The sequence below is a fragment of the Phaethon aethereus genome, assembly GCF_964289735.1.
Source record: "Phaethon aethereus genome assembly, chromosome: 14".
Taxonomy (NCBI): domain Eukaryota; kingdom Metazoa; phylum Chordata; class Aves; order Phaethontiformes; family Phaethontidae; genus Phaethon; species Phaethon aethereus.
This window is the reverse complement of record NC_138590.1, coordinates 901740-1028475: the sequence shown is the minus strand read 5'-3', so window position 1 is coordinate 1028475 and position 126736 is coordinate 901740. Positions and strand designations below refer to the sequence as shown.

General features: G+C 55.7%; 13 protein-coding genes across 13 annotated transcripts; 5 read left to right on the top strand and 8 right to left on the bottom strand.

The window, feature by feature from the left end:
- Positions 1-3142: 3142 nt before the first annotated feature.
- On the bottom strand, positions 3143-7524 carry LOC309409825 (protocadherin-10-like; the record flags this gene model as incomplete). Its single annotated transcript, XM_082006057.1, has 4 exons — positions 3143-3402; positions 3627-3715; positions 3820-3878; positions 5038-7524. The coding sequence occupies 4 exons, from the start codon at positions 7522-7524 to the stop codon at positions 3143-3145; spliced, it is 2895 nt and encodes a 964-aa protein (XP_081862183.1).
- A 10747-nt stretch (positions 7525-18271) lies between these two features.
- Positions 18272-27250, bottom strand: ZMAT2 (zinc finger matrin-type 2; the record flags this gene model as incomplete). The annotated part of the gene is made up of 6 exons (XM_082006382.1): positions 18272-18415; positions 19946-20091; positions 22336-22409; positions 23537-23660; positions 24173-24266; positions 27233-27250. The coding sequence occupies 6 exons, from the start codon at positions 27248-27250 to the stop codon at positions 18272-18274; spliced, it is 600 nt and encodes a 199-aa protein (XP_081862508.1).
- A 177-nt stretch (positions 27251-27427) lies between these two features.
- LOC309409886 (histidine--tRNA ligase, cytoplasmic-like) lies at positions 27428-32507 on the top strand (the record flags this gene model as incomplete). Its single annotated transcript, XM_082006139.1, is given in 13 exon segments — positions 27428-27634; positions 27726-27845; positions 28276-28371; positions 29130-29220; positions 29223-29254; positions 29437-29544; positions 29721-29820; positions 30128-30241; positions 30383-30510; positions 30611-30853; positions 31660-31776; positions 32056-32202; positions 32451-32507. Coding segments are annotated over 13 exon segments (1560 nt in total).
- A 920-nt stretch (positions 32508-33427) lies between these two features.
- On the top strand, positions 33428-48011 carry HARS1 (histidyl-tRNA synthetase 1; the record flags this gene model as incomplete). Its single annotated transcript, XM_082006112.1, has 13 exons — positions 33428-33505; positions 34372-34461; positions 36354-36473; positions 36665-36760; positions 37330-37455; positions 39580-39687; positions 41135-41233; positions 43887-43980; positions 44136-44263; positions 44364-44606; positions 45841-45957; positions 46743-46889; positions 47952-48011. The coding sequence occupies 13 exons, from the start codon at positions 33428-33430 to the stop codon at positions 48009-48011; spliced, it is 1506 nt and encodes a 501-aa protein (XP_081862238.1).
- Positions 48012-48196: 185 nt separating this feature from the next.
- Positions 48197-52641, top strand: DND1 (DND microRNA-mediated repression inhibitor 1; the record flags this gene model as incomplete). The annotated part of the gene is made up of 5 exons (XM_082006353.1): positions 48197-48313; positions 48782-48961; positions 50543-50660; positions 50781-51242; positions 51979-52641. 5 exons carry the CDS (start codon positions 48197-48199, stop codon positions 52455-52457), a joined length of 1356 nt encoding a protein of 451 aa, XP_081862479.1. The 3' UTR covers positions 52458-52641.
- A 7278-nt stretch (positions 52642-59919) lies between these two features.
- WDR55 (WD repeat domain 55) lies at positions 59920-61921 on the bottom strand (the record flags this gene model as incomplete). The annotated part of the gene is made up of 8 exons (XM_082006352.1): positions 59920-60244; positions 60410-60579; positions 60681-60780; positions 60907-61086; positions 61260-61347; positions 61426-61526; positions 61649-61791; positions 61862-61921. The coding sequence occupies 8 exons, from the start codon at positions 61919-61921 to the stop codon at positions 59920-59922; spliced, it is 1167 nt and encodes a 388-aa protein (XP_081862478.1).
- Positions 61922-62745: 824 nt separating this feature from the next.
- On the bottom strand, positions 62746-71809 carry IK (IK cytokine; the record flags this gene model as incomplete). The annotated part of the gene is made up of 19 exons (XM_082006326.1): positions 62746-62983; positions 63392-63426; positions 64113-64221; positions 64527-64615; positions 65019-65076; positions 65628-65701; positions 65974-66090; positions 66927-67152; positions 67563-67602; positions 68026-68134; positions 68252-68415; positions 68682-68728; positions 68841-68911; positions 69148-69262; positions 69347-69514; positions 70060-70119; positions 70611-70703; positions 70947-71013; positions 71794-71809. The coding sequence occupies 19 exons, from the start codon at positions 71807-71809 to the stop codon at positions 62956-62958; spliced, it is 1686 nt and encodes a 561-aa protein (XP_081862452.1). The 3' UTR covers positions 62746-62955.
- A 206-nt stretch (positions 71810-72015) lies between these two features.
- On the top strand, positions 72016-73457 carry NDUFA2 (NADH:ubiquinone oxidoreductase subunit A2). Its single transcript, XM_082006295.1, has 3 exons — positions 72016-72122; positions 72292-72398; positions 73342-73457. The coding sequence occupies exons 1-3, from the start codon at positions 72022-72024 to the stop codon at positions 73431-73433; spliced, it is 300 nt and encodes a 99-aa protein (XP_081862421.1). The 5' UTR covers positions 72016-72021; the 3' UTR covers positions 73434-73457.
- A 412-nt stretch (positions 73458-73869) lies between these two features.
- Positions 73870-80815, bottom strand: TMCO6 (transmembrane and coiled-coil domains 6; the record flags this gene model as incomplete). Its single annotated transcript, XM_082006349.1, has 12 exons — positions 73870-74034; positions 74515-74682; positions 75250-75344; positions 75490-75664; positions 75753-75864; positions 76561-76677; positions 77241-77326; positions 77965-78069; positions 79328-79511; positions 79645-79754; positions 80005-80129; positions 80737-80815. The coding sequence occupies 12 exons, from the start codon at positions 80813-80815 to the stop codon at positions 73870-73872; spliced, it is 1521 nt and encodes a 506-aa protein (XP_081862475.1).
- A 3813-nt stretch (positions 80816-84628) lies between these two features.
- On the top strand, positions 84629-86102 carry CD14 (CD14 molecule; the record flags this gene model as incomplete). The annotated part of the gene is made up of 1 exon (XM_082006348.1): positions 84629-86102. The coding sequence occupies exon 1, from the start codon at positions 84693-84695 to the stop codon at positions 86100-86102; it is 1410 nt and encodes a 469-aa protein (XP_081862474.1). The 5' UTR covers positions 84629-84692.
- A 9497-nt stretch (positions 86103-95599) lies between these two features.
- SLC35A4 (solute carrier family 35 member A4) lies at positions 95600-96547 on the bottom strand (the record flags this gene model as incomplete). The annotated part of the gene is made up of 1 exon (XM_082006347.1): positions 95600-96547. One exon carries the CDS (start codon positions 96545-96547, stop codon positions 95600-95602), a length of 948 nt encoding a protein of 315 aa, XP_081862473.1.
- Positions 96548-97112: 565 nt separating this feature from the next.
- Positions 97113-97715, bottom strand: LOC309409741 (SLC35A4 upstream microprotein; the record flags this gene model as incomplete). Its single annotated transcript, XM_082005950.1, has 3 exons — positions 97113-97310; positions 97476-97574; positions 97701-97715. The coding sequence occupies 3 exons, from the start codon at positions 97713-97715 to the stop codon at positions 97113-97115; spliced, it is 312 nt and encodes a 103-aa protein (XP_081862076.1).
- Positions 97716-110294: 12579 nt separating this feature from the next.
- On the bottom strand, positions 110295-115744 carry STING1 (stimulator of interferon response cGAMP interactor 1; the record flags this gene model as incomplete). The annotated part of the gene is made up of 6 exons (XM_082006237.1): positions 110295-110597; positions 111487-111673; positions 113314-113552; positions 113710-113818; positions 114709-114889; positions 115500-115744. 6 exons carry the CDS (start codon positions 115742-115744, stop codon positions 110404-110406), a joined length of 1155 nt encoding a protein of 384 aa, XP_081862363.1. The 3' UTR covers positions 110295-110403.
- Positions 115745-126736: the final 10992 nt, after the last annotated feature.

Here is a 126736-nt window from a genome sequence, read left to right as displayed (position 1 = left end):
TGGACGATTCTGACCCAGCATGTCCTTTGAGGAAGGGATAGTAACATGGTTGAATTAGGTTTAAGCAAGAGTCCTCTCCCTTTAAAGCAAGTCCCTTTTTATTGTCCTTTTTATGGATATGTGAATTGAGAAGAGAGATTGAAAATGAGCTCTTGGCAGTGCAGGACTTCCTTCAACTAGGCAAAAGGAGATCCTCAGGGAATGTAGGGTGTTGGGGCCTGGGCTGGGCGCTGTGTTGACTCCCAAATCCTTTTTGGAAGAGGCCTGACCTGAACATGCAAACCTGGGGATCAGCAAGAGGTGTAAGGGGGGTGTGTATCTATCTCATCTCCTAGGCTGAGGATGGCCCAGGAGTAATGGAGAGGAGAGGGAGGCAATTTACTGGGGGTTGATTTAGCCTTAGTTGTAGGAGTTAAAAAATGCCAACGGAATACACTGGAGAGTGACACACTCAGAGTGAGGTGGCAAAAGCTGGCCACTTGGTTGCTCAACCCCATGAATTTCCAAAGACAGGGGTGCAAATCATTAATTTCAAATGTCTATGGTTTTTTGGATCAATTTTGAGGTCTCCCTTTGGGAAGCAACGCCTGGAAATCTGGAACAAAGTGCCAGCTCCACATGTTCGGTTAGATCCTGGATATCATGAAGCACGTGCGCTGGGTACTTCTGCTGCATGAGCTAAAATAGAGCTAATAGCTTGGCCCTGCTGCAGAGGGGCCGTGGCTGAGCCCCTGTGGGCTTGCTGGAGAGGGGCTGCAGTCCTCTCCTGACGCCTGACCAGCATCGCCTGAAAATGGCAGGGAACATATTGCCAGAACTAATCCAGGAGAGGGAGATACTCATTGCCTCCGCAGGGAGTCACGTCCATTTGATGCTTTTATTACTTCTTGAGGCTGTTATTAATTTTATTGTATCACTTTACATAATTCACTTGTTCTTTTGAAGCAGTGAAACAGGCTAATGCTCTACAGGGCTCTCAGGCAGTGGCTGTTTGGGGTTCTTTTTTTACCCTTAACAGTCTGCAGAGACCATTGAAGAAGGCACTCAGCATAAAATCCTTTGCCCTTTGTCTAATTGGGACAGGGAATATTTAATCTACTGACAGCCAGGCAGAGGTGAGCTGGGACTGAAGTCACCAGAAGCAGCCAGGTCCCTTTCATGTCCGAAGCAATGTCCTCCTTGGGTCCCTCACTCCCATGGGGCCCTTTTGACTGTTTCCTGCCCCCTGCTTCCACCAAAGAGCATGTTACTCACTTGTAGACAAGGACTTTTCCGGGTTAATCCCAAAAGCTGCATTGCAGCCTCCCCAGGCCAGTCACTGAGCAAGCAGGGGCTAAGAGAAGGACAGCCATGGTGTGGCCATCTGAGGACTTCATCCAAAGGTGAACTGCTTCCCACTTCAAGTCAAGAGTCATCCCACCAGCAGATACTGGCTTGCCTATTCCCAGGCAGTTGGTCCCTACACTTGCCACACATCCAGGTTATCTCTGCGACTCCTGAGGCAAACTGGTGGATGATGAGCATCTAGGGGAAAGCCTAAATGAACCATGGAAAGCAACGTGCAATGACAACAATAGGCCACTACTGCCTAATCCAGCCCCTCTTCCCAGTTCAAAGCCCTTTATGGTCATGCCTTGGTGCAAATCCCTGCAGAGTCTCTGCCCAAGCTGGAGCGTGGAGCAGGGAAGCTGTGTGACATCTCCAGCACACGGCTCCTCCTGGCCATGACCCCAAAGGGTTCCTGAGTCTAGGAAAGCGGGGAAGGGGGCCTTGATCCCCAAGCACCCGGGTGCAGTGAATTAAATGAGCTATCCTGGGCTGCTCCAGCAACTAAGGAGTCCAGAGGGACATGCATGTCTGCTGGAGCTGAAAGCCCTGCTCTAGGAGCTGAGCAGTGATTCCTGCTGTCATGTGCAGCTCAGGGACAGCCAGGAGCCAGGGTGAGCTATTAAAATACAATTTATTGGTACAAATCAGACATCGTGAAACAAACTCAGTTAGAAAGAGCTGTCATGTTCTGCACAGATGGATCAGAAATGAACTGTCCCGTGACAGGAGCGATTGGCAGCGCTGGCAGACAGACCAGGTGGACAGGTGTGGGGTGAGCAGGGCAGGGGGAGAGACTGTTCTGGGGCTGGAGTCCTGCCCTTGAGGGCTCCTGACAGCCAGCTAAAAGTCCTCAAAGAGGAGCAGGGCGCAGTGGGAGATGTCTGTCCTATGCAGGGGGGGCCCCCGGTGCCGGGGTTCCCCCAGGCATGCAAGGACTTGGGGAAAACAGAGGGTGAGGGCAAGGGGAGGAGGGAAGAGGGCTGTCACCTGTGTTGGGGCCCCTCTGATGGCTGGAAACGGTGTCTTTCAGATGATATTGCCGTGGGCTAGAGAGTTACCCAGCAGGGCCTCACCTTGTGCATGTCCCAGCTGCTTAAGCTCTTCCGGCCATCCAGTCTGTGCGTGCACCAGCCCATGCTGCTCCCAGAGCAAAGCCTGATCCAGACCTTGGCCGTGTCCTGGACTTGGGGTCTCCAGTCGTGCATGTGTCGGGTCAGGGTGTGAAGGGAAGCACTAATAACACTCACTCACTTCCCGGAGAAGCCAGAAACCGACGGCTGCTCTGGACATGCAACACATCCCACTGGATTTCAGGGACAGAGCAATGGTCACTGCCCCAGTGTGTAGGGTCAGGCTTGACTGAACCAGGCTTGGTCTGCATATATTTTCCATGCCTACTGGGACAGAAATACAGGCATGCAGCTCAGTACATTCACACAGCCAGACAAGACAAAGAAGTGACAATGTTTACAGAGATGAACGGTCCCTAAGAGGACATGGGAACAGGTAGACCCAAGGCAGATTTCCTTAAATCTGATCATATAGACTCCCAACAGCACCGGCAGCCAACACAGCTCTGCAGGATGAGATGGGAGAAATGCACCCCGCCTCCTCCTGCCCATCCCTATCACTTCTCAGTCTCTTGTTCCTTAAATCCTTTCCCCATGCCCTGGTGACCCACTGTCTCAGCAGCCCCGCAAAGTCCTAAGTGGTCCATACATGGAGCTGTGTGCTGCAGGTGGACCTAGCGGCTGAAATAATGCGAGTGATTCCCAGAACTTTGGGCAGAGCCATCCAGACCCAGTGCTGGCCACTATTTCAGGTCGTTGTTGATAACCACACTGTCATGCATGTCACAGTAAGTTGTTATCTTCTTCCTCTTGCCGAAGGTGGAGAAGCTGTTCTTGTTCTCCCGGCCCAGGAAGAGGGGCCCGTCTTTGCTGGAAAGCAGAGTGGGGGTGCCGGGGATGTAGACATTGTGCTGATAATCCAGGGCTGAGATGTGCCCCTGGTACAAGTGGCTGTACTGGGGTGTCCAGATGCTGTTGGTGCCGGCCGAAGCCTTCTGAAACTCTGAAGGAAATATGAGGGTGAGACTGGCTCAGAGGAGGTTACATCCATAGCTCATTGGGACAGTGACGCCCATGTGTCACCACCCTCCCTTCTGGGGCCTGGACACCCCTTCCATGCCACAAAACTCTACCACTGCTATGAGCAGAGATGTGTGCCCCCCCACTGCATCTCCACCAGGTGACAAGAGGGTCTACTCTTCCCAGCACCAGCACCCCAATACTAACCAGAGACAGGGGTCACCAGCATGCACAGTCTCTCATGCTCCTTCTGGAGGGCTCTGCGGATTTCCCCGACATCTTCCAGGCTCTGGGAGCTAAAGAGAAGAGACCAGTTCAAAGCTGCATTGGAGATAACCTCCCTGTCCCCACATTTCCCTCCCACCCACTCCCTCTATTCCCGCAGTGCCAGATTTGGTACCTCTTCAGGGCAGATTGCTTTGTGCTTGAAGGCAGCCAGTCCACGTTGGGCTGTTTGATCTGGAAAACACAGGGAAGGTAATTGGACCCTCTGTTAATCAGCCCAGCCCTGCCAGCACAAGGCTTCAGTAGCCAGGGATGCAGGACTCCATCTCCTCCTCCGGGGAGAAGCAAGCAGCACGCTCCCATTTCAGTGAAACTGAGGCAGGTTTCAGCCTGTTCCCTTTTGGACCTTCCCCAGCCTCCTGAGACACTGGGGTTGTCTGGGGCTTGCTCTCCATCTCTGGGAGTTTAATTGCCTCTCTCTTTCCAGGGAGAGGTGCTTTTCCTATTTCTGTTAATTTTAAAAAGCATTTTTTGCAGGTGTGATGGTAACTTAGCCCAGGTCTCGGGTACCAAAGGGTGAGAGGGGCAGAAATTGGCTGCATACGCGATGTCCCGGGGGGTTGCAAACAACTAGGGAAAAATCCCATTAACTGAGTCCAGCAGTGCAAGGAGACGTGCGAGGAGAGCCTCTTGGCAGCGAGTCTGGGGCTCTCCTTGGAGGGGCTGTGTTATTAAAAGTCAAATGTAAGTGGATTAGACGCCTCAGCACTCTCCATCCTTGTAATCGTGTTTCAGAAAGAGTCTTTTCATCAGGAAAATTAGGCGATCCTCATTTCAAAACCTAACAAATGTTGACATCAAAATCCCGCCCTGAAGACCCCACTCCCTCCCCGCCGGCGCAGCGTGGCGTGGCACAGCAGCCAGGCCTGAGTGCCAGAACTGGGGACGCGAGCGGTGCCAGTGGGGCTGGGACCAGCCGCAGGTGCAGCAGCGGGACACTGCGGACCCCCACCGGCACGGGGGAAGCGGAGCGGCAGTGATGCTCACACTGTCCCAGCGCCAATTGCTCACCCACACGAAGGAGATGCCACTCCCACCATCCCAGCCCTCCAGGGCACCAGAGCATCTCTGTTGCCTCTAATGGGTGTAAAAGGCAGCAGGAAGTGATCCCCTCTCGTCTCAGCTGAGCCTGACGCTCCCCTGGTAATTAGACTCATCGGGAACCTCGGTGGAGAGTTTCCCGCTGCCTGACGGCTCCTAATTCCCGCACTGATCAAAGGCGCCGGTTGCTCTCTGGGAAAAGCCGTGCCTGGTTTCTCTCATGGTAGAGTCTGAGGGAGGGGGCTGGGGGGACCCATGGGGTGCTGGTAAGCACCGCTGGGCACGGCATTACCTGCTTGGAGACCTGGAGATGCTGGCCTGGCCGGGACTGCTTCCCAGGGTCCTTCTCGTTGTTCCGGGGGGGGCTGCAGGGTTTGAGGAACATGAAGTCACTCTGAGCAGACTCAGGACCAAGGCAGACCTTGTAGCAGTAGCCCGGGGGGCCACCCCCAGGCACATCGAGGCAGGTGGCAGCCGTGGTTCCCGCGGGGGGTTGTGCTGTCAGGTTGGACGTCTTCAGGCCATCAGGGGAGGATCTAGACCTGGGGCAGCAGCGGCAGCGGGGCAGTGAGCAGCCGTCACCTTGGTGGGAGCACCGCTCTCTGCGGCACCGAATGGCTGTGAGGATGAGGATGGCAAGGAGGAAGGTGAAGGAGATGGAGCCCAGGGAGACAAGGAGGTAAAGGGTGAGTGGGGAGGATGAGGAGGCCTCTGGGGGGAGGCTGAACTCGCTGAAGTCGGAGAGAGTCTGAGGCATGGTCTCCACCACTGAAAGCAGGAGGGACATGGTGGCTGAGAGGGCTGGCTGCCCACCATCACGCACCTGCACCACCAGCCGCTGCTGGGTTGCATCCTGTTCCAGAAAGGAGCGGAGGGTGCGGAGCTCGCCTGTGTCTGGTGCCACACTGAAGAGGGTGAAGTCAGTGGCCTGGAGGAGCTGGTAGGAGAGGCGGGAGTTCAGCCCCGCATCCGCATCCACTGCCGACACCGTGCCCACGAGGTAGCCAGGCCCGGCTGATCGCGGCACCAGCTCAGTGGCCACAGAGCCATTGTGTGGCATGGGGGAAACGATGACCGGAGCGTTGTCATTCTGGTCCAGCACAAAGATGTGGACGGTGACATTGGCGCTGAGTGGGGGGAAACCTGCGTCCTGTGCTTGCACCTGGATCTGGAAGCTGCGGATCTGCTCATAATCGAGGGAGCGCAGGGCATACATGTGCCCACTGTCCGAGTTGATAGACACGTAGGTGCCCACAGGCATGCCATGGATGTGGCCGTCAGCAATGGAGTAGGATAGGTAGGCGTTTTGTTGGCAGTCGGGGTCCAATGCGCTGACGGAGCAGATGGAGGCACCTGGCGCATTGTTCTCCATCACATAGACACTGTAGGAGGGCTGGAGGAAGTGTGGGGCGTTGTCGTTCACATCGGACACCGGGACAGTGAGGGTGCTGTGGGTCAACAGGGCAGGAGAGCCCATGTCCCGTGCTGTGATGCTTACATTGTACTCGGGCACAACCTCCCGGTCCAGCGCCTGCGTGGTGACCAGCGTGTAGTAATTGCGAAAGGAGGAGCGGAGCTCGAAGGGTACGTTGGGGCCGACCTCACAGCTCACACGCCCATTGTCCCCAGAGTCCCGGTCCAGAACACTGATGACAGCGATGACGGTGCCTGGTGGGGCATCCTCCAGCACAGGCGTGGACACAGAGGTGAGGGTCACCTCTGGCGCATTGTCGTTTACATCGAGGAGGTGCACAAGCACCCGGCAGTGCACGGCGACAGCCGAGGGTCCACGGTCCTTGGCTTGCACATAGAGCTCGTGGAGGCTTGCCCGCTCATAGTCAAGGGGGCCTTTCAGCAGCACCTGCCCGCTTCGGGGCTCTACGTGGAAGAGCTCCCGGACGCGTGGTGGTGCGTGCCCGCTGAAGGAGTACTCGATTTCCCCGTTGGGGCCCTCGTCCAGATCCGTGGCATTGAGCTGGATTACCAGGGTGCCAGCAGGGGCATCCTCAGGAAGGCTCACGCCATATGAGGGCTGGTCAAAGGCAGGCACATTGTCATTTGCGTCCAGCACCGTGACGAGGATGTGAGCTGTGCCTGAGCGCTCGGGGACACCGCCATCGAGAGCGGTGAGCAGCACCCGGTGCGTGCGTTGCTGCTCGCGGTCGAGGGCCCGCTCCAGCACCAGTTCTGCAAACTTGCTGGCATCACTGCGCGTCTGCACCTCGAGGGAAAAGAACCCGTTGGGGCTGAGCCGGTAGGTGTACACAGAGTTGGTACCCATGTCAGGATCCTGGGCACTCTCCAGTGGGAAGCGGGCACCAAGCACAGCAGACTCGGCCACCTCCAGCACGTACTCTTGCCAAGGGAAGGTGGGCGCGTGGTCATTGATGTCCAACACCTCCACCTCGACACGGTAGAGCTCCAGTGGGCTCTCGACGAGGAGCTGCAGATGGAGCAGGCATGTCCCCCCGGCCTCGCACACCTCCTCCCGGTCAATCCGCTCATTCACGAAGAGGATCCCATTCTCCAGGTTCACCTCCAGGTGCTGCCTGGCCCCGGCCCGTGACACAATGCGGAACCGCCGTGCCGACAAGGTGGACACGTCCAGCCCCAGGTCCTCGCCCAGGTTGGCCACGAAGGCTCCATGCTCCAGCTCCTCGGGCATGGCGTAGTGCAGCTGCCCGCCCACCGGGCGCAGTGCCGGGGGCCCGGCCAGGAGGAGGAAGAGGAGGGAGAGGAGGAAGAGCTGCTCCCGCCCGGAGCCTGTCCCAGTCCCCATGGCCTCGCAGCCCTCCCGGGAACGCGGGGTCCCACCCGCGTCCTCCGCCGCTTTTGCTCGCCCCTTGCACTTCCGAAGAGTTTCGGGCTCCCGGGGGCGGCGGGGGAGGGCCCTGCCCGCAGCGGGCCGGGGGGGTGAGCCTTAACTCTTTCCCTGCTGGCCCCGAGGAGGTGGATGCAATCCGAGCCCTGGTGCCAGAGCAGAATCGGTCGACCGGAGCCGGACGCACCTGGGGAAGGGGCTAGCCCCGCGGAGGCCCCGTTAACGGCGGTGGGAGCTCCAGCGAGACCGATCGCTGCCCGGGGCACCGGTATTACCCCGCAGATGCTGCGCCCGTCCCCGCGGTAGATTAAGAGGAGCCCGGATCGCGGCGGCTGCCAAATCCCCCGGCCGCGTCCCCCGCCGCGCCGGTCCTAACCTTTACCAGATGGTTAAGCCCCTCCAGACTTGATTACATTTCCCTGCACACCGTTTTCCTTGTAATGCGGAGTTTTTAATTACCGGAGCAGGGGGGATTACAGCCCTGGATAAAGCTGAGCCCATCCGCGCGGAGGCACAGAGACCTCCCCCCCCGCCTTCCCTGCCCGCTCTCACCCCCGACACCCCGCCTGCCCACAGCCCCCCGCCCCTAATCCCGGTCCCTCACCGGGCACGCCAGTGCCAGCCCCCTCGGGATCTCGGGGTACGATCCCGCCGGAGACCCGAGGAGCTGCCTTCCCCGCCCCGGCGGCTCCCCGCGCCGGCACAAACTTTCCGCCCTCCGCGGAAGGCGGGAGCGGATCGATCCTCGGGTCCCCACCCCCCGCAGTGGACGGAACCCACTGCGACCCCCTCCCCGCCCCGGTACCGCTCACGGTCCCTCCGCCGGCCGATCCGTTCTCCTCGTGGACGGGTCTCCAGCCGCCGCCGCCCCCGGGCAGCTCCGCCCGTCACCTCCCAACGGCGCCGTCCCCGTGGGCTCTCGGTAACGGGACGGGGCGGCCGCCCCCCCCCCCGCCCGCCCCACGGCTGCTTGGAGGCGGATGATCCCCTAACGATCTCGTTAAGGGCTCGGCGGGGCGCGGGGCGGCTTTAGCCGTGCGGTGATATTTCACCGCCTTTGTCTCTGCCTCCCGGTCCCCGGTGGGGAGGGAACCTCCGGCCCCAGCCTCTCCCCCACGGGGACCCGCGTGGAAGGCAGGATCTAGGGGCGGCTGGGAGACCGGGGGAAGAGGGAGGCGGCGGGGCTGGGGGGAGTTGTGGGGCTGGGGAAAGGGGATTTGGTCCCAGGGAGCGCAGCGCGACCCAGGCGGGACGTGCCGCGCTCGTGGGGCCACCGGTTAGGGAGAGGCGCAGGTAAGGGCGGGGTGGCGCCGCGGGGCGAGCAGGTAGAAGGAGCGGCTGGGTCACGCGTGGGCTCGGGCCGCTGACGGGTGGAATCGGGACGGCTCCCGGTAAGTGAAGCTCAGGCGATCACGGCCCGCCTGGCCCCCGCCCCATCTCCCACCCCAGGGCCACCCCATGCCACGTCATTGTCACCCCCCGCCCCACTCTGTCCCCCCCCCCCCCATCTCCGCCCAGCCCTGCCCGGGCCTGGGACCCCAGAGTGGGCTGGCTGGGGCAGGGCTGCTCCGGGAGCCCCCCGAGGGCTGCTCAGGCCTGAGAGGGGTTTGGGTGGGCACACACTAGACAGAGAGGTTTTTGGGGGGTCTCATTTCCCCTTCTCCAGTCCTTCCCCGTCTCCGACCAAGTGCGTTCCAGGAAAACCCTCGGAGCGGCTCTCGCCCTTTTGTTTGAATCATATGAAAATATTCATTCTCCCCCCCCTCTCCGGGTGCAGCCTGCTCCTGGCAGGATCCGTCCCCCCCGGTCCCCAAGCCCCATCCTGCCTGCTCTTTTCCCACTCGGCGATGCCTCCCCGCAGCTCTCCATCACCACTTCCTTGGGGGGGATCCGTGTTCCCCTATTGCTTCCCTCCTCTAAGGGAGGTTGCAGGATAGTCCCATCCTATTCCTTTTCCTCACGTCCCCAAACCTTGGGGACCAAGTGAGGGGCTTGAGAGGGGGCACAGGCTTGTTGCCAGGATCCCTTTCTTGAAAGAAATAGCACAAGCTGGGGGTGCTGCAGAGGGACGGGGGGGTCTGAAAAAGAGCCTTGGGGTGGTGAGGGGGCACAGGCTTGTTGCCAGGATCCCTTTCTTGAAAGAAATAGCACAGGCTGGGGGTGCTGCAGAGGGACGGGGGGGTCTGAAAAAGAGCCTTGGGGTGGTGAGGGGGCATAGCAGAGGAGGGTGGACAGCAGGATGGGGGAGATGGCATGGGGATAGTCAAGCATCCCGGCTATCGTTCTGCAGATTTTAAGTCCCCTCTTGTGACCCAGGGAAGCATTCACTTCTCTCAGAGTAAGAAATCAGGACGCAGTTAGAAGCTTGTTTTTGGAAGGCGCTGGAAGCTACAAGAAACAGGGGGGGCCTCACTCTGAGATGTCTTGGCACAGGCGAGCGGGTGGCCGGTTGCCGCAGGTCAGCACTGATGTGCCTTGGCAGGCCAGCCGGAGAGATCAGGGCGGGATGTAGCAGAAGATGCCGCAGGTTGAGCCGCCTTGGAAAAGCCACGCAGAGAGCAAAGGGGTGGGGGGGCCCCTCGCTCAGCTGCCTGCGGGCACTGAATCTTGCCCAGCCACCACCGTCACTCCGTTTTCCTGCCTGCTGAGTTCTGGGGCAGCAGAAGGGTCTGCAAGAAAAGCTGTCCCTGCCAGAGCACACATCCCTTCCCCCAGGTCCCTGAGGCGTCCGTCTGCCCAGCCGTGCATGTGGATTTGCTGCTCCCTCCTTGCTCGAAGCCAGAGCAGTTATAGTTTGCAGTGCCCAAGAGGGCAACCAAGGGGCAGGGGGGGGTCTCCAGATGGAAGATGAGAGCAGCCCTGGCCCTGTGGCCAGTAAGTCACTCCCAGGTTGCGTGTGCAGGGTCAGGAGCTGGGGTCTCGGTCTTTGAAGCCACAAAGCTCTGTGCAGCAGGATGTCCTGATCAGTGCTCCCCCCCCTCCGAAGCTTTAGAGAGGAAAACCCAGTGCCCTGAAGGGGATGGTGGCCATCTCCGTGTGATTATCAGGGCTGGTGGAGCGCTCTGCCTGCCTTTGTGTGCTGGGATGCAAAACACGAAACATGCCCAATCACCTTTCAGAGGCACACAGGGATGGGGTGAGACGCTACAGGTATGAGCTGGAGAAGGGAGATTCTTGTTAGGTATGAGGGAAAAAATCTTCACTGTGAGGGTGATAAAACACCGGCACAGGGACCAGACTGGGGCAGGAATTGCCATCCTTGGAGATCCTCCTGAGCAACCTGATCTACTGGCCCTGTTCTGGGCTGGGAGACACCAGGGACTTCCAGAGATCCCAACTGATCAAAACTATTGTGTGATTCAGAAAGCCCCAACCTGTAGCAACCCACGCTGAGCAGAGGTGGAGTGGTCACCAACGCGAGGGAGACCGCTGCCCAGAGAGCCGTGGTTTCAAGGGAGGTTTGTCAAGGAGCCATTTCTTTTCTCAGGCACCTTGCCCAGAGGTGGGGTATGGAGCATTGAAGGATGCTGGGGCTCCATTCCCACTGCAAGTCCTAGCCCATGGGCTCTGTCCTGCAAGGTGCTTGAGTTGCTCAGCACCCTCATATTCCCTGGCAGCGGTGCAGGTAGACCTTTCGCACCAGGCAGGTTTGGAGCCAGTTCTGGACCTCTGTAGGACATGGGCTTCACTGGCAGCTCAGGAAGCCAACGTCTCCGCTTCTGCCTCAGGGGGAAGGATTTTCTTGCAAGCCCAATCATGCAAAGAGAGCTGCATTCATGGCTGGTGTCTTGTTCCCCTTGAAGTAAGAGACCTCAGACCCAAATCAGAAGAAGGGCTGTGTCTCCATTATCCTGAGAGCTGGGACTTATACTGCCCTGGGCCACCTCTTAGAGGCTCTCCCCTAAAATGTCCTGTGGGAATGTCTCCTCTCCTCTAGGAAGGACTGAGAAGGAAGCGGGGTCTGTGAGCAGGAAAGTAAGAGTGGGCAACAGTGTGATGCTTGCGTGGGGGAAGAGCAGAGGCTTTGGGGGAGAGGAGGTAACACCTCTCCTCTCTCAGGCACCAGTGTGACAGCGCCTGCATCTGAAGCTTTGAAAGAAGATTAAAAAACTGATTTAAGGCTTGGAAAAGGGAGAAGTGTAAGTGAAACTGCCTGAACTCTTCGTGCAAAGATAAGCCAGAGGAGGTTTGACGATAGGGCCAGGGAGGTGTCACAAGGAGGAAATGCTGGCGATGGCAGGACAGTTAAAGGCATTGAGACCCATGGCTTGAGCCAGACAGCTTCACACATTGGACAGTGAGAGGGGATCGAGCTGTCAGAACTGCTGATGGTGTCTATGTCTCTTGGTGTCTGCAGATCCATGTGGAACAGAAGATGCGGGTTCGTCAAACTGAAGTTCCCCAGTGTATCTTGATGAAATGGAGAGACTGGCCCTGGGGAGAGGGGTTCAGACTGACCTCACCTCCTCCAGCAGAGAAACCACTGCAGCTCTCCCCTCCATGTGGGTGATCCTACATGCAATTGGCCTGCTGTTTCCTATGAGAAGCAGGTCCTGTAGCTACAAGGAAGTATCTTGTCATCTGCCAAAGGGTTCCAGGGACAGGGCTATAACGCTAACTGCTTCCCTTGGCAGGACAGGACCTCTCCTCTCCTCTCCTCTCCTGCTCTCTCTCCTCTCTCCTCTCTCCTCTCTCCTCTCTCCTCTCTCCTCTCTCCTCTCTCTTCTCTCCTCTCTCCTCCTAAATGACAGCTGGAAATGTTGGAGTTGGGACCTCAAAGAGGAGGCCAAGGGGTGGGAGTTGGGGTGGATGTTTCCTTGTCCTCTCCCCACACACATCTTGGGCATCAACGCCCAAACAACAAATGGGTGCCTGCACTTCATTTTGAAGTCCCATGTCTCTAGGCTAGGTTGGTGGTTTCGGGGGGAAAGGCAGAAAAAGGCATGTTCTCCTTTGTCCCCATTTCTCATTTTTAGCCATCTGCTTCTAGGGAGCCATCCTGGATCTCTGGGGATGCATCTCTGGAGAAGAAATGCTGATTTCCAGTCCTGGACATATATGGGGATGTTCCCTGCTCCCCCATCCCCCCTTCACTTCATTCCTCTGTCCCCATTCCCAGGCTAGGGACCATCTCCACCCTCCCACCCTCCCCTAGCCCCTGCCAGGGACCCTGCGGCCCCCCGTGACACTGCCCAACATCCCCATCTGCTCCCAGGAGCTTTGCAGATCCTCCAGGTCTCCCTTTTCTCCCTCACCAGCCCTACTTCTTTCCTCTCTGTCTGGGAGATCAGTCACCGAGGGTGTCGACACACACGCGCCCGACTCCCCCGGGAGGATGGGGAGCGTGAAGCTGGGGGTGGTGTTCTGCTGCGAGAAGGCAAAGCTGCCATCAGCAGGCGCTTTGATCTACAGACAATTACAGACGAGTGTAGGACCTCGCTCCGCTCAGCCAATAAATAATGGAACTTGTGCGTTGACACAGACAGATTTCCCCCAAACTGTCAGAGAAGGGGAGATGGAGAGTGAGCGAATGGGAGCCCGAGTGGCTGGAGGGAAGGGGAGAGGAGCGGGCAGGGGAAGGGAGGAGGAGGGCCTGTGGGAAAACAGGGAGAGGGGGCAAGGGAAGAAACAAAGAACAAGTTTTGGGAGGCAATGCTGATGGGGGGAGCCGGGCAGGGAGGAGAAGGCCCCCAAGGAACACATATTTGTAGAGGGGAAGGAAAATCAAGACAGGAACTGTGGGTGGAAAGGCGGAGGAGTGCTGCATACACAGCAGGCTGGAAGCAGAGGGAAAAAAAAATATCTGAAGGTAGAAAAGAAAGAGAAGGAGGAACAAAGGCATGGCAGTGCCCCGGGGCTCCCCCGCTGCCTGGCAGATCACACGCTCTCCGAGCAGGGACCGTATTCCCGCAGCCCTCCGCAGAGCAGCCCTGACCCCCCCCCAGGCGCGAAGCGCAGCGAAGCCGGCGACGGGGAGGCACGCGTGAGTTGGTGAAATGGTGCTGCTGGTGCGCAGCCAACAGCAGAAATTCGCTCGGAGAGCGCAATTTCCCAAAAAACCTCCTGCGGATGCCCTGTCCCCACGCTCCTCCTGCTCCTCCCCATCTCCCCCTCTGCCTGATCCTTCTCCAGCCCTGAGCTGTTTGTTCTCTGGCTGATGATGGTTTTTCACTTTGCTCCTGACAAAGAAATATCTCCCCTTTGCTCAGGAGCCCCACCACTGAGCTCAGCAGAAACCATCCACCCTTCCAGCAGCCCTCCAGCCTAACCTGGCTGCGGTGGCAGACCTGACTGGGATGGGGAGAACCACTGGGACTGTCTCCTTCCTCCCATTTTGGAGCACTCAAGGGCACCCTTACTCACCTCTTGGCCCCATTTGTGGCTTGACTTGGCTCAGCCCTGAGTATAAAGTGTGTGGAGAGTGGCCCCACTTTGCTGAGATCTCTGGGCCAAGCACCACTTAGCTGGTGGTGTCACCCGCTGCCTGCTCAGCCCTTTTTGGAAAACGGGTGTCCAAGTTTCCCATCCAAGCTCCTGATGGGAAGCAAACACCTCCCAGCATATGGACCCTCCCCATAAATCTCTACCTTCCCCTACCCCAGCCTCCCATCCATTCCTGCTCCCCTCTGCAGAAACACCAGCTCCCACCAGGGGTTGGAGCTTTGCCCTTGCACAGATTGGGCTCTCCCCCGGGGACACCTTGTCCCCTCGGGTGATGAAAGCAGGACAGGTTACAGGTTGGGCCAAGACCTGCCCGATTGGGGCAGCACTTATGAAACAGGTTGTCCACAGAGCTGGCGGGGGCAGAAACACTGGCTCCAGGGTTGTGTGGGACAGTGCCACAGCAGAAGGTCTGCCAACGGGATGTGGATGACTGAGGAGCCTTGCAGCCCGTCCCCAGCAGAGCAGGGGTGTGAGGGGTGTGGTGGTACATCCTCCCGGCACCGTGGTGCCAGTTCAAAGCGAAGCAAGAGCGGGGAGTTCCGGGGATATCACCCGTGGAACCTGTTCAGCTTAACGATGGCAAACGGCAAGAATGGCTGCCTAACTGGGGCAGCAGTAGCTTATGGCCTGAGCAGTGGGAGGACTGGAGCTCCTGCCAAGCACTTAAACCTCTGTTTTGGGAAAGTGGGATGTAAAGCTGGTGAAAATCGCTAAAAAGCTGGGTCTTTTAAGAGTCGATGTTGCTACTAAAGTCACTGAGGCAGGTGACCAAGCCAGAGTAACGCACAGGACCAGGCTGGGACCCCTTCCTCTCCAGAATCACTCCAGGTCCCCAATCCCAGTCATTCTACAGGGCCAGTGGATATGCTGGACTGGATCCAGCTGCTGCTGCTCTAGTCCTGAGCAGGACTAGCGGACAGTGAGGGTGAGACAGCAGGGGAGGACAGGGTTGAGGCACCGCACAGCAGCCTCCCCGTTCCCCCAGTTAGGAAGGAAGGCAGGAAGGCAGGAAGGAAAGCAGCTTCACATTGTGGGTGGTGGGTGTTCAGTCCCCCCATGAGGCTTCAGTCCTCCCTCCCAGCATGAGGCCAGGGAAGAAGCTGGCTGGGAGAGAAGAAGTGATGGGGGCAAAGTAGATTGGTGTTTTCTCTGGGGTCTGCTGTGACACCCCAGCGCTTCTCCAACAGTGCCATCAATACTTAGAAGGATGCAGCCACAGCAGTCTGGCTCAGGCTGACCTCGGTCCCCAGCCTGGCTGGGACAGAAGGGATGCAGGTAGGTCTGCTGAACGGGGAGAGTGTCCCCCCGGGTCCTCTGAGCCACATGCTGTGAGGAACTACTCTGTGGCCAGGGTAGAGCCTTGCACCCTCTGCCCAGGTGCTGAGAACAAGCACCAAGCTGGCTCCAGGCACCTCAAAACACTTCCACAGCGAGACCAGGCAGGATGTGGGAACCATGAGAACCCCTCCCTTCCTTAGTCCACCAGATCCCAGTCTTAAATCGTGGAAGAGCTGCACCAAAAGGGGCTGCAGCTCGGGCAAGAGTGCAGTGGGAAGCAGCAGGCACAGAGCACCCCGGTCCTGTTTGATGGTGGGGGGAAGCAGGAAAAAAGAGCTGCAGAGCTGGGGCCTCCCTCCCTCCAGTTAAAATCGCAAGCCCTGACCCACACGGGCACATCCATCAGCCTTACAATGCAGCATGGAGATGAAGAGGGCTAAGGAAGAGCCACGGAGAACCGTGGGGGCAGTGAGCAGAGCCATTAACACCCCACAGCTGCACTAAGCAGCAGTGGGAGCAAAGGGTTAACGTGATTGATGCAGGGAACGTTATCTGCCTCTTCTCTAAATATTTCCTCCCATGAAACCAGCTTTTCATCCTTGGCTAGAGGCAACTCCCGCTGCTGGGAATCCAGCAGGAGCTGGTATCTGCTGCCGCACACACCACTGCTCCCAGCAAGCCGCCGAGACAAAGAGCCGCGCTTCCCCGGCGAGAGCAGCCCCAGCGCTGGGACCCGGCGGCAGCAGCAGCAGCGCAGGGATGCTGGGGCTGGGGCTTCAGCCCAGAGCACGCAGATGGCCTCAGGATGGAGTTTGGGTATCGCAGGCTTTTTGCCGAAGAGGAATCTTGTTAATGAAAGGCGTCTCCCACCCCGCTGTTCCGGGGACAGAGAGCAGCAGGCAGGGCACTTGGAGAGGCTGGGTCAGGCCTGGGCAGGCTCCAGCCCCGTGGCAGGAGGCTGCACAACCCCGGCCACCTCCCCGGGAAGGGTTTTTTGGGGGCTGCCACACTGCCCATTTCACACCTCGCTCCTTGGGTGCGCTGGGACAGATGAGAATGAGTGGATGCTCCGTGGGGAAACCAAGGCAGCAGCCACTGGACCCAAGGTCACAACCTGGAAAAAAGGGAGGGTGCAGGGCAGCACCTGCCCCTTCCCCAGAAGCCCAGACCAAATTCAGGCTGCAGCAAGGGTCCAGTTGTCTGTAGAGCTGGTGGCTGGGATAAAATGGCTGCCGCTAAATCTTCCCCGGAACATCCTAAACTTTTAATGCGTATGAAACCACGGCAGCATCCCTTTCGCACCCCGGAGGGCACAAAGGCACAAGCGTCTTCTCTCTCTCATTCAGCCGGAGCCACGTGCCGCAGTCTGAACAGCGCTAGGTACGTGGCTGGAATGAAAGTCGCCTTTCCAGCTCGTGTGCTCAGAAAGCATTTGCCGAAGTCAAAGGATTGCCAAGTTAAAAGGGTCAAACCTCCAAGGACAGCTGTATCTGACTGGCTATATATCATTTCAATAGCATCTTCAACGGGGATTATAATCTGAATTGAAGCGGAAAGACCCAAGGCAATGAAGCTGTCAGTGGCCTAAGATTAAGGAATTAAAACAGCAGCAAAGCATTACAGGATTTGTTCTAGATGTATTAGAAAGAGCAGGCTAAATACACTGCAGCCCTCCTCAGGTTGGAAATTTCATACGAGTACAGAGAAGGGCAAGGGCAAAGATCTCATCAATATACATAAAAAGAGAGAGGAGAGCGAGACAGAGCTATGAAAACCCAGCCACACGAAATATAAATCATAACTGTAGACAGAAATGAGTCACACAAGGTTTGACTGAGGTAAATAAAAGCAGAAATGAAGTGGATTTAGGGGAGGGCAGAGGTGAAAAGACATTGATAGCCAGTAGACAGGAAAAAAATGGCCCTTAATATAGTAAGGCTGATAAATGCTGGAACGCAGCTCAGCCTGCTCCTGGATTGCCGAATGGAAATGCAGGTCCACAGTCCTGTCCTCCCTCCCCCTTCCCCCTCCCATGGTCTTACACCTGTCTCCAGAATTACATTAAAAACCCAGGACTGAGAGCAACTGCCTGCATAGGGGAGCTGGCAGCTGAGCTGAGAGAGACGGGGTAAAAAGCCTTGCCTTTGCCTCCATCAAGGTCCCCAGGCGGCCTCCACCAGCTCTGCGCAGCTTGGGAGGTACCAGCAGCTCTTCTCAGTGGGAAGCAGAAGCTCTCAAAACAAAGAAGGAATCAAACTCCCACCAAAGGACCCATTAAAACGATCCATTTATTTCTGGCAAATTGCACACACCTTTCTTTCATTCACTCTATCCTAGATCAGTCACGGGGAGGAATTTCTCCCTTGCCTTAAAGATATCAAAGTTATGGGACAAAACACAAAGAAAAGCAGAGAAGTATCCCTTGCAGATAAAATACACAGGAAAGTTTGTCGACCCAGACTCCATGCAGCCACCAGCTCTGCTCAGCACAAGCCATAAAGATGCAGGTTGTACCACTCAACACTGCGCGCTGCAGCACGCTTCCTTCGGTTACATGATCCAAAAAGAAACTGAATCACTCCCTGCGTCACAAACACACAGGCCAGCTGACAATCAGAACAACTAGGGCCTGGAACAATGATGCCTGGTTGACAACTCGATTAATTCTGAACCAGGCCATCTGTACAGAACTGTTGCACTTTATTGACACAAAAACGTACCCAGCAGAACACTTCCCTGCACACACAAGGCCATAGAGCAGTGATGAGCAGCTGGATCTAGGACATAGAAGGAGATGGGAAGCTAGTGACAGGCGGAGCTTGTTCTGCAGCACAGGTAGAGCACGGAATAGGCTTTTCGATTCCTCCAGCCAATTTCTACTGGGAGATTTACATACAAGTCCTCAGTCAAGTCTTTTAAGAGATATCCAGAGTCCCCTGGGTAAAAACAATCTGTTTCAAGAAAGAGGAGAGTCCAGAGCTGCTCAGTGATTCTTTTTGGTTGAGCCAAAACCAGAGAAACCCATCACAGCTGCCATTTCGTCATCCTCTTCAAATGTCAAATCTTCCTCTGCCCGCCTCTTCTTCTCTCTCTGCTTCTCCTTCTTGTAGGCTTTGGCCTTCTCCTCCTGCACCAAGGGACAGAACAGAAAAATACTTTGAACCACCTGAGCTGAATAAGCTTTTGAGACACCAGGCACTGCACAGTTAACCCAAGTCCTACCAACAGCACCCAAGTTGCGTCTCAGGAAATAAAACAGCCAGCAGAAATCCTGGACTGCAATCTCCCAGGAGGTTTCCCACTGTCTCCAGGCCTCCCCACCTACCACCCCAACAGCAGAGTCACACAGAGGACGCAGCCGAAGAGAAGTGTTCTGAAACTCTCTCTTCCGAACAAACGTCAGAAGTCTTGTCTGGAATCAAGGCTGAGGCAAGAAGGAGCCGTTTTTAAAGCAGGAGGCGTTTCCCTTGCAGGATGCCTTGTTCCAGTGACTGCGATGCCGAATGTTGCTGTCTGTTGGCTCTCAGCCTGGCAGAGCGATGGCTGCTCACTGGAACAGAAGCTGAAGCTCTGAGCGGCTTTGCGGGGTTCTGGCATCAAAGAGTTTGCGCTGCTCTAATCAAAGTGTTTTGCTCTGCAAGGATCACAAGTCCTGGAACAGTGCCAGGCTTCTACCAGGCAACACAGAAGAATGGCTTCGGCTACCAACTTAGCAACTGCTCCTGCCATTCCCATCACCGTCCGCTGTGCCGCAGCTACTGAAGACAGCCGTGCCCTGGAGAAAGCTACACCAAAAGTCGCTGCCGCTTTCTTTGTTGCCATACATTGACTGGCAGTAGCTTTTCAAACCACAGCACTCCCTGCACTGCTGGGGTACCTGTCTCCCATCTCCCCAAATAATCAGGCTCAGCAGCACCAAAGCCTGCTGAGGACCAGAGCACAGGGCTGCTCTATGTGCACCCCAACGGAGCACCATGCGGTAAAGCAAAGCTCAAGGCTTGGGCAGGGAGACTCAAACGGGCAGCAATTTTTAACCTCTGGTTGTTACATGACTGCTGACAGAGAAGCATCCATAGAAGCTCCCTGCCTGTCAGGCTTTGTTAGGTTTTCAAATAAACTTGATATTCATGTCAGGGAGCTGACACCTAAGTCCGGGTTTGAGAGGAATCTGCACCTTTCACTGCCTCCACACACATCCCACACCACAGCACACTGCTCACAAAAGTCTTCCACACTTGGCATGTGGCTTCTGTGTGGCCTCCCCATGTGGAGAAGGAACCTCAGCAATCCTAAGAAGCATGTCAGACCGCCGGGAGACAGATACATAGATCTGCTTATCAGAGCACACAAATCCAAGCACAACTAATGGGAGACAAAAAAACCAGGCACGTTGTCAGGGCTGTGCTGCTCTTAGTGGAAACGTGAAGCATCAAAAGTTACCCTCGCACAGAAAGGTGGGAAAAAGGTTTCCAGGAACAGCAGCAGAACACTTTAAAAATCAAACAACAAAGAAACAAAACCCATTCATGGCAACAGATGAGAAGCCTATGCTACCAAAAGCAAGGCTTCTGTTGAACTGGATTAGGAACTGGGGCAAATTTCCTCATGAAACACATTTTGGGGGGGTTCTACTTTGTCAGCCATTGCCCAGACTAACCTCTTCACGGAGTTCCTTCATCCTCTCCTCAAAGTCATAGTCCTTCTGCTTCTCCTCCATCTTCTTCTTGTTCACCTCAAAGCGTTTCTTCACCTGGTCCAGTGTGGAGCGCTCCACCCGCATGGACATGCCCAGATTTCTCTGGTCTAGAAAACAGGAGTGCAATCAGCAATTATCTTAGCCTTTGAAGAGCTGCACATAGGCCCCATCCCTGATCCCAATCTAATACCTCAGCATGGCAGCCTCTTTCTGCCTGTCATCTGTCTCCTCAGAGCAGCTTCCAGGGCCAGACGACATTCATGTAGAAGGCCATGTGCCCTTGAGGCTCAGAGCTCCAACCTGACCTAACTGCACTGACTCATGGACCACCCAAAATGCAGGGAGCAGTACTGTCCCCCCCTGTTCCTAAGAGGCAGAGCCTGGTATAGCCCAGCCTTCAGGGAGTCAGAGCCAGCTTGCGGAGTGTGACACAGCAGTGCCTCCTCCTAAGAGAGAGGCACACGCTTTTCTGTCCTCGTCTGGTCCCATATTCCTACGCAGAATGGGATTTAGGGGGACACCATAACCTAAACCAGCCAGTGACTACAACAACTCGTTCATTACTTGTAACAAGAAGAACACAGCCTATTTGTTTAGGATTCCCTATTAGGATGCTCCAAACCACGTTGGTGTTCTGACACTTCAGGAAATTTAATCTTAGACCCGCGGAGAAAAAAGGGTGGGAGTGTTGAAAAAGGAGCCAGAGTAATACTGACAGGCTCGTGTCTCTCAGCTGTGGGAGAAGCTAAACAAGACATCAGTGGCATTCAGTTAGAGATCCTGATTACACAGGACATTTCCAGCTAAAGCAGAAGCATGAAATATTAAGCCTGGCCTCTGATTCAGTGGCTCTTCAGAGCAGATTCCCAGGTTTCCACTCATGAGTAAGCCTTGGTTGAATGGGCCACTCCCACCAATGTCTCCAACCCGCATTGCCTGGTGGATCCAAACAGCCTGTCGACTCCAGCAGCTGTGCACAAGGTTAGTCTCAGGGATGCAGCAGCACTTGGAAGCTCAAACTACACACCAGGAACTAGGAAGAGGGCTGCCAGGAACAAGCAAGTTTCAGCCAGATTTATGGACTGGATCAAAAGCTCCCAAACTTAGTCTGTAAATCATATTGTACCGAAGAGCTATGCATCAGCCACTTTCCAACCCCAGCTCAGCCCTTCATCTCAGGCCCATGCACAAAGTCATGCCAGGATTTTTGATTCCAGATACTCTCATGTGGACTTATTGCTAATCTCCCAACATGTCACACAAGGCACTTTAGTGTCTTCTTCCCATTCTCATAAAAGCACAGGGCTTTAACATGTTGGGTTTTCTGTTCCTAGCTACAGAAAACTGTCCCTCGGTTCCTCTTCTGAACCCTCATTTCTCAAAGGTTCAAACAGCCAAGTGTGCAGGTCTGTATTGCATTCATCACTGCCTTTTTGTAAAGGGGCCATTTGCTGACTTCCACAGGGAATCAAAATCACCTCCAGGAGCCGAACAACATGGCAAGAGTGTGTCAGTGTGTCCTGCTGCTCCTTTACTTTCTCCACTTTCCCCACACTCTGAACATGTCAAGGAGAAGCAACACCCACACTTGTGAAATAAGAGTCAGTTCAAGAGGGTACAGTCCTCTTTTTCAAGTTAAACACAGTAAGGGAACAGACAAACTGGGAATTCTTTCTCTTGTCTTTATCTTGGCCTAAGTTAACTGCATCATTACAGCAATGGAGAGAACCACCAGAGATAGCTACAGGACAATAACACCACCACATTGCTGGATGCAACTCCAGGGTCAAACTGCCCCACTCCTGTCTCTGCTCATCCTCAGCAAACCACAGCCTCCAACCATGTAAACTCTACTCCATACTCTGGAGCTCAGGGACCAGCTAGTTTTGAGCTTCATACTCCTACAAAGAGAAGCTTTTGATCCAAAAATAAGCTAGTCCCATACCTTTTACTTATCTAAGAATTTCTTTAAAGTGTTTCTTTTCGGTGCTGTAAAAAAGCCTCTCTCCAGATTTTCAGAGGAGACATCAGGATTTGCTGACCCAGGGCTTCTCGCAGCGCAGACAATCTGAGTGGGGAAAACACATCCACCAAACCAGAGTAAACCAACCACTATTCCTTCTGGGCTTATTCCATGAAAACGGTCCAGCACCCGGGAAGGTGCCAGGAGATAAAGGCAGCACCTCCACAGCTCTTGTGAGCAAACACTGCCTACATCCTGATCTCCAAAGCACACTTTGATCCATGTATACGTGTTCAGCCCTCAGACACTGGTGATGCATGGAACAGCCGAGAGCATTGCAGCATCCCTCCAACTCAACTGTCCAATAAGGCAGAAAAATTGTCCTTACGTTTTTTGCCATTGATGTGATCCAAGAAGTTAATGGAGTCTTTCACCACACAGTCGCATACATTACAGTAATATCTGGCAGGAGAGAGAAAGAAAAAAATTAACTCCAAAGCATGAGGCAAACCTCATCTCACAGATTATTTGAGATAATCTACCAAGTGAAATCTGCATGTCACTTGGGATACGGGTCCCTTCTCCAGGGCAAAAGGGAAGCTACTTCCATTACAGAGAGCCTCAGTGAAAAGAAATGTGTAAGGGCACACCCCAGATTGACAGAGCTGCCCAAGTTAACATAGGAGGTACCAACCCTTATGCCAACACCACTCTGACAGATGACAGAAACCAAATTATGAGCTGATCTGTAATGCTTTGGCCACAGCATCTTCCCCTCCAGCCACAAGCAACAGGGTGGGATGGACTCTGTGACACAGCAGGGCTCAGCTGCCCTCCTCCAAGGCAGGGCTGGCCACGCAGCCCAGGTTTCCAGCCTGCAGCCTGCTGAAGGCTCTCACCTGGCTGCAAGGCAAGTTCTCCCATCCCCATCACCTCACAGCAGCAACTCCCCGCTTTACACAGCAGTGTTTTCTGCCCATCCTAAAAGCTGTTGCAAAAACCCAGCCAGGGCCTGCACTTCCGTCCCTGGATGCTGTTCAGGACTCTCCATCTCGCTGGCACTGCTGGCTGTTAGGCTATGATGGTGAGACACTAACAGGCTTACTCTTATCATGGCACAAACTCAATGCATTCTTTTCCACCTCTTGATGGTTTAGGGTGAGCTAAGAACCCTTTCAGCCTGTGGCTGAACATGATCCACAGAAACAGTGGCCAACTCCTAAGGACAGGTATTTGGATGTTTCTCCCATTCCCAGTGCACAAATATCCAAACCAGAAACTCAAATCAACAGCAGACAGGGTCTCACTGCAAGCAGGCCTTCTGGCTAACAAAACCCAAGCAGGCAGCAGAGATTTGCCTCAGTTGTTTCTACAGCTGGGCAAAGCAACACTGATATCAAGGAATCATGTCAGAAGGGGCTCAGCCTGCCGCATCTTTTCCATACATTACCCCACAAGACCTAGTTTCGGCATAATACAGTGCAGCACCATCGCACCAGGCTCAAAACACAAGTGGAAATCACCACCTGGTACACCATAAGGACCCACCAGCGCAACTCTGAGACCCCAACAAAAAGACCCTGACCTACCCTCCCATCTCTGACTGAGGGGTAGTTTTGGTGATGACGATGGTTTTTCCCAGCTTCGATTCCAAGTCCACTTTGTAGTCTCGGTGCCGCAGAAGTTCCCTTTTGACGGGCTGAGCTGGTTTGCCTAAAACATAAGCAAAAACCCAAAGTGTTCATCAGAAAAGGTCAAGCTCAACACGCTGGATTTCACATTGCCCTTGATGAAGAGGGGGCCTACTGGGAACCTGGGAACTACCTGGTTCATGCAGAACTTGCACCTTTTTTTTGAATCAATAAAGGATATAATTTTCTCCTCACTATTTCCTGGTTCCTATTAAAACTAGGCATAGACCTGTGAGGTATCTCCAGCTCCGACTTGTGTCATATTCTGAGATTTTTCTGTTTCCAGGGGCTGATTGTTCCTCTCCCTCCCCAAAGAACAGGCAGACAGAGGCAAAGGTTCTCAGTAATTACTTTTGTCAAAAAATATATTTAGTGGCAAGGACAAGAAAAAGTATCGGAGCAAGCCAGCCTTGAATTGCTGCTATTTCCCTCTGGGATTTCACTTCCAGCTGCTCTCTCCCTCTCAAACTCAAGGGGTTTGGGTGACTCACTGCCAAATGAGCAAAGCTTGCCTGGAGTCAGTACACTACGCACCATCTTTCTTTTCTCTCTCTTCTGTGAGCCGCTTCTCTGCAAGTTTCTCATATTCATCTTTGTCCCACTTTCGGCGGAAGTCCAAGTTCTTAGTCTGAGAAGGAAATAAAGTGCATTAACTTTTATTATACAGTTTGACTAGCTCTGAGGGGAGACTGGGGAAAGAGGTGGTATCACTTGGCCTGTGAGGCCACAGCAGTAAGTTAGGGGCACTACCTTATATCCCCATGTCCTCTGTTTTCATAGCTAGGAATTAAGGATGTAGCTTAAGAGAAGATTCAGCATGCCTATATCTACTTCTTCTAGAAGGATTTCAAAGCACTGAGAAAAGTAACGAGTTTATCTTAATAGCGCCCGAGATGATCACCCAGACTTTTGTGTTGAAAACCAGAGACCAACAGGATTTAAACAAATTGACATAACATCTCAGAAGTGCCACCTGACAAACACAGCACAGTCATGAGCAGGTTACGCATACTTCTCCCAAAAGTCAGTTAAACCCAAGTTGCAAACAGCAGATGAGGAAGCCGCTGAAACACAACATGAGCTATAAAGAGTTTGATTAAAATGCAGGAGTACAGAAGGCTGTGTATGCCTGCTCTCCACAGTACGTCTATGCATTACAGGAACCAAAGCACTGAGTTTGCTACAAAATCATAGGAACCAGTATGAGTTTTTCAAGTGAGACACATGTACAAACAAACTAGAAAAAGCTCTGAAATGCCCATCTGTCAAGGCAGGGTATGGAGATACCAGGGAAGCACCTGTGCGAAACACACGGTAAGCTGTCCTGCTCCTGCAGCTTCAAGGCCGCAGATGGGCAGGGAAGGGAAGAAACACCTGAGGCAGACCGGCCCTTCGGCAGCTCCCCAGAGCACTCTACGCTGGCAGCGACAGGGTATGTTGTGTGAAGAGAAGGTGAATTCAGGTGAAGCCGACACTGAAGAATACAAAGACTATTCTTTTTAGGGGGGATTTTTATCTAGTCACCAATGCTGAGGGCAGAATTGACTGGACAAGAATTCCTCTTCCATTCATGTCTACTCTCACTATACCAGCACAGCCTCTTCCCAGTGTCTGTGCCCTGTGCAGTTAAGGCCCCTGCACCTTGGTAATGGTCATGGCTTCTAACTCAGACACATCTTTACTTTCTTGAGAAGATAATCTTCATATTGCTAGAAAGTTGCATTTCACTCAGCACAGCAGTGAGAGGCTCTTAGTTTTGTATTAAAACCAGGATGGATGTATTTTAAAATACCTCCGAGAAAGAAGGACCCGCCCACAGCCCACCGCCTTCTCCGTTCAGCCAAATCAAGAATCCAATCACAATCCAAAGGAAATAAATCCCATTTGAAGCTACAGCAGCAGCACAGTCATTTAATGTTTTCACCTCTGGCAATCCTTCAAATGGAACGAACAATTACTGATATGAATGAAAATGCCTTAGGGAGGCATAGAAAAATTCTCATTTATTCCCAGAGCTTCTTAAGCACTTTAAGCATGTCGTAACAGGTTTTATTAACCACCCTGAGCAAAAGGAAAGAAAGTATCATGGAGTGTAAATTAACGTTTGGGGGTATTTTCTGGAATCTTGACTCTCCTGCATACCAGCTCATTATCACAAATCATATCTGGTGGGAGCTCAGAGAGGAGGTGATTTACTTGCTGCTTCACTCTCCTGTTGTAATAAAAGGGAAAGAGCCTTTCACAGATCTTTTACCAATCTCTCTCATCCAGGCACAGGGAAAGAAATTAAACCCAAATGTGCAACAAGATCTCGGCTTAGCATTAGCCGAAGGAACTTTTCTTAATTGGTCTGGTGGAGGCAGCGGTGGCTGCAAGCCCTAAATCCTTTATCTAAGAATTGCTTTGGCTGTCAGAAAGTATTTCCCAAATAAGTAACAACAATTAAAAATCAGAAGTGCTCCATAGCTTCCTGTACCCTGTGGAGACAGACACTGAAAGATCTACCCAGTATTAGCAACAAAGCCTATATAAGAATACAAGATATCAAGCAGCTAAGAATAAAACACAGGACCATCTCACTCCCAGCTAACATCCTGCTCCCTGACCTCTCTCAGGGACTGCTCACTTCTCAGCAAGGGGCTTCAAGTGAAGAAAAGATCGGCCAAGAAAGCAGAAAAGCACAGCCCCTGCTGTGCTGAGAACTGTCTGGGGTATTACTGCAGGTGTTTTAAATCGGTCTGGCTCTCCAGTCAGGTTACACAAATGGCATCCACCTCACTCACCCAGTCTCGGCATTCCTAACAACAAATCCTGTGGGATCCATAAAGGCAGAAAAACCTCACCGCCACGCTACGCAACTACAGCACTACAGGCTATAACTGAGCAACGCCATTAAAATAACCAAGTTACACGGGAACCATCAGAGACTACAGAATCAGAGCCACAGAAAAAGCAGTTTCTCCATGCAGGGCAGATGCCAGAAAGCAGCAACTTCAGCTGGACAGCGTGAGAGCCAGTGAGGAAACAGGCAACCCCTTCCCAAAGAAGCAGAAAAGAAGCCGAGCAGGACAACAGAAGGAGGGAGCTGCCTCCCCCCCCATGGCCCAGCCCCAGGAGGCCCCGGGGATGGGATGGGCCTCCCGGGGGGGGGGGCGAAGGTGGGTGAGCACCCCCACCCCAGGGGCTGGGGTAGGCTCGGATCTCCTCACGCCGCTTGGCTGAAACAGGGGCTCCTATGGGGGAGGCCTGGCCTTAGGATGCGAAGATTGGGGTGGCGTCCACCCCCTTTCTAGCCCTGAAGGCATCCTGGCTTCTGGGGGGACCCCGAATCTCCCACCACCCACACACAGAAGGCACAGTGATCTGAAAAGCAGGGATGGAGCCTTCGCAAGGACCCCGGCCCACCCGGGCACCGCTCACCCCACGGCCTGGCAGCAGGCCCCGAGCGCGGCCCGGCCGCAGCGGGGCGGCCCCTCCCGCCGCCTGCCCCTCCAGAGCAGCCCCAGCCGCCGCGGCCCTGCCCCCGGCACGGCCCAGGGCCTATCGAGCAACAGAGAAAGCGACGGGCGCGGCCCCACCGCCGCCAGCACCTACCCCGCTGCCCGACGCCATGTTGAGGGTGCTGGCGACAAGGGAACAGAAACTGTCGCGCGGTGGCGCCCGGGCCGTAAAGTGAGTCACTCCGCCCGAGCACCAACGAGTGCCTGTTGCTCTGGCCTAGAGCGCCGCGAGGCAGCGGCGCCTGGCGGTCACGTGGCTCGGCATCTTCCGGGCTCCCCGAGACCGGCCATGCTGCCACTGGGACTGCTCGCCGCCGCCGGGCGCCTGCTGCCCGCGGGCCCCTGCCTTGGGCCGCCGCGCATCGCCGGGGGCTGCGTGAGCCTCTCCCGGTCCTGGCTGCCGGGGCCGGTCGGTGGCCGCGGCCTTCTGTCCCAGCAGGTGCGGGCGGCGGGCTCGGCCGGCGGCGGGCGGGTCCCGGCTCTGAAGACGCCCAAGGTAACGGCGGGGAGCGGGGGCCACGCCGGCGGTTACTGGGCGTTGCTCTCCCCGTCCCCGCCGCTGACGGCCGCTCTCCGTCCCGGGCCAGGGTACCCGCGACCACCCCCCTGCCCGCGTGGCGCTCCGCGACCGGCTCCTCGCCGCCGTGGTGGCCTGCTTCAAGCGGCACGGGGCAGCCGCCATCGACACCCCCGTGCTGGAGCTGAGGGTGAGGCGGCCTCAGGGGGCGGCGGCGGGGCCTCCCACTTCCTCTTTGGCGTGGGCGTGACCCCCGTCGGGGATGTGGGACGCCCCCGGCTCCCCCGTGCGGCTGATGAGCTCCCACCTGCTGTGTGAAGGGGGAGCACCCCTTTCCATGGGGCTGAGGGAGCAGGTTTGGGGCATGGTGGGTGGGGACAGTTGTGACAGTCTGTCGTGGGGCCCTGGTGTGTGTGGGGATGGGGCCGTGAACCCTCCTTCTGCCTCAGGTCAAAGGGGGCTGAAGGGGGCATGTGTGTTGTGCCCCTCCCCTCAGCTCGGCTTGTGGGGCTGTGGGACCCACTCTGTGGGGCCCAGGGCGGTGCTAGACTGCCTTCCCGGGGAACCCTACACTCTAGAGCCACCCCCGGTCTCTTGCCAGCCCCTTCACCTCTCCCCAGGAGACGCTGATGGGGAAGTACGGGGAGGACGCGAAGCTCATCTACGAGCTGCAGGACCAGGGAGGAGAGCTGCTGGCCCTGCGCTACGACCTGACCGTATCCTGCGGCCCTCGCAGAGGGAACAGTAGCACGCCAAGGTTGCTGCCACCACCTTGTTGGAAGGCACTGGGTGGGTCGCCCTTGCCTTGACCTGCCTCTGGGTCCCATTGGGTGATGGAAACGCCCCTCCCGCCGAGCGGTGGGCACCCCAGCTGGTCTGGCTCTTGTCTGTATGACCCCACCTCAGACCACGCCACAGCCGCTCCAGGAACTGCAGGAAAGCTGCCGTTTCTTCTGTGGGCAGTGGACATGCACCAGTATGCTCCACTGTACTGGTGTGACCTCCTCCCAGTCACAGCCCCCACCTCTCTGCACTCCTGTCCTGACCATCCCACCCTTCCAGTGCCTCGGTGGTTGTTCTGAGGCAGCAGCAGTGTTTGCTGCAGGTCCGTAGCAGGTGTCCATCCCAAGCTTTCTCCACCTCCATGTCTTGCCAAAAAGCTCTCCTCTTTAATTATGTGCCTGTGCTATATGTTGAATTCTGTCTGATCACACTGTAAGAGGGCAAAATGACCTAGCAAAGGTCTGTGCTTGCAAGGTGTTGTTACACTGTGGTTCAGAAGGAAAATGGAGTTGTCTGGGTGTTGGAGGAGCTCGGCGTGGTTCATTGTACTCATCGTCAGCCTGGGCTGATCATGTCGCTAGAGATTGGGGAGCAGCTGGCAAAGCGAAAGGGAGACGGGGGAGCTTTGAGGTTCAGCTTTCTGCAGCTCAGGGGATTTCCATGTTCCTGTCCTTAACTCCTCGGCCCCCAGGTGCCCTTTGCTCGCTATTTGGCGATGAACAAAATCACCAACATGAAGCGCTACCATGTCGCTAAGGTCTACAGACGGGACAACCCGGCCACGGCCAGGGCCGCTACAGAGAGTTCTACCAGTGCGTGAGTGTTGTGGCAGCCGTTGCGCGAGGGGCTGAGACCACTTGGCGCAGGAGGGAGCGGGGGACTGGCGTGGGTTTTACAGGCTGGGAGGCCTTCAGCTGCTGCAGGGCTGTGTGGCGTGCCTGACAGAGCCAAAGCTCCTCAGCTGTGCCAGGAGCCACTGCTGCTTTTTCTGCCCCCAGGATTTTGACATTGCCGGGCAGTTTGACCCGATGATTCCTGATGCCGAGTGTCTGAAGATTGTGCATGAGATCCTGAGTGACCTGCAGCTTGGGGACTTTCTCATTAAGGTGAGATCAGAGCTGAGTGCTTTTCGCACCTCAGTGCCTTCCCTTCCTGTGGGATTGAGGTGCTGGTGAACCGGCACAAGGAAATGCCAGCAGCTGCAGGTTCTGGCATCTCTGGAGCAAGAGAGGGGGCAGTGGGGGGATCTCCCCTGAGCAAAGCGTGCCTCTCCTGCCCTCAGGTCAATGACCGACGCATTTTGAATGGTGTGTTTGCAGTCTGCGGCATCTCGGAGAGTGAGTTCATAACTATGTGCTCTACCGTGGACAAGCTGGACAAGGGTAAGCGTTGTGCTCATGAGGAGATCGCTTCCGGTCTTGGGGGGTGGGTGTCTTGGGCTGGGCAGTGTCGTAGCTGTTCTCATTGTAGAGAGGTCCACAGCAGCTAAGCTGCTGGTGTTTGTTAAGACCTTGGGGAGCTCTTGTGCATGGTTAAGAATAAAGACTGGCATTTCCCATGGTATCTGTTAACAATTCCTGTGAAAAAGACACAGATCATTAGTGAGATTGCTGACTGCTATCATCCTGCATGTGTTGTGAATACATGGGCTGGTGGAGACAGGGGGTGATGAGTGTCCTGTGGCAACAGAGTTTTGTTTCCCTTCACAGATGCCATGGGAGGATGTGAAGAATGAGATGGTAGGAGAGAAGGGGCTCTCTCCCGAGGCTGCGGATCGCATCGGGGAGTATGTCCAGCTGCATGGTGAGCACCGTGCGGTCGAGCCCTTGGCCTTGTTCTTCCAAGCCAGCAACAGAGGGGTGCAAGGCACACAGGCGGCTGGCCAGGCCCATCGTTGTGGGTGCTGCTGCACTGGCAGACCCGAGGCATGGCTTGTTCCCACAGGTGGCCTGGACCTGATTGAGCGGCTTCTCCAGGACCCAAAGCTATCCCAGAACAAGCTGGCCAAGGAGGGACTGGGGGACATGAAGCTGCTGTTTGAGTACTTGACGCTGTTTGGCATCACAGGGAAGGTGAGGAGGTGCAGAGGCAGGAGGGGGTGCTGCCCTCGTGGCTGGGCAGCGTGTGCCCCCCGAGCGCACCCAGTGATGGGGCTTCCCTTGTGTCCTACAGATCTCTTTCGACCTGAGCCTGGCGCGGGGCCTGGACTATTACACGGGGGTGATCTTTGAGGCTGTGCTGCTGCAGCAGGAGAACGACCATGTGGAGGAGCCTGTCAGCGTTGGGAGTGTGGCTGGAGGCGGTCGCTATGATGGGCTGGTGGGGATGTTTGATCCCAAGGGACGGAAGGTGCCCTGCGTGGGGGTCAGCATTGGGATTGAGCGGATCTTCTCCATCCTAGAGCAGAGAGTGAAGGTAGGTGCTGCAGATGGTGCATGGCATGGAGAAGGGCTGTAGGAAGCCGTCTGTCATTTGCTGCAGAGTTCTACAGCTCCACAGTGTTGAAGAGGAAAGGATTTTGGGGAAGAGGGTTGCGTCCTTTCATGCCTGAATGTCTGCGCACAGAAGACAGCTCCTTTCTCTTCTGCAGCCTATCTGGTTGCAGTCATGGGCAGCTGAGGGCAGCATTTCCTGTCAGAGATGGTCCCTGAGCTTTAGTCCTGGCTCGGAACTTCATGCCCCAGTCATTTTGCTCTTGTGTCTTGCATGTGATGTTTTCTGTCCTGGGGATTGTGAAGGGATGAATTTGGTAAGGGCCATGGCACTCGCTCTGTAACGAGCACCCTAGGAAAGCCTGTGAGAAAATCCATCACCCTGCATTTAGTTCTGAGCTTGTAATTCATAGCAAGTGAGGCTGAGGTAATGTGTTTGTACCTGAAGAATCAAAGGAGACATTGGAAAGCTGTCCAGGTCCCATCCGGGAGGGAAGAAGGAAGGGAGGCCAAGGTCCCACAGGAACAGCAGGACATGATTAAGTAGTGTGTCAGAATGCAGATTCTCTGAGGGCTCATTGAACTTGCCCAGGCTGTCTTATCTGTGTGCCATTTTTGCTTCTGGGAGGTTAGCCTTGCTCAGTAACGTTCACTGAACAGTGATGGTTAGCTTTTCAGTATGCTTGCTTTGGGGAGCTAACAATTAAGGTCTGAAGATGAGGTGAGATGAGTTTCTGTTGCAGATTTCCTCAGGGCCAGTCACTCCCAAGATCGTGTGTGTCCCTGCAGGCGTCTAGGGAGAAAGTTCGAACGACTGAGACACAAGTGCTGGTGGCTACACCTCAGAAACACTTACTCGCTGCGAGACTGAAGCTCATCTCTGAGCTGTGGGATGCGGGGATCAAGGTAAAGATGTGGGCTTGGCATTGGTACGGGTGAGGGTGAAAGAGTCTGAAGGGAGCTCTAGCAAGACCAGCTCCACTAGTTGTGTGTTTCTTCAAGATCTTGGCCTCTCTGAGACCTAGCAGACAGAGGAGGAGAACAGCTGAGACCACTAAAGGCAACTGCTTGCTGTAGGAGTAATGAGGCAGAATTTTCTGTGGAGTTTTGTTGCTGGCTGTTTTGCTCCAAGATCCATCAGAGTGAACTTTGCATTAATGATTTGCCTTCTCTGCTCCCTCTTAGGCAGAGATGCTGTACAAGAAGGATCCTAAACTGCTGAAGCAGCTGCAGTATTGTGAGGACACTGGGATCCCCCTTGCTGCCATTGTAGGGGAGCAAGAGCTGACAGATGGAGTCGTCAAGCTGCGAGATGTCACAACAAGAGTGGAGGTGAGAATGCCTTTTTACACCAGGTTTCAAAAGTGCTTCCAAAATCTAGTCATTACTGAAAGGCTCTGGGTTTTCCCTCAGTGCTGATGTTACTCTGGGTAGCTGTAGCACAGATCTGTTGGGTAATGGCTCCAGAAAACCAGCACAAACTGCATCCAGTATCCACAGCAAGTCCTTAGAGCCGGATTGAACCGTGCCCTGCTCAGAGTTCCAGTGCTGCTACCTTCTCCTCTCCGTTTGCTTTGTAGGTTGATATCCCAAGAGAAAAGCTTATTGATGAGATCAGAAGCCGGCTGGAGCCCTAGGACTTTTCTGGCCAGAGCTGCTTGACTGAGCTGCTGTACAGCTGGAGCCCTCCAGCACCCTTAGCCATTGACTTCCCGCTGACGTCTGGTCACCATCTACCACCCTGAGGCTCATCTGCATGGGCTAAGGCAGTGTCAACATGAGGTATCTTCTTGGAAGGAGCCAAGGAAAAAAGTTATGGACAGTGCTGTCACCAGGTTAACCTGGTTAACTGCTCTGAAGGATGGGTCAAGCTTGTGGGTTACTAATATTGCAGTACCTATAACTGTACAGTCATTTCCATCCACTGTAGGCAGTCGTGGTGATGGCATGAGCACAGATGGATGTGGTGCAGCTCAAGCAGGCTCAGGCTGAGCTCCGGAGTCGGGGGGAATTTGTGGCGTGTTGGGCAGTCGCAGGCTCAGGACGTAGGGAGAGGGTGGCAGTGGAAAGCCTCCCCCCCCCCGCCCCCGAGGCCTGCAAGGGCCAGCCCCAGCCTGCAGCCGGGTTCCGCTGTCGAGTACCTGGCCAGGCACGCGGGGTGCTGCTGGCAGGGGCGCCTGGGCTGCGGCAGCGGCCTGGGGCAGCGCGGGCCCTCCTGAGGGAGGGAGGAGGCAAGAGGGGTCTGCTGCGCGGGCGGGCTCTGGCTGGGGCGAGCGTGCAGGAACTCTGTATTTTTATATATTAAAAACCCAAAACAAAACGCAACCCCTTCCCCCGCCCGGGTCATTTATTTGAGATTCGTGATGCCGGCGCCTGTCCCCGCGCGCGCCTGGGCGCTGAGGCGTGGCGCCGCGGCGCGCGAACGGGGCAGTGCGCAGGCGCGGGCCAGCTGCTGTGGCAACGCGGGGGAGCGGCAGTGCGCAGGCGCGGCCCTCGTCGTGCGGCAGTGCGCAGGCGCGGCCGCGGCGCGGCAGCAGTGCGCAGGCGCGGGCCGGCGATGGCGGAGGAGGCGGTGGTGCGGGCGCAGGCCGAGACGGTGCGGCGGCTCAAGCAGGATAAGGCCGATCCCGACGAGGTGCGGCTGGTCCCGCGGGGCTGGGAAGGGGTTAGCGGGGCTTCGGAGTGCGGGGCTGGGGAGGAGGGGGCTCGGGGCTTGCTTCGAATGGGGTGTTGGGGGAGGACCATCCCAGCGGGATGCTGGGAGACTGGTGTGACTGGGAGTAGGGGGAGGGGGCTGCGGAGAGGGGGCTGGGGCATTGGGGGGGCTGGGGTCGGGGAGAGGGGCTTGGGGGGAACTGGTGGTGCTGGGCTGGAGAGAGGGCTGCTGAGGTGATTGGGGTGTGGCTGGGGCTGCTGGGCTTGGAGGGTGTTGTGGGGAACGGGGAGTACTGGTGTAGGTGGTGCTGGGCTAGGGGTGGTGGCACTGGGAAGAGCAGTCTTGGGGACAATGGGAGTACTGGGACAGCGCTGGAGAGTGGAGGGGCCGATATGCCTGGGGGACTGGGAGCAGGAACTGGTGACACTGGTGTTGGGCTGGAGAGAAGGATGCTTGGGGTGTTAGAATTGGAGGAGCGTGCTGGAGACTGCTGATGCTGGGATGCATGTAGCAGGAGCTGGTGATGCTGGGCATGGAGGTGGTAGGACTGGAGGTATGGGGACTTGGGGAAGGCAGGTGTTGAGGGTAATGGAGGTTGTGGGAGTTAGAGAATGTGGGGGTGTTGGGGGTGCTGTGATTGGGATGCTTGTAGCAGAAGTGGGGAGTACTGGAGATGAGCAGGGAGTGCCCCTCTGGTTGCTCTAGGAGACTGGGAATAGTGGATGTATTGAGGTTGTGGAGGCTGGGTGTACTGGGAATGCTGACGCTGAAGGTATTGGCGAAGGCCTGTGGGCTGGGCCTGGCAGGTAGGCTTACCCCCAGCTCCCTTGTTGTTCCCTCCCCAGATTGCGAAGGAGGTGGCAAAACTGCTGGAGATGAAGGCACAGCTGGGAGGAGATGAGGGGAAACACAAATTTGTGCTCAAGACCCCAAAGGTAACTTGCCCCAGCACACGCACTCGCATGCCTCTCTGTATGCACGACCTACTCCCACACGCACACACACAGCATCCCTCCACGCCCCTGTACGTGCAAAATCTCAGCGCAGACTTGCCTGTCTTTGTTCTCGTTTCTGTTTTCCTTTTTGCTTTTAGCAGCAGGGGAGAAGTGAAAACATCTTTCACAGCATCCAACCCACATACCGTACTAACTTAAAGACTTTCTGGTGCTTCTGTGATAATCCAACCACTAACTGGTGGTCAGGAAATTAAATTCCTTTTTGCTCAAGCTTTATCGTAGCAGTCCAGTATAGAGCTCTCGTACATGCTCAATTGCACAATTTGAAGTAAAGTCATGATTTGCATTGCCCTGATGAGTTTAGGGGTAGGAGTAGTAGTAGTTTAATGCTACAGCTTTTGTAGTACTGACCTCACTAGTACCTGCAGACATTGTCTCTCACAAACCAATGATCCCCAAGCAGGTCCTGTTCCATGTTAATCTGGACAGAGCTTCTGGTAGGTTGGGTGAGCATGGGGTGCTGCGAAGTGCAGCTCTGCTGGTGCGAGGCACGTTGTGGGGGAACTGCAAAGTGTAAGTCAGCCAAAGAAACCCAGATGTCTGGCAGTGTTCTGCCAGACATTCTGCCAGGAATGTTCAGCGCATGTTGAAATGTGGGGAGCAAGAAAGGTCTCATGGCTTTTGGTCTTGCCTTAGTCTGTGGGGGTGGGTAATCCCATTTACTGAGCAGGTCTGGCTAGCTACTGATGTTTCTGTGTCCTCCTGCAGAAGGACCCTTCCTCCTGGGGTATCTTTTCTCAGGGGCCTGGAGACTCAATAGTGTCTAAAATGCAATTTATGCTGAAATTTTTTGTGATGTGAATGTTTCAGCACTAGCAGCTGACCAGAGACCAACTGAGACAGTTATGAATGTTGCTCATGACGAAACAGGTTATGCTAATGCCACTGACTTAGGAAATGCCTCAAAACCGCCTTCCTTGTCCATTTCCTTTATCATATGTTTTGGTAAATGTAACTGTGGCGTGAGAACTGGAAAGTGGGAGCGTATTTCACTGTTTAAAGATGCAGAGAGAGGATTTTGCAGCTCTATGAGTGCCAGGGAAACACAGCTTGGGTGTCCAGCCTGTCTCAGCCACGTCAGTGTACTGCGGAAAGCTGCTTTTTGCTGTGCGACCTGCAGGTGGGGTGTTACCAAGTGCCTGCTCTCTCTGCTTCCTCCTGCCTAACTGCCAGTCCCTAGAAAATGGAAGTGGGAGGTCTAGTTAATTAACTGATTTATGTGTTGCCAAGAGCCTAAATGCGGTCATCGAAATAATTCGGTGACTCAACAGTGAAAATATTAAAAGGGAGCACACCCCAGTGAACAGTAGATGGGCACTTCACAGGTATCGCACTTTGAAAAGATGATTTCTTTCTATGTGTGTTTGGAAATTGTAGAGCTGCTGGCTGTTCCACAGCTTCGAAGTGTGCCTGTCCTCTGATTCCACCTCTCAGGGTGGCTTGTTGTGCAGGAGTCTGGCTAATACGTCTGAATCGGAGCTGTGGACAGATCCTAGCTGCACTGTCACGTTCAAAAGCGCTGAACTCTCTGACTGTTGGATCTGTGTTAGATCCTTTTCTTGCATTGTGAAACTCCTCACTTAGATTTAGCTCTGCTGACCATGGTAGATCATGTCTGAGCTGTGTCCTGGTGTTTTCCTGGGTTTTTTTGCTGCTGCTTTTTACCACCTCTCCTGATACCTGGTGTCTGGACCTGATCTCTCTGGTTTTGTTAGCAGTATGGTAACGTCTTCACATTGCCTCTCACGTCTGCCTCCACTGCATGCCTCTAACCCAATGTCTCTTCTGCTCTTTTCCTTACCTCACCCCAGGGCACACGGGACTACAGCCCCAAGCAAATGGCCATTCGTGAGAGAGTCTTCAATGCGATCATCACCTGTTTCAAGCGCCATGGAGCAGAAGTCATTGATACGCCAGTGTTCGAGCTGAAGGTGAGTGAAGACACAGAAAGTTGGCTGAGCTGATGAGGATTCTGCAGTTGAAAGCTTGTGATGTGTTGAGGGCTGAGTTTTCTTCTTCCACCTCCTAGGTGTCCCTTCTTTCTTTCCTTGTTTTCTGTGTGCTCTAGGGCTGATCCCCTGTCACTGAAGATGCTGTTTTTTGGTGTGTCCTTTTGTTGTAGGAGACGCTGACAGGGAAATATGGTGAAGACTCAAAGCTCATCTACGATCTGAAAGATCAAGGAGGAGAGCTGCTGTCCCTGCGCTACGACCTGACAGTATCCTGCCACAGCCAGTGCTGAGAGGTCTTGTCACCTTCACTGCCCTCCTTTGGGGGCAGTGCTGTCCAGAGGGCAAGGGAGGAGGAGGGAGCACAGTGTCTTCGCCCTGTCTCCATACCGACAGGGAGAGCATGAGCAGGCGGTGTGGCTCAGTGGGTGCAGAACCGTTGCTCAGTAATTTACTGTACACTGCTTCTGTTCAGCAAAGTAACACTTGTACGTGGAGGTAAGGCAGATCTGTACTGAGTGGGGTTTCTCCTACAGCAGGGTACCCAGACTAGGCTGCTGCTGTACACAGGCCACATGGAACTGAGGTGCAACCTAAGGTGGCACTGGGAGATGCCTGTAGGGACAAGTAATGGCAGCATGTGTGGGCTGTGTCTTGGACAGTTGTGGAGATCTTGGGGAGCTGTGGCAAGTCCAGCTGTCTCTTAGCAGTTGCTTTGCCCCACGGGTGTGTGCCACACTGTGCTGCATGTTGGGGAGATAGCGAGGACCCAGCACTGCCTGTGACTGATAACTGGGGTGATCCCTCCCCATTCCCATCCTTAACCCTACCATTTCAGGTGCCCTTCGCTCGCTATTTGGCAATGAACAAGATCACCAACATTAAGCGCTACCACATTGCTAAGGTGTACAGGCGGGACAACCCGGCCATGACCAGGGGCCGCTACAGGGAGTTCTACCAGTGTGTGAGTTTGGCCATTGACGGGGACGCTGCTGAGTGAGGCTGTAGGCTGGGCAGCACTTGTGGGGACGTAGCACCATAAAAATGTAGGACCAAAGACTGTGTTACCTTGCAGTGGCCTTCCCTGTGGCTGTGGAAAGCTCAGGAGGATCCACGGATCTTCTTGTTAGTGTGCCCTTATTATGGGTGTGAAAAACAGCTTGAGAGTGAGGATGAGGGCAGTGACACAGGGTGCTGATGTATCAGGGAACTTTGCAATACAGCCCCCAGGTGCCCCAGGTATCTGGCCTGCTTTGCACTGTGGAGGGCAGCTCCTTGCTCCATCCCACAGTGCTTGCCAGCCTGGTGGATGGGGAGAATTTCCTTCTGATCCCAAATCTGGCAACAGTTGAACTCCTGGGTGTGTTAGCAGGACACATGAACCAGGCGAGCAAGTGACTCAGCCATTGCATATGCTACTTGTGTCCCGTGCTTAGTCAATCTTTATTTTAAAGGAAGGGAAAAACCCAGAGGCCAAATTATAGAACAGGTAAGACAAATTTCCTTTGAGGCTTTCTCAGATGAGTGTGGTAGCCCCAAGGAATGGCTTTCTTCCACTGTACTAACACAGTCCCCAGGGCCTCATATTGCAAACAGATTTCTGTTTGATAATATCCCCGTTTCATACAACCCCTGTGGATACCTTCCAGCTCCAGCATGGTGAATTCCCATTTCCAGACAACCTGGGGTCTTTTCCTACTGTCTGATCTGAAAGACTGTTCCAAGAACTCACTCCTAGGATAGCTGGAAATAGTCTTCTAATATCCAGGCTAAACTTACTTCTGTCTGATAGTTTACTTCTTGTGCCAGTGCAGCTCTTTAAATGGTAGCTGTCATCCCTTGATATGGATTCTTCCCCTTTTCCAGATAAATATTTGGGAGATGTTTAGAGAAATCTTCCCCTCCTTAGGCCACGTAAATCAAGCTCTGTTACCTTCTCTCCCTGGAGATGCTTTGCTGCTTTGCTCAGCCTAGTAGCTTTTTCTGCATCTTTTCTTAAATAAAATTCATCAGCCCTTGGTTGGGTTTTTTTTTTCAGTGAGATTTCACCTGTGCCACATACAGTGGTAGCAGCACTTTCCTGACTTGCTGGAGTGGATTACACCTTGCCCAACTTCCATGGGGATTGCATCAGCCTTTCTTGCACTCAGCTGATCAGGGATCCTTCCTCCTACATTGCCCCAATTTATTTTGAAAGCTTGGTGAAGCCATGTTTAAATCTATCCACTTAATTAAAATTATTCTTGTACTCAAAATCTCGTTGAAGACTATGCATTTGGGCATTCATAAATAGAAGTCGAATAAGAGGTCTCTTGTTGTTTCTGTGTTTTATTTCTCTCTGAACATTGATGTTGTCTTTGCTGTTTTCCAGTCATGGGCAAAATATCACAGCCTGTTAAAACATCTTGCTGTTGGGCTTTAGTTCTGTGTGCTAGTTCATCTGGTAATCTCTGGTGGAGACAACTCAGACTTTCTGATTTCTTTTTCTGTCTTGAAACTTTGGTTTTGCCTCAGTTGAGGTTGCTTCTCTTGTCTTCTTCTGTGATCATTAACTTGATTGGCATGTGTATTAAAAAAAGAACATCCTAAAAATCAAGGTGAAGCATTTGGTATTTAGGTCATATCAAATAATAAGTAGTTTTTTCCTCCCCTTCCTGATTCCTTTGTTCTATTTATTTATTGCTGACGATTGCTCTGCTGTCTCCTTTTCGTTGTTTTTCAAGGATCTCTGTTTCAAAGTGTATGACACAGTAAACTGCCATGTCAGAGGCAGGGAGCAGGTCACACACCTCCAGAAGCAGAAAGCAGGGAGAAGCAGAAAGGCTTCTCGCAAACTGCACTGGGCACGACACAGTATACAAACTCTTTGCAATGCAGTGGACACGAAAGCACTGCTGCCTTTGATGAAGGAGGGTCATAACCCACATCCTGTCCATTCTGGATCCTATTGGCGAGGGCTAGTGCTCCCTTCTGTCCCATTTCTGTGGCTTTTTGTAAACAAACTGCTGTTAACAGCAGAGTTGAAGCTGTATTGCTGCAGCCAGGCCGGTGGTGTGGAATTGCTTTACTGCCTTTTCCTGTGTCTCAGGATTTTGACATTGCTGGACAGTTCGACCCGATGATTCCTGATGCCGAGTGCCTGAAGATTGTGCACGAGATCCTGAGTGACCTGCAGCTTGGGGACTTTCTCATTAAGGTGAGACTGGGCGGGTTTCTCTGTGCCATGGTGGGAAGCTGTGGTGGTTGTTCCTGTGGTTTTACGCCGCAGCATCTGTTCCTGCTCTAATGCCCACTAAGGTCTAATCCAGAAGTTCATCCTGCCTCTCTGACTTCTCATGGTATATGTGCTAAAACGCTGGACCTCAGCTCAGGCTTGCCTTTAGCTGGGAATGCAAGGTTTCCTGAGGCTGCAGTTAGCAGAGTTCTCTCTAGCACTAACCAGAGTTCCCTGCAAAATGTCCAGCAGCCAACTAGCCAGGTGACTCCAATGTTCACTGCCTGCAGTAAAACACAGACTCTGGCCCAGGATCCCTGTCCTTGTCCCAGCTCCCGATGCCACCTTAGTAGGGACATCTGCTCAGTGTGTGTGCTATGTTGTCTGCAGACTCATGCCTTTCCACCAAGGCTGAGGCCTCTTCCAGAAGAAGAGTCATGCCCTACTGCAGGTTGAGCTTCCTATTTGCTTCAAAACACCTTTGTTATCTTGGTGTGGCAGCAAATGGTGCTGGGTGTGCAGGTCAGGCAGGATGGGGAAGTACAGCAGTCAGAGAGCAATGGGTAGGAGTGCCTGATGTGCAGGAGGGATCTCTGAGAGGGACCCAGAACTGGGTCGTTGTTGGGCTCTGCAGGGGAGGTGAGCAGTGCGGGATGGGTGTTGTGCTCCTATGTGCAGCCCCTACTGGGCAGGGGGCAATTACCTGCCCTTGAACCTGTCTGGGGTGAGCTGAAGAGCTGTGTGTAGGAACTGCCTGCCCCGCTACTGTGTGTTTGGGCAGTGGTGAGAGCAGATGCCTTTGTGGATGAGAAGGCACTCCTGCAATAGGGAACAGGAAAATAACCTGCCTGCAGTTATTCTTGTCTCCCATGAGCCACTGTCTGGTTCATGTTGATGCTGGAGGATTACAAACTCCCAAGCAGTCTTTGTTTTTGTCTAATTTAATTGTAGATGTTCTCACTACCCATGGAAATGTTGAATCCAGCTGAGCCTTTGGCCTCAATTACCTACTATTACAGAGCATAATTAAACTGTGGAATTCGCTATACTGTAAAAATATGCAACAATGAATTCACCTCCTTAGTCTGTGGTCTGTCTGTTCCTGAGCTGTTTATGTGTCCACATGAGAGGACTCATAGGCCCTGTTGGTTTTTGTTTGTTGAGTGAAGGTGTCTGTGGCTGTAGAAGGAGAAAGTGATCGCTTTACCCAGGCTTGGTAGGAGTCAGTTGTGCTAGCTGGCCTGCTGTGGGCAGAGAGGCAGCTTAGCTTCCCAGGAATGGGAAAGAGACAGAAATTGCAAATGGTGGAAAATCTTGGCAGATATCTGCTAGTTTCTCTTCCATGCTTAAAACTAGAGAGGCGAGAAATCAGACACAGCTGAAGCATCTGTTTGAGTTCATAGTTAATGACTTGCTCCCTGTCCCCCAGGTGAACGATCGGCGCATCCTTGATGGGATGTTTGCAGTTTGCGGTGTCCCAGACAGCAAGTTCCGAACGATCTGCTCCAGCGTTGACAAACTGGATAAGGTACGGGCTGGAGCCCTGGGCTGCAACTGCCACTGCTGGAGTTTCAGTGAGTCTCTGTCCCTCTGGGCTGCTCTTACCACGGTCTATGAGAACTGGCTGGAAACTGCTGACAAACATCAAGTTGTCCTTGTTCCCCCCTTTCTCTGGAGGGGAGGCACACAGGGCACAACAGTCACATAGGAAAACTGGATCCTATGCTTTCTCCTCCAGTATCCCATGAGGTCCTGACAAATGGAAAGGAGGGAGGGAAAAATGCTCTTCATGTGGGAGATTCAACATCCCAAACCTTAGCCTTCTTAAGGTGCTGCTGTTTATGAACCAGGATCATGAACATTTGTCCCCAGACTGGGCCAGGGCGTTGAAAAGCCTTTTCAAATGCATCAGGTTCAGTCAGGTGGTGTGAAGGGAATCACAGGTGTCTCCTAGAATCGTAGAACAGCCCAGATTGGAAGGGATCTTGAAAGATCATCCAGTCCAATCTTTACTAAAATTTCAGACTTCAGCTGCAAGGTGAGCATGACATAAACGGTAAATCTCTGTGGTAACGCAGGAGTAGAGAAGTACAATCATACGTGATAGTCTGTAATCATAGTCTGTAAGGCAGTAAGTTTGCAGGTGATGGGTCCAAGTTAAATGGAAATCCGCAGGTGAGTAGGCTGCCAGAGTTGTGTTTTCCAGAACCCTATTCATAAATGCTGTCCTGCCAGCTGGTGGTGTTCTTGATTGGCGATGTGATGTCTAGCATCCCTGCTGAGGACACGGGGTCCGCAGCATGTGCATGTTGTTGGCCAGGCTGTTTCAGCATGATCAGGGCACCGCTGGACAGCGTGTGTCTCTGGCTGTTTGTGGGACCCTCAGGAAGTGGTGAGGAGCAGCAGGGAGACAGCAAAGAAAAGTGAGGAGGTCATGTATGGATGAGGTTTCTATATTTTACCTGGAAGTAGAGAAAAGGATTTGGAGTGACAAGGAGTAAAAGATCAGAAACACAGACCTGAAGAATTACCCCAGCAGCACATTCCTGCCTCCTGGGCAAGGGAAGGCTGGTCTGTTTGGTGTTGCACTGCACTGTGTGCTCCCACAGGATGTCTTCACAGTCATTTGTGCCTGCCATCAGTGCGTGTTTTGCTAGGAACAAGGATCCTTGGGGCTGGCCTGTACTGTGCAGCACTCTATTAGGGCGGACACGGTCACAGGGACAACGTGCTCCTCGGTGCCATAATTCTCCTTCCTGGTGCTGTGGGATGGTGGTAGTCCGTCCCATGTCTCCTGGTCACTTTATTCACACCTCTGCTGATCTGGACATGTAGCACAGGTACTTTTATAAAACATGCTGTGTGTAGTCATCACCATTTGTATGGCTTATTCAGGTTTGGCGTGACACAGAACAGCCCCTTCTATGTGCAGCTGCTTCTGTAAGACACAAGGCAGGAGGCACCCAAAGATTTGTGCTTAGCAAGCTGCCTCAAGAACATTGGCTGCTGTGATGATCTCTGAGGGATTTCAGGCCCTTATGCAGCCCTTTGGGAGGAGGGAAAAGTGCCAGTGTAGGTACAGCTTTTTATTTGCAGCTGATTGTCTTGACTGTGGGCCTAGTCAGGTATAAAGATGCTGGAGACCAGTCTATAAATGTGTATACAGTCCTCCACTAATAGCTAAGGAAGAAGAACCTTAAAATGAAGTGACATCTAAAAACTCAGTTTTCTTGGTGCAGGATCCAAAGTAGAATTTAGAGGTGAATTTCTGTGTGTGTTCAGTCTCATGTGGGAGACACTGTCGGCTGGCTGCTTAAAGTGAGTGCTCGTAAACTTCCTGTGAAACCTGTTAAACAAAGCAGCCTTGTATCTCATCTCGTGTATTCACATTGCTTTGTTCAAGGATGAACTGTGTTTTCCGTTGGAGGCCTCATCTGATGGTCAAATGAAGACAACTAGAGGAAGGCTCACTTAAAGTCCTGTTAGTAGTGAGATCTATTGCAAAGTGTAGGGTTTGGGGCTGTGTATGCATGGAAAAGCAATAGGAAGGGAGGATTGGGCTTTTTTAGGATGGGATAATTTCCTTGTTTTCTTACTGAAATGCTGTGATTTATCTCAGTGCAGATGGATGTGGTTAAGACTCTGGTTCTCTCTGACCCCTTGGTCAGTGGGAAAACTGCAGTGTATTCTGCTTACATTGGGTTTTTGCACCACCCAGCCATCTTCTCACACCTTTCCAGGTGGTAGGCATGACCAGCAACACTTTATAGACTGATGTTTATGACTAAGTACCTATCCAGGGAAACCACAGCAGCAAGACATCTCCCAAACTTGGTGCTTTTACAGTACCGGTGTTCGATTCTGGCCAGAAATCAAAACCAAAGTATTTGTCCTAGGGCTTCAAGTTTTTCGTCAGCTTTTGCTGACTGCAGGGTTGGGATACAAAGAGACTGTGCAGAGATACAAGAAATGGAGTTATGACCATGCTCTGAGAGCATTTGATTTTCTGCTTCTCTCATGCACCTCTTAACCACACTGACACTGATGGGGGTTCTACCGTGTAAAGATCCGTTGAGGGCAGATATGTCGGTTCATCTGTATTGGGCAGGACCACCAGAGACCTTCCCCAGGAGAGACCACATCCCTGGAGCAGTGGCTGATGTTGTTCTCTCTGCTCGCAGATGCCATGGGAAGAAGTGAGGACTGAGATGGTAGGAGAGAAGGGGCTCTCTCCCGAGGCTGCGGATCGCATTGGGGAGTATGTCCAGCTGCATGGTGAGCACCGTGGGGTCGAGCCCTTGGCCTTGTTTTTCCAGGCCAGTCAGGCTGGGCCAGCAACAGAGGGGTGCAAAGCACTTAGGCGGCTGGCCGGGCCCATCGTTGTGGGTGCTGCTGCACTGGCAGACCCGAGGCATGGCTTGTTCCCACAGGTGGCCTGGACCTGATTGAGCGGCTTCTCCAGGACCCAAAGCTGTCCCAGAACAAGCTGGCCAAGGAGGGGCTGGGGGACATGAAGCTGCTGTTTGAGTACTTGACGCTGTTTAGCATCACAGGGAAGGTGAGGAGGTGCAGAGGCAGGAGGGGGTGCTGCCCTCGTGGCTGGGCAGCATGGGCCCCCCGAGCGCACCCAGTGATGGGGCTTCCCTTGTGTCCTACAGATCTCTTTCGACCTGAGCCTGGCGCGGGGCCTGGACTATTACACGGGGGTGATCTTTGAGGCTGTGCTGCTGCAGCAGGAGAACGACCATGTGGAGGAGCCCGTCAGCGTTGGGAGTGTGGCTGGAGGCGGTCGCTATGATGGGCTGGTGGGGATGTTTGATCCCAAGGGACGGAAGGTGCCCTGCGTGGGGGTCAGCATTGGGATTGAGCGGATCTTCTCCATCCTAGAGCAGAGAGTGGAGGTAGGTGCCTTAGGTGCTCAGTAAGCATGGAGAAAGAGCAAGGATTTACATCTTCCCCACATACCCCCAGTCCAGCAGATGCTGAAGTCTTTGATGGAGAAGCCAGCCAGGCCTCTACTGTGCTCTGCAGCAGGAGTCAGAAACAGGACATAATCTCCAATTTTCTCTGGCTTGGCAGATGATCTCTGGGGCGCTCCCACTGGAGACAAGGCCCCTCTTTCAGCAGCTTTCAGATGTGGCTTGTTCAGCTCTCACAGCTGGAGGGGGGCACACTAATCCTCAGCAGTACCAGGTACCCAGGTTAGTGTTCCCCACTGTGTTAGTTACCCCTGTGACCCCATGTCCTCTCTGGCAAGGCAGCACTGCTGTGCAAGGCTGCACAGGGAGACAGCAGCCTTGCACGTTTACTCGTCCTGCCCAAGGCACTACAGAGACACAACAGGGATTGGATGTCCTGGGGCAGGGAGCGCAGTGCCTCTGTGGGCTTCCCAGATGCCTTTTTCCTATCCCCTCCTCAGAGTTGCTGTACCAATCAATGGGTGTTAAATAGGCCTTTGTAGGTCCCAAAACACTGCCATGCATTTCCCTCTCCCAGAGCCCTGTTGTGGGGAGTTCTCACTTGGCAGCCAGACACAGCTGGGTTTTCTAAGTGTAAACTGAATTCTTCCCCCACCACCTTCAGTCCTAGACAGATTTGTTCCTCTGCAGGTGACCTTTTAAAGGCTTCTCCCTTCAGCAAAAGCAGCAGCAGGAAAATGCCCCTTTGAGTATCCAGCATCTGCTGCAGGAGCAGGTGGCTTCTGATAGCACTGGAGCATCTCACCTTGCTGCTGTTAATCTAACCTGTAGTTACCAGCTCAGCTGTAGAGCAGGCAGCTGCCTCTGTCCAGTTTCTACCAGAGTTGCTGTTCAGAGCATGTCTCTAGGAGGCCGTTGGGCGTGGAGGAAGAGTCTCTAGGCAGAAGCTGGCAGGGAAATTTCTCATTCTCAGCACATCCTCCAGTCTGTACGTGCCTGCAGCGCAGGAGGGAGGGTCTGTTAAGGCCCCCATCATGGAACAACCGCAGAAGATGAGATTCTGCTCCAGGATGGGGTATGTGGGGCCTGCCTGACTCTCCTGAGTTTATGCTGCTCATCCCACTGAGCCTGATCCTCTTCACCTCCCATCCTGCTCATAGGGTCTCAGATATCTCTGTATGTCCATGGAATCTTTTGAGTCTTGTCCCCTCTCTAGGCTTCTGAGGAAAAGATCAGGACAACAGAGACACAGGTGCTGGTGGCCTCTGCCCAAAAGAAGCTCCTTGAAGAGCGGCTGAAGCTCATCTCTGAGTTGTGGGATGCTGGAATCAAGGTATGACCGGGTTGATGGCAAAGTCAGGAGCTGCCTGGTCCACTCTCTGTGCCAGGAATGGACCAGATCTGGCTTTGCTTTGGGAGGAAGGAGTCATAGAGAGAAGATGGGCAGCAGATTGCCTTCCTTAATGGAGCCTGTCTCTTCTCAGTGTTCTGCATCGGATGTTCTCCAGGAGGGGCTGGGCAGCATGACTTGGTTAGCCTTATAACACTGCAGGGGCTGCTCTGTGTCTGTTATCTCAGGACAGATTCCCAAAGCTGGCAATGCTCCAGCCCCTGCTCTGTGGCAGCTGGGATACCCATGCTGCTTCCAACAAAAAGCAAAAAAACCCAGAGAGCCTTACAAGGGGAAACTGGGGCCAGGGAGGAGCCTGGGCTGTTTTCTGCAGGCTGAAGGCAAAGCTGTGTGGCAGGGCCCTGCTCCCTGCCTGCTGCAGGCAGACTCCCTTGATGGCTGAGTGGAGGAGAATGCCTGGGTGTCCTGCTGGGCTCCTGACCCTGTAGGGACACCACAGGTGTCAGCCCTGGTCTGATCTGGACTAGAGCTAATGACCTGGTGCCTTCCCAGGATAAGCAGTGTCTTGTGAGTACCTTTGGGCTGTGTTGTGTTACTCGTTAGCTGTAATGCACAACCTTCTCCATTAGCCCATCTTCTTGCCCACCACACACCCCCACGCTCACCAGATGGCAATTAGCAGGCTGGCCCAGCAATGCCTGGTTGAGGGGGTGCAGAGAGAGACAGGCCAGTGCTGATGATGGTGGTGTGCTCTGGTTCTCTTCCAGGCAGAAGTGCTGTACAAGAAAAATCCTAAGCTGCTGAGTCAGCTGCAGTACTGCGAGGAAACGGGCATCCCTCTTGTTGCTATTGTGGGTGAGCAGGAGCTCAAGGATGGAGTCGTCAAGCTGCGGGTTGTGGCAACCAGGGAGGAGGTGAGGCCTGTGGTAGCCTAGCATGAGGGGGATGGCTACTTGACCCTTCATCCCAGCTCAGGCTAGCCCTCCAAGACCCATTTGTACCCTGCTCTGCAGCAGTGCTGTCAGGTTGTACATGGCAAGGTGGCTTTGCTGGCCCACATTTTGAGTGTAGTGCCCAAAAGGGAGATCAGAGGAGTAAGGCACTTCCACCTTATGTGAAAAGCCTCCAAGGCTTAACAAAGCTGGTTATGCAGAAGGCGCGGTGAAGGGAAGGCTCTCCACATGCAGTAGGCAGGCAGAGGGGCGCGAGCCAGGGCTCTCAGACCGGAGGTGAGGATTGTGGACTGACGGCAGTGGCCCTGTGGGTGCACTTTTGGAGATTCGGTGAGACAACTTTCCTCAGTCCCTCTTGACTTGCTGTGGAGCATGTACCCTGGTGTCAGTTTGACACCAAGCCCCCTATAACAGGCTCTCAGAATTTCATACATTGGCTTCCTCATTAGAGCTTTCCAAGCAGTAGTCTCTCCAGGGACTTCTGTAACACCTCACATTCCAGTTCCTCACCCCATGCAGTTTCCTGGAGCCAGGTCTCCAGGTCTGCGGAGTTTCCCATCATGCAGCCTCCTTGAACTCCCAGCTATTCCTCAGTTCAGGAGCCTGGAACATGGGGGGGCGATTCGGTGGGCTGTATGGCTGCTCACACTTTCAGTCTGGGGCATGGGACCATCGCTGCAGGTCCTGGAGGTGCCCTCTTGGAATGAGTGGGACCAGTGCTGATCTATGCATGGGTCTTGGCTTTGGAACCAGTACGAAAGAGTGGGAAGAACATCACTCCTGCTATCGTGGGGCAGGAGAGGGCTTGGCAGGGTTGCAGGCAGGTGCTTGCTCTCACAGGTTGAGCTCTGCATGTGCTGCAGCCTGCTCGATCCCTGTAGTGGACTAGTGACAGCACCACAGTGTGATCTCCCCTGACCCAGGGCCACGCATGTGGTGCAGGCCATCCCTCTGGGACCAGAGAAGGTAACAATAAGTCAAGCTACTTGTTGTATTGAAATAACTTTGTCCTCCCCTGTGTAGGTCAACGTTCGCAGGGAGAGCCTGGTTGAGGAGATCAGGATGCGAACAAGCCGGCCTTAAATCCCTTCTGGACATGTCTACTCGTTTGTTGGATTCTGGCTGACAGATTTCGTCCTGTAAATGCCTTCGCCAGGCCACGTAGCAGCAGGTGTGGGGTCGGGGGGACCTTTGAAAGCTGTATTTATTCTTGTCTCGTACTCTCCCTTTGCTGGTGGGAGCAGAGAGGCTGCACCGACTCCTACGACATGCCCTGGACTTCCACTATGTTGCTGGGAAGACGTTTTGCAAGTGGCTCTGGCAAGTGCCGGTGTCACTGCAGTGATGCTTGGAGCCCCGTGCTGCCAGCAGGCCCCGGGGTCCTGGTGGCAGCTTCTTGCTCCTGTCCCTTTGAATAAAAGTCTTGCCCTGTCTCTCTGCTCTGGCTGCAGGGAGGTGACCTTAACCCAAGCAAAATGTAAAGGCGCTGCTTCCAGAAACAGAATAAATCTGTCTGTCCCACTCTGTGACTCCTGCCCCTGCTTCCCCCTGGGGGCAGGGCTTTCCTTACCTGCCTCGCTGGGCGAGGGCTGGTTTTTAAATGTCCCTGCGGACGTTTCTTCAGCTGCGATGCTCCCTCCTTGCCCCCCGGCTCTGACCGGTGCTGCCACCCACTGCGCCATGTGCAGAGCGAAGCCCCCACCAGCCCCGCCGCAGCTTCCCGAGCAGCCACGCCTGGGCTCCCCAGCCACGGGGGAAGGGGGTCCTGCGGGTGCCCTGGGCCACTCTCCGTCCCCAGCTCCCCTCGCTGCTGACCCAGCTTCGTGCCCCAGCCCCTTTTTCAAAACAGGTAGTTTTTTTTAAATAAGTCCCACCTGGCTTCCTCGCGTGGCCAGGCCGCGGAGGGGGGTGGGGGGGCTCCCCCGTCCCGCCCGGGGCGGAGCAGCCGCGGGGCGGTGGGCGGAGCGGCGGCGCTGGAACCTTCCAGAGCCCGGCCAGGGCGGCGAGGAGCGGCGGCGGCGATGGAGGCGGAGGTGGGCGCGCTCGGGGGCGGCTCGGGGCGCACGGCACTGCCGGGGGCGGGGGGAGGACCCGGGCCGGGGCCGGAGCCCCCGGGACCCGTCGCGGGCGGACGGCTCCCGTCCCACGCGGTGAGCTGGGGCTGGAGGTCCGGTGTCCCGTGGAGCCTGGGGGGTGATGATGGGCCCCGTTAGCGCCTAATCGGCGGGGGCTGCGGGCCCTGCAGGGCCTCGCTGGGGAAGAGCCGGGTCCTGCCTGTCCTGAGAGCCCAGGCACCCCCACGTACCGGCGGGCAAGGGACCTAGCCCTGGGCGCTGCAGAGCCATGGCAGGAGCTTTGTGGTGTGCGGGGCTGGTCTTTCTGCGCCCCTTCAGCAGATATATCCTCTGTATGGGTCCCCACCTTCATCCAGAGGTGTTTTTTGGTCTTCAGGAAAGGTGAAATCCCGTGGAGGTAGAAAAGTGCTAGCACCTGGAGATGCTGAAGGTGAAGGTGCAGCCAGACTGCATTTTAGCCTGAGCTAGGGTTAATCCCACTTAGCATGCAGTTTCAGAGGCTCTAATGAGACTTTGCAGTACTTAACTGAGCTAAAACCTGATGATGCTGCTAAATGGATGGTGTCTCCAGACCCTCCTTGATGTGCCCAGAAGCCTGAGGAGATACTGGTAGAAGAGATTCGTCTGTCTTGGGGTCTCAGCCTGCCTGGGATCTCAGGCAATGGGTCACCTTGGCTCTGTGCTGCAGGGCCAACCAGCTGCCTGTGTCTTGGCTTTCAAAACTGTTGGAGTTTAGCCCCAGCTGGCAACTAAGCACTACACAGCTGCTTGCTCACCCCCTCTGCCACGGTGTGATGGGGGAGAGACTTGGAAAAATATCACTCACGGGTTGAGATAAAAACACTTCAGTAGGACAGCAAAGAAAGAGAATAATATTACTGATAAAACAATATGTAAAAACAAGTGATCCACAATGCAGTAATTGCTCACCATATGGATAGCCCATCCTCAAGTAGCGATTCCTGCCCCCCGGCCAACTCCAGTTTATGTACTGAGCGTGATGTTATCTGATAGGGAATATCCCTCTGGCCAGCCTGGGTCAGTGTCCTGGCTGTGCCCCTTCCCAGCTTCTTGTGCACCTCTGCGCTGGCAGAGCACGGGGAGCTGAAAATTCCTTGACTGAGTATAAGCAACTACTTAGCAACAGCTGAGAACATCAGTGTGTTATCAGCGTTATTCTCATACTAAATCCAAAACACAGCACTATGTCAGCTATTGGGAAGAAAATTATTCCAGCCAAAACCAGGACAAAAGCCCTTGCAGGCATCCATAGAGGACCTGTTGGTGTCCTTGTGTTCTACCAGAGTTGTTGGACTTAGTCATGTGGAGCAATCTAGGAGCAGGGTAGGGGTAGTCCTTTAGATGTGTAGTGTTGGGAGGCTCCTCAGGTTTCCTGAGGACATGAGGGGTTCAGCATTTGCTCCTCCACGTGCTCGCTGGTGCTGGGCCTTGCGGTTGCTTCATGGGGTTGGAATGCTCCCAGTTGGGAGGCTGGAAACTCTTTGCCCAGACAAACACCAACATCATCTCCCTCCTCAGATGTGGACCAACAGTATCAACCAGGCCAATAAGATGGCCCTGCTCGCCTGGACAAAAGAAACTGGCATTGAGCTGGTGCAGATCAATGGGCAGAGGCGATACGGTGGCCCCCCGCCAGGTATGTGAGAAGGGTGGCTCAGCGCTGTGGTGCCCTGCGAGCATGGCACGCAGGGTGCCCGGTGGGCACGGAGGCGAGGTGGGTCTCAGCCACATGCACCGTGTCGCTGTCTGCCTGCAGGCTGGGTGGGCGACCCTCCGCCGGCTGGCACAGAGGTGTTCATCGGGAAGCTGCCGCAGGACATGTACGAGAACGCGCTGATCCCGCTCTTCCAGAGCGTGGGCAAGCTCTATGAGTTTCGTCTCATGATGACCTTCAGCGGGCTCAACCGGGGCTTTGCCTATGCCAAGTACAGCAACCGGTGCAGCGCCAAGGACGCCATTGCTGCCTTCAACAACTTCGAGGTGCGGGAGGGCTGTGCCATTGTGGTGTGCAAGAGCACCGAGAAGTGTGAGCTGAGCGTGGATGGCCTGGCTGCCTCAGTGAGCCGGCGGGAGCTGGAGGCCGTGCTGCGGCGAGTGACGGAGGGCGTCCTCAGTGTCACCCTGTATGCCAGCCCCTGCCAGAAATGGGCCCAGCTCGCTGTGCTGAAATACAGCTCGCACCAAGCTGCTGCCATGGCCAAGAAAACCCTGATGGAAGGTAAGTGGGAGGCCTGGGCGCTGTGGGATGCTGCTTGGGCTAGTCTTCCCGGTGTCTCTAAGCAAGGACTGATCCCATCTCCAGGCTCAGCTGCGGCATCACTTCAGCTTTGAGACATCCTTTATTCTCAACCTGTGTCCCCCGGGAGGCCAGCTCTCCTCAGTAGGGCTGATCCCTGGCAGACTTCATGCAGACCTAGTGGTGGTGGGGTAAAGGGCTGCTGGAGGTCTTCAGTCAGATGTCTGCTCGGAGCGGGAGCATCACTAGTAGCAGTCCAGGGCGTCCAGAGGTTTGGCCAAGTTATTAAACCCTCCTGACGGAGATGCCCTGCCCCTCTGCCCCATCCCATGATTGCACTGCTTCTGATGGGACACCGTTTCCTGACATCCAGCTGGAACCTCCGAAGTCCTGATTTGTACCTGTTTCTACCCCAGCTGAGAAGCATCTGGCTTTGATGTCTTTGCACCTGTCCCTAAAGGCAGGCTGCCCTTAAAATCCCCTGAGCTTTGCAGCCCCAAGCCCAGCTTGGTAGCAAAAGGAGATGGAGAAGCAGCTGCCCAGCGGCTGTGCGGAGGCAGGGGAGAGGCTCCTGTGCAGTTCGTACACTGTGGGTCAGCGCCAGACCACCTGTGGGGTTCACTGCGCCAGATGCTGCGGGACGGGACAGGGTGGGATGGGTGATACTGGAGGGCTGGTGCGTGAGCATCTCCTGCCAGCTGCTGCCGGTCTCTCCTAGGGAACGTGAGGCTTGGTGGGCTGGAGATGAGGGTGGACTGGCTGAACCCTGATCTGAAGCAGAAACTGCAGTTGGGTGAGGAGAAGCCATTTTCCAGGCGGGTGCAAGGGGGCAAGTGCCTGGGGGTCCCCAAGCAGGCACCCCTGTCTCCAGTGCTGCGCAACGCACTGGACCACCTGAATGCCCTGTGCCGGAGGCAGTACCTGGGGACCCCCGTGTTCCTCACCAAGTGCGTCCAGGCAAACCCCAACGGGTGGCTGCGGTTCTGGTGCCGGGTGGTGATCCCAGGGTGCCCTGTGCCCTTCAGTGGGTTCACGTGGGTCCGGCAGGACGGTCCGGGCAGGAGCGGGCATGAAGAGGCGAAGGTTGCAGTGGCGCTGCAGGTTCTCCGGATGCTCGGTGAGTCCTCGCGTGATGTTGGTGCCAACCCTCTGCCTTTCTCAAAGTCTCGGGGAGTGTGGAGCTGTTGGCACTTCTAGTGCGTGGGGGGACCCAGCCTGGCAGGCAGGGCTGAAACACTGTCACCCCCCTTCCCCAGGTGTGACCCTGGTGGCTCAGCTCCGGGTGGGATTCCTGGTTGGAAGCAGAGGACGTAAGGGGATGGGGTTTTGGGGTGCTGCTCCCCGCTGCACCACACGGAGCCCGATGCTTTCCTCTCGGCTGCAGGATGCCCGCTGACATAGGCAGCCGTTCTGTCCGAACCACGAGTTGAACCTCGAGCCGCCAGCCTTGGTGCCACTGGCTGCAGGAGCAGCGTGCAAGCCCCGCTGGGGACCTGGTCCTGTTCCAGCTTTGCTTTGAGTTTGTCTGGGTTTGTTTTGAGAGCCAGTTCTGGAGGATGGGGCTGCTGGCCTGGTCCGTGACAGCTGCCCTGTCCCCGGCTGGCCCTGGGGGATGGTTCTGGTTTTTGGGGCAGTAGGTTTACCTGCCCAGTTTGGCTTCTTTTAAGTTTGTTTGTGTTGCTCTGCTGCGGTGGAGGGGCCCAATGCAGGTCTTGGGAGAAGAAGCAGCTGCCAGCGTCAGCTGGGGAGGTGGAAGGGACACCTTGGGGGCTGCCTGGGCTCACCGGGGGACTCTGCATGGCCTCGGCTAGCATGCCTGGTTCCTGAGGAATGGCCTCTGGTGAGGACAGGGCCGTACATGGGGACCGTCCTGGTGAGTGGGGGATGTCCCATGGGCTGGTGGAGCTGCTTTTTAACTGGGGGCGTGTCTGTGGGCTCTGGGAGGCGCAGGGCTGTGTGCACTACGGGGAAGCAGCCGTGGCGTTACCGGCTGTCTATGAATGATTCCTCGGGACCAGAAGGTCCATCCGCATGCTGTTCACTTGGTATTAAAGTAGCCTGGAAAGCACTGGCTGCGTCATGTTGTCCTTTGCTCCCACATCCTCAGCTCCCTGCTTGACCAGCTCCGTGCTTTCCCCCCACACCAGGAAGCCTGCCTTCTCCAGCAGCAGGAGAAGAGAGGGGTGGGACGTGAATCCATCCTGTAGCCTTCAGGCTCGGGACCCACAGCCTGCTGAGCCTCTGAAGGCAGTGTTTGCTCCTGTGGGAAGCAGTAGCCCCTGGCATCCAGAGCTTTGTGTCCCCAGCTTCTCACTGAGGTCTCTCTGAGTGCCCCAGGCTCCTCTGAGCACCTCTTGATGAGCCCTTGAGTGCTTTTGGGTGCACCTCTGGGACATTGTAGTGCCTTTCTGCTCTTCTCTAGGGTTTCCAAGTGCCTTTCAGCATGCCCAGTGGTCTATGACTGGTTTCTGATGACCACCATGGGCTTCCAAGTACATTTCGGGGCACACCTGGCTGCCTCCGAGTACATAGTTCTGCTGTTCCCTTCTGTGCAAAGGACCCAGGTGCCTTGCTGTCAGCCCCTGCTGGCCTCCAGGGGCGCTGCTGAGCTCACCAGGGTCCACAGTGCATTTTGGTGCACCTAAGGGGATTTCATGTGTCTTCCTCTGGTGGCCAGGCACCTCCATGTGCCTTGCCGTGCAACACCAGGGGACTCCAAAGCGCCTTCATGTGTCCTCCAAGGGCCATTCCGTGCGCAACCCTGGTCAACCTTTTGAAGTGCCCCAAAGGTCTTCCAGAGCATTAGGATGTGGTTCATGGGGCTCTGAGTCTGTCTATCTGGAGCACCTTGAATGGCCCTGTGTGCCTATCTCTGCTTCCCAGAGCTCTGCCAGTACCTTCTGACATCATGCATCTGGATCCTCCAGCTCCCTTTGGCAGCACGCAAGTGACATCTTTGCTCCTTTTGAACATGCTCAGGGGGAATCCTCCAAGAGCCTTTTGGTGCACACTCAGGTGCTTCCAAGTGCCTTTTTGTACTGCTCGGAGGTCTGCGCGTCCCTCCTGACATGCACCAGGACCCTCACCGTCTCTGTGCATCCACAAGAGTGTCCCAAGGGAATTCTTGTGTCTTCAAAGTGTCTCTTGTTGGACTGCAGGAGCTCCAAGGTGCCTTTTCTTGTGACCACCCTCCTCTGGGACTTCCATGGGCCATTCTGTGGCCCCCCCCAAAGGTCTACTAGTGCCTTTTGAAGCACCCCAAGGGCCTCGAGGGCTATGCTGGCCCTGGGGATGTGTCCCAGCCTTGGTGTGGCTCAGGACCACAGGGGAGATCATGATTGCCCTGGAGCAGGGCTGGAAGAAGGGTCACCTCAGCTCACAAAGCAGCCATACCTTTTTGTTAGGGTAGTCTGGAATGAGACACGAGCCCATGACCCCCCTGCTCTGAGAAGCCCACCCATCTGCATCCACCAGTCAGCAGCACCCACTGCATACACATAAACCAGATCTTCATGGCTGTCTTAAGATGTACCTACAGAAACACAATAGCTTCATCCTCTTCATGGGAGGAAGACATAGACATACAGCTGAATGATGGTGGTGGTGGTGGTAAAGGGATGGCACTGCCTGATCCTCTTGCTGATGGTTTCCACCTGAAGCACAAGCCATCAAGACCCTGGGGGCACCAGCATGGCCCAATAGATTCACTCATAGTCCAGCTCCTGGAAAAACAATGGAGGGGAGCTACCAAGGGTGGGAACTGGGGTTGAGAGCAGCCCTCTGACCACAGTGCCAAGGGGCCCTGCTGAGGGGAAATCCTGGTGGCAGCTGGGGTGGAGGTAGTTGTGAGGTAGAGACTCCACGGGGCAGATCAGAGCCGAAGGTGGAGGAACGGGGGAGAGGAACGAGCAGAGCTGACATCCAAGAGGATAGTCCCTAGCCTACCATGGACAAGGCTGGAGCATCTTACCTTGAAAATGTTGATGTGCAGATGACAATGGCATGAGTGTTGACACAGGTGTCCTAGGGGTCTGAAGCAATGAAGACCAGGCTGAGCAAGGTTTCAGGAGGAGACCATCCAGGAGATCTTCAATGCCAACACCAAGTCCAACCTGTCCTTCTGTGTGCAGCATGGGTGGGCAAGGGAGAGCAGAGAGCAGAGGTGGAAACCAGCACAGCCACAGTAGGATGATGCTCCCAGGGACACAACTGCCAGGCCTGGGATGGCACTGGGGACCTGCTCCGAGCTTCGACGCTGGGGAGCACCAGTGGCTTGTGGTCCTGGGTGTGCACTGGCCCTCAGCTGAGTTGGTGGAGTGGGACAGGTCCTGCATAATCTGTTCATTCTTCACCCTGAGGCCATAGATGGCTATCCGGTACTTGCTGATGGGAATGCTGGATGACTCCCTGGGCCAAGAGGGAAAGCTGAGCTCTGCTGTGTCCTGGCATCCAAGTCCTCCTCCCGCTGTTACTCTAAGGTGGAACTGCAGAAATCAGGCTGCTCATCGTGACTGAAGAATGACTGCAGGCAGGGGAAAGGCTCAGCTCAACTGTTCCTCCTCCCCCCTCGCCAAGTCAATACCTTGTGTTTGGAAGGTGAAGTCCAACAGCGTGAGCTTCTTGCCCATGATGGTGTTGAAGAGGCAGGAGGCAACGAAGTGGTGGCACTGGCACTCAAGGACCTGGCAGGAGGTACAGCAGCAGGTCAGGCCAGGAGCTGAGCTGCCAGTATGGAGCCACCTCCAGTGGCTTCAGAGCCTCAGAGTCTGTCTGAGGCTTGAGGGAGCAAGTTGAGGACATCTTTCTGGAGACAGCTGCCCCTGCTCTGGCAGAGCACTGCAGCCAGGCAGTGCAAGCTGGGGACACCACAAGTTCCCTTACAGACAGTGACACCACACTCCCACCCCACCCCCAGCATCCAGAGGCAGCTGGCAAGCTGGAACCAGACAGAACAAGCACAGGGGCCACCAGGGATGATAGGGGACAAACCAGTTGCCAGGTGGATCTGTCACAGAATCATAGAACCTTTGAGTTGGAAGGAACCTTTCAAGGCCATCTAGTCCAACACCCTGCAGTGAGCAGGGACATCTTCAACTCGATCAGGTTGCTCAGAGCCCCGTTGAGCCTGACCTGGGATGTCTCCAGGGATGCGGCATTTACCACCTCTCTGGGCAACCTGGGCCAGGGGTTCACCACCTGCATTGTGAAAAATTTCTTCCTTAGATCTCGTCTAAATCTGCCCGCTTTTAGTTTAAAACTCTTACCCCTTGTCCTATTGCTACAGGCCCTACTAAAAAGTCTGTCCCCATCTTTCTTATCATCCCTTTAAGTACTGTCAGGCTGCACTAAGGTCTCCCCGGAGCCTTCTCTGCTCCAGGCGGAACCCCCCCAGCTCTCCCAGCCTGTCCTCCCAGCAGAGCTGTTCCAGCCCTCGGAGCATTGCTGGGGTCTCCTCTGGCCCCACTCCAGCAGGTTCGTGTCTCTCCTGTGCCGAGGGCTCCAGAGCTGGATGCATCACTGCAGGGGGGTCTCCCCAGAGCAGGGCAGAGGGGCAGAACCCCCTCCCTGGCCCTGCTGGCCACGCGGCTTTGGGGGCAGCCCAGGACAAGGTTGGCTTCTGGGCTGCGAGCACACATTGCGGCTCACGTCCAGCTTTTCACCCACCAGTACCCCCAAGTCCTTCTCCATGGGGCTGCTCTCCATCCCTTCACCCCCAGCCTGTGCTGATACTGGCGGTTGTCCTGACCCAAGTGCAGGACCCTGCCCTTGGCCTTGTTGAACCTCATGAGGTTCACATGGGCCCATGCCTTGAGCTTGTCCTGGTCACTCTGGATGGCATCCCATCCCTCAGGCGTGTCAACCGCACCACTCAGCTTGGTGTCATCTGCAAACTTGCTGAGGGTGCCCTCGCACCCACGATGTCATTGATGGAGGTATTAAAGAGTACTGGTCCCCATACAGACCCCTGAGGGACACTGTTTATCACCAGTCTCCATCTGGACATTGAGCCATTGACCACTACCCTCTGGATGCGCCGATCCAACCCATTCCTCGTCCACCCATCAAATCCATATCTCTCTGATTTAGAAAGATGGATGTTGTGGGGGACCGTGTCAAAGGCCTTACAGAAGTCCAGATAGATAGATGACATCCGTAGCTCTTCCCTTTTCCACTCAGGTAATCCCTCCATTATAGAAGGCCACTAGATTGCTCAGGCAAATGGTCCCACTAGGCTAAATGGCATTCCACCCTGGATGCTGGTGTGCACTGGAGACCTTCCTTGTGCTTCCCAGGATAGAGCTGCAGGGACAGCCTGAGTGCGGCACTGTAGGCCCTGAAGGGGATGCTGATGGGGACAGAGGGTGCAGGACTCATCCATGCTGCCCTTGAGGAAGCGTTTGCGGATGTGCTGGTCTGTGCCGATGGCATGGGTCGCTTCCTCCACGTTGGCCCCAGTCACCTCACGCAGGGTGCTGATGGAGTTGGTGCTGCTGATCCTCCAAGCCAGGAACGTGATGGCAGCCTGGGCAAGGGCAGCGTATGACACCCTCAACTGCATCTCCTCTGCCAGCTGGGGGATGGGGGCACGTACCAACTTGGAGAGCCCTGAGGACCACGCATTTGGTTTTGGGCACCCAGCACACATAAGGTGATGCCGAGGGTTTGAGTGGCCTTTTGCCCCGCAGGCATCTCATTGCCACCAAGGAGGACAGAGTCAGGGGTCGTCAGGTCAGAGGTGGCCATGCCTTCAGCCAGGTCCTTCCTCACTATGAGGGTGGTAAGGCATGGGAACAGGTTGCCTGGAGAAGTTGTGGATGCCCCATCCCTGGAAGTGTTCATGGCCAGGTTGGATGGGGCTTTAAGCAACCTGATCTAGTGGAAGGTGTCTCTGCCCATGGCCAGGTGTTGGAACTAGATGGTCTGTAAGGTCCCTTTCCACCCAAACCATTCTATGATTCTTACCACCTCAACAGGATGGGGCGGGTACGAGATGGTGCGAGACGCTGCAGCCCCACATACCCTTCTCCTGGCCTATGCTGCCCCTTGGCTGCCAGATACGTGGGCCACCCCCTGGCACCCCCTAACCCATGGTGTCCCGAGGTCCCTGCCTTTTGATGGCACTGGGACAGGTTGGATTTGGTGTCTTGGCATTGAAGAGCTGCTAGAGCTCACAGCTGCTCATGCCAGCACCGTGCTCTCCTCCAAGTCCGTCAGCCACTTGGCCCTTGCTGGGCCGCGAAGAAGGTTGAGCCATCCCAGGCTGCAAGGGAAGGGGCGAGGGCAGGGTCTGGACCCGGGGCAGGAGAGCTGGGTGCTGGCGGTCACCCCCTTGCGGCACCCAGAGCCTCGCTTGCCTGGAGACACCCAACAGCTGGGCACATTTGGCTGCCCAGCCCGGGGCACTGCTCGAAGGCGGCGCGAGGGGTGGCCGAGGGGCCGCGTCTGGCCGGGGCCGCTCCACGGGTGCAGACGTCGCCCAGCCCGCAGGCTCCCCCAGGGCAGGGAAAGGCGGTGCCTGTCCCCTGCCCCGGTCCACCCTGCCCCACAGGGACCAGCTGGCACCCACGGCCCGGCCGCCCACGGGCATCCCCCGCCACTCGCTGCAGCGGGGAAAAAGCCCAGGCTGCCTCCCAACACCAGCTACCTGTGGCGATGCCCGGGCACAGGGTGCGCTCCCCAGGGCCACCCCCGTCCCCAGCGCCCTGCAGGCAGGTGCCAGGGGTGCCAGGGGACGTGGGGTGAGCTAAACCGTCGGCACAAGGCACTAGGCATGGCAAGGCACTGGGTTTATTTTCCATAGGGTTGATGTCTTCAGTTAATTAACGCACCTGCTCGGGCAGCGCTGCAGGCACAGAGGGGCCAGGCAGGCCCTCGGGAAAGGGACGGACCCAGTTGCCCCAGCCAGGCACCTCAGGACCACGCAGGACCCCATGTTACCCCCGCCCCGCCCAGTCCCAGGAGCCCAAAATACACCAGCAAACCCCAGCCTTAGGCCCCTCCTCCCCGGGCTGCATCCTCACGGGACCCCCAGCCATGTCCCCCCATCTCTGGACACCCCCCCAACCAGGGACACCCCCTATCTCAGAGCCAGCCCCCCCCCCCCCCCCATCCACCAGGGCTCCTCAGTCACAACTGCCCCCCACAAACCCCTTCACCAGAGACCCTCAGCCACATCCCCCCGACCTCTGGTCCCCCCAACGTGACCCCCCTCAGTCACGACACCCCCGGTCCCCCTCACCAGAGAGCCCAGCCAAGTCCTCCCCACCAGGTATCCCCCCTCTCAAGAGTCACCCCCCCAACCAGGGACTCTCAGCCACACCGTCCCCAAGGGCCACTCCCCGGCCTTCGACACCCCATAAGCGCTGCCCACCCCACCACCGCGGGGCAACCCCCACTCCCAGACCAATCCCCCCCCACCCTTCCCCCTGCACCCTCTGTCCCTTTAAGAACTCTCCGGCAGCCCAGTCTAAGTGGCAGCCCTTGCAGCCAATCAGAACGCCGGCTCTCTGCCCGCCGATGGTGGTGGCAGCGCCCGCCCCTGCGAGGGGTGACCCCGCCCTAGGGACGCGGCGACGGAGAGCCACACCCTCTGCGTGCCCGTTCACGGGGCGTGGCCCCGCAGAGCCCCGCCCCGCGCGGAAGGAGGCAGCCCCGCCTCTCAGCCGCTGCCGTCGCTGTCGCTGTCGTTCCCCGCCGCCGCCGGCTCGTCCTCGTCCCCGTCCCGCAGATCGGCGAAGAAGTCCTCCCCGCTGCCCGCCGCCTTGCTGCTGAGGGCCCGCAGCGGGCCTCCCTTCTTCTTCTTCTTCCGGTAGTCGTCCACCACCAGCCCCCCCAGGGCGGAGACGTCCCAGAACTTCACCTTCTGGTCGTGGGCGCAGCTGGCCAGGAGCTGCCCACCCGGGGCCACCGCCAGCTGCTCGATGGGCTCCCCCAGGTGCTGCCCAACGCAGCCCAGCACCCGGTTCGGCAGGATGTTCACCGCCCTGTGGATGGATGGGGGCCTGGTGAGGACCTTGCAGGGAGGCAGCGCCCTGGTCCACCGCAAGCCCACCTGCCCGCACCAGCAGAGGCTCAACCCTCCCTTCCCTTGCTCCTGAGCAAGGCTGATCTTGTCCCACCCGCTCCCCACCCCATCCCATCCCCCTGACCTGATGACTCCGTCCAGGGACCCCACGCATACAATGCTCTCCGTGATGGGGACCATGCAGTCAACGGACTCGGCCCTCAGAGCAAAGCGGTCACTGGCGGCCCCGAAGCCATCCCAGTTGAAGAGGTAGATGGTGCCTTCGCTGGAACCACACGCCACTTTCTTCCCCCTCTAGGCAAGATGGAGGGCAGTGAGGCAGAGGCAGAACAAGAAACCCAGGGTGTGGAGAGGGATCTGCCGGATCCCACTCAGCGGCAGGGCCCAGTGCCAACCTTCAGCAGCACGACAGATGTCAGGTCCCCGTTTTGCGGCTCCGAGAGCAGCTCAAAGCGCCGCCTCTTCACGTTGAAGACACCCAGGGTGCCATCACCACTGTGGGAGATGGAAAGGGCATGTCATGAGCATGCGACACAGCACAGGCCACTTCCTCCAGCCCTAAGGGAAGGCTCTGCGTGGGCACAGGGGAGCCCGGCCCCGCTGCCACGGAGCCCCTGGTACCTCGCGGTCAGCAGGATCTTCCCGTTACTGTCCACGGCCATTGCACTGATGTACTCCTCCTGCTGACGGGCCTCCAAGATGGCATCCCCCTTGCGCAGGTCCCACACCTTCAGCGCTCCACCGTCATCACCCGTGGCAAAGACGTGGTTATCAATGGGCAGCACGCAGTTGAGGGCCGAGCTGCAGAGACCCCAGCCCCACGCCAGCAGAGTCACGGCTCACGCCGCAAGCAAACGGCACCCAGAGCGTCAAGGATGATGCTCCGGCCTCTGCCTGCCCGGCTCAGGGCTGCATGGCCTCAGCAGGGGTGGGAAGGGGATGCTGCCCAGGACGAGCTACCCACGCAGACCTACCTGTGGGCCTTGGGGAAGCGCGTTTCCAGCCGTCCCTCCTCCACCGTCAGGATGTGGACGGACTTGTCCTTGGACACGGTGAAAAGCTCTGGAGAGCCGTGTCAGCGCCCCCAACCCTGGTGATCCCCACCGTGCCCCGGTGCCACCCCATGTCCCCTGCACTCACTCTGCCCGTCCTGGGAGAAGGCCACGTCCCGGCACGACTTGAGGTGATGTCCCGAAGACCAGAGCTGCTGGTTCTCCCCTTCAGTGCAGGAGTACTGGTACCTGCCAGCACCGGGTCGGGCTCGCCAGCGCCCGCGGGAGGGCAGGGAGCCCCGCCGGCCGGTGCCCAGCAGTTCCCACAGGCGGGACCCACGCCCCGGCTGAGCCCCCACGACCCCACTCACAGGTAGACATCGCCGTCCACGTCCCCCGCCGCCAGCAGGGGCCGGGCCGGGTGCAGGGCGATGGCGTTGGCCGTCGCCTCGAAGCAGATGTCCTCGGGGGCGTCCCGCAGCCGCGGCTCCCTCCCTGCTGCCTCCGAGCACCCCTGCGGGAGAGCGGGGCGGTGGGGCCGGGGCCGGCGGGGCAGGGGCCGCGCTGCCCCCACGCATGCTCACCTCCCCCGCCGCCGCCATGCCACGTCCCGGCCGGGCGCAGGCGCCCGTGCTCGTTTGCATAGCCCCGCCCTCCTCATTTGCATGGGGCCGCCCCGTCCCGGGGCGCGCTCTCTTAGTGGCTCGCGGCGGCAACCCACGCGTGGGCCAGCCCTAGCCCAGCGCTTACTTCGGTGCTTTACACGCTCGCTGTGTCTCGCCCCGCGAGGGGTTCGATCCCACGGGCACCACGCGCCCATTTTGTTGGGACTCGCCCCAGCTGCCTCCTTTTTTCCTGATTTTTAGCTGCTCGGCTGTGGGAGCCCCCACCGGCTCCTGAATTCGTACCATGGGGAACACCATGGCCACCTCCCCCTGTGGCCCAGACACTGCAAGGGACCAGGCATCACGTCACCCCTTCCAAGGGCTGGCCAGGCGCCCTGAGCTCCTGCCCAGGGCCCCAGCCCAGCCAGCGGCCACCAGCCGCACCCCAGCACTTGCCCAGAGGGGCTATTCCAGCTCCTGTGGGCCCTTTGCCTGGTGCTGGCCCCACCACACCCACCCTGCCGCTGGTCGGGGGCAACGGGCCACGCGTGGGCCACGCACGGCCCAGCGCTGCCAGCAGTCACAGGAGCAATGTTGCAATTCCTGGGGCGTGAGCCATCAGGCTCCCCATGCCAGGGGCCTCTTTCTTCCCCAGGCACAGAGACACAGCTGGGATTATTTCCCCCAAAGAGGCTTATTTGCTAATTTTGTTCAGGGCTTGATAAGGGCTCCCATGACAAACATCCGCAGCTGGGGCTAAACCACTTGGGCCCTGGTAGGAAGAAGATGGTCTTTAAGGTCCCTTCCAACCCAAACCATTCAATGATTCTATGAAATTTGATGCAGTTTTATTATGGCTACAACATTTACACATCACAGACTATACAGCAAACACCGGAGGGGACAGCCTCAGCACAGCCCCACAGTGGAAAGCTGGTGGGGGGCATGTGCTACCCAGCCCAGAGCAGAAAGTGGACAGCTTGGGGGGCAGGGAGAGCAGGCCAGCAGGCTCTAGGATGGCAGCATCCAGCAGGCCAGGGCTCCAGGAGCTGGAGGAGAAGATACTGGAGGCATCAGTACTTGGGACGTTTCACCTCAACTCTGTAAGAGAGAGAGGGGCAGGACAGAGGTGAGGATGCAGGGCAGACAGCTCCATCCCCGTCCCATCCACAGCTCAGCAGAGGGCTGCAGTTTCACCCCACAGAACGGTGGGGGAGGCCCAAAAGCTCCTCAGGGCACCCAGCTCTGTGGGGCAGAAACATCTCAAGGTCAAGGAAGAGCCTCAGTGAGGTCTGCCCAGGGGAGCGGTGCCCTGCAGGATCTGTGGATCTGAGCAGGGCAGGAACACCCTAACAGGGGCCAAAAGTTCTCCAGGCTCCTTCCAGCCCCACTGCCACAAGCTGGCAGGGAGGTCTCTGGCCCCTGCAGCCCCTCAGAGAGGTGTCAGGAGACAGGCAGGCCCCAGCACTGCCCTGTGACTGAGCCCAGAGCAGAGACAACTGTACTAACCCATCAGCCTCCAACTTCTTCCTCTTCTCGATGATCTGCAGAGAAAGCACAAAGTCCCGTTACCCTCAGGGTAGCTGGCTGCCCACAACTGCAGCAGAAGGGTTGTAGGCTGCAAGATACACCTGGGGAGAGCTGTAGTCAGGCCAGAGCAAGCTGAGGTGAGCTAAAGCTGTCCACAAACTGCCTAAGTCTGGCCTGTTGCCCCTTTCCTCCAATTTGGCCATCAAGGACCATTTGTTCTCACCTTCCTCTAGCCCATCCCGTACTGTTGGGGTGCTCATGGCCAGCTCACCCGGCCAGGACAACCCACAGCTCTGCCAGTTAGAAAACGGGGAGCGACTAAACACACCTCATCCCCTCCAAGCGCCTTTGGATGGCTCAGAGCTGCTGGTTTTGGACATATCCATTTGCTGCAAAGCCTGGAGCAAAAAGCTCCTGATCAGGACTGCTCCCAGGGCAATAGCTCCAAATGCAGCTCCAGATGCCTCTCCAGTCCTGAAGGCCCTAATACTTGGCTGATGCTCTTGCAAGGAGCAAATTCAGCTTCTGGAGAGAGCCAGCCCTGCTGCACACGTACACCGGTGGCGCCTGGCTGCCAGAAGACAGGCTGGACCAAAGAGCCGTGACTAGGACAGGGGGGATAGGACTAGGTGGGAGCTCTCCTGGGCTACACTGGCAGCTGGCGGCCTAAACAGATGATACCCCAGCACTGGGCACTCACCGCGCTGATCTTCTTCCACTGCCGGTCCAGCTCTGCCTTGTCATTCGTCTCCTTAAAGCGGCGGGTTTTGCGTCCCTCAGACATCTTGATCCCGTACTGGAAGGCCGCCCTGGGGAAGGAGCAAGACAGAGCTCAGCGCTCGCAGGGGATCCATGGCGTGCCGGGGAAATGGACACATCTGCCCCAGACAGGAGCCCGTACTCCAGAGCCAGCTTGGGCCCCAAAAGCAGTGGCTGGGCAGGAGTCCTCAAGAGTGACACTAAGAGCAAAGACAAGCCACCAGACCCAGGATCCACAGCTCCTCCTTGGGTCCTCACCAGGGGAACCCCCCTTCTCAGTTTAAGTTCCCCCAGGATGCAGGTTTGGCCAGCACTGCCACCCTCACCCAGAATCCTTCCTGAAGGCTGCACTCACTTGGGCAGAGCCTCTTTGTTGTTCATGTATTCGCTGTACTCCTCCTGGGTGTCGAAGTCCCAGCGGCCCAGAGGTCCTTTCTTGTTACCCTGCAGTGAAAGAACAACTCAGAGCAGCTCCTTTAGCATGCAAGATCTCAATCTCCCATCAGCCCCAGTTCAACAGGCTTGTGCACGCAGTCTGGCCTTGGCTCCGAGATCCCTTCCCTGAGAAGCCCCAGACAGGAGATTCTGTGGAAGAGGGACTTGAGACCAACTAGCGCACCTCCCCAACGTCTCCTGGTCAAGTGCCGGAGTTGCATGTTTGCTCCCCGCGACGACAGATCCCGCCCAGACCCAGGCACAGTGTGTCAGCAAACCCCGAAACACATTCAACACCCAGCTCCAGGGCATTCAGCCCCTCCGCACAAGCCTGCTTCTCTCCAGTGGGATCCTCTCAGCCTGCACTGATGCTTAGTTCTCTGGCTGGTCCTAAAAGCTGATGATGGCATACCTGATCCATTTTGCTGTAGTCCACCTCTTCGTCGCTGTCCACAGCCATATCATCCATTCTGCAAAGAAAAGAAAAGCAAGGAAAGGGTTTGGAGTGGATCAGGACCTTGGAGCCAGGCTGGTGGGAGCCATCTTGCATTGCCTCAGACCGAACACACTCAGTTCCTGGACCAGAGAGAAGTTCCTCCAACTGCAGGCTCCACACAAGCTGTACCACAAGGATATCCAAGATTGCAAATGCTAGGATGACTCTGCAGGCTGAAAGCTGTTCCTCTTCTGCCAAGGGACTGCTATGTGGCCAGAGCTCAACGAGCATATGAATTGGGAATATGCTAGGGAACCCAGCAGACTCCCAGCCACCTCAGCCTCTCCCTGGCACTGAGGGGCAGGAGACTCAAGGTAGCCATTCATAGCAGTGACCCAGTAAGAAAAGGCCAGGTCTGCCAGAACCAATGACTCGGGGAGCACTGAGTAGGTTGCAACCCCGGACAAAGCCAAGCTCGCTCCTCCCAACAAGCAGTGGGACTGATGTTCAAGTTCTTGCTGCCAGAGAAGAGCAGCTCCTCGGCACACCCTGCTCCCAAACTGCAGCTTATTGCTGCTTCCTTACGTAGCAGGGTAGCACTCGGCGTAGCTGTTTGACATGCCGAAGAAGTCCCCCAGCTGCTTCTTGTCTTCTGGCTTCTTCAATGTGACAACAGTCAAGGAAAGCAACACCAAGTAGCCTTAGAGCTAAAGGCTGAGCACAGCCAGCCAAAGAGCCATCTCCTGCCCCAACACAACCCAGTTGGAGGCTGCAGAGCTCGTATGTGGCATACAAGTAGCAAGGTTTAGGTGGCATTTCTCCGCTACAGGAGGAAGAGCTTTCCCAACTGAGGAAGGACAGGCACACAGCCATACTTGGGCAAGGCCTGCCTGCAAGGGAAGCTTGGCCCCGCAGTCGGCCAGGCTGGCACAGACAGCAAAGGATATGACTCTGCTCCTTCCCAGCCAGCGGCTCCAGCAAACTTCTCGTTGATGGACTTGATGAGCTCCTTGGCTGAACCAGGTCCTGGGGCAGAGAGAGAAGCAGGCTGAATTTTGGGGGAGGAACAGCTGCAATACACACAGGGCTGGGCAGAGCCCACTTCTGCATGACCAGTTCATTGGGACGGGGTAACAGGCAGCAGGACAGGGTGCATGTGAGGTAAAAGAGGAGCCAGAAGAACACCAAGGAGCAGCAAACCAGTTCAGACAGGGGCTGGCTGATCCTAGGAGACTCTGAACGCTCCTCAGCTTACAGAGATGGTCTGCTGGGAAGGATCCAGGGAAGGATCTGCACACACACTCAACCCAGGCTGGCATGCACCAGCCTGTAGGCACAAGACTCTTCACCCCAAAACCCTCACGGCAAGCAATTCCACCCGTCATAGCAGCCTCTCGGAGAGCAGGGAGCTCACGCAGGCCAGCGAGCCAAGCAGTTCTGTAGTCTGCAACCCCGTACGGCCTCACTCAGATGTCCAGCCTCATTCACACGTCCACACCACTTGACTCACCTTTGTCGATGTCTGTGGGCTGCAAAGAAGAGGGAGAGATACTGTGTGACCCGCGAGGGCTGAAAGCAGGCAAGTAACAGTGCTGCATGACTTGCAGCTCCACTTTAAAGATTGTTTGTGGCAAGCACAGAGCTGAACCATAAAACCTACTGGCTTGTGCTAGTCCTCCCTTACTTGCTGAAGGAGAGGACAAGCACCCAGCCACCCACCAGCCCCTTGGATGAAGAGACAGAGCTTAGCAAGAGCTGAACACCGGCATGTTTGGGAGCATGACCAGACACACTTAAAGGCATCAGGGTGACCACACCAACCCCACAGCTGCACTCCCCAAAGGCAGAGATCAGATGGGACAGTCTTCATGAGCAGAGGCTCACCTCATCATCAGCCTTGGGCTTCTCAAAGTAGCTGTGCCTCTTCTTTTCATCCTCCCGCTCCCGGTCCCGCTCTCTGTCCCTGTCACGCTCCCGGTCTCTGTCACGTTCTCGGTCCCTGTCACGCTCCCGGTCCCTGTCACGCTCTCTCTCACGGTACCTCTCCCGCTCCTTCTCCCGTGGCATCTTCGCAGTGGAGGGCACATAATCCCCAATGTCTTCAAAGATGCTAGAAGTGGAAAAGAGCCTGCAGTTACGGTCGGTGCAAGAGAATCAGCCACAGCCACGTCCCTTTGAACTGGAACCTAATAAAGGAGCACGCAGCACCAATACTGAGAGCGAAGGATGCCCACTAGAACTGGCTTCCTCATCTCTCAGAGGTATCACCACATTTCTGCTGTCTGCTGCTGCCTGGACCTGCTTCTGATAGACCAGGACAACAGACAGCCCTTGCCTACCTCAAGCTTGAAATAAAAAGTAGAGCTTGCCTCCAGCCTTGTCATACAAGCCGCCGGTCCAAGGAGGCAGCTCATTCCAGAAGCACTAAACCCAGCCCTCTCCAAACTCAATGGGACAAAAAAGACATTCCTTAATGCAGACAGCTGTGACCACACAGCCTGCGGGCAGGGACGCACTTACTTCATATCAGCTTCAGGGGGCTTCTTCTCATCCAGCTTCCCTGCAAGGACACAAGAGCAGCAAGAAGCACATCATCCTCTCTGCCACCTGCACGGTTTCCCTGTCCCCAGTCTGGCTTCCAAGCCCCAAAAGTGGTGGCTTGAAGGGTGTCCTCATGATTTCCTCTTTGGTTACCACATCATATCTAGCCCCCTCAGGAAGCCACTATGTCCCTCCCCAACAAGGTCATTTCCCCAAGGAACTGGGCCTTAACCAGGAAGAGTAGAGCAGCACGAGCCACCCTCACAGCTATAATTTCTCAGTAGCCACAGAACAGCCTGCCTTCAGGATGCAGTGCTCAGGGAGCTATAGGAAATCTAATGCCTCACGGTGCAAGGGAATGCAGCAAACCAAAACATATCTCCTTCTCTGGGGATATGCTTCCAGCACTAAGTCCTTCTACTAGATTCACTTCAGCTCCTACCTTTGTCTTTCTTCTTGAGCTTCTTGTTGCGGGTCCCTTGCCTAAGATAGGAGAGGATCTGCGTCAGTTTGCTGATGACAATGTCATTGGTGGTCAGCGTGGTCTGCGCCTGAAGGAGAAATCCCCGAGCAAACATGACTCTCTCATCAGAGAACCCCTCCTGGCAAGACCTGCTCTGGCCAATTCAGACCAATGCGGTCAGGCAACCTGGACGCGTGCTGGGTACCTCCATGGTGGGGCAGTCAGCCTTGCTCCGTATCAGTGTGGTTGGGATATCGGTGTCGGCATACTCATCATCCAGATCTACCACATAGGCCATCCTCCCTGGCAGGAAGAGCTCATTCCGCTCGTAGGCCTTGTTCTTGAACAGAATGCGGTAGATATTGCGACCTGGAGGGGAAGGAAACACGTGGGAGAGCTGCTCGTACGAGAACAACAGAAAAGGCCATAGTGAAGCATATTTAGTTTATCAGAAACATCAGAATAACCTCCTAAGAGACATGCTTCCTCCAGCCCTCCAATTCAGGACGCCCACACTTCAGACTCTCCCCCTCCAATGACTAAAGGTTTTCACTCCTCCGTTCACCCTCCAGGATTTCTCCCACATTCATGGCACAACACAAAGGTGGGGAACAGCCACATCCACACAGTCTTACCCAGACGGGTCTTAAATTCAATTTTGTTCTCAGGATCTTCATCTTTCCTGAATGGAAACAGAAAAGAAACAGAAGTATTATGCTAAGCGTTTGCCCCCTCTGCATGCCCTTCTCTGGGAGGCAGCTTCACTCAGGACTGCAAAATCCTCAACCACTCACTTAGTTTCTTTCTGGGGCTTCTCCATCATTTCCTCCTCTTCCTTCTCCTTGCTGGCAATCTCAGCCCGTACCTGGCCACAGAGTAAATCCACGCATTACAGACCAATCCATGCCACTGCTGCCCATAAGAACCAGAAAGCCCACTTCCACCAGCTCCCCAACCCTTCATCAATCTCTCCCAGAAAGAGAAATCCACACTGACAAGACTGAAGCACCTCTAAGTGGCAACTACTGCTCCTGCCCACCCTCTCTGCCTGTGGGAGCGGACAGCGTAGAAGAAGAGCAGCTTGGTGATATCTTTGCTCACCTTCTGCAACAGCGCAAAGTCCAGACCCTTCACCAAGTGAGTGTGCTCCATGTCACCACCCAAGAACTTGGACTCCTGGATCAACTGTCTCCTCTTCTCTGCAGCAGATTTATCCCTGTGCAACAAAAATGGAGCCAGTTACGATACAGCCCCTCTGAGGCAGACTGGCAAGATAAGGCCATGCTGCAGGCTCACGTACGCCTCTGCCGTTGGCCCCACAGCTCTGTAGTTGGCAGTTGTGCTGATCAGCTCCGTTTCCTCGTAGTCCTTGTTCACACCATCTCTCCTCTCCTTGGCTCGATCCCTGTACTTCTCAGCCAACTCCCTCTCGCGCTCTATCTCCTGCTGGCGCAGCTTTGCGTAATAGCTGGGGTTGGAAAAACAGGTCGGTGTTAGAGTGACATGCTCACGCTTTTGATGTACCGCTTGGGTAACTGTCCCCAAGGCCCCACACATGCCCGTTCTGCTCCAAAAACATACTAAAGCACCATGGGACACAACATGCCTGGAGAACACCAGATAAGATTGTTGTACCAAGGCTCTCCAAGGAGGAGCTCAGTCTTCCCTTCCAAAGAGAAAAGGTCAAGTGCAGTCCTGCTGCCCAGATGTGCCCCCAAAGACTAGCACAGATGTCCCAAAACTGCCCTGCTCTGCCAGACACCTGCAGAGACTCTCCTGCTTCTTCCGGAGGTGAAGCTTCACCCCCATCCTGCTGCCACCCTCCCACATCTGTTCCCCCAAGCAGTGACAGTCACTCAGTCTGAGCTCTTCTCACTCTGCTTGGCTCCAAAGCCTCAAAATAATCCAGGCCACTCAGGGTCCTCTTTGGTAGCCCAGGAGCTCAGAACGTGCTTCCATGGAAGTAACATGATGTATGAAGACAAGTTCTGATGCATTGCTTTCCCCGTTTACCTTTTCTTCTTCCTTCTGCGAGCGGCTGGATCTTCATCTTCATTGTACTCCCGGGGCATCCTGGAAAGGGGTGAGAAACCACACGTACAGTCTGCAGAGCCACGCAAACACTGGCAGCTAGACAGAACAGTCCCTCAGACACAGCAGGGCACTGAGATGCCCAAAGATGGGAACAGTACAGTACCATTTCTCCCTAAGTCTACTCTGTCAGCTGGAAGAGGAGGGGAAAGCACCAATTTTCACATAATAAAACCTAAATCTACCTCCTGCATGAAGCATCTTAACAGCCATACAAGACTCACTCTGTTATTTAAAAGAGTCCTGACCTACCTCTCTCTCCAGTTAACACACACACGTACAGCTTGCGTGGACTTGTGCAAAAAGTAGGGCCGAGGTCTGCTCTTCAGGCCCTGTCCGCACACTCATTAGCAAAAGCCCCTTTAAATACTCCACTCCAGAGTGCAGGGGGAGAGAGTCAGGCAAGAACCGAGCCCCAGAGGGAAGGCAGCCATGCTTTGTCCCACAGTCCTGTGAAATGGAGTCCTACTCACTCATGGTGGCGAGATTTGGATGGTGGTGCAGATGTCGGTGCAGCCCGCGGGGTCATAAGAAGCTTTCTGAAGTCTTCATTGGTCAGCTTGGACCTGCAAGGGAGAGGGGAAACAGAAACCGTCATCTCCCAATGATCTTCAGCAGCCCGATGGCTTCTGAGAAGGCAGAGGCTTTGCTGGCATGTCTTTGTGTGACGGAGTCAGATACGGTGTCCCTGTGAAGGGAGCCCAAAGGCTGCACTGCACCAGTCACTCCAACCCTCTAGATGGTGGGATTGGCCTTGGGTCCCATAGTCCTAGTCCAGTCCCGCCCCAGTGCTGCAGTACCATACTCACTGGTGGAAGGAGTGAGAGTCATCCACATCATGGCCATCAGGGGCCAGAGGGTTGGAGAACGGTTCATCTGGGGGACAGACGGAAAGAGAGCATGCTCAGAGTCTGCCTGCATGGCTTCAACTCCGCTCCAACCCCCATGATCCTCCCAGACCGGTCCATGCTCAGGGCCAGGGAAGAGAGCAGTGTTCACCCACTACGTGCCTCCTCCACCAAGCGCAGGCTGCTGACATGAGGGGTGGCCTCACCACAGCACAAGGGACTTAGGGGTCCCGGTGTCACTGCCCACCACAAGACCTTGCCGTCCCTCTAACTCGAGTGACTCTGCACCCTCCTGGTGGGTGACCTAGTGCCTCCTCGGGGGTGTCCCCACACCCCCCACAGCCAGGATCCTCCCCTACTCCCCGGACTGCATCTCCCCCATCCACAGAAATGCTCTCTTGTCCCATCCCTCGGGTGTCCCCCAGTGTAAATCTCCCGCGCAGAGGTTTACCCCCAAACACACCCCGGTTTGTCCCCACATCGCGCCCCAAGTGTCTCCTCACCCCCGGGGCTGCCCCGGAATCCCATCCCAGAAGGTCCCCCCCACCTCCTAAGGCTGTCACCTTCCCCCGGCAAAGGCTGTTTCGCTCACAAGGCTGGGGGTGCCCGTGACCCCCGGGGGTGTCTGCCCGCTCCTCCGCCGCAGCCCCATGCCCCAATCCCGGGGTGGGCCTACACCGTCCGCCCCCACCGGGCCGCTCCCCAATTCCCGCGAGTGCCGCAGCACGCCCCGCCCGAGGGTCGTGTGCCCCGGCCTCCGGAGTGCCCCGGAACCCCGCGGTGTCCCCTGTCCCCCCGCCCCACTCACTGTCGCGCTCCGGCATCGCGCCCCACTCCGCAGCACCGCAGCGCAAGCCCTCCGCACCGCCGCTCTCCTTCCCAGCACCCCCCGCGGCCGGCCGACCCGCCCCCCCGCCCGCATTGGCCGGCCGCTGGCCTGCGGGCGCTGCGATTGGCGAACGCTGCTCTTGGAGGACGTTGCGATTGGCAGGTGCCGAAGCCGCGCCCCTATGTTGTTGTCTGGAGCGGAGAGAAGATGGCGGCGGCTGTGAGGGGCATCGGGGGCGGACTGGGTCATAGTCTGCGGGAGCTCCGCATTCACCTGTGCCAGCGCTCCGCGGGCAGCCGCGGCGTCAGGTGGGCTGGGGCCGGAGGCGCAGAGCAAGGTGGGGGCCGGGGGACCGCCCTGCGGGCCCTGGCAACGAGGGGGCCCGGCCGGGGGTGTTGAGGCGCCGGGCTGCCCGCAGCCTGCCCGGTCCCAGCGGGCTCAGCCATGCGGATCAGCCGCTCCTCCTTCCCTCCCCAGAGACTTCATTGAACAGCACTACGTGACCCTGAAGAAGGCAAACCCGGATTTCCCCATTCTGATCCGCGAGTGTTCCGGTGTCCAGCCCAAGCTCTGGGCTCGGTACGGTAAGTGGGGGGTGCCCGCCGGCAGCCATCAGCTGAGGAGAGCTAGAGGCGAGCGCCAGAGCCCCGCGGTCTGCAGCGGAGTGGGGGGGGGAGGTTCAGCGATTAAGAGACATTGTAAGGGACATTGATGAGGGAGCAGCTGTCCACGAGGCAAGGTGGATCTTGGCCTCAGAGAAGTGCGTTACTGCTGCATGATCTGGTGAGAAGCGAAAAAAGGGACCTGTGGCTCAGAAAGTGGTTTGCCAGCTCGTGGCTGTGATCTCCCACCACTATAGGATTCCTGTACAGAAAAACGTGTTTGTTCTTTCTTTTCACTGTGTCCTCAGTGAAACGCCAAGGAGGGTGCAGAAAAGCTCCTCTGTGGAGGCCTCATTTTCTTCCCAAAGCCAACTGGACTGGACAGAAATAATTTAGAAACTCTTTTAAGGCAAATGACTCTAAGCACGAGTTTCCCAGTGCGAGCAAACAGGCCAGTAGAGCCTGCTCGTATAGTGCTTGTCTCTTGTTTGTATGTGACTTGCAGGGAAATAGACCCGCAGCTAGGGGCTGCTGTAGGAACAGCAAGTTTTTCAGCACTATTTTACTGAAGTGTTGGTGAGCATCTTGATGTGAACAGGCCAAAAGCCACCAGGTTGCTTTGGGATGTGGTGATTGCCTCTGCCCAGCTGCTGTGCAGCAAAAGTTAACAGAAGAAGGCAAGGAAATGTGTTAGGCTGTCTGGGCTTCTCTCCAAGGGAAGGGCTGAGAAAAGAGATGGTGGAAGTGATAACTTGGGCACAAGGAGGCACAGTGGGGAGTGGTGGGTGCAGAAGGGTGGTGATGGGAGCCTGGGCTGTGACACCAGTGGCACTTAGGAAACCTAAAGCGGGGCTTTGTGGTTGCCCTTGCACCAGAAAAGGACCAGGGCACCTGCCCCTTCTCTCATCCTCTGTCTTTCCTGCAGAGTTTGGAAAGGAGAAAAGCGTGCCGCTGAACAACCTTACTGTGGATGAAGTGGCCAAGGCCTTGGAGAACATTGTGAAAAGCAAGGTGTGAAGACAGACAGTAAATATGTGCGTGCTAAAGACTTGACTGATGATCTTTAATGTAAAATGTGTATCTTTAACTTATCAATTGCATAAATGCAACATGCTTACCCTGAGCTTCACGTGTTGGGTTTACAGCCCAAAGGAGCTGCTGGAGGCAATGGCAAATCCAGCAGGGTTTATACACCACCTCCCCAGTATCAAGAGCCTATCTGCCCGGGGTCAGCTCTGCTTCAAGCTCTGGGGAGGCACGGGGCAGCCTGCTGGTAGCTGTGAGGACGGAAACAGTCATATCTTGCCAAGGACCAGCGTCCCCGTGCAGACAGCACTGGTTCTTAGAGCAGGCAGTTAGACTCCTAAACAGCCCTGGGGAAAGCAGGGCACAGGGTGAACAAACTGTTTATTCCTCCTTGGAGCGCAGCGGGAGGGAAGGGAGGCGGCGTGGCCTAGGAGAAGGCAGACAACGTGGTGTGGCAGGGACTGAAGGTGGAGGCTCCCAGGGGCTGCCTGACCATGTCCAGCAGTGCTTGTGCCCGCTCCTGCAGCTCTGGGGTGTTCTGGTGCTGCTCAAGGGCTCGGTGCCCACCTTGCCTGATGAAGTCAGCAGCAGCCTGTGCGAGAGGAGAGGGGTGAGAGCTGCCTGGCTGCCACTTGAGTAGCTGCTACAGTTGATCCTGTCTGCCCAGAGCCACCACTGTGCGGCCTGGGGAACAGGGCTGGAGGAATTCCCCAGAGCCCTACCAGACACTAAAGTCCTAAGCCAGGTAGATCCAGCCATGCTCATTGCTGGATGGGAGTTGCCAAAGCTTGAAGTAAGCACAACTGAATGAAAAGAATCCCCCCCATAATAACCTCAAAGGGTACAACCAACAGGCCCAAAAACCAGTCATTCTCAATGAAAAGGAACCCCCCCAGAGGCAAAAGAAGGCTTCTGCCCTCTGCATCACACAAGTGGCCCCCTTCAGGCACATTTCTGGGTGCTGAGGAGCTGCGGCTAGTGTGGCCATGACTGACAGCGGTATTATTTAAATAATGATCCCCATCCCCAGCTTTACGATCTTGATTCTGGGGCAGGCACCCTCAGCTCTTACCTCTGGCCAGTGCAGGAAGAGGAGGTGCAGCAGCTCAAGGCACTGCCCCACCACTTCGGGGTCAGGCAGCGTGAGGGTGGGCAGCAGCAGGGGCAGGGTGGGCTCCTGGTGCAGCTGCTGGCAGTAGGCTGGACCCTTCTCTGCTATATTACACAGAACTGTCAGGACCTGGATGGAGAAGCCATGAGAACGACTGAGCAATGTAGGCTTTGTTATGGGGCAGATTCCTGACAGGCTTGGGAGGGCTCTGAAGAACTCCCCATGCCCTCCCTGGAGGTCTTGCCAGTGCTTCCCCAAAGCCACGTGCCCACCAACCGGCTGGGTTTTGAATGCTTTTTAAAAGCCTTCTCCATTCATCCCCATGCCAAGCAGATGCAGCCATACCACCCACCCCTGGGCAGAGCATACCCCCAAGACCCCCTAAAGCTTTAGGGCCTTCCAAAAGGTGGCAGCAGCCTCTCCTGGCCTGCTCCAGGTGCTGGCAGGCCTGGCCCCAACTTAACACCTGCTTTGGGACCCCTCTTCTGCTGGGACAAGATTCTGTCAAGGGTAAATACAGATGTAGTGACTTCAGGGGAGGTGGATGGTGACTCTACCACAACATGAGACCTTCTGCCAAGCTGTTGCTACCACCCCAAGTCAACTTCCAACCTGAGCACTGTGTGTGCGGGATTCATGTTCCTGAAAGTCCAGCGCTCCCCTGCCCCAGACCTGGGGCACAAGGCGAGGTCTTACCAACACACTGGCCATCTGGGAACACGGCAGGAGCTGCAGCAGGGCCGGGAGCAAGTCCAGGGAGAGCAAAGCGGAGCAGAAGAAGGGCTCATCTGCTAGGGTGGGCAGAGAAGGAACATACTGATAAAATTGAGGTTTCTGAGGGAGGTCTCTCTAGACAATACGCCATGAGTCTGCCAGCAATCAAGGCAGGTCCCAGCAGCAGCTCTGGCTCTGCTGGCAGCCCCATGGGACACTCACCCGTGAGGTTGTTCAGCAGCCAGAGACACTCCGGTACGATGAATGGATGCTGCTGGAAGAAGCACTGCAGGATGAGGAAGAGGGCGATGAGCAGGCGCTCATCCTGGATCTGGCCTTCGCAGCCCGTCTCCTCTGCGAGTAGGTTGCTGAGACATCGCAGCACTGGGCAGACAAGCTGTGACAGTGGGAAACACAAAGCCCTTTAGCTGGGCAGCATCCCCACAGCAACACTGAGAATGGCCGACACCCTGCCCGCATCTTACCAGCTCCAGGCCCTCAGGAGCGTTTTGGGGGATTTCAGATGCCAGGTCGAGCAAGAGCGAGGTAAGGGCAGGCAAGGCCCCCAGGGACAGCAATGCTGCGTTGGCTGTATGGCTGCAAAAGGAAGGGACAACGTGGTTGCTCTCAACTCTGAGGCAGGGAAAACTGCTGCAGCCCTTGCCAAACTGGAAATTGGAAGCACTCTCCTGAACCACCGTAGGGCTCATTTCATGTTTGAATAGCAGCTTGTCTCTGAGCTTAGGAGAAAGTTTAAAAGCCCTCAGCAAACAGATTCACGGGCATTATCTATGTGGGTCTGGAAACAACAGCCTGATCCTTCTTTGAGTACCCACACATTGCCTTCGTCTGCTGGGGCTGCTGAAAGAGATGGCACTGGAGCTGCCAAGCCAAGGCAGGTAGAGATTGTTGGCAGCATCCAGCCTGGCCAGGTGACACTGGGCCAACCCCAGAAGCTCAGGGGTCCAGGGAGCTTGCCTTGGGGAGTGTGGGGGATAACTCCAGATGTGGGGAGGTGACTGGGGGGCGTTTCAGAGGACTAGGAACAGCCTCCTCTGGTTATCACCCTTATCACCTGTTACCACCCTGTAAAGGAACTCGGCGATCCTGCAAACGGCATGTGTGTGCTCACATATGAGAGTGGGAATGCCCAGGATGGCACGGAAATTGCTTTCCCCAAGGGAAAGGGGTGAGGGGAGGCAATCCAGGACCCCCTGCAGGACCCCATGCCTTCGTGCCTCTCTGTTTGGCTGCCCCCAGGGAACTCAAAATGAGGAGAAAAATCACGTTTACCTACAAATGATGTAGTGGAGACACCATGCAAACTCCACGGCTGCTCCTGTCCCAGCCTTGAGGCTGGAGCAAACCAGTCGAAGCATGTGCTGGGGGAGAACAGAGTCCAGAACCAAGCTGGGGGCAGAATGGCAGAGTTAACGGAGGCACAGGCCAGAGCACAAGCAGGACAGACTGACAGGGAGACACTAGCCCTGGCTGCTGAGCAGGGAGCTGCTCTCCCCATACTGGGCTCTGCATGCTCCAGAAACACACCTGGAAGAGACTTTTACTTAAGGGCTGCAGCCTCAGGCACCACTAAGGCCCACCACAAGCTCTCCCTGTCCATGGCAGGGCCTGGGGATACTCAGGACACCTTGGCTGGGGTCACATTTTTGGCACTGGGGGCTGTCAAGCCGATCTTTTCCTTCGCAGAAATACAGCCAGAATTTCCCTGCAAGTCTACCCTGTTCAACACTGTCCTTTACCGAAATACCAGAGCTGTCTGCTCAGATGAGGCTGAGGGAAAAGAGTCAAGCCCCGCACTCTGATCTGCAACAAAACCTCCATAATTCTGGTAGGATTCTGCTCAGAATTATTAGCATCACTGTGATGGGAAAGGCGTCATTGTCCCTGGCATGCAAATACCACGCCAGGCCCCAGGGCCCATCCTGATTCAGAGTTAAGAGGCTCGGACTCACGGTATGATCTCTGCGGGGGCTTCCTTGGCTTGGACGAGCTGCGAGAGGACGTAGCCCAGACCTTCCAGCACAGCCTCGTGTGGGGACTGCAATCAAACAGAACAAAGCTAATCCCGTGTGACAGAGCCAGGAGGATCCCGGGGTGCCAGCTGCTGTGCTGGTGAGGAGGCAATACCTCTTTGTACACCAAACCAAGCAGCTGAGTGGCGCAGCCTTTCTGTGCCTGCAGAAGAGGGGGCACAGCAGGGGACTGGGCGTGATAGAGCAAGCTGTGGCCACACCAAAGCTGAGGCTGTCCACCCTCCCCATACTCACATGGGCTGCAGCTGGAGGGATGCAGGAGCCTGAATGCAGCAGCAGAGCTGCTTTGGGCGTTCAGATCTGCACATGACAGCCCCACTCACTATCTTGGCCTCATTTTCCTGCTGCCCAAGCCATACAGAGGGGAGAAGCCTGTGGCTCCCTGTGTTAGACTGTTTATCTGCAAGCCACAGTTATGGATGCGAGAGATTCAGCTGGAGAAGAGCACAAGGTGGTGACCTGAGCCCCAAAAATGACGTGCAGGAGAGCCCGTGAGAGACCCTCACCTGCAAGGGAACAACAACCCTCTGCAGGGGGGTCTCCACTCATGGCCACAGCTGGAAGGAGGCACTGACAGCCAGTGTTTGAAGTGCCTAAGAAAAGTCTTTCTGAGGCAGGGCAGGGGAAGAGCTCTTTCACCCACCTGGATGCAGGATGCCAGCACTGGAATGATGCCCTGAGGCAGAAGCTGCTTCCTCACAGCTTCACTTTCCACTACCAGATTCCCCAGTGTGTACAAACACAGCTCCTGAAACATACCCGAGAGAGCAGGTCATCTCCTTTGTACTCCCCAGCAGGACCCTGGGTAGCCAGCAAGGCCTCTGGGTCCCTGTACCCCGGGACTAGGGCACACGCTTTCCCTGAGCGGGGCAGAAGCTGTCATCAGAGGGATAAACATAGATGGATAATGCTGGACTCTCCAGCTACCCCATTCCCAGCCAGATGAACTTCAGTTTATCCTTTTTCTCTCTCTCTCAGGCTGGGATCTGATCACTTCTACTTTGGAGGTTTTTCAGGCTTCTAATTATTGCTATGACATTTCCCTGGGACCCCTCTAATTCCACAGTACTCTCCTGGAGACTGCCTGTGTGCTGGATTAAAATGTTATCATCACCTTGGGGTTGCTTCCCATCTTGTCCCTTAGCTCTGATCCTGTTGTCCCAAATATATTTGGGACAACAATCCTGTCTGCTTCTCAATGGAGTGCTGCACCAGGTGTGCTGCTCGGCTGCTGGCGAAACACACAGGCATCCCAGAGCTACTCCAACTGTTCGCTCCTTTGCCTGGATCAAACAGCACAGCCTGGAGCCACAGGTACTCTGCTCTTCCTCCCGAGCTGGGCGAAAGCCTGTCTGCTTGTTGCATGAAGGTATGCTGACAAAATAGCTGTCCCTGCATCCCAGCCTGCAGCTGCTCATTTCTTTCACTTTTCCAAGATCCTTTAAAACACCTAAACTGACCTAGTATTTCTGCTTTACCCACTACACAGACACCAAGGTACCTCCTGTCCAGGCCCAGCCTGCATCAAGAGGCCAGACCATACATCTGATGATGGAGCCTGCAGTCCCTGCTTCCCCAAACGCAGCCTGGGGCTCAAGAGGAGGAACCCATTGCATATGGGGCAAACCACTGTGTCCTGGGCTGTGGCAGGAGGATTTGCCTGGCCTGGATGAGGCTTGGGAGCATTTAAGTACAGCCTGCAGCTACCTGGAGGAGGTGCAAACACGATGCAACCAAACTCCTCTTGGCGTTGGGTCAGGGCACAGTGAAGAGTGTCTCCATATTTCCAAGACTTGGCCAGACAAAGCCACGCTGCCCTGGACTAGCACCAGGGACAGTCCTGCTCCAAGGGGAAGGCTGGGCTAGGGACTTCCAGAGGGCCCCTTCCCACGAGCACTCCTATGTGGCCATGTTAGGCCAAGGCTAGCCAAAAGAGGTCAACACCCAACTGCTACCAAAGGATTATCAGCTGCCAGAGCCCTGGCAAACACAAGCACGGATCTTACTGTGAACTCAACGCTGTGTCCCGAGAGGTAGGTGAGGAGATAGGAGGTCACTGGCAGACATGCCTCAGCCACAGCAGGGTCACTGGAGTGGGAGAGCTCATGGAGACAGTGGCCTGCCTCCATCTGCATGTCAGCCAGGCTGCTGGTGAAGAGCCCGATGAGTGTCCGGATGCTGCCGTCCAGCCTGGTAGAACACAAAGGGTGCTGTCACTCCTCCCTTCCCACCCTTGGCCACACACCAGCTCACCCACACAACAACTGGGACAAAGGGCCACTCTGGACATGACACAGCCATGCAGTGCCAAACCTGGGCTGACCTGACAAACTTCTGCTGGGTCTCCTTGTTCTGCAGAGCCCAGCGGAGGCGGCTGAGTGATCTTTTCCTGTCCTCTGAACCCCTCTGCACACCTCTGAGCAGCTCAAGAACCTATCCGAAAAGTAAAAGATGAGTGAATTTCAAGCAGTGCCAGGGTTAAGATTTCATCCCGCTTATCCCAGAGGCAAAGAAACCCAGGGCACAAAGATGGTCACCAAGAACCTTGCTGTTCCTCGCTGTGTCTGGCAGTGTCGCAGAAAACACTCCCCAAACCCACCTCCACCCAGGCTCCTCCGCATGCCTAGCGGTTGGGGAAGACGCCAGGGACCCCCATCACCACGGAAAACGTCATGCTCTTCACCTCATCCTCCGAGAGAGGGTCCGGCATGATCCCTGCTCCATCCTGTCCACCCTCCTCTGCTGCGGTGTCCTCCCGCAGAAGCCGTTTGCTGACCAGCTGCTCCTGCCGCCGGGCTTTCCTGAGAGCTGTGATCGAATCAGTCCCTGTCACCACCTGCCTAGGTCAAGACGCTTTTCCATCCCACCAAAGAGCGTTATTCCTTTAAACGGGGAAAAGCTGCCAGTTCCTCGTTGCACAAGCCAGGGAGGGACGCACGAGGTGGCGAGTGCATTTCGACCTTGCAGGGCTGTGGGGCCGGGCGCTCATCAACGTGCGAAGCCACAGCTGGGCAAACCGGTACGGAAGCGGGACAGAGGTGTGAGGACCAGAGCGGCCGCACTGGGAGGTGGTTGAGGAAATGGGGCATCCAGGGCAGAAAACCCACGTGGGTTTAAAATGCTTTCCCAGTCGGGCAGGGAGCCCACAGATGCTGACCACCCTGTGCACCCCCAGGATGCGTGGCCAGACGGGGCGGGGGGCCGGGGCTCAGGCTGGGCCCCGCTGTGGGGCAGAGCTGGCGGCCACGGGGGGTCCCACCAGCGGCCCCACCACTCACGGTGGGGGCCCGCAAACCTGCCCGGCCCCCTCCGGCCCCGAGCTCTCGGCCCAGGGCCCGGCCCCGTCCTGCCGCGCCGCCCCCTCCCCGCCCGGGCAGGTCCCGGCCTCGGTCCCGGCCTCGGCCCCGGCGCGGACCTGCCTCCTGCTCCCGCCGCCGGGTCCGCAGCTCCTCCGCGCTGCAACCGCCGGCCCCGCGCCGCCGCCGGCCCCACATGGCGGCCGGGGGAGGAGGAAGGAGGCCGGGCCGGGGCGGGAGAAAGGCGGGGAGGGCCGCGGGGAGGAGGCCGGGCAGGGCCGGGCCCGGGGCGGGGCGGCAGGCAGGACCAGAGCGCGGAGGCGCCGGCCGGGGCCGCCGGCCGGTCCCCGGGCGGCCCCGGGCGGGGGGGCCGGGGCCCTGTTGTCCCCGCCGAGGGCTCGGCCGGCGGGTCCGGCCGCAGCCCGAGGAGCCCCGGGGGCCGGGGCCCAGGCACCCTGCTGCCTCCCCAGCTCCGAGGCTCCCTTCCCGGAGCATGGGCTCTGCCGGGGCACCCCTCGCTGTCCTGCTGCTGCAGCCTCAGGATGGAGCTTGGCCGGCCCCGCTGCGCGGCTGGGTCGCGGTGTAACCAAGGTGATGGGGAAATCAAACGATAGTTAGAAAATAGGATAGTAATAAAAGACGTAACTATAGGAATAGGTTATGCATCAGTGTTATACACCAGCAGTGCTGCTAGAGGACTCACCTGACCCTTCCCATCTTGATTTAATTATCAAGGAATTAAGTGTAACATTGTGATCATGGGATTATGTTCTGTTCTAATAACAAGTAGTCAGAAAGAAGGAATACCTTGGTCAGTTCTATGGTACGGTGGGTAAGTGATTATTCATTCTATAGTCCTGTCTTAAAACAAAGGACTGTGGGGTGAATGATTGCATATTGGGCCGATAGCCCGTGAAAGCCTATTGAGTGTTGCCAAGTTTAAGTGAGCTTTGTGGGAAAGGTAATTCTGGCAGGGGGAGATCGCGACCACCGACTCAGAGACCACCCACTCAAGAAACCCTCCGACTCAAAAGATTAAGGAAGTAAAATCCCAAGAAATTATAGTGAGCATGCGTGATCGTTTACATGGTAGGTGAGGAATACTTAACCAACCATTGTATGGATACTTGATGAATATGTATTAATCTTGTAATCATAGACCTATAAATGTTTGATTTTTGAACTGATTGAGCGAACACGATTTAGGAGGAGCTATCCCCCGTGTTCCCGGCGCCGTGAATAAAGAATGCCTGCCTTTTAACACTACATTGGTGTTACGAGGTTTATTCCCGATTTCGGTGACAGCGGGGAGCGCGTGGTGACCCTCCGCAGTGTCAGCGGTCACGGCGCTGGCTCCGGGGACGGGGTGCAGGGCCTGCACGTGGGGACTAGAGACGCGTGTGCGTGGCGGGGGGAAGCCAGCCAGAGGATGAACTCCTCTGGCCTCGCAGGGCTGAAACCAGCCAGCCTCCGGGCGCAGCCCCCACAGGGCTGGGTTGCATGTTTGTTGAAGACTAAAAAGCCCAGAGACTTGCCAGAAAGATAAAACAATGGGTCTTGGTGTCCTGGGATCTTCCATGGTGCTGCCGAGAACAAGAAAGTCATCACCCAAAAGATGGCTCCAAACCCACATGTCTCTGAAGCGGGCTGTGGCTGGCCACCAAGACAGAACAACTCATTTTTCCCCAGAAAAGCATTTAGAGGAATTTGCAGCTGGTGGCCAGGAGTGAGCAATTAAAAGGTACCAGGCCCAGACAGAGCTGCCAACCTCCCCAAAAGGACTAGTGAGGAGAACTCAGAAAGGCTGCTACGATTTTTCCACGATGCACACGGCAGCAGTTTTGTGTAACCCGAGTATGGAGAAAAGGAATCATGGAATTCCTGAACACCTCTGCACAAGGAATTGCTCAAGGAAAGGCAGCAAAGCAGTGCAGCACTCCACCTGAGACATCAGGAACAAGAAAAGGAGCTGCAGCAGATTTAACGACCAAAAGGAGACCGTCCCTTCACCCATCCCAGCAGCAGCGTGCCAGAGTGTGTGGGACAGGCAGCTCCTGCCCCAGCTGTTGTCGCACGGATAGTGTCTCTCTGTAATCCCGCATTAACAACAAACTGGGAATTGCATCTTCTATCCACACAGTTTTGTTGCCTTTCTGAAACCCTTTCTGGAATCCAGCATAGGCAGAGAAATTCCCAGGGAAGAAAAAGTCCCTGACAGATCTTTCCAAATGCCTGGTGGTCTCTGCTCACTGATGGAGAGCCCTAACACCTTTGCGTAGGCACAGCCACCAGCGGCCAAAGGAGCATGGGGCAAGTGATGGGAGTTCCTCGGCCAAGCCAAGTAGCCAGCTTGCCAAGGAAGCCAACCTTGAGTGAAGAAGTGCCCCTCACAGTGTTGGGCTGCGCACACAGTGGATGGGAGTTTGTCCCATCCCCATCCTACATGGGGTGCAGACATTGGGGACGGGTCTGGATACCGGGTATGACAGTACTGTACCCTTCTGCATTGCCTCCTGCAGGGTGCTCTGCACCCGGTGGGCTCCAGGCACAGCAAGCCCAGAGCATCTGGAAGCAAAGGTGTGTTTGGGCTGTTCCCGAGAGTGCATTTAGGGCATCTTGACCACACTCTTCCCTCATCCTTCTTAGGAAAGTGAGCAGCATTGGCACCTAGACCAAAACCCTCCCCAGCTGCAAGAGCCCATTGCTGCAGGGAAGTGGAGCAGAAGTGACTTGGGCGGTTGCGTGGCGCGTTGCTTCCCGTGGCACAGCCAGCCCGGTCCTGCTCAGGAAGTCACACAGAGGGAGCGAGGGCAGCGCCTGGGAGCCTGCCTCCACGGCTGCCACCAGCCCCGACCGTGTGGATCTAAACGCAGGCAGGACGGGCTGTAGAAGCACCAACGGCAGCTGGAAGACACCTGCAGGCACCGAGGTCTCCTCTGGCTGGAGGCAGGGGAGGTTCAGGCGCAGGAGAGAGCTGAGCGCTTGCAGAGCCTTTGGCACGTAGGCCCTGGATTTGGCAGCAGCTAGAGGAAACAGCCGTGGGGCAAGGAAACGTTTTGGTGTAAGCTGGCTAGTGAGTCACTGGACAAACCCATCCCCACTTTGTGCTGCCCCCGCAGTGAGAGGGACTTTGCGCAAGTGCCGGAGGAGAGCTTCTCCCTGGGAGAGTGGTGCAGCCCTGCGATGGCATGGAGAGGTAGGGAGAGCTCCGTCCTCCGAGGTTTTTGAGATGCGGTCAGAAAAAGCTGTAGCTGATCGGGGCTGGTGCCAGCAACAGACCTGCTCAAAGCAGGGGGTTGGACTGGAGACCCCCAAAGACTCCTCACCACTGCCCCATCTTGGTGCTCAGACAGAGCTGAGTCAGCACATTCTTAGGAGCCTTTAATCTTTGTTTGCTTCTTTTTTTGCGATCTGTTGATAAGACTCTCCTGTCAACTGGACAGCAAAGCAATACTTGGTGCTGATAGGGATGCATACACACCCTCAGAAATGATTTTCTACTGTCCCCTTGGCGGCTGGTAATGAATCAAATCGCTGGGTGCGAAAAAGGAAAATATGAAGCCTTCTGTTGCAATTTCCTGCCCCAGATTACAGAGCGCGCCATGCAGAGAAACAAACAGAGCTGTGACTCTCCCATCCTGCAGTCAGACTGATATATCTGGCTTTGCTGTCCGTAACTCGACATTTCTAGTTTCTCCTGATCCATGGGATTTCCTGGTTGCTTAGGAACGGGAGCCTGCATTAAGGTAGCCCAGGTGGGAAAGTGCAGAGCCCTGTGGCTGCTGCCTCAGGAGGAGCCACCCTCCCTTGCTGAAACCCTGCTTTTGGGGTGGGGTGAGACTAGTGCCACCGACTCTCTGCTGAGGTGGCACAGCTGTAGCTCTCTCGGGTGTTTCGCTGGTGATTTGAGCTTTGCCCTGAGTCACGGCTGAGTAGCCAGGCAGGTGCTGATGGGGTGCACTGGATCCCGCGAAGGGCAGCTGGGCAGGAGGAATGAGGGCAGCGCTGTGTCCCTGAGGGGTGGCTCTCCAGGGCTGAACCTGCCCAAGCCAGCCCTCCAGTCGGTTGGATCTGAATGATCCCCTCAGCTGCCACAAGAGTGCTGCCTTTCACTGTAGCTCTCCTCATTTCTAGGTTGTTCACCATAAGCGTGGCTGTTGTCCTCCTCCTGGGGCTGGGGCTGTTGGAGGCAGAAGGCAGGTGTTTCTTCAATCGCACACAGGAGCACTGTGTGTGCTACAGCCTGTCCCAGGAAAGCCTGGGCAGCACCATCCAGTGCCTCTCAGCCTCTGTTGTGGAGTTTCAGGGGGGCAAACTGGAGAGATATGTAGCCCTCTCCAGCAGGGACCTGGACTCCTCTGCCATTGAAATGCTGGGCTCCCTTGTCATCAGGAAAATAATTTTTGGTGATCTCCTGGTGCCTGAGATACTCCTCGCCCGAGTCCTGAGGTTCTTCTCCTACACCCAGGTGCAAGAGCTGGCTTTTGAGAGTTGCATTTTCAAGGGGAGAGGCAACTGGGATGAAATGGCTGGCCAGCACTTGCCCGTGTTGTCCCTGCACTTCCACAACGTGACATCTGCCCCACTGACAGGCCGTGAGCAGGACTTCTCTATTCTGAGCAGCTGGCTGGAGACCCTGCAGGAGCTGGCTGTCACTGGCTCCCATGTCACCAGCCTGCCCTGTAGCATCGGAAGGGTGTTCAGAGCTCTGTGCTCCCTGGATGTGGCACAAAACAGCCTTGGGGATGAGAGCTTGACGCCTGCCTTCTGCAAGGGGGCTTTCCCTCAGCTCCGGGTACTGAGCCTGCAACGCAACAACCTGACATCCTACCACAGCGTGTGCGAAAGTGTGCAGCTGCTGCCTGAGCTCCAGCATTTAGACCTCAGCCAGAACAAGCTCATGGCAGACCCATCCTCCTCCTGCCAGTGGCCAGTGTCCCTCCGAATTTTTAACCTGTCTGACACTGGCTTGGATGAAGTCCTCACACCTCTGCCTCCCAGCCTAGAAGTGTTGGACATGAGCTGCAACCACCTCTGTGCTGTAGACATCTCCCTCAGCTCCCTGAAGAAGCTCTTCCTGAGCCAAAACATGCTGCAGGCTGCCCCCTCCATCATGTCCATGTTGGACACCCTCCACTTAGACAACAACTTGATTACAGAGCTGTCATGGGATGAGGTGAAGCTCCTGGGGTACATGGAGGCAACTGGCAACCCCTACAACTGCTCGTGCTCCGGGGCTGGGGGGCTTCAGGAGCTGGCGGGCATGGGGCACCTTGTGCAGGGCTGGCCCCAGGACTGCACGTGTCACTCCCCCCCTCAGTACCAGGGCAGGCTGGTGAAGGATGTGCCGGTCTCGGTGCTGCAGTGTAACAGTGCTGTGGTGATTGCCCCTGTCTGCATTGCCCTCGCCCTGCTCGGCGTGGCTGGGGCTGTCTGCCTGGTCAGATCCAGGCCCAGGCTCGTCCGGCCCTGCCGCAGATTGTGAAGGGGCCATGTGACCGTTCCCAAAAGTGCTTCTCCACAGGGGCTCAGCCCCAGGGGCTTCAAGGCCAGGAGCTCTGTAGGAAGACTCACGGGACCCCCAAGTGCTGGTGAGGGGCTCTCTTGGTGTCCCCAGTCCAGGCTCCCCTGTGGAGCAGGTCTGTCCCTAGCATTTTCCTACAGTGGCTGTGGCTTTGCCCATACAAGTTTTGGGGAAACCCTCAAGCAAAGCCCCTTGCCATGCTCTGTCCCAGGGCTGCACACTCCCAGATGGGTCTTCTTGATGGCCAACTCTAATGCCCCAAGCCCCAACACGCAGTCGTTGCCCCTGTGATACCATCTGCCCTGAACAAGAGGGGTCAGCTCCATCATATTCGCGGAGGCGGTGCTCAGATGCCCCAAGCCTCTCTGGGTCTGGTGGTTTCCGCTCAGAGCCCGCCCTTGACACCTTGTAGCCCTGTGCCCCCCAGCCCAGCCATCCTTGCAGCCTCTGTGGCCCCTCTGCTGATCCTCCACCTCTCCTCACCTGGGGCTATGGCTGGGCCATGGCTGTGAGGATGTCTGCTTTCTGAGGATGTCTCCTTAACTGCTATTGAGCATAAGAGAAAAACCACAAAAGACAGGAAAATTAATAAATTAAACACCCCTATACACAAATGTTAATGAGCGGGAAGTAACAGAGACAGCAACCAAGAACTGAGCTCTCAAGCCTCTGGTGGACAAAACCCTCAAGTGTGGCCTTGAAGAGGTTCAACCAGAAACTTTTTAACTGATAAGAAAAAAATTAGTTTATTCTGGGTTCTGGGTTATTCAGAAAACACTTCACAGGAAAGAGCAAATTGATGATGGGATGCTGAGGGAGATTGGGGGAATGCAAAACTTACTGGGGAATGCCTATGGGAAGGATCCAAGGGAGGATCACAGTGGGTGAGTGGCACAAGCGTGGGAAAATGGGGACAGGGATGAAGGGGGTTGGTCGTAGGTAGGCTGTGCTTGCCTGGCCAAGCCCTGTGCTTCGTCCCCATGGTCTGTCCTGCCTTCTCATTAAAATCTATTCCTGGGTATTTTCTGTGTCACCTCACTCTCTATTCTGTTTGTGCACGTGTGCATGTGACCTGCAAGCAAATACGGGCTGGACTAGCCAGTGGGTGGAAAACCAGAGTGTGGAAAGACCCAAGGCTGGAGCTGGGAAGTGGCTAAACGGGGCCCAGGGTCCAGCCATGGATCCGTATGGGCTTGGGGTCTGCTGCATGTTTGAAGGCACACGAGAGTGCACCTGCCTGTGGGCTGAGCTTGTGGGATTGTGCCACCAGCCCACATCAGCCCTGAGCAGCTGGAGGAGGGATGGGGCCGTGCCACCTGTGTGCTTGTGTTCATGGGAGTGCCATTGGTGGTTAGATGGGTGCTAGCAAAGGCACTGCTCTGCTTTTGTCGACCCACGTGGACTTGTGTATACCAGGTATCTGCACTTGCATCTTGGGGGCTGGTGCTCAGCCTTGCTACTGGCTGGACCTAGGAATAGTGAACAGCAGCCGCCGTCTAATGGATGAGGAAGGAGAAATCCTTGTGTCTCAGAGTCCTAGGATTTGCTTTCCCTTAGCAGCACCCATGTGAAGCACCACCTCACCCCTTGCTCTGCTCCTGATGGAGCCCCAGGTGCTGTTTTCTCCATTTGCAACGATGGCTTATGTCCAGCCTGGCATCACCCTCATGCCTGAAGACATTTGGGCAGGCAGGGGCTCAGGGAGGCAGAGGCAGTGTTGTAACCGCATTCTGTAGAGGAAATGGTGGCAGATGGAGGGACACGTGTACATCTCCTCATTGTGCCTGGTCCTGTCCAAAGGCAAGGGGCAGGGTCTGTCCTGGCACCTCTTTCCTGTCTTCCAGTCTGCATTTCCACAGACGACATAGATCCTCAGCTTCAGCATTTCCTTTTGTGCTTTCTTAGTATGACTGATCTCCAGTAACTACGATTCTGTGGTTTGTAGTTGCTTCTGGTGTCTAGAAAAACCTTCATGATAGTCCAAGGTCCCTCATATCCTGTCCCTGGCTTGCAGAGATGTCCCTCTTGGAGCCAGGAGCATGCCAACAGTGTGAGTGGGTCCCAGCACCCACCTGCCTGCCATGGCCCCACTGACTCCTTGGCCAGTGGGGCTCAGCCTCCAGAACATGGTGCCTCAAGGCTGGACTCGGTCCCTGTCTGGCTCTGCCCACACAACTGTGCCTGACACCGATTAATAATGCAAAGAAACACAATCCTCTCATGTAACCCCATCTCCTGCCCAGTCCGAAACAGCAGCACAAGGGCTGCTGGTACTGAGCTAGCCATGGACGCTGGGGAGGTGAGTGCCATCGTGGGAGGCATCACAGGCTGGTTTGGAGGCATCTGTCCCCTTTGATGCGGCACAGCCAGGCGCTGCCCAGCTCCCCAGGGGCTCATCCAACTCCTGGCAGGTGCCGGGTGCGGGGCAGGACCTGGCTCATTCCCCCTCTGCCCTGTGTCCCGGCAGGCCGAGCAGGATGTGTGCGTACGAGCAGCGGTGGGATTCCACCAGGCAGCAGGTAGAGCTGGGGCTGGGGATACCTGCCTTCAGCCCGAACCCCCACACCAGGGAACTGGGCTAGGGTGGCAGCCACAGCCGTGGTGGCACTGGGACCGCTGGCCATGCTGGTGGGGCTGGCCCTGGTGGTGGTGATGGGGAGGGGATGTCCTCCATGCCCTGGTGGCTCTGAGCACCGTGGTCATAGTGGGAGGGCTCAGGGATGATGTGAAGCCCTGGGACCTGGCCCCAGGCTGCAGTGGGGGGACAGAGCTGGGGCAGGTGGGGATGACCCCCCACACCACCCCACGCTTGGTGTTTTCAGGGCTGGGGGAAAGCCGGGCGGCCAGCAGTGAAGACCCCCTGCAGCTTCTCTTCACTGGGAAGGAGGTCCAGGTGAGAGTGGCAGGGACATGGGCATCAAGGGAACGAGGGTCCCCAGGGAGCCAGACAAGAGCGGGGGACTCTGTCCAAGCCACCTGCCGTGCTTGGGACCCAGATGGGTGCTGAGCTCCTGGGCTGATTCTGCCCTATACCCCTAAGGGTCCCTCTCTTGTGGGGGGCTCCTGGGGGTTACCAGATAGCAGGGGAAGGGAGGGGGTCTCCCCCCACCCCTGCCTGTGCCAGGCCCCCCATGCCAACCCTGCCACCTCCATGCCAAGGTGCCCAGTCCCTCCTTTAGCCTGCACTGGTCATACTGGGATGTGGGAAAGATGAACATTATATGACCCTCCCTCCCTCATGCCAGGACAGGTACTTGACTGTCGATGGCGTCTTCCGCTTGGATGCAGGACAGGTATTGTGGGCCCCAAGTCCTTCTTCTGCACCCCTGTCCCCAGCCAGGAGAGCCAGGGACATGCTGGCCCAAGCCATGGGCTGGGGCACCAAGCTGTGGTCCTGGCGGCAGAGTTCTGGTGTTGCAGGCAGTGCTGGGGACCCGGAGCTTGGTCCTATGTGTGGTTCTGCTGGTGTTTCTCACCCCTTCCCTGTTTCCTTCTGGGTGCTGGGACATGGCTGCTGTGCTGTGCCATGCTGCCTGTGCCTTACTGCCTGTGCTGTGCTCTCCTGGTGTGCTGTGCACCACTGTGCCATGCCACACATGCATGCTGTGCATCTACACCATGCCATCCATACTGGGCTACCTGTGCCACACCATCCGTGTTGTGCTGTCCGATCCTTGCCAATACCCTCTGTGCTGGGCTATCTGCACCATGCTGTCCGTGCCATGCTGTGCTGGCTGTGCCATGCCATCCCTGCTCTGCTGGCTATGTCTCTCCTACCAGGAGAAGGTCCTGGAGTTGGCAAGACCCCAGCTGGCCCTGGTTCCCCTTGGCTACAGCGTGTCTCTGCTGCTGTGGGATCCCCATGGCCCTGGGACCCAGCTGCCATTCCAGAGCATCATCTGGCAGGTGAGGGCAGAGGGCACGGCAGGGGAGAGGTGACAGGGAGAGGTGACAGTGCAATGGCACGGTGCTGGGCTCCTGGGTCATCCAATTGACCCCAGTCCTGCTGGGTGTGAGACCCAGCCACGGGTGCCAAGAACCAACAGCTCCCAGCTTGACCAGCTTGTCCTCAGGTGATCGACACCGTCTTCCAAGAACTGGAGGCCGTGGGGGGCGATGCACAGAGTCTGCAAACTGTCAGCCTGGTCCAGGTAGGGTAGGAGCAGGGCTGGCCGGGATGCCCTGTGGTGGGGGTCCTGGTCCCCCTCTGCCACTGTCCGGATCCTGTTGTGCCAAGGGGCATGTATTGCCCCAGTACTGGCATCCAGTCCCCTATGTATTGCCCCAGTACTGGCATCCAGTCCCCTATGCTGGAGGGTGACCAGGGGCTGAAGTCTTTTGGATCCCAGGTTTTCTCACCTCTTCGCAGGACTTCCCAGGTGTGGAAGCCTGGGCTGCCCATGGGGACTCTCCCAGGCTCTCCAGCACGGTGGGAACGGGGAAGCCCTCTAACACCTTCCTGCCCACTGCGTGGCTGGACTTTTCCTGCCAGCCACCACCCCCTGTGGCCTGAAGGTCCCTCCAGCGTGCACCTGGCTGGCACAGGAGCAATGCCAGCTCCTGCCATCAGGCTGGGCACTGCCCTTTGGCTCCGGGATGCTGCCAGAGACCTGCTAAGCTCCACATAGGGCTCTGGCGTTCCCAGGGCTCTGCGTTTCCCTGGCTCTGGGGCTGGAAAAGCTGGAAGTGACCCTGAGATCTCTCCCTTCCCAGCCCTTACCTGTGCATGGCCACAAGCAACCTGGGGGCCCTGGTGAGTGCGGGATGCCAGCAGCCCCCTCCTTCTGCCCCCTCCCTCCAACTCAGCCCTGTTCCAGGTCTGTGCCCCTGACAAAGCCTGGGACCTGCTCCGTCCTGACGGCCGAGCCCTGCAAGTGATGGATGTCGCACCCCTGGGCCTGTAGGTACCTGATGACCCATGGTTGGGCAGCTACTCCTGGGGGGCTGGTACCCCAACATCGAGCATGGGACTGGGCAGGGAGCATGGTGCCCAGCCAGAGGACAGCCAGGGATATCCCTCAGGGGCCTGGGCATGCAGGAGGGGAGTGGATGTGACCCTCCTTGCTCGATCTTGTCTCTCTCTGCTTCCAGGATGGTGGAGGAGGCAATGGAAATTGCTGTGCCCGATGCCCAAGCTGCCATCAGTGTCTATGCCTGGGGCCTGGGTGCCGTCCCGGCACTGCAGCCCTCTGCAGATGGGCGCTCGGCCATGCAGGGGTGAGGGATCCCGCAGATATCTCGCAGGGTCGGGAAGGATTGGGCCACTGGGTTCCGGGGCTGGCTCCAGGCATCACTGCAGCCCCCCTCACGTGCTGGCCTCTCCCTAGGGCCAGCAGCCTCTTCACTCTCACCGTGGAGCGCGAGCTGGAGGGTGGCAGGCGCCAGCGCTCAGCTCTCAGGATCCTGGCATCGCCTGGGGCTGCCAGGCCCTGCCCTGAGCCGTATGTACTGGAGCTGCGGTTCTGCGCTGGGGCTGAGCTGGGTCCCCTCTCCGGCACTGCTATGCTGCCTGCTGTGGGGTCGCAGGGGATTCAGTACCCAGAGATGAAGCAGGAGGGACCCAGACACCCCAATGGGAGCCCACGGCTGGGAGACAAGGGGCTGCTCCCTCTCAGGGGCATGGGCTTGCTCCCAGTGTGGCTAACCTGTCCTTGGTCTCTTGTGGGTCAGGGCTCAGCCTGCCTGGGTGTGTGGGTCCCAGCCCCAGCCCTCTCCCAGGGTGTCCCAATTCTCACCCCACTTGCAGGGTACCACTTGCTGGCCAGCCTCTGCCTGACAGCTGCTGCCTGCCCTGGATCATCGAGCGGCTGCTGGAGGGGAACAGCCTGACATTCCTGCTGCTGTGTGTGACATTGCCAGGTAGCCCCTGGGACAGGGACGCTGCTTTGGCGTGTCCCTTCCCTGAGGTTTTCCCCCTACCCTGCCCCATGCCTGGCACTCGGTGCCTGGCCACTGCCTGGGGACACCTGCAGTCATCGAAAGCCAGACACTGGTTCCACTCATCCCCGTTGGCCCTGACCCTGTGCCAGGCACCAGGAGGTCCCCGTGCTGGTGGACCCCCATGGCCCCTGCCCAGGGCTTGCTGCTCTCCCAGACACCTCTGGAGAAGAGATCATGGCGGCCCTGGGGCTGGTTGAGCGGGTGAAGGGGCTGGCCAAGACGATCTCAGCCACCCTCTGGGACCCAGCACAAGAGGTTGCAGCACGTCGAAGGGAGATCCAAGGGCTGCGGATCCAGCTGCTGGCTGGAGCTGGCCTCCCCGAGCAGAAAACGGTCTTGGCCCAGCTGCGGAGAGCCCTGCGGGAGCTGCAGGTGGGGGAACATCCCTGGCCACCAGATGAGACCAGGATGGCACTGATCCCCCCCGGTCGGATGAGGTCCAGGCTCCGTCCTGGTGTCAAGACCCTTGCCTGGCACTGAGGGCAGGGGCTGTGGGCTGGCCTGCCTGGGGGTGAGACGGGGGGGGGCGTTGTCCCTGGAGCTGTGCCATGCATGGAGGTCTCCGGCACCTCAGCAAGGACCCCTAGCCTCTTTTTCCAGGTGCTGAAGAACCAAAGGTGGGAGAAGAAGCAGGCAGCAGCCGAGGTGCCCAGGACAGGTCAGATGTGCCAGTCCAGTGCCAAGGTGGGCACAGGTCAGGCCACAGCCTCCTCATGCAGGGACAACCCAGGTGCAGGAGAAGCCCTGAATCCTGGTTGTGCCCCCTTAAAGTCTCCTCCTGCTCCCACAGGACTGGGTCTCCACAGGGAATACAGCGCTAGGCCAGCAGCCTGGAACCCAAAAGCCCCTGACCGGTGCCAGCCTGGAGCTGGCAGGTCTGCAGCATGGGGACAGGCACGTGCCCCACACCTGGGTGGCCGATATGTGGGCACGGACCACCGCTTTACATGGTGGGAAACAGCTTTGTTCAGGGCCTGGAAGAGGCCTCAGCCTGTTTAAACTGGCTTCTTTGTCCCTGCCACATCACGCTCATTCACCTTCCCTCTCTCCACCCAGGAATGGGTGCCAGCAAGAGCAGCCAGGCAGGGGACAGCCGAGCCCCGGGGAGCATAGGGCAGGGCTTGCTGGAGGAGCCATCGCCAAGCAAAGCGCCACAGCTATGGCCACTGACTGGGAGTGACACAGTGAGTGGGAGCCCACTGGGTCCCTGGCTGCTGCTCCTGGGGAGGGGCACCCAGGGCCTGCGGTCCCCTGCACCGGCAGCGCTGGGTCCCCAGGCTGGCTGAGCCGGCTTTGCTCTCTGGCAGGCAGGGAACCAGTGCCAGCCGTGCCCGTCCCTGGAGGTCCAGTACGCCCTGGCCAAGGCGCAAAGGCAGCGGCTGCGGGCTCAGCACTGCCTGTTCCTCCAGCGAGAGCTCAGGGACGGGGCAGTGCCAGGCCAGGAGGCGACCAGGGAGGTGGGCATGGGAAGAGAGCCTATCACTGTGGGCTCCAGGGTCAACTCATTCCCTGTCTCTGCTCTTCCAGGGCAGGGCAGCCCCAGAGAGCAGAGACACCCTACAGCTGCCCTGTCCTCGTCCCTGACCAGTGGGATGCAGCTCGCTGGCAACAGGAGGTGGCCAGACTGGGCCTGAGCCTGGAGGCAGCACAGAGGGAGCGGGAGGCAGCCGAGTGGGACCTGGAGGCCTTGCTGCAGAGCCACCAGCAGGAGAAGCAGGCCTGCAGGCAGCACCTGCTGCAGGTGGGCAAGGAGGGCTGGGGATGCACCTCCAGGCTGCAGGGCCATGCCAGGCAGCCTCAAGTGTTCCTACAGGTGTTTCGGGACCAGCAGCACCTGGCAGAGGAACAGAGGGAGGTGCTGGACCGCCGGTACCGCGTGCTGCTACAGGAGGTGCTCCGGGATGCCGCAGAACTCGCTGCACACAATCAGCAGCTGCGGGAAGCCAGACGGCTGGGCTCAGCTGATGCCGCCACACAGACGCCCTGAGCCGGCATCCCAGACCGGTGGGCACTGCTGCCCCGGCAGACAGGCAGGATGTGGTGCCTGCAGACCCCTGCCACCTCAATGCCCCCTCCCTGGAATGAGCCACCAGCCCTGATGCCAGGGGATTGGCCAGCCCCAGCTAAAACAGCTCAACAGGGCAACGCCTCCCTTGTCTATGGCTGCTGAGAGCTGCTCCCTGCAGACACCTGGGCCAGGGAGGGTGCTTGCTGGCACAAAGAGGGGAGCACTTCAGCCCTCTGCCTCCACGGGGAAAACCCTGCTCTACTGCTGGGCCTGTGCCCACAGGAGCACGGGCTCAGGCACAGCCCTGCAACTGGAGCAGAGCGTGCACGCTGGGAGGGCTGGTGAGCCCTGGGCTGCTGCCGTGTGCAATAAAGCAGATGCCCCTTCACCGACAATTGTCGTTGGCTTCGGACATGCCCCTGGGCCCTAAACCTCTGCCAAGCAAAATAGATGCCTTCCTGCAGGGAGGACAGACACACATGTGCTGTTGAACCGCAACTTTAATAATCCCGGTCAGAGTCAGTGGTGACTTTTGCCTGCCAGGAACTCACTAGCCAGAGCATTGGTACAAATTTGGGTGCTGTGTCCCCTTTGGGGAGCAGGCGAAACAGTTCCCACATGCCCCTATTCCACATCTCTTCCGCAAGAAGCGGCAACACCATGCCCGAGAAGGGGAAATGGGGCCTAAGGACAGCAGACAGCAGCCCTTCAGCTAGGGGCTGGGGCAAAGGGTGAGGTGAAAAACCAGAGGTGGGAGAAATGCCTCTGGCCGTGGCACGAGGCTCTCCAGCCAGCAGCACCCAGCCCCGTGCAGATGGCTGGTACCTCTACAGACCCAGAGGGAAAAACCCTCTTCCCCACCTCACTAAGGGCTCAGAGGGTCACAGGCCAGCAGGGGTCACTTCCCACAGTGCTGAGGCTCCCCTGAAGCTGAGGGCTGGGGATCAGTTGCGCACATCAGATGGATGTGGACCCCTGCCCCAGGAAAGCACCATCCACTGGAGTCAAAACAGCGTCAGACCAACGCTGGCCTGGCAGCAATCGTGCAGCAGGGCTGCCTGCGTGCAGAGCCTGCAGTGCAGCGGAGCTAACTGCAGGAACATTTACAGGCACAAGAAATGGGTGTGCTCCTTGGTGTGGGGAAGCAGCTTGAGAATGCAATATGCCACATGAATAAGGTGCTCAGGACCCACTCTCAAGGCTGGGCCCACGTGATGGTGCAGGAACCCTGAGGCTCAGAGCCTGGACAGGCTGGAGCAGGGCCCAGCTTTCCCCCTGGAAACAAGGACAGGGCACTTCCCCCTCGGCACTCCTCAGGGGGCCCCTTGCTAGTCCCGCATGCACCCACGGAGTCATTACCCAGGGAGTAACAACTCCCTGCAGAGTAGGGAAGGGAGGCCAATGGTCAGAGCACTGCTGTGCTTCTAATGCCAGCCCCAGCACAAGCACTGAACACCCCTGAGGAACAACTAAAGACTGCCCTAACGCATGGAGGGCAGGAAGGCAGCAGCTACATGGCTCCATAGTACAAGTGAACAGCAAGGCCAATGCATGAGACAGCAATGAAGAAGAGGAGAGTGAGCTGCAGGTTGAAGAGGGTGACAGACAGGAAGGCGTTAACCAGGATAGAGCAGGAGATCACGAAGAGCCTGGTGATGTTACTGCTGTGCTTCATGACCACAGACATGATCAAGCCATTCAAGGCCTGGCTGACCACAATCAGTAGCACCCAGGACGAAAAGCCCTCAAAGAAATCGCCCTCTGCGCTGCTCCAGAAGTAGCCGATCAAGTTCAGCAGGACCCCAAAGAAGTAAAGGAAGAGGTTCTGAAGGCTGAGAGGCAGTGCCTGGGTTTTCAGGATGGCTTCTGTGTAGACGGCAGACAAGCCTGATATCAGGCAGTACACAGAGATCAGCAACAAGCCAACCAGCGTGATGTGCAGCTGCATCTTGGAGGGGCTGCCACGGTCCTGCAGGCCACCGCAGCTGTAGCTGACCCCAGCAGCCACCAGCAGGAAGAGAGCCAGCCATTTGCGCATGCTGAGTCTTTGGCGCAGGAAAAGGCTGTAGAGGAGCGCGGTGCTGACAATCTTTAAGTTACTCAAGACCTGGTAGGTGCTGGGATCCATGAAGAGCTGCATGTGAACCACCAGGTTGTTGTTGGCAGCATAGAGCAAGGCAGAGAGGGCGAAGGGGGCAACATGGCGCCATGACACGGCGACTCCCAGCAGCTCCCGGTCCCAGGTCAGCAGGAACAGGAGGGAGAACATCAGTTTTGTCAGCTCAACAAGAATGACGACAGATGTGGAGCTGAAGGGGATCATGCCATCCACCTTGCACAGGGTCAGGAGGGGAGCATGAGAGCCGTATATGGCTACAGACAAGACCAGCATCAGTCCCCACAGCCCACTCGGGAGCACCCAGCTTGCAGAGTCAGCAGCATTACCAAACATCACCATTTTCAGGCGGTAGCCAGGAAGGGCGAGCTGCTATCAGCGCAGAGAGGCCAGACAGACTCGCACCCTAGAACATTCAAGAAGAGATCAAATACCATGAATTTAATGAGCCTGATTAAAACAGGATGTTACCTGCTACATTTCTGATGCAGTGGAAGAGAACTGTTTTGTCTTTCATTAGGAAGAACTACGAGCCACCCCAGGAAGCCACACAAAGCATGTTCCTAGGGCAAAGCATGTGCTCAGTGGAAAGGCGTACAGATGGTGAACGTGATAACATCACAGGCAGCCTTTCAGTCCGCAGGGGCATAGGGAGAGAGGTGAGGGGAAAAGGCAGCAGGCAAACCGTCGGCCACTGATGCTTCCAAGCTACTGTGGGTTAGTGGAGTGATCACTGCTGTCATGATGCTCTAATAAATACCCCATAACCAGACTCGCTGATGTCTTGCAATGATGTGGTGGGAGAAGAACTGTGTACATGACATGCCTCTGAAAGCCCTAGGAATCTTCTGCACCTGCTAACTAAGGAGTACCGTTTCTACAGTCACTGCTGCCAAAGGGCTCCTTGCTAGTCCCGACCTTTTTTCAGTGAGCTGAAATAGTCCCGGACTGTTTTTTCAACATTGGGGATGGCATAGTTCTGAGCAGCATATATCCCTGTGCAGGTCCCAGCCACAAATCCCAGGACAGCCGAGAAGCGAAGTTTGGCTACCAGGTAGCCTGCCAGAAAGCCTTTGAGAAAGGGCGAGGCCAGCAGAGAGCCATCCTGTGGAGAAGAGCAAAGAGTGAGGCCACCAGGCAGGGTGAGCTTGTGTGGGGAATGCAGAGCAGGGACGTGCCCAAGGGACGCTTTTATGAAGCCCCCTCAAGGTGGGTGAGTGGTCCACACCGAGGCACACAGGCCACCGCACAGGCCGGAGAAGCGCGTTACCTGCCCCACACCAGCGTGCACCTCATCCTCCACCCTGCGCTGCAGGCTCTCCAGCTGGTCCTTCAGGAAGGCGAGGTCCTTCAGCTTGGGTAGCGGGTCCTAGGGGAGACACGCAAATTGATGCCCGGCCTCACAGCCAGCACCCAGAGACAGAGAACCTACCCAACGCTCCCCCCAGCCCGGGTCCGCCCCGTCAGGCCCTGCCCGTCCCGCCGCTCCACTCACCTTATCGTCCGCCATCTTAGTGCAGGCACCGCCCACCGCACAGGCGCCGCCCGCCGTTGATTGGGCCGCGGGGAGGCACGTGACGCCTCACGCGCCCCGGCGGCCAGCCCGCCCTCCCGGCGCCATCTTGAGACGGGGCGGAGGCCGGCTGGGAGCCGCCATGATGGCGGGGGCGTCGCCTCGCTCCTGAGGGCCGGCCTTGGCCCGGGGCGGAGGCTGTTACACTGGAGTTCTGGCTGCCGCTAGCGGGGCGTCGGGGAGCGGTGCCTGGTGCCGGGGAAGGAGACCCTGACAGGAGCTGTCTGGCCTGCGCGCGTAGGAGGTGTCGCAAATGCGAGTTCGTTCCCGGTGGGCAATGACCAATCTCACAGACTGAGGCGAGATGCTGATTTATTACAGAGTTGGGCAAGTCTGGATGCTAGATGAAACTAGCACACCGCAGTTAACCCACTGATATTTATACGCTTCGAGCAACGGTTATCAGTATTTTAAAAAGTTGGCTCCATCACCCTTGTGCCCACTGGTTCCCATAAGCCTCGTCGCCACTTAAAGGCACAGCGTCCTTCTTTTGTACTGCACATGCTCAGTGAGGAGGGGGCTTTTGTGAGGAGGGGGCTTCCCCCACCCAACGGCAGGTTCAATTAGATGTTAGTTAGGTGTTAATAGGGATAGTTCCCTCACGGTTCCGTTTTTATACAATTCTTTATTACTAAGTTTCTAACTGGTTACAATATTTTACAACTAATCATCCCTGACAGCTTCCAGAAACATTCTTGAGGTTCTCAAGGCTACATGGCTGGAGTTCATTTGACACTTGACTGCAGTTTGAAGACAAGAGAGGGAAGGGCTTGGAGCGGGGCTGGAGACTGCAGCAGCTGCGGCTGTGCCCATGGCCCTGCTCTGCCCCGAGAGGGTGGGAGCTGCTAGGGCCATGTGTGCAGTCGCCATCCTGGGACAGCTGGGGCATAAGTGCCTTCAGGACAGGATGGGTGTGCGCACGTGTGTCCATGTTCTCGGAGGGATCCTTTCGTGTGGCCGTTTCTTTCATGAATGTCTGAGGGTCAGCCCAGCATCTGCCCTGGGCGGCACGGGGCATTGCCCGCCCTGGCCTGGCAAGCTGGCAAAGAGCAGTCCCAGTGCCTTGCCAGGCCTCGGCAGAGCGTTTGGCAGAGCTTGCTGTTGAGGAGCCCCATTGTTTCTGCCCCAGAAGGTGCTGTCGTGATGCTGGGGTTCGCTGCAGCGTTGGCGTAGCACTATCTATCGCTGCCCCTCCACTTCCCCTGCCTGCCCTCCTTCCCCTGCCAGCCAAAGCTCTGCCTTGGGGTCCCAGTCATGGCCCAGCAGGACGGACGCATCCTGACACGGAATGGTTGTTCAGGTCTGGGGAGGGAGCAGCAGGAGATGAGCCGGAGGGCCTGTGAGGGGCGCAGGGAAGAGGTGGTGACAGGATACTGCTGCCTCGGGTTTCTGTCCTGCTGATGAAGGAGCTGCAGCACGGTGTGGGAGCAGCATTCCCCTGCCAGCCTGCAGGGATGGCTCTGGCAAGTGGAGATCACTGCGGGAACACGGCATCTGCTGCACAGCAAGTGACAGAGGGCTGGGAACTGGCGGGGCCCAGCCTTTGGGTCACTGCCTTTGCTTTTGCTCCCACTGCCTCAACTGAACAGAGAGGTAAGCAGGGGTCCCTGATGGTAGAAACCCTAGTCCTCCTCTGCCCTTGTGCTTCACGCCTCTCAACATTGTGCTGTGGCTTTTCAGCGTAGCTCAGAAGTTTGCTGAGGTGACAAGTTTTACGCAACTGATGAAAGGCTGCAGGCTGGCAGTGGTTTTGAATCCACAGGAGCTGGTGAGCGTAGGACACCACAAGACTTCTGGCACAGGCAAGCATCAGCTGGGGGGTCGCGTAACTCAGGATGGGCCTGTTGCACACAACAGGGTTTTATACAAGCATCCGATGAGAGGAGAGCTCCTCTGAGGGGCACCATGAGCACCTTCTTGGTGGGCTGTGGTGTGTCAGTGCAACACTCCGCTCCAGGGAGCAGCTGGAGTTGGCTTCCAGCTCTTGCTGTGTGAGCGGGTGTGGGTGACCCCTGTGAGTCAGTGACTGTATCATGGGGCTGGTTATCTGTGGTTGGTACCAGCTTGAGTTTCTTAATAGCGAATGCTTAATGGTCTTCTAATGGACCTTCTTAAAGGTCTTCTAATAAACACCAACTCTGACTTGATTGCCTCTCGGGTATAGGGGAGTGTACACCACTTGAACACCCCTTCCATGTCCCCCTCAGAGGGGGAGCACTGGGGGGCTGCAGAGCCGGGGAGCCCTCTCCATCTGTGTGTGCCACAGTGCCTCCAGGCACTCCAGGCCAGCAGAGGAAAACCAAGGGCCACTAAAGATAACCCCCCAAAAGGTAGCCCACAGGTGTTGATGTGTGTGCAGTCTGTACCACCAGAGCAGGTGAGGAGGAGGTCCACCCCACAGGGGTGGGCGGGAAAAGCATGCTGTCCCCACAGCCCACGCAGGAGACAGGGCAGCCATCATCTGAGGCTGTGCTGTCCCTGGCACGCAGAGGGGAGCTGAGCCCCGGTGTGCAGGGATCGCTATCTGCAATGTGCTCATTAGTGAAAAGCTGTGTGTGGGGGTGAATGTGTGCTAGGGCGGCCCCAGCCTAGAGAGACAGAGAGCACAGAAAGGTAGCAAGCAGCTTCCAGTGTAAGGATCTGTACCAAAATATGAAGGGCTTGAGTCTGTGTCTCATCCCATCTCTGCTCCTGCTCTCATGGCAAGTGCTCGCCTTGGGGCACTGGTGGGCCTGGCAGACAGCTGCACTGGTGGCTCCAGTGACTGGTCCTGTGGCTGGTGTGAGGCACAAGTGGCCTATGTTGGTCCCGAGCGTGGTGCCTCATCCTGTGGCCCAAGATCCCTTCTGCCCTCTTCCTGGCCCTAGGCCATAGTACCAAGACAGCCATCCTTTTTCCAAAATGTGAGAGGTGGAGGCAGTCCCCTTCCGCTCTCTCCTGCTGCTGATTTCAGGGCAGAGATAACAGTCTCTGGCCTCAGGAGGCTGTGTCCCGCCCAGGGGCAGTACCACGAGCAGGAAAAAGAGACAAAACATGTCCCAACCTAATTAACCCCTCTTCCTCTGCCTTCCATGCACAGGATGTGTTTGTGCAGACAACACTGTGGGCTCTTACCTCAGTAGTTGAAGCAGCTCAGATGTCAGTGCTGTTTTGCTGGGGATAGGTGGTGATTCAAGGCATCCTCTCTGCATCCGTATCTGCCATGGTTACCCAGGCCACTCCTGCCCTGAACAGCTTTGTGCCATACCAGCCAGGTCTGTCTGGGGACATATGCTCGGCTATAATGGTGGCAGCAGGCTGCCTGCACTGGCTGGCTCTTGCTGTTACTGGAGACCCCGGCACCAGAGGCCAGAAAAAAACTGATAAGGAAAGAACAAAAGTTAGTTTTACTCCCTAAAACTGACACCTTGAAGTTACTATCTAAAGGCTAAAGCTGGCAGTTCTCTTTGGTAGCAAGAGGCTTGGCTTAGTCCAAAGCAACCACACGAAGGGACCCTGTGTGGGCCCCCTGAGCCATCTGTGACCTGACTGGCACTTTCTTCCCTACTTGGGGTTTAAGTTGGTTTTCCATTTCTTTGTTCACCTTTCTGTGAGACTTAAGCACCACACAGTAGTGCTGGGGACCATATTCAACACATCTGTTGAAGGTGGCAGCAAAACACAAACTGCAGCAGTTTCAGTGTGGGAAATTGAACGACAGAACTATAACCAAGGCTGAGGAATTCTGAGAAATGTGTATTTCAGATGCTTGAGTAACAATTTAATTAAAAATTGGGATGTTGGGTTTTATGTATATGTATATGTTACCTCCACGAATGCTACACCAGGATTTCAGGGCTCAAGGGTTTAAAGGTGTGAATTTGCAGGCACAGCTGTGCACTAAAACAGGCAGCATGTAAGAACATTGAGACAGCCCTGCGAAGGCTTCTGGCTTTCAAATTTAATTTATACACACTCCCCATACATTTTCTGCTGTGCCCACTGAGCCACTGGGAAGAGGAAATAAAAGGGACTGTGGAGTCAGTAGCAGGTACGCCATGAGCCAGAGGCAGTTAATAAGTATCCGGTTTAAGTCCAAGAGATGCGAGAGTCCAACTGTGGCTGACAGCCGAAGAAACTGAGTTGCTGTTTTCCTTGCTTTGCAACTTTAACCACAGACAGGCATGAACAGTGAAGCTGCCATTTTCCTCAGCCACTTCAAATAAGCCCACTTTTTAAGGAGGATTTTTACTACATGAAAGGTAAAAAAAAAATTAAAAATCGGTGCGATTGAAAGGGCCTTGGTTGTGCTCCAACACAACCATAAAACTTGGGAAGTGCAACTTGGTGCAGGCTGTTTGAAAATTAAAGTAACACTTGAGGGCAGCATAGTACTATTGAACAGTCATTAGTGCTCACCTGTAGCTGTTTCCTCATGAAAGGTGAACCCATCACCAACCTCACATGCACTTTTCTGCAGAAGATGACGTGAATGTTCTTCTCCATCAAACCACACAACCGTCCCTGGCTGGCATGCACACCTGTTTGCCAATAACTTGTTCTATTTCAGCCTCATAAAGTGACCACTGCTGCAGAATCTGGTTGTAAATCATCATCATGCACAAAGTGTTCTTTGCTCTGGACCCGCACAGATATCAACCAAACTCATCTGCTCTTTAGAAATTATATGGATATAAGATTTAAGGATACAAATAAAAGTAGGTCCTGAGGAATCTTTTTAGCTATTGTCAAACTTCAGAAATTGTTACCTTTGGCTGCTTCTCCCCTCCTGCCCCAGATACAGAAGCATGCTGCATTTGCAAGACTCCGTAATTTGACCTTTTCAAACAATGGCAAAGTTTCTGCCCAAAGGCTTCAGGGCCCAAGTGTCAGGATGGGTTTGTAGCTCTTGGAGGTCAAGGGGGGGAGCACAAATGAAACCAAGAAGCTTTCCTGCCTCAGCACCAGAGATGGCCCTTACAGTGAGTCAGGTTTACAGGTCTTCTAGAAGACCTGTTTTGTTACTGCCAACATTTATATTCAAGCCACTGCATCATATTTTTAAAGCATCAAAATTGACTCTGGCTATTCCATTAGAAAGAAACATTACAGCCAAGGTGTGTATTTGGCATAAGACTTCAGCAGATGGTAGTTATCAGGAATGTAAGCAAAAATCAAAAATCTCAACATGTTTTCCATGATCCAGTCACTAACCACCAGCATTATAAGAATTGTCCCTTTACCAGCCTTTGCAGGGACACGGTCCCACAAGCACAGACAGCGAGATGGAGGAAAGCGGCATCTGGATCAGCTGGTCGGATTTACACGTATGAAAGTGAGAGTATAGCCAAGAGCAAGGACCGCTGCATCTTTTCTCTTTGTTCTTCTTTTAAGCCATGTCTTTCCTTAAGCTGTTGATAATGATACGTGAGTATGTAAGCATTCTTACAGCACTTAATCAAGTCCAGTTCCCACCACAAACAGAATGAATTTAAATGACTCAGTAAATTCTTCTGAGTTTGAGCAAAGCAGTGACTTATGCACAGTCTTGGGGCTAGAGAAACTGTGCAAAGGCTTAAAGCTGGACACAAAAAGGGTCATTTCCGTATGGCAAATAGCAATGCCCCCCCAAACTCTAAGTGATGCTGGATGCCAAGGAATTGATATCTAGACATGTTTGAGAGGACTTTAAAAAAGTCACTGCTGAAGCCAGCCAAGAAGAGTCACCAGACTGAAGGAACCAGCCTGCAGTAAGGGCCACGTTTTGTTGTTGATGAGCAGCACAAGGTATCTTTTTAAAATTTTCTTGCCATTCAGCACTGGAACAGAAGCAACCCAAACCTGTTTGAGGTGCCAACACCCATCGCAAACCAGCAAGAAAACGGACGAGATTTCCCAGAATAGCTGAATAACGTTTCATGCTCCCAAACCATTGTGTCTCTTGGAGAGAGCATCCCAGAGCAGGGGGCCATAGGTGCACAGCAAACTGGATGTGATCATTCCCATGGCCACATGGGACACTTCTGTGATACTGCTTCCCATGAGTATCTGCCACATGAGCAACAGTTTCTTCCTCTCAGTGCAGGTCCTGCATATTGCAGGTTGAACTGCAGTTCTGCACCACCTCCTGTTTGAGGGGATTAGTGAAAGGAGGCAGACGACTCCAGTTTATTGGTATGTTCAGTCATGACGCATTCAAAGTGGAAATTGGACAGTTAAAACAAGCAGATAACTGCAATAAAGATGACAGTTCACGATCTTTTATATGAACCAGAGCCCAGATGGGTGGCCAGGCTTGCTGAGGTCAAACAGCAAAGACAGGCCGGTGCCACTTCCCAGAGGTCAGCAGCTCACGGCGGTCATGGGGAACCCCGTCCTCCCGCACCAAGCAAACATTTGCCAACAGAGGGATGAGACCAGTCCCAAGTCTCCAAAGTAGCAAAGAAAAAGCAGCAGGGAAATTTCTCTGCTGATATCCCAGCACTTTTTTGTGCCATTTAAAGAAGCAGGAAGCCAGGAACCTGTATGGCACAAGGGCACCTTTTAACTGCTAATAGTTGCTCCTGAAATTATTTAGCACTGAGGTGAATGATGGTGCCTGCTACCACTGTCATTTACAGGGATGGGCTCTTGAGGGTCATACAGACACTGACCTCTTGACCCCAACACCCAGCAGTAAAACAGAAGCAGAGGAACTCTCTTTTCTAGCCTTAAATCCAGAGTCACAAAGGTGTCAGCATCAGCTGGGAGTTATGTTCAAAAGAGGTAAGAGTTAAAAAAAAATCCCAAAGGACACGTGGGAAAGGCAGCTCCTTAGAGGTTCTGCACTGCTTTTGGCAGACTGCAGCCTCCTGGGCAAAGTGTTCACCCTCCCAAAGGATCAGTTTTTCTAAGTTCATGGTCTTTGAGACAACTCACATATCAGCCACCCTTGGTTTAAAAAATAAGTCTCCTCTTTGCTGTATAGAGCAGTGTCCTGGTTTCAGGATGGATGCTGGATATGGATGGATCACTAGGTGGTTAATAGTGATTTCTGCTCACCCACATGGAGAAAAAGCCAGCGTGTCTCAGAAAGGACTGCCAACTTGTCTAACTGCGTGGTTGCAAATGAACAGGAACTGGGAATATGTAAATAACATCCAAATGGCACTAACAAAACCTGATGGGAAAACAGCTAAGGTGTGAGGAAGAACTGAGGTATGGTGGCATTGCTGCTCTCTGTGGCTCAGGTATGGGTCTGCTGCTCCCTAATGTATCTACATCCTGAGGGCAGAGAAGAGCTTCTCAGGCTCTGGAGCAGTCAGTGTGTTGGGGAAAAAAGTTCAGCAAGACCACGCTGCTGCTGCTGGGACTGGTGGCTATGACTGCCTTGGTCTTTAGCTTTTTGAGGCTTGGATGCCCAGGACCCAGCAGTCCCACTGCAGAGCTGGATGTAAAGCTCAGCTACTCATCCCATACATCTTCCTTGAGTGGAGAAGCAGCAGAGAGAGGAAAAGGTAGTGTGAGAGCAGTGCTAGCCACCTCTCACTGCTGCACCGAGCCCATCCATGAGTCACTCCCGTGGTTCTGTCCTTGCCCCAGTGATGAGCAATAGTTTGGGCTTGTAGCCCTGTACCAGGCACCTTTCCATGGCTTGGGGCCATGCTCCTGTCCCCCACAGCTTGTGCTTGGGGCCTCAGGTTGAAGGTGTCCCCTAAATCTACTCATTAACCCCTCACAGCCCTGACAGTCCCTGCACATTTGGCTCAGATTGGGGTAGCGCCTGGCTGTGCCTCTTGCATAGTCCTACCTCCCACTGGCAGCCATGCTACTGCAGCATGGGGCATCGCTGAAGCATGGCTGTGCCTGAGCACTGTGTGATGACCAGGGACACCTGGTCGTTTGCCCCTCCATGGCAGTGGGCAGAGAGGCAATGAGGGCATGAGGCTGTTGGGGGGACACCACTGCCCTGCTGGTGCGGGCCAGCAGTGGGCCAGCCTGACACAGGGCAACTTCCATCGCCCCAGAATCTGAGGAGTCCTGGTCTGATGGTGAACACTGCAATTAGCGTAAAAACTCAGCTGATTTGTGCTGTTAGGGACCTCAAGGGGAAAGCGGTTATCATCTGTTCGCCAGCTTGGGCAGCAAGCTTCCACTTCTCCTGAGGTTTGATTTTCCTGCCTCTGATTCCTGCCTGCGATTCACTCTGCTAGCAAAGGCTTTCACCTTGTCGTTTGCCTGGTCCTAGCTTTGCCCTTGAGCAGTGGCAGGAGCTGAGCCTTTGGCTGGCAGCACAGTTTCTGCTGGAAGAAGGTTGTGCTGTCAGGTTTCCTCTGGGCTTGTGCCTGTCTTTCTACCTGTCCCCTGCTAATATGGGCTGACCTCATCAGCCACCTTCAGCCCAACCTGACTAAAGGTGGTGACAGGCAAGATAAGAAGTGCCCATATGGGAAGGGAGCAGGGAGTCAGGAAGGAGATGGTGTTTGTGCCCCACAAGGATCCCCACTGGATTTGAAGGTGCAGATCCTTGGGCACTGCAGCGGTGCTGGCTTTTCTGCTCACGCAGCTGCTTCTGGCTGTGCCCGTATTGCTGAGCTCAGCCCTGATGCCATGCATTTACCTCTAATTTCAGCAGATGCCCACAGTGGTTGCTCTGTGCCCTTGGCAACACCGCTCTGAAGCGCGAGGTGGGTGATCAGGACCCACGTCCAACTGCCCATGCCCCAGGGGCCAGACCCCTCAGGCGCAGCACTCTGCTAGATGCGCCCAGGGGTACGCATCTCCTACCATCAGCAGGAGGTCCCTCGCATGCAGCAGCACAGCTCTCCCCTCTCTGACCAGTGCAGCACCAGGCACTCAGTACATCCTAGAGGCCTTGATAAAGATCCCCAACACCTCTGCAAATCAGCTGGCCAAGAGGAGCTGGCTCTTTGCAGTGGCCTTTTCTGTCACAAACTCTCCCTTAACAGCCCTTTTATCTGCCATTTTTTTCTTTTGCACAGATGCAGTACCCAGAGATTAGGCTACAGATTAAGGTTTTACTGAATCCTGAAATGGGTTCTAATTCCCAGTCCCAGCAGGACCAATGTGGAGCCAAATCTCCTCTGTAAGCTTGCTGGTCTGGAGCCAGGGAGAAGTATCTCCCACCATGTTCTCCCGTGTATGTGATGGAGCCCTGATATGCACTTGGTGTGCTTTGCTGAGAGGCAGCTGCCAGGTAAGAGCAGTTTTAGCCTGGCAAGGAAAACTAGCAAGAGACAGAAGGAACTGGAGCTGTTTCATGAGTGGCTTTAGATGAGAGAGGAATTAGCTGTAGCCAATCTCAATTTGCTCAGGGACACACTGGGTGCAGAAGGTCTCAGCACTAAGCATAATTCCAGGCCAGGAGAGTGGTACCAGCCTGCGAGGGCCACCAAATGCTGTCCTACAGGGCTCAGAGGGCTTGCAGGCATCCCTGGAGCCTTGCTGCACTGGAATTGCATGAGGAGAAGGATGGCCAGGCGCTTGGCCCTGGGCCTATTGCCGGGAGCCTGAGGAGGCCTCAAAGCCCTTTTGAATCCCAGAGGCTTCAAAAGGTGGTTAAGGAGCTGAATTATAAGCTCTCTGTGCCTTGGTTCGCCGGCTGGCTCTTTTTGGGTAGCTGTGAAGTGCTCAGCTCTGCAGGCTTCATGTGCCTGAACCACTGGTGGCCGGTGGTGGATGGCTGCAGCATGAGGGTTTTCCAGGCTGCCTTCTTCCCAGCAGAAACTGCAATCAACCAAGCTTTCATCCATGTGTTCAAAATAGTACACCCAGGTTTTTCTCCTTCTGCTCAGAGGGTAATCCTGGGTGGTGAGGCTGTGCTTTTGAGATGAGCCCGATGAGCTCTTTGTGGAGCAAACCAGGCTGAAGCAGCACTGTCCTGTCAGAGCCCTTTGAGCTGCCCTTGCAGCAGTGCAGGCAGGCTGCTCTTAAACCCAGCTCCCAGCAGCGTCTGCCGCTATGCCATGTTGCCCACAGGAGCTGCCTGCTTGCCTGCTGGGAGCCCCATGCACACAGCCCCCTGCCAGCACCAAAGCTGTCGCACCAGGTATATGAAGAAGTGGTAACATAAATGTTTAGTTTGTCTCAGGATTGCTTCCCAGGCACCTCTGCCTCCCCAGGCTGGGAGTCTGGCTGGGGCACCTGTCTTCCTGCCAAAGGGTGAAGCATTGGCCTGTGGATATTCCCAGATCAGGGAGGTGCAAGTTGTCCCTTGAGAGCCACGGGCAGGGGAACATGCATCCATCATCTTTGGGATGGGAGCTGCAAGCCCAGATAGGGTAAAAGGAGCTGGGCAGCCAAGGGCAGGAGTGTGGGGGTACCGGCTCAGCCCCAGCCTGTGTCCAGCCTGCCCCTTCCATCAGCACCTCTCTGTCAGGGGTGAGCCTGCTCAGCCACAAAGACTTTAATCTTGGCCTGGGAGTGACAAGGGAACCCACTGCCCTGCCGTGATCCTGACAGCTGCGGTTGGCTCTGTCCTCTTGGTTGGTTTTGTATCCCTGCAGTGCATCACGGCCCTTGCACAGGCTGTGCGTGCTCAGACCCATGGCAGCCGGGCTCCTGGAAAGAGCAGCTTTGCTGGGTGCCGCTGGCAGGAGCCATGTGGCAAGGACATGGTGAAGCTGAGCAGCCACGGCTCCTGTGAGGAGCCTGAGCCTGCTGTTAGAGACATCACATACCTGGCACCTGGCCATCGGCCCCGAGGTCCAGACAGGACGTGAGGGACCCTAACCACATTGCAAAACTAATGGGAGGGAGGCTGGCTTAGCTGGAGACTCACCAGTAGCCGCAGAGGTGGTAGCATCCTTGGACTTCTGTGTGTCTAGATCCAGGGAAAGTCACCCAGGGAGCTGAATGGAGTCAGGGCAGAACCAGGCATAGCACTCTTGTCACTGTCCTCAGCCATGCGGCCACGTCACCTCCTCTGCAGGTGGCAGGACTCTGCAGTCCCCTCAGGGTCTCCATGGCTAACCCAAAGGGTGGTCACAGCTGTGCCTGGGTCCAGGTGCTGGAAGTTCAGGCTGAGGGTGAATGGGAGCTCTCAAGTGACCTTAGCCCTTTTGCCAAAGTCCTGGGACTTGGGAGGGAACAAAGGGATCACATCCATGTAGGGGTGCTGCAACATCAGAGAGTAACAAGCCAACTGAGCTGCCTCCTGCCACCCCTTCCCTCCAGGGCAGAACTGGCTGGCTAGATCCTCCTTCAGCTCTTGGCAAAAGGGGAAACTGAGGCATGGAGCAGTGGGTGACAGCTCTGGCCCCTGCTCTGTGGCCTTGCAAAGCTCTGCCATGATCTCTGAGAAAGTAAAAAGCCCTGAGGCTACCATTCTGCCCCACGGCACACAGCTCTGGCCATGCTGCATCACTTGGTTGCCGGAGGGACCATCTGGCTGCCCTGCCCCATGGCCGGCCCAGGTCATTTGGAGCACCTTTGGGATTTTGCTGTCTTCCCAGCTGGGAAGGCTCCTGGCAGCATAGGGACTGTTTTTCTTAGCTGCTTGCTTGGCCCTGGTAGTCCCTTGGGAGTAGGCTCCGTCCCTCACAAGCTGGGTCTCTCCAGCAAGTGTGGCTTCATGTGGGGTGCCCAGGCATTGGGGCTGGCATGGGTACAGCCCCTTTTTCAGCCTAGGCATCTCCAGGCAGATCCTGGAAGAACATCTAAGGCAGGCAGAGCCAAGACATCATCTGTCTCAGAGCCATGCCAAGCAGACTTGCACATCCTCTGCCCTGCTTCTACCTGACCTCATGGAGCCCAAGTTGGCAGGGAGGGCCTGGCTTGCTGGGCTTTCAGGGGTACCTCACCCCCAGGGGCGGAGAGCTAAGCAGCCCAACATGTGACGTCTTGCACCAAAAACCCCATGCAAGTTGTCCCAGGACTGTACCCTGCCCCTTTCCCGGAGCTCCAGGGGGTCTAGCACGTCCTTTGGGGCTGGAGAAACACTTCTGCAGAGTGCTTGGGAGGAGTGTGGGCACAAAGGGCATCAGCAGATACCACAGATGGCTCTCAGTGTGAAATTACTGGATGGAGCAATGGTTTCCCACGCTGTGGGACCACCAAATGTCAGAGTTCCCCAGGCCTGACCTCCTCTTCTTCTGCCTCCACATCCTGAGTGTGTGGAAAGTGAGGATGTTCGTGTGTGACAGCACAGTGGGTCCATCAGGCTGCAGGGTACCCTGGAAGTCCTGTGCATACTCCTCATGCCTGCAGAAGCCATCACATTAGCCAGGCCATGCTGGCTGGATGTGTTGGACCCGACACGCACATACACACCCGTGGCTGGGATTTCCAAAGCCCCATCCAACACCACAATATGTCCAAGGGTTGACTGCGCATCATGTCCAGGATTCAGGATAATACAACTTACTCCAGAGGAAAATGCTTTATATGATATGAATCAAAGCAGATTAAAAAAAAAAACAACAACAAACCCACAGATTAATAGATGAGATATATGTAACAAAGAAAATGGGAAGTATGTCACAGGACTGTGGTTTGAGTCAGCTGTTTCCAGTAAACATGATGCACAGGAGGTTTTGGTGGGCAGCTCCTGCAGGAGGTTGGGGATCACTGCCATGGGCAGCAGGGGCTTGGGGAAGGGGGACCAGAGCCCCGAGGCAGCAGTATGGGGATGGGCAGCGCTGGTGCTTTAGAAGCAGTCACTTCGCAGAGGCTGCGGCAGGTCTGACTCACTTATCTGGAGGTTGAGCTCTGTTGAGCTGAGGGTCGTGGACGGGTTGTGCGGCTGGTTCCCCTTGCACATGGCGTACTCCTCATGACGCTGCTGCCAGAGGTGCCAGAGGATCTCTCTGGACAAGAAGTGGGTCTCTGCTTCGCCTGACTCTGTAACAGAAGAAAGACAAAACCCACCCTCACTGGTCTGGCCCGAGGCAGGGGCCTGGGCAGAGAACAGAGCAGAGTCTCTGGGAGATGCCCCAAAATATGCAGCATTTCCTGAGAAGTCAAAATACGGTTCTTACTTCCCCATTTCAGCACATCAGAAGAAAGAAAATAAAACACAAAGTGCAGGAAGGAGAGTAAAATACAGGCATTATGTGCTGGTTTCTCAGTAGTGCTTGTGATGGGAACTACCTTGCTGGATAGAAATGCTTCTCCCCATCAGGGAGAGTGTTGAATTTCATCTGAAAAACAATGAGATTCATTTCAGCAAGAAGCAGCAAGCTGCTTTCAAGCCCTGCTGCTCTGGCAGAGGTGAGGAGAAGGGAAATTAAAAGGAAGAAGGGGTAGCCTCACTACTCCTCCTCCCCTGTCAGGAGGAATGCCACTGAGCCAGCACACACACCGACACTCATCCCAGCACTGGGTAGCTTGACAGCCCCAGCCATTTCTCCCAGGAACATCAGCAGCGAAGGGAGCTGCTCCTTCCCCTGGAAGCCCGCTGCTCTATTTAAGCCCTGAAGGCCCGCTCTTGCTGCCCCAGCAGAAGACTTCTTGTCTCAGGTGCCTCTGGGGACCTCAACAGGGACCAGCTCTGCCAGCATCCTCCCCACTCCTCTGAGACCCACAGCAAGAAGTCCTCCTGTGTCGAGAAGCAGCACCTTTCTCCCACTGCAGCAGGGACCTCCAGGCCCGTGTGAGTGCGAGTATCAGCCCAGGGCGACATGGATCCTGTCTACTTCCCCTTGTTTGCCCTGACCCAAGGTCACTCAAGGGGCCGGGGGCACACAGCCACCGTTCTGGCCACCCCTACCCTCTTCCCCTCCTCACTCACCCTCGTACGCGATGAGCCGGTAGGTACCCGCGCACTCCTTGGAGCCTTTCAGGATCTCCTCCAATGTCCTATAGAAAAGCTTGGCCTGCTCCAGGCGGTCCTCCCGGCTGAAGGCAGCACACTCATCCTGTGACATGGCGTAGAGGGACTGCAGCGGGGTGGCATACTCCAGTGCGCAGTGCCAGAGCTGCAGGGACGGAAGAAAAAGACATGGGGGCAGGAGGACCAAGTGCCTGGCAAAGGGCTGCTGGGGAACCCTGGTGCTGGGCAGAGCCCTCGAGACCCCTTGGTAGCTCTGTGGCCTGCCCCACGCTGGTGCTGTGTGCTGGAGCCCCGGGACAGGGACTCTGGTTCTGGCCCCTGTGTCCCGCTGCTCTGTGTTGAGCGGGGAAAACGCAACTGGCCGGGCAGGGAGGCAGGTACGGCTGTGCCCTGTGCGCCAGCTGGGCACAGGAAGCTGCCTCCCTCCTGCAGGCCCAGGGTGAAGCTACTGGCTTTGGCAGCACTCCCAAGCCGTAGCCTGGGGGCTGATTTTCCCCATGGAGTTTGGTCCCCCATATTGGTGCCCCTTGCCCGTGTCTGATCACGCCTTCTTGGTGGATTTTCTGCCAGAGAAGGGGAAGTCCGGGCATCCTAATTGGAGAGTAGGAGAATGGAGAAGAGGATAAATGCTGGCAAGGTGAATGCACAGCTAGAAGAAGGCTGATCAAATAAATGAGGAGAGATTTGTTAAGGGCATAAAAATTCTAAGGAGGAGCAGGATTACCACTAAGTCTTATACTGGACAAACTGGAGAGCTTAGCAAAGTGTATGAGGAGGAAGAGGGACGGGATCCCTGGGTAAATGCAGAGTACCAGGAAGAGCTACCAGCTTTGGAGGGCAGTCGCCACAGTGACCCGGAGCAGGTGCCAAGGATGGGAGCTAGCATCGCTGCCGTGCACGCATTCAACAGCAACTGGGCGGCAAGCTGAGGGACAGATTTTACTGACGACACACAGCGGGTCAGTTCAGGTCCAGGCTGCAGAGCTGCTGGAGCTCACTTGGTGCCGAGTGACTCAGCAGGAGACTGGCAGAAGAAACACAGCATCAGTGCATGCATCGTAGCAGGAAAAACCCGATGCTGACTGTACTTCCCCAGGAGCAGGGCCAGGGAAGAGGCTCTGGAGTCCCTGCAGGCAGGGCTTTAAAAGCAGCAGCTCAGTGCTCAGTCACCATCAAAGGGCAAATTAGGAAGGCCTAGGTGAGAAGCATCGCTCTGCCAATGCCTCCATCCATGGCCGTGTCAGCAGAACCAGTGTGTTCCCTCCTCCAAGGGTGCAGGGGCAGAGGCCCATCTGCCTGGAGATGTGGAAGGAGATGAATGCAATGTGAGATGGAGGGATTCAGGGCTTGTCAGCCCAGAAAAGAGGTGACTGGGAGAAGGGGAGGGAGTCAAAATATATCATGACTCACACAGACATTTTCAAGCACCTTTTCACAACAAAAGGAAATATTCATTCGTCCCATGGGAAGTGATGCTCTGGACTCTACATCTCCTTTTTTCTGCTCAGTTTTCTGGACTTAAATCAACTCCAGGAGGGGTTAAGTGAACACAACATCTCTGCAAGGACTGAGTCTGGGAGAAGGCAGCCAGGAGGAAGGGGTGCAGATAGCTGGCACAGACAGGATCTCTCCATCTCGTGGAAGCCTGCTGAAAGCTGGGAGTGTCTAACAGGAGAGGGGACACTGTCCTGCCCTTATGGCCAGTTCTGGGCTGGGATCTGAGGCCAGGAAGACCTTTGGGCTGAGGCATGCCAACTGCTCTCCTGATGCTGCACTCAAGTATACCTTGTTGTCTTCATCCCTGATGGCATAGAGGCTGTGTTTGTAGACCCTTTTTTTGGTGCCAGCACGGGTCAGGGTGGTTTCGGTGAGGTCTGTCAGGTACTGGATATTGCTGTCAGCTTTCTCCAGGTCATCATAGACATCACAGCTCAGAGGGACCAAGATGTGGAGCTTCCAGGTCTCCCTGTGTGCCAGCACATTGGGGTTGTCTCTGCTGAATTCCTCCATCGACTTTTTCACTCCTGGTGGAAGATAGCATCAGGCAGAGGTGCCTGGCATGAGTACAGCTGCTTTCTACCTTGCTCCCCATTTCCCTGCTAACACTGTAGAAATGGGAGGATTGTTATTAGGAGCTATTTCTATCTGTAGGCATGATAACGCAGGGAAACAGCTACGTACGTGGTAGGACTATTTTTAGGTACCCAACGTAATAAGACCAGGCAAGCCCATGAGCAACGTTCTGCTTGGACCTTTCAGACATCTCAGACATTTCCACCGCTGAGGGCTTCTGTGGAGGGAAGGACAGACAGACCAGCAGTGACAAAAGCAGCCACCTGGGCTCTTCTGCAACAGTCGGTTCTCTACAGGGACTGGAGAGAGTGAGCAACCCCGCTGCTCTGTTCCACCACCACGGTGGGCAGCGAGGACAAGAGTCCTCGATGGCCCACACAGCCCCTGCAGATGAGGAAGCTGATGCCGGAGTGAGCCAAACACATTTCTGACTGCATCCTCCACTGGGATTGTGTGTCCCAGTGCAACTTGTGCAAGCGCCCGGTACTTCCAGCATGTGGGAGGAGACATCCCAGCGCCTAATGGTGGGGTTTCCAGGGCCACTGGTGGCCCCTGCCAGCTCTGTGTGTTCATTTAGGTGGAAATGGGTGTTGAAACCCCACAGGCACCTGATGGCAGCCCTCCCCAAAGGACCTTTCTGTAGGCTGCATGACCCCTCTCCCAGCTCTGGTGGGGTAAAGCAGAACCTTCCCGATGCTGCAGAGGTACCTGGCTCTGCCACCCACAGCATGCCTGATAATTAACCCTTTGGGGACCACACATGCTACCCTTTTCCCCCAAGCACCGGCTAGATGAAAGATTTAAAAACACCCCTGTTTTTTGCGTCAGTGAGGTTCTGGCAGCAGCAGGGCTGCTGCCAGCGCCCCAGGGTGGCTGTGCTCATTAGAAGGCAGCCTGGCCTTCCTGCCAGCGCATGTGGCAGTACGCGGCCGAGGAGATCAACTCTTCAGGACTGCGCTAACGAGAGCGTTTCTCCCACTGCGGCGCTGCGGGCGGGTGGGCTGTATCTGCAGGTGCCGCGCAGAGCCAGGCCATGTGCCCCACGACCGCTCAGGGCTGCCGCGCTCCCCAGGGTGCCTGGCCAGGCTAGAGGTGATGGTGCCTTACGTTGAGCCGCAGAGCGAGGATGAGGAGCTGGCACAGGCTGGCCAGGCCGAGGTGGAGGCCGATTGGCTGCCCATCTCCAGCAAGAAGAGCCACGTAGGCTGAGCCACAGGCGAGCAGCATGGGCCCGTGCCAGCAGAGGGGGAAGCAGGCACACAGGGCCCTCCAGAAGCTGCCGTGGTGCCTGTGTGGGAGAGGAAGACTGGCTGGCACCCACCCGCATCCCCGTCTGCAGCCCGCAGGGCACTGGCCAGGGGATGCTCCCACCTCCCTGCCAGTGCCGCTGACCTTCTAGAGCAGTCGGAGCCAGGGAGCCCTGTGGGACCCTGCTCAGGGCACCCTGGGTGTCCCCAGCCAGGAGAGCGCCGGGGTCTCCTGCAGCACCCATGGCTCTCAGAGGGGAGCAGATGCAATGTTGCCCTAGACGCCAAGGGGAGATTATCTCCAACAGACCCGTGCCCTCCGGGCGGTGGGGGGAGGCTGGGGGCTCCCAGGGTGAAATCTGCTCCCCAGGTAAAGGCACACTCAGGAGCTACCACGGAGAGGAGAGGTCCGTAGACATATGGGGGAGCCGGGCAGGTGGGAGAAGGCAGAGGAGGAGGAGTAGCTGAGAAAGACACAAGGCTGATGAAGAGCAGCGTGTGCCACCAGGGCACAGCAGAGCATTGCCACAGAGGGCATGCATAGGGGTGGAAACAAGGAGCAGACCCCTCCCTACACCCAGAGGCTGCTACGCCCTCGTCCCCAGGATGGCCCCAGGAGCCCGGCAGACAGCCTCCCTCACACTGGCTCACCTGGATTGGAGGTGGAAGATCTCCTCGGCCAGCTGGCAGGTGCCCTTGAGCAGCACCCCGATCTGCAGGGCCACAAAGTGGGAGGTGATGCTGCGGGCAGTGGCCCCGAGGGGCTCCCCGGCGAGGTACAGCGCTGCGGTGCACAGAGCCAGGAGCAGGTACACGGCACGCTGCGCTCGCCCTCCCCGGGCCTTGGGGATGAGCAAGGCGATGGGGTGGCTCGGCCGCCACAATTCCTGAGACATCTGCAGCAGAGGGGGGCGTTAGCAGCAATTTTTGTCCCCAGGACCCACAGCAGCGCTGTGGGGAGTGGAGAAAGGGGACACACACGCACATCCAGCGCTCACTTGAGCACCCCAAAGCACGCAACAGAGCCGTCCCTTCCTTTGCACGCTGCTGAAGCACAGCCTCTTCTGGGGGGGTCCCTCGGTGCTGCACAGGCCATGTCGGGGCTGCCCCCTGTGCCCACATGGGCTCGGCAAGACAGGGCCTGGCTGGCCACCCCACTCCCAAATTGATGCCAACCCTACGCCAGCCCTCCCTGCTCCGCAGCCATGGGGCCATCGCTCCTCTTGCCGCACTCACCAGAGCAGTTACCAGCCGCGAGACCAGACACTCCTGGGTTTCCTGCACTGTGGTTAATGGGGTCTCTGGTCCAGCTTGGGCAGCCACGGCTCTTTTTGGCTGCTGCCACAGACGGAGACCCGGAGCCCCTGCACCATACAGGCTTCTTGGTGCCACGGGTGGAGCTGCACAGTTCCCAGCACCGAGAAAAATGAAAATGAAAGGAGCTATTGTGGCTGAAGGCAGCTTGCAGAAAGCACCAGAGCCCTCCCACGCAGGGCACCTGTGAGGTCTCGCAGCCTGCAGGAAATCCAGGCATTGGGCAGCGCTGCGTGGATTTGGCAGGTTTCGACACCCATGGAAAGCCCCAACAGACCTGTTGGGTCATAATGGAGCTGAGCCGAGCTGGAATGAGGAAGGAAACCAGAATTTAATGAGGTATAATTTATTAAGTGCAACAGATTTCAAAGATGGGATTTATTAAGCGCAGCAGGTTTCCAGGGGTGAAAGAAGCAAATCCCTTCTAGCAGAGAGGGTGACTCACAGCACCCTGGATCCCCCCACCCCATGCAGCTCTGGCAGATGCTGGCTCAGGAGGCAGTGCCCACAGGCACTGGTGACACAGCAGGGGCTCCCTGCAGCCAGGCTCTTGCTGGCCAGTAAGGCCCTCAAGCCTCCCAGGTCCCAGGGGGTCCTAGTGACCGCAGACCCAGAGCAGCCGAGATACTCAAGACCTTCTTTGACTCAATTGTTACTGCTGAGGTTTGCCCTCAAGCCTCCCAGGTCCCTGGTCCTACAGCAGAGTCTGCAGTGGTGAAGCATTATCCATGCTAGAGGAAGATTGACTGAGGGCACACATACACAAGCCCATAGGACTGGGTGGGATGCACTCGAGGATGCTGAGGCTGATGGCTGATGCCATGGTAAGGCTTCTCTCTGGTCTCTTTGGAAGATCGCAGCAATGGGGAGGTTCCTGCTGAGTGGGAGAAAGCAAACATCACACACAACTTTGAGCAGGGCAAGAAAGAGGGTTTGGTGAACTACAGCCTGCCCAATATCACCTCTGTCTCTGGGAAGGTGATGGAGCAAATCCTCCCGGCAATCAGTGCCACGCACCCGAAGGACAAGAAGAGAAAGCCAGCAGGGATTTACAAAGGGCACATCGCACCTGACCAACCGAAGCACTTTATGAGGTGAGATGAGATAACTGGCCGTGCAGATGAGGGGAGAACTTTCACTTCAGCAAAGCTTTAAGCATGGTCTCCCATGGCCTCTGTGTAGCCAGACTGGGTAGATACAGGCTGGGTAAGGGGGTGAGCATCCAAAACATGCTCTGGGTCCAGTTGCTTTCTGCCCAGGAATGCTTGTGGATGCAGGGAGGCTGCCAAGGGACACTCGCAGTCCCCACGGACCTGCAGGCACCTTGCTGGGTGTCTCTGCAGGCTGCAGTGCACACACAGCACAAGGATCATGATTCAGATGTGCCCACAGGTCACATTTAATTCAAGTATTTGCAAATTCAGAGGGTGGGAGGAAGGAATAGATGCCCTGAGAGACTGGCAGTGTGCTACTTGTGCTCGTCCCGAGGTTATTGGAGTGTGTTTCGGTGGTGCCTTAGAAACCCCAGCAAACTCTCTTTACAGGGCATCTGGCCTGTGTTCCTAGTGTGGGGAGGGCTTGTGGATATAGCCAACATGTTGTTTGCTTCTTCAACACAAATGTTGGCTAAAATGTCAAGTGAATCACTTCCTCCTCCTGTGCTGGGTTGCCCCTGCCAGCTGGGCATCACTGACCAGCTCCGGCTGGGTCTCGCAGTGCGGTGGAGGAGGCTGCCTGGCTCCCCAGCATGCTTCTTGCGGGTCCCTGCACAGCTGGATGGCTCTCCTGCCCATGGAGCCTGGCTTCTTGCATTGAGTTCTACCTTCAGCACGCTAAAGCCTGTGGTATTTCTGTCTCTCTCACTTCTGCTCTGAGGTAGCCTTTGCCCCACAGCCCCTGGCCCACCTCGTATGTAGCCAGGGTGCTAATTGCAATAAAAAAGCAGCATGGAAGAGTCATTTTGTCTGCCACAGCTCGCAGAAGTAGGCAACAAGGCTGGAGGGAGGGGAGGATTGGAGCAGAGAGGACTTGCATCGGCAGCTTGCAGGCCACCTGCAGATGGGGAAAAATGACTTATGAGGTCATTTTCACAGAGGTGAAGAACGTGTTGAGTACCTCTGCCTTTTCGGTGTTGTTAGTGACTAATTCACCTCTCCTGTTTAACAGTGGGCTAATGTTTTCCTTCTGTTTCTGCTTGTTGTTTACGTACCTGAAGAACCCTTTCTTGTAGTTTTTGACATCTCTGGCCAATTTAAATTTGAGCTGAGCTTTTGCTTTTCTAACTGCATCTCTGCATGCCCTGGCAATGCCCTTGTAGTTCTCAACAGGTATTCGTCCACTTTTCCATCTCTGGTACGCTTCTCTTTTGGTTTTGAGCAGACTCAGAAGCTCGCACTGAAGCCAAGGGGGTCTTTTGCTCCATCTACTTCCCTTACCTATAAAGGGAGTGAACTGTTTTTGTGCTTCCAGGAGAGCATTCTTGAAAAACTCCCAGCACTCGCAAGCTCCTTTATCCTCGATGGAAGCTTCCTACAGAATCCCTCCCAATTAAGCTCTGAGCATGTTGGAAGTTTGCTCTTCTAAAATCTAAAACTTTGTCTTAGTACCAACCTGCAGTACACTCCGCAGGATCCCAAGCTCCACAATATTGTGATCACTGCAGCCAAGGCTATCACTAACCGAGATACTACGAAGTAGGTTTTCTTGGTTTCTGAGTAGCAAGTCCAGCAGTGCCTTGTTCCTGGTTGGCATATTTAACATTTGTATGAGGAAACAGTCCTCTACACATTCCAGGAACTGTATTGTTCTTCCAATAAATGTCTGGGTAGTTGAAGTCACCCATAAGCTTTGACTCAAAGCTTGCTTAAGGAACCCAGATATTGCTTCATTGGCCTTATCATCTTGGTTTGGGGGTTGGTAGCAGATGCCTACTGTAAGATTCCCCTTGGAGATGACCCCTCTGATCTTGACCCAGAGGCATTTGATGGGGCTTCCACAATCACTGTAGTTGACTTCTATACATTCAAGGTTCTCCTTAACATAGGGCGCAACAACTTCCACCCTTGGGAGCATCCAGAAGAGCTGAGCTGGCCCGTAACGCAACATAGCTTGGTTTCTAGAAGGGCCTTGGTGTATTGGTTGGGGCTGGGGAAGGGATCAGCCTCTCCTGACATCCCACTGGCCATGGGTGGAGCGGACAGCTGTAGCCAGGACTTGGTTTAGACAGGGAAGGGTCTCGGTAAAATGCCTGAGAATATGTAATAACCTGGAAAAAGGATACAAAAATCCTGCAGCAATCCTGCAAGGAGGTGAGAATCCTTGCAGATATTCTGATGCTGTGAATTTGCCTGAAGTCTCCCCCACCTCTGGAGACCCACTGGCTGCTCTGTATGAGGTGCCAGGTATAAGGTGGATTAACCCAGGAGGTGGTCCTGGCCGCTGGCCCTGTGCGAGGCTGAAGGTGGTTAGGAGCAGGTGCTGGATGCATGTGGCATGTCCCCAGCCAAGAGCCAGGCCAGGAACACGGTGCTTTCCCTGGTATCTCCTGGGTAAAGGACTGCTCCCGGCAAGTGATGGGTGTCACAGAGCCTGCTCCAGCTGCAGGATGGGCACCGCAGCAGTGCTTGCTCCGTTTTGGTTTTTTTTAATCATGTGATGTTGCTCTGCAAAAGCCGGTAGAGCTGCTGGCTTCAGCCGAAAGGCATGCTGCCCAGTGACAGCTTTACACCGGGGATGCCTGTGGGGATGGGGTTCAGATATCAGGCTGGTATTAAAAGTGGCTTTGGTCCCTTGGCTAAAAAATACTGCAGTTGGTGCTTTTAGCGCTGCAGTTGCACCACCAGTGTACCCCAGAGGTCCTGCACACTGACAGGGCTTGCTTTATTGCCCACCCTCACAAAAACAAGGTGTTCTGCAATACTCTGTGTTGTGCTGGGCTGTGTGAACCGGATCACTCTCTCTAATGCAGTGAGGAGCCATCTGTGTGCTGGTAAAATCTTGCAGAAGCAGGTGAGCTGCTTCCTCCAGCTCCCAAGCACATGTTGTCTCTCACTCGTTTAGCAAAGCAGTTTTGTTGCAGGACAAAAGAGGTGACAGGGAAGCCAGGGAGGTGTCCTGGCTAAAGGATTTGGTAATTGCCCCCTTTGTCTCCAGATTATGCAGGGTCCTGTTCTTCGCTCACAAAGTCCAAAAGGAGATAGGACGCCTTTCCAGGGATGTGCCCAGCTTGGGAGACCCTTTGTCTCGCCCTGACCCCAGGCTGTGACCCCTCAGCAATGGTGAGTTTAAAATCCTGACGGCAGCATGGACCATCCCTCCATCCCCAGATCGTGGGGCTGCTCCGAGTGCTGCATGCCTCTTATCCATTAAGGTTCTTGCTTCCTCTGTGGCTCTAGAACTTCCTGCCTGAGAGAGACTTTTTGTTCATCTAATAAACGTTAGTGGATCAATCTGTGATTTATGCAGTCTTCTTTTGATCCCCTGTAAACTGTCAGCACCCGCAGTATCCTGTGGCGCTGAGGCCCCAGTTACTGGGTGGAGAAGTCATTTTTGCTTGTTTTGAAGTTGTCACAGACTAGCGCTGTTTGGGGCATCACTGTTCTTGTGCTGGGAGAGACAGGAACAACCGGCTCTTTCCTCCTCCCCAGATCACTGATGGCTTCAGACCTCAGCCGTCTCTTTCCCAGGCTGGAGCATCATCTCAGATCCTCAGCTGTTCTTTGAAAAGAAGCTGTTTTCTACTTGATTATGCTGGTCAAAATGCTTTGAATAGCTCCTCCAGGTCCCTTCCAGGTCTGACTCTTCCAGGTCACATGTGTTAAGCTGCCCAGGTCTCAGCGCAGATCCCTGGGGGGCTCCTGCCAGGACCCTGCCACTCACCCCCCCCCCATGTACTCATGCTCTGTGTCCTCCAACAGTCACATACCTTCCTGCCCTTTGTCACCAGTCACCCTGGCACTGAGACTGCGGAAAGGGAAGTGGCTGTCTGTGTCTCCTCTGGCCTCCCACCACGTGTCCCCCAGGGACCCAACCGAGCTGAGCTGAGAACAAGTGAAACTACAACAGAATAAATGGCTGTGTACGTGCCTGCATTTTGGTCACTTTTGGGTTTTTTTTTACAGGTATCTTCCAGCCTACTGGACAGGAAAAGATGCCTTTGGGGATGGAGCCACCAAAAGCTTGCTGACAGCGAGTGGCTGGTCAGTGCTGCAGTCCCATGGACCCCTGGAAAGGTGCTCTTGCCCTAACGCTCCCTGACTCCCACCTCTGCAGCAAGACAGGGGAGGACAGTCTTTGCAGAGAGGATCCCATGACTGGGGAGCCACAGAAGCCAACAGAGCATCTCCTGAACTGGCTGTGAGACCTCCAGCGAAAGAGTGGTCCCCGCCTGAACGGGTTTTTCCGTGATGGCGTTCTCCCTTCCGCCGCGGCAGCAGGCTTGCAGCTTTGCTGGGATTTGTCCTGTGCCACAGGGCGGCACAGAAACCCCAAGCGAGGCCAGATCCCACGGTGCAGTGCTATAAAGGCACCGAAGAAGACCTGGCAGCTGCCCGTAGAAGACTGCCATTCATAACAGTCACGGAGGATAAAAGGGGGATAAAACAACTGGGGGATAAAGAGAGGAGAAGGTGAGTGTGTGGTATGGAGGGAGATCGTCTCTCTGAAATAAGTACTTTGAGCAACTGAAAGTGGCAGGGAGCAGCATGGGAACTGCGCTTGCAGCTCCCAGGGATCTCCTCTGCGAGCTCCCAAGCAGAAGGCAGCAGCCACGGCGGGGAGATGCCGTCTGGAGCTGAGGAGGTGCAGGGGTGAGAGGGGACCTCCAACGCAGCAGTGCCTGGGCGGCACTGGGAGGACAGCGGGCATGCAGGGGGGCTGAGCAGGGCAGCCCACGAAGTCAGAGCAAGAGGCAATGCCTGTGTGGAAGACGGGGCTGGAACCTGACTGCCAGAGGTGGGGGCCAGGCTTTCCTTTCCCGTGCAAGCAGATGTAATGACATGTGTGAATATCCTATCTCTTTCTTTGTTTCTCCTCTCTCAACCACTTGCAGGAAATTTATTGTTGCCTTCTTGGTCAGGACATGCATCCAAGGGAGATTTATTGGCGCTCTCATGGACAGAAAAGGAGAGATTTATAGGAGCCCATCCCCGCAGCACAGACAGGTAGACCCAGGGCGTAACACGGAAGTCTCTGATTTAGTATGGCCAATGATGGGGATACAAGTAGGCTGACTAGCATGGCAGGGGTGCTCACTCAAACACCAATGGAAGCCCAAACTTCCCAGGAGGATTTTAGCAAGTTGGGAACATCAGAATGAACAATTCAGGGCCTGCTTATAGCTGTCAGCACTGCCTGGATTTCTGCCTGAAAACCTCCTGGTTTTCTGGTTGGAGAGGATGAGTTTGATCTTGAAGTGACAGGGAAGCTTTTGACCATCTTGGTCAAGCAAAGTCTTAGTATTCAAGTTTGCCTCCTGCATCCCACATGGTGGCAGTGGCAGGCTGAGGTCCCTGCTGCACCCCCCATGTTCATAGCTGTTTGTGGGGCTGTGCTGTGAGCTACATCCACATTTGCACCAAACCCAGCAAAAGCCTGCAAAATAAAATTGGAGTTTGGAACAAGATGGGGCGGTAAATGACAAAAATAAAAACCACAGCAGCAAAACAGCGAGATGAGCTTTTTTGAATCCGTAAAACCTGGCAATGCTTTTTTTTCCAGGTTTGAATCTTTTTGCACTGAAATTTCCATTAATACCTTTTTTTTTCCTTGTAGAAAAATCCATTAAGTTTAAACATAAAAAGAAAAAAAACCCAACCACTGCTTTATTTGAAGAAAAATATATCTCAGTTTCTTGGGTTAACTTAAGTTTTAAACACATTTAATGGAGAACAAGAGCAAGTCACTTTAAAAGTCATTTCTGTTAGGATTTAAAATTGTGACAATCCTGGATTTGATTCATTCAGCACAGGGCAAAGGACTCTAGAAATGGAAAATCACTTTGGAGCAGGGGCACGGGACACCGTGGGGTTCATTACAGACCCTCACCCTTGCTTGGCTGCTGCTGGACTTCCGCTGCTGTGGGGGTACCTCTGCACATCCAGCCCCTCTGCACACCTCTGTGGAAGAGAACAATGCTGGATCTGTATGAGGAGCTCTAGCAGCTACTTTGGGCATCTGTTGCCCAGACAAAGAGGGGTGAGAAGGTGGGGAGGAGATGCTCTGCAAGCTCTGGCAGAGCCTGCTGCTGCTGGGCAGCTTCAGGAGGGCAGATGACAACGTGGTGAGGGGCTATGGAGGCCCAAAGAGAGACTGAGAGCATGGGAAAAGGCACAATAAAAGCTTACAGGGGGCAATGAGAGAGGAAGGAAGCATACCTCAAGGAGGAGATGTCGGACCTGGCAGAGCTGGTGAGGAGGAGCGTTGCTTGGCTCCAGGAACAGTCCCGGGTACCGTCTGTGTACTGCAGGCAGAGGAGGTGGGCTCAGCACTGGGAGGCTCTGGGGCTCGGCTGCTGGCTTTGCTTTAACAAACCAGACGTTGCTGGTGAATGGAAGGTTTGGTCACTGCTGATGGGAACCTTCTCTGGGACACCTCCAAGCAGCCTGAAATGCAACTGAGGAAGTTCCTCAGTGCTCCTCTTCGCATTGCATGAAATTACAGGCAGTGAAAGAGATGGTTTTGTCCTCTTCTGTGTGGCTTACTCTGGCCCATTTCCTTGTGTTGGCATGAGTGACCTCGAGGAGAAGCAGATCAGCTCACAGCCCTAGATGCCAAGTAATCGTGAGTGAAGGTAGAAGTTACTTTTGGATCAGGTAATCCAACTTAAGCACAACTGCATGTCAGAGAACAGCTAGACGTTCGCTTGGTGGCAGGGGGCAGGACTGCTTCTTTCAGCAACAGTTTGTAGTTAGATAATTTAAAGCCATTTGTGAATTTGAATCTTCTCCCTCCAATGCCAGAGACTAGGATGCATAATAATACACAAGGAGACGGGTTATGTCCTGCTAGGAGAAGCTTGTTACAACAGGCACAGGATATCCAGAGTCCTGAGAGAGCCAGAGATGACTACCGTGCCTCTTCCATGACATCAGTGGAAGTGCCACTGAGATTGACTGTTATGATACCTTCAGCCCACAGCAACGTGCTTCCTGCTGGAAATCTTCTCGTGGACAAGGTGGTGGTGGTAACTTGTGGATTTTGCTTTGTGGTTGTTTCCGTTTGTTCTTTGCCTTTCTTTGAAGTTTAAGATCCCAGGTTGCTCTGTGGTAGGATACCAGACTGGATGAGTTTATAATGATGCATTAAGAGAAAACCTATCTTCTGTGTTCCAACACTCAGCAATCTTTTGGTCATGGTTTGAGGGTTGAACTGACTCTCGTGTTCAAGCCTGGGACAGCTGGTGCCATAGGACAGATTAGCAGAGACCTTGCTGCTCTGTTGCCTCGGTGGGTGATGGAGGGCACCTCTGTTGGGCTCAGGTGGCGAGTTTGACCTTCCTGCCATGTACCATCATAAACCCAGGGTTCCCTGACTGCTCCCAAGTTTCTAGTTCCAGTTTTGAAAGGATTCCAATCATTTTATAGTAAGACTCATCTTCAGATTTCAAAACTTGTGGCTGGGAATGATTCAACATATTTTCTTCCTGGTTGTCATCTCCCATGTTCCACTGACACACGGTCTTGGACACATACTCCGCAGGAGTGGGTCAAGGCTAAAAAAAGCGTTTCTAGAGCTCTTCACCTGGGCTGAAAACCCACAGAATCAGCTCCCTGATAACTATTGCTGTGGATACTGGTCTCTCTGGTCTCTTGGTGGAGAGGACAATGGAGGAACAAGGCTGTAGCTGACTTACAGGTTGTGCTGGCATCTGAGTACAGCCAAGCCTAGGATTTGCAACACCAGAGGGAAAAAGTGTGTTTTATGTTGGGGGAGTCTCCATGTGATGTATGTGACAACTTACGTATGTAAGTTCAGTCCAGAAGTTTTTTTCAGAAATGCTTTGAACTGAGATGCAAAAGAATCCCCTCTGAGACCGAAAGGCTTTTAGCTGCTACCCTGGACAGCTGACCCCAGGATCAACAACCTTCTGCACTGGAATTGCCGTGGTTCATGCTTCTGTGGATAACCATGAAACAGACTGGAGCTCAGCTCACTCTCCCATTGGTAAATGACTCTACAGGGTGTAACAGAGCGAAGAATTTCTGTGACATTGTACATTCGGGTGGGCAGAGCACCGTTGGGACAGGAGCTGTACTGCCTGTAGCTGAGAGCAGCCTTCGCTACCTCAGCTCTTCTGCTCGCAGGTTGGCAGACAGGGCTTCAGCTGCTCCTGGAGGAAATGCCAACGAGCAAGGGGAAGTAATGGCCTCTGCGTCTGTTTTTTAAAGACACAAAGGTTTTAGCAGCTATGGAGGCAAGCAGTTCTCCTCAGTTCATGGCTGCAGAAAGGGCTGCAGGTCCTTTGCTGTTTGCTGAGGGGCAGAGGCAGAGCCTCCTTCTCCTTAACACTTCACTTGACTTTCTCCACTGCTCCAGGTCCATTTTTCTGGGAGTTTTTTTCTTTGAGGCTTGCCCACTAGTGTGTGCCCAACATTGGTAAAGTATGGGGTCTTTCCTTTTCCAGCTGTGTCTTACCTCCTTTAGAGCTATCTTTTTCACCTTCTAACAAAGGCCTCACTGGCTACTGAAGCCTAGGAAAAATGGGATTTAGCCAGCTAGGCTGGGAAGTTTGTACTCCTTTAAATTTTTGTACCTTTGCCAAAGCACGTCTAGTTTTTTTTTTTCCTAATACAGCACTGCAGCCTGACCCTGTGAAGCAGAGCTGATCAGAGGAAGATGGTGAAGGAAAGGCACAGGGAAGCAGGAGTCACCTGAGGATAAGGCAGGGCTCAGCTAACTAACTCCTCCAGTGATGCTCTGCTGTTTTTCACGGGATGATGTTGGCACGGGATGGTGTTGGAAGGCACAGAGAGCAGATCGCTGAGTGCTTCTCTGTGGAACAGAAGCTAAGAGCCCCCAGGATGAGAGACCACAGTACCCCACAGCACCCCAAGTCTGCAGGACCAGCTCTCTCCTGAGAGAGAGAAGGCAGAAAGCTGCAGGTGGAACGCCTCCTGAAATGCTGTGGCAGGTTGCTGTGTGAGGGCCAGCAGGAACCGGCGCGGCGAAACAGCATCTGCCAACAAGCAATGCTTCTGCAGCAGGAGCTGCTATGGGTGGGGACCAGCCACGAATTTTCACGGGAGATGCAGCCCAAAACATCTTCTCTGGTGGTGGTGAGCAGAGCTCATCATTTTGGAGAAGAGGACCAGGATATTATCTCATGCAGGGTACAGAAAAGTGCATATGGGTCAACCCCACTGTCTTCATGTGGCAGGAGCAGGAAGAGACTGAAACCTGCAGGAGGACACCTGCAAAAGTCACAGGAGAGGTGGAAGAGAAGCAAGGGGGCAAGGCAGCAGGTGGGATAAGGAAGTCTGAACAAGAGAAAGCAGAAATCAAGAGACAGCAGGGAGACAGGCAGTGAGAAAGTGCTGCAGACAGGACCATGAAGGGGAAAACCTAAACAACAAACC

Bases quoted from the DNA above. Each gene is read 5' to 3' on its own strand.
- NDUFA2 (XM_082006295.1), top strand. From the start codon at position 72,022: ATGGCGGCGGCTGTGAGGGGCATCGGGGGCGGACTGGGTCATAGTCTG. The intron at 72,123-72,291 runs GTGGGCTGGGGC...TTCCCTCCCCAG, and splicing joins GCGGGCAGCCGCGGCGTCAG to AGACTTCATTGAACAGCACT. The intron at 72,399-73,341 runs GTAAGTGGGGGG...TCTTTCCTGCAG, and splicing joins CAAGCTCTGGGCTCGGTACG to AGTTTGGAAAGGAGAAAAGC.